At 43.5% G+C, this 140,315-nt stretch overlaps 8 protein-coding genes and 1 long non-coding RNA gene across 25 annotated transcripts; 5 read left to right on the top strand and 4 right to left on the bottom strand.

The window, feature by feature from the left end:
* Positions 1–23,896: 23,896 nt before the first annotated feature.
* Positions 23,897–26,783, bottom strand: CD70 (CD70 molecule). The gene is made up of 3 exons (XM_072599448.1): positions 26,600–26,783; positions 25,483–25,564; positions 23,897–24,554 (listed from the first exon to the last, which is right to left on the bottom strand). Exons 1-3 carry the CDS (start codon positions 26,744–26,746, stop codon positions 24,148–24,150), a joined length of 636 nt encoding a protein of 211 aa, XP_072455549.1. The 5' UTR covers positions 26,747–26,783; the 3' UTR covers positions 23,897–24,147.
* Positions 26,784–43,213: 16,430 nt separating this feature from the next.
* Positions 43,214–45,932, bottom strand: TNFSF9 (TNF superfamily member 9). Its single transcript, XM_072602030.1, has 3 exons — positions 45,662–45,932; positions 45,013–45,043; positions 43,214–44,389 (listed from the first exon to the last, which is right to left on the bottom strand). The coding sequence occupies exons 1-3, from the start codon at positions 45,857–45,859 to the stop codon at positions 43,941–43,943; spliced, it is 678 nt and encodes a 225-aa protein (XP_072458131.1). The 5' UTR covers positions 45,860–45,932; the 3' UTR covers positions 43,214–43,940.
* Positions 45,933–71,418: 25,486 nt separating this feature from the next.
* On the top strand, positions 71,419–77,709 carry LOC140499955 (phospholipid phosphatase 3-like). Of its 8 annotated transcripts, none has more exons than XM_072602018.1 (7): positions 71,419–71,507; positions 72,755–72,923; positions 74,141–74,295; positions 75,468–75,748; positions 76,174–76,231; positions 76,495–76,671; positions 77,026–77,709. In XM_072602018.1, exons 2-7 carry the CDS (start codon positions 72,776–72,778, stop codon positions 77,125–77,127), a joined length of 921 nt encoding a protein of 306 aa, XP_072458119.1. In that variant the 5' UTR covers positions 71,419–71,507; positions 72,755–72,775; the 3' UTR covers positions 77,128–77,709. The 8 variants fall into 8 exon arrangements, with proteins under 8 accessions (XP_072458119.1, XP_072458120.1, XP_072458121.1 ...); XM_072602019.1 differs by having other exon boundaries at positions 71,487–71,575; XM_072602020.1 differs by lacking the exon at positions 71,419–71,507 and adding an exon at positions 72,489–72,591 and having other exon boundaries at positions 77,243–77,709.
* LOC140499959 (uncharacterized) lies at positions 73,270–79,278 on the bottom strand. Of its 4 annotated transcripts, XR_011965597.1 has the most exons (4): positions 78,846–79,269; positions 75,895–76,239; positions 74,483–74,604; positions 73,270–74,369 (listed from the first exon to the last, which is right to left on the bottom strand). It is a non-coding gene; the product is annotated as an uncharacterized lncRNA (long non-coding RNA). The 4 variants fall into 4 exon arrangements; XR_011965595.1 differs by having other exon boundaries at positions 74,483–76,239; positions 78,846–79,278; XR_011965598.1 differs by lacking the exon at positions 75,895–76,239 and having other exon boundaries at positions 78,846–79,263.
* A 46-nt stretch (positions 79,279–79,324) lies between these two features.
* TUBB4A (tubulin beta 4A class IVa) lies at positions 79,325–83,016 on the top strand. Its single transcript, XM_072602015.1, has 4 exons — positions 79,325–79,518; positions 80,522–80,630; positions 80,760–80,870; positions 81,236–83,016. Exons 1-4 carry the CDS (start codon positions 79,462–79,464, stop codon positions 82,294–82,296), a joined length of 1,338 nt encoding a protein of 445 aa, XP_072458116.1. The 5' UTR covers positions 79,325–79,461; the 3' UTR covers positions 82,297–83,016.
* A 3,249-nt stretch (positions 83,017–86,265) lies between these two features.
* DENND1C (DENN domain containing 1C) lies at positions 86,266–97,716 on the top strand. 2 transcript variants are annotated; one of them, XM_072602010.1, is made up of 24 exons: positions 86,266–86,416; positions 86,899–87,036; positions 89,381–89,445; positions 89,598–89,641; positions 89,868–89,917; positions 90,169–90,288; positions 90,553–90,622; positions 90,702–90,782; positions 90,932–91,006; positions 91,527–91,580; positions 91,711–91,821; positions 92,406–92,506; positions 92,603–92,648; positions 92,732–92,833; positions 93,615–93,740; positions 94,006–94,107; positions 94,195–94,285; positions 94,415–94,455; positions 94,599–94,670; positions 95,273–95,317; positions 95,411–95,518; positions 95,618–95,691; positions 95,763–95,964; positions 96,490–97,716. In XM_072602010.1, the coding sequence occupies exons 2-24, from the start codon at positions 86,969–86,971 to the stop codon at positions 96,880–96,882; spliced, it is 2,241 nt and encodes a 746-aa protein (XP_072458111.1). In that variant the 5' UTR covers positions 86,266–86,416; positions 86,899–86,968; the 3' UTR covers positions 96,883–97,716. The 2 variants fall into 2 exon arrangements, with proteins under 2 accessions (XP_072458111.1, XP_072458110.1); XM_072602009.1 differs by having other exon boundaries at positions 86,891–87,036.
* A 359-nt stretch (positions 97,717–98,075) lies between these two features.
* CRB3 (crumbs cell polarity complex component 3) lies at positions 98,076–105,040 on the bottom strand. 4 transcript variants are annotated; one of them, XM_072602028.1, is made up of 7 exons: positions 104,620–105,040; positions 104,176–104,244; positions 100,848–101,032; positions 100,418–100,576; positions 99,500–99,567; positions 98,952–99,095; positions 98,076–98,527 (listed from the first exon to the last, which is right to left on the bottom strand). In XM_072602028.1, the coding sequence occupies exons 4-7, from the start codon at positions 100,494–100,496 to the stop codon at positions 98,447–98,449; spliced, it is 372 nt and encodes a 123-aa protein (XP_072458129.1). In that variant the 5' UTR covers positions 100,497–100,576; positions 100,848–101,032; positions 104,176–104,244; positions 104,620–105,040; the 3' UTR covers positions 98,076–98,446. The 4 variants fall into 4 exon arrangements, with proteins under 4 accessions (XP_072458129.1, XP_072458126.1, XP_072458130.1 ...); XM_072602025.1 differs by having other exon boundaries at positions 98,952–99,031; positions 104,620–104,947; XM_072602029.1 differs by having other exon boundaries at positions 100,418–100,573; positions 104,620–104,751.
* An 88-nt stretch (positions 105,041–105,128) lies between these two features.
* SLC25A23 (solute carrier family 25 member 23) lies at positions 105,129–114,584 on the top strand. Of its 3 annotated transcripts, XM_072602011.1 has the most exons (10): positions 105,136–105,727; positions 108,042–108,168; positions 108,940–109,027; positions 109,355–109,466; positions 110,184–110,342; positions 110,539–110,691; positions 110,956–111,063; positions 111,693–111,860; positions 112,074–112,224; positions 113,168–114,584. In XM_072602011.1, exons 1-10 carry the CDS (start codon positions 105,554–105,556, stop codon positions 113,350–113,352), a joined length of 1,425 nt encoding a protein of 474 aa, XP_072458112.1. In that variant the 5' UTR covers positions 105,136–105,553; the 3' UTR covers positions 113,353–114,584. The 3 variants fall into 3 exon arrangements, with proteins under 3 accessions (XP_072458114.1, XP_072458112.1, XP_072458115.1); XM_072602013.1 differs by lacking the exon at positions 110,956–111,063 and having other exon boundaries at positions 105,129–105,727; XM_072602014.1 differs by lacking the exons at positions 105,136–105,727; positions 108,042–108,168 and having other exon boundaries at positions 108,942–109,027; positions 109,329–109,466.
* A 1,334-nt stretch (positions 114,585–115,918) lies between these two features.
* Positions 115,919–124,283, top strand: SLC25A41 (solute carrier family 25 member 41). Its single transcript, XM_072602016.1, has 7 exons — positions 115,919–116,705; positions 117,061–117,216; positions 117,407–117,559; positions 118,113–118,220; positions 118,593–118,760; positions 118,939–119,086; positions 119,490–124,283. Exons 1-7 carry the CDS (start codon positions 116,625–116,627, stop codon positions 119,666–119,668), a joined length of 993 nt encoding a protein of 330 aa, XP_072458117.1. The 5' UTR covers positions 115,919–116,624; the 3' UTR covers positions 119,669–124,283.
* Positions 124,284–140,315: the final 16,032 nt, after the last annotated feature.

Raw genomic sequence — 140,315 nt, 5'->3', positions numbered from 1 at the left:
AGGGCCTTCCAAAATCTACCTGTGGGAGTTCTAGGTTGTGGTAGATGAGATACCAAGAATTAGCACTGACTCCCCCTATCACCTTGGACAAGCTTCTTTTCTTCTCTACACCTCAGTTTCCCCATCTATAAAATGAAAGAATTGTCCTAGATGTTCTCTGAGGTCCCTTCTAGCTCTGAAATTTTATGAGTCTGTGATTCTGGATGTGTGTGTGTGTGTGTGTGAGAGAGAGAGAGAGAGAGAGAGAGAGAGAGAGAGAGAGAGAGAGAGAGAGAGAGAGAGAGAGAGAGAGAGAATCAAAACTTGAAGGTCAGGGAGACTTGATTCAGCTTCAGCTTCAGTCTCAGGTATCATGGGAGAAATCTCACCATAAAATTACCCCCATAGGAGATGTTTTGCTTCTCTTCACCCCTACCCACAGTTGCAACTCAATAACATATCTAGCCAAACCACTGGTCCCAGGCAAATTGGGATCCACTCAGCCCCAAATCTTAGAGGGGATGAACAAAGATAGAAAGAAATGGATAGAAGCGAGGCTGAGGGGTGGGAGGAGAGAAAGCAGGGAGTAGCACCTTTGAAGCCACTCAAGGACACTGTCCTACCATTCAGTTCCACCTACTCTTCCCATTAGTCCCCTCCTTTTTCCCCTATTTATAAGGGTGAAAGAAGTTTCAGTTCCTAACCCAGAGAGACATGTGAGACAGGAAAGCACAATCCCCTGGGATAACTATACCCCAGGAAGGAGAGAATATAGCTCAGTGAAGGGAAGGGAGATGTAGTGAGGAGATACAGGCTTACAGAAAGGGATACGGGTTAGAGAGGGTTTGTGGTCTAAGTGAAAAAGATGGGGAATTTGGGAGCCACATGAAGGTTCAATGCACAGTGACTAAGGGCTCAGTAAGGAAATAGGAGCTCAGAAAAGCGGAGATGAGGTTTCAGTGATGGGGTGTGGCTTGGTGAGAAAGGGAGGATCAGGGAGCAGATGGGGCCCAATAAAAAGGATTTGGGGGGTGATAAGGTCCAGCATAAGGGATATACAGGCTCAGTGAGAGAATGGAGGACCTAGTGGATCCTATGAGGGAATGTAGACTCAGTAAGGAGGAAAGCGGTAAGAGAAGTGGGGCTTAAAGGCTCAGAGAAAAGGTAGGACTGCAGAGTTCAGATCTTTTCTAGACTGGAGGTTCCTTAGACCCTCTTCTTCACCTTGGGACTCTGGGAGTCCCCTATTTCCTAGTGATGTGTCTTGGATGGTTTTGGTTTCTTTGTGCATGGGGAGTTGGAACTGAAGACTTTGAGGCCTGGCCCTCTTCTGTAATTTCTTGCCCTCTCCTGTCTCCCAGGGGCTTCCCCTGATGGGCTGTGGCTTCCCAGAGATGGGGGGAGTCCCCATTGCAGCCACATAAAAGTCTTATTGAGGGTTTCCTGTCTCTAGGGACCCAGGGTGTGTCCAGATTTGTCAAAAGGATGTCTTGGGGGTTTGGGAGGAACTATACAATGATCCATTACCGTATCTATGCAGACGATTTTGAGATCTATCTGTCCATCCCTAATCTCTCCTGAGCTCCAGCCCTGCATTGCTAAGTGTAGATTGGGCATTTCAACCTGAATGTATAAACATCTCAAACTAAACTTATAAAAGAGAACTTCTCCCACCCCCAAAACTGTCTCCTTTTCCAAATTTCCCTATTGTTTTTGAATGCATTACCACACACCCAGCCACCCAATCTTCCAGACTCTTACTCCATTAATATACCCAATCTCTTGTGAAGTCTGGTTTCTTCAAGATTTCTTCTATACATCCCCTTTTCACCACTCTTATGAACACCATTCTAGTTGAAGCACTCACAACCTCTCATTTAGACTGTTTCAATAGCTATATATAGTGACAGGAGATGGCATTCTCAATTAGGGAAAGAGCCAGTAATCCCAAATTTGACCAGAAATGAGAATATATGGAAGGGTTTAATGAGAAATAAGGCTGGAAAGGTAAACTGGAGCCAGACTAAGAAGGGAAGAAGCTTGAAGGTAGTGGTATGTGGGTAAAAGCTTGACAACAGGGCTTTCTGGATTAGGGATGGGAGAAATGTACAAACGATACACTTTTAAGTTTACTCTACATTGTTAACATTTTTTCCATCACTTTTTTCAGTCTAGATAATCAATACACAATACAATCAGAGCCAGTCCCTTTTGGGGACCCAAAAGGCTCTGCATCTTGTTCAAACATCAAACTGCTTCAGGTGCTGCTGCTTTCCAGCTTTCAGAGGGGATGGAAGAAGCCAGCCCCACTTCAGGTTGCTGAAGACCCTGGGAAGACATGAGAGGAGTGGGTAGTCTCTGCCAAGTCTTTATTCCCAGCTTGCTGCTCGAGAAACTTGCAAGTTTCCTTTTGGGTGAGATTCAGGACTCTTAGTTTTAGTTGAGATGTTATTTCTCTCCCACTGGGAGATCTCCTTTACTCTGTACTATCCAATATATATTCTCTTATGTGTACCTTCCCTTATTTCTGTTGTACTATGATTTGGATAAATGGGTTTCTTTGCTATTTGCTACGCGTCTTTATTGGGAAGCTGGCATTTGATATGAAAGTGGTCAAACCTTGGATACAGAGCTTGGGTTCCTCCTTTTTCACAAAATGACAAAGCAATCAGAAGTTAGATGAAAATTGATCCTATCCCCTTGACTAATAATATTTAAAGGAGCAGAAAGACATAATTCTATCTCAGTAACCCCTCCCCTCCAGCTTTCTGAGAGGAGCAGAGTAGCCTCAAAATGACAAAGCCATCAGAAGTTAGATAGAACTCAATCATATTCCCTAAACCAGCAATATTTAAGGAAGCAGATAAATCTCTTTCTAGACTGTACCCTCTCTTGGGAGAACAGAATGATAACCTCTGGCCCCAACCTCTTGCTTCCCCTCCTGGCAGGAAGGAAAGACTCCTTTGCAGAAAGGTGGCGAGAGAAGAGGCTAGAAATGTCTGTTCTCTCTCCCTTTGAGTCACTGACAAGGACATGTAGGTCTCACTGCACCCATGGAGCCCCCTCTCCTCTTTCCTACAATAACAATCAGGTGAGAGCTTATTAGGGCTGGCTTCAGCACACCCCTGAGTCAGCATGACTTTCAGTTAAAGGTCAAGTATGGTATTTTTTTCTCCTCATGCAGCAAGTTTTGGAGACCTCTAGTTAGGGAAATTTTCTTCACATTAGGCCTACACTTGGCTTTTTGTAACTGCCTCTGGGAACCAAACATAAATCTAATTAGATCTCCACAATATTTTTAGGAATAGTCCTATTATCCTGTGATTCCCCCATGTCTCAAGGGAAACTCTCCTCTCTGAGCCACTCTAACCCTTTTGTGAGACCAGGCAGAAGATGGTGAATACTTAGATGCAGACACTATATCATATCAGCTTTCTGGCCCTCCTAGGGCAAAATTCTAAGGTAGGGGCTGGCCAAAGGAACAAGTTCGGTACTCGCTCATCCCATGAGCTGGTGGAGAGAGGGACGTAGTGGGTGAGTTTGGGGGTGGATAGGGCAGGCCTTGTGGCTAATACAATGAACAAATACATTGACTTCTGTGCTTCCTCTCCTTCCTGGAACTGGAGTCACTGGGTGTTATCTACAGCAAACCTCAGAGTGTAGGAAGGGAAGCTTTTCTACAAGTTCATGTTTAATGGGAGATCTGTGGTTAGAGAGTTGGACCTCTGGAAACAACATGTACCCGTTAACTGAAGAAGAAGCAGCAGGGCGATGGAAAGAAAGCATGCAATTAAATCCTATTAGGCCATTCTAGGATTATTTGAATGAACTGGGATTATTTAGACTGGACAAGAAAGAATTGGGGTGGCAGTGAGGAGAGAGCATTTTTATGCGTTTAAAGGCTGTGGAAGAGGGATTAGACCTGTGCTGCTTGGCCCCAGAGATAGGAAGTCACCCTTCCAAGGTCCCAGAGCTAATAAGTGACAGATCTAGGAAGAAAGGGTTGAAGCTCTAAAGAGGTAAATTTCATGTGGGTGTCTCTGGACTCCTCCACCTACTCAGCACTCATGTACCTGGGACCTGCTTGCCTGATTATTAACTGTCTGGGCAGGATTATCATTTCTGAGGGGTCGTTAGCCAGGCTTATTTCTGCCCTACTAGCAGTCTTATCCCCAACTGGGATATTTTTCTCAAGAGGAGAGATTATCTTGTTTTATGGTGTTTGTGTCTCCAGTGCTTAGCATAGCACCTGGTATGAAGTATATATTTAGTAAATGATCTGTGTTTCTACATATCTAATAATTAGTCATCCAAAAGTAAATAAGCTGCCTTGAAAGGTAATGAGTTCGTCATCTCTGGAGGTGTTTAAGTAGGAACTGGATGATATCTTGTCAAGGATTCCTGAACAGATTTGGGTTGACTGGATGATCTCTGATGACTTTTCCAGCATTGAGATCATATAGTTTTATGATTCTACCTTGGGGCAAATGCCTTTGTGCTACTCTCATCATGCTGTATTCATTCCTACTTACATTGCTGAATTAAGCTGGAGAATATGGCAAAACTATTTGTCCTACCAATTTATGTTATGTAATCTCAACTGCATCCTCACTACAGCAAGGAAATCCTTTCCTAACTTTCTAATTAACTCGCTATCCTACTTAACACAGTGGCTTTTCCAAACCTTTTTTCAAAAATTACTTTTTTACACTAATGCATTGTTGATGGAGTTGCGAACTGATCCAATCATTTTGGAAAGCAATTTGGAACTATGCCCAAAACGCTATAAAACAGTGCATACTTTTTGATCCAGCAATACCACTACTAGGTCTGTATCCCAAAGAGATCATAAAAAAGGGTAAAGGACCTACATGCAGAAAAATATTTATATCAGTTCTTTTTGTGGTGGCAAAGAATTGGAAATTGAGGGGATGCTCATCAACTGGGCATTCAGAATGACTGAACAAGTTGTGGCTATATGAATGTAATAGAATGCTATTGTTCCATAAGAAATTATGAGCAGGTAGATTTCAGAAAAAACCTGGAAAGACTTATATGAACTGATGCTGAATCAAGTGATCAGAACTAGGAGAACATTGTACATGGTAACAGCAACATTGTGCAATGAGCAACTTTGAGAGACTTAGATCTTCTCAGCAATCCAATGATCTAAGAAAGTTCCAAAAGACTCATGATGGAAAATGCTATCCACATCCAGAGAAAGAACTATGGAGTCTGAATGCAGATTGAAGCAGACTATTTTCTCCTTTTTTTTCTTTCTCATAGTTTTTTACTTCTGTTCTGACTCATTCTTTCACAATATAACTAATGTGGAAATATGTTTAATATGATGGTACATGGATAGCCTATATCAGACTACTTGCTATTTTGGGGAGAGGGAAAGTGAGTAAGGGAGTGAGAAAAAACTTGGAACTCAATGTTATAAAAGTGAATGTTGAAAACTATATTTACATGTAATTGGAAAAAATAAAATAGTATAAATTGGAAACATTATTTTTCCAATTTACGTATAAAAACAATTTTTTACATTATTTTATTTTGAGTTCCAAATTCTCTTCCTCTCTCTCATTCTCTCCCCACTTCCACTGTAACGCAAGTATTTTGATATGCATTATACATATGTAGTGATGCAAAACATTTCCATATGAGTCATGTTATGAAAGAAACCACAAAAGGAAATAAAACCCAAGAATAATAAAGTTTTTTAAAAGTGTGTTTCAATCTGTATTCAGACCCCATCAGTTTTTTTCCTTAGCAGCAGATAGGATTTTTCATGATAAGTCCTTCAGAATTGTCCTATATCATTGCATGGCTCAAAATAACTAAATCATTCATAGTTGATCATTGCATAATATTGCTGTTATTACGTACACTGTTCTTCTGGTTCTGCTCATTTCACTTTTCATCAGTTCATATATGTCTTTCCAGGTTTTTCTGAAAACATCCTGCATATCATTTCTTATAGCACAATAGTCTTCCATCACAATCATGTACCACAACTTATTCATCCATTCTCCAACTGATCAGCATCTCCCTTAATTTCCAATTCTTTGTCATGAGAAAAGAGCTGCTCTAAATATTTTTATACAGATAAGTCCTTCTCCTTTCTGTATCTTAATCTCTTTGGGACATAGACCTAGTAATGTCTTTGCTAGATCGAGTGGTATACATGGTTTTTTATCCCTTTGGGCCTAGTTCCAAATTACTCTCCAGAATGGTAGGATTAGTTCACAACTCCACCAACAGTGCATTAGTGTTCCAATTTTCCCCATCCCCACCAATATTTGTCATTTTTCTTTTCTGTCATATTAGCCATTCTGTTAGATGTGAGATAGTACCTTAGGGTTGTTTTAATTTGCATTTTTAATTAAGTGATTTATAAATTTGATTTTTAAATTTTTAATAAATGATTTAGAATATTTTAAAATATGACTATAGATAACCTTGATTTCTTCATCTGAAAACTGCCTGTTCATATCATTGCCATTTATCAATTGGGAAATGACTTGTGTTCTTATGAATTTGACTCAGTTCTTTATACATTTGAAAAATGAGGTTTTTATTAGAGAAACTTGCAGTAAAATTTTCCCCCAGTTCTCTACTTTCTGTCTAATCTTGACTGCATTGGTGTTGTTTGCGCAGACCCTCTTAATCTAATGTAATCAGAGCTATCCTTTTATATCCTATAATACTCTCTATTTCTTGTTTGATCATAAATTCTTCCCTTATTCATAGATTTGATAGATAGACCATTCCATGCTCCTCTAATTTGCTTATATCAACCTTTATTTCTAAATCATGTAATCTACTCTGCTATTCATTCCTATTTTATGGATGAATTCATCCCCTTCACATTTGTGGTTTTGATTATTAACTGTGTATTTCCCTCCTTCCTACTTTCCACCCTTATTTATCTCTTCTTTCACCTAGTACCTCCTCAGAAGTGTTCTGCTTCCAACCACCACCTCCATCTTTCCTTCTATCACCCTCTGCCCCTTCCCTGATCCCCCTCCCTTCATACTTTGCTGAAGGACAAGATATATTTCTATACCCAACTGAATGTATCTATTATTACCTCTTTGCATCAATTACAATGAGAGTAAGATTCAAACATTGCCTGCTACCCTCTCCTATCTTCTCTTCTACTGTAAAAACTCTTCCTTCTGTGCCTCTCTTTTGTGAGATAATTTACCCCATTTTACCTCTCCCTTCCCTTTCTCCTGGGGTATCCCTTTTATGTACCCCTTAATTTTATACCTTTGAAATCATCCTAATAATAGTCAACTCAAACCCATGCCCTCTGTCTAAGTATACTCCTTCTAATTGCCTTAATAATGAGAAAGATTTTAAGAGTTACAGGTATTATCTTCCCATGAAGGAGTGTAAACAGTTTAACCATTTTTAATCTCATGTGACTTCTCTTCCCTGTTTACCTTCTTATGCTTCTCTTAAGTCTTGCATGTATTTGAGTCAAATTTTTTATTCAGCTCTCGTCTTTTCATGAGCAGTGCTTCAAATTTCTCTCATTGAAGGTTCATTTTTTTCCCCCTGAAGGATTATACTTAGTTTTTCTGGGTAGGTGATTTTTTGTTGTAATCCTAGCCCTTTTACCTTCCAGAATATCATACTCTAAGCCTTCTGATCTTTTGATGTAGAAGCTGCTAAACCTTGTATTATTTTGACTGGGGCTCAATGATTGAATTGTTTCTTTCTGACTATTTGCAATGTTTTCTCCTTTACCTGGGAGCTCTGGAATTTGATTATAATTTTCCTAGGAGTTTTCATTTTGGGATCTCTTTCAGGAAGTGATCAGTGGCTTCTTTCAATTTCTATTTTACTCTCTGGTTCTAGAATATAAGGACAATTTTCCTTGATAATTTCTTGAAATATGATGTCTAGGCTCTTTTTTTATCATGGCATTCAGGTAACCCAATAATTCTTAAATGATCTATCCTCAGTCTGCTTTCTAGGTCAGTTGTTTTTCTGAGGACATATTTCACATTTCCTTTCTATTTTTTCATTGTTTTAATTTTGTTTGATTGTTTCATGATGTCTCATGGAGTCATTAGCTTCCACTTTGCCAGTTCTAATTTTAAGGAATTATTTTCTTCAGTGAGCTTTTGCATCTTCTTTTTCATTTGTCCAATTCCACTTTTTACGGAGTTTTTCTCTTCAGTGAATTTTTGTACCTCTTTTTCCATGAGATCAATTCTGCTTTTTAAGAAGTTAGTATATTTTTGTTCTTCTTTTACCATTTGGTTTTTTCTGCTTTTTTTGGTGTTATTTTCTTCAATATTTTTTTTGTGCCTCCTTTACCAAGCCATTAACTCTTTTATCATGATTTTCTTGCTTCATTGTCAGTTCTTTCCACAATTTTTCCTCTACCTCTTTTATTTGATTTTGAAATACCTTTTTGGCAGGAATTCTTTTTTTTTTTTTTGACCTGAGACCAATTCACATTCACCAATTCACAGCATGTAGCTGTTTTGACATTGTTGTATTCCGAGTTTGTGTTTTCTTGCCTGTCACCACAGTAACTTTCTATGGTCAGGATCTTTGTTGTTGTTTGCTCATTTTCCCAGACTATTTCTTGACTTCTTGTTAAAGTTGGACTCCACCCCCAGGGTGGAGAGGACACTGTCCCAAGCTTCAGGTTTCTGTCCTGCTGTTTTCAGAGCTAGTTCTGGAGAATCTGTAAGTTTTCAGGTCTTGAAGGTTATATGATCTAAGGAGAAGTATGGTCACTGCAATCCTGGACTGTGTTCTGGTCTGTGAGCAACCACAAGGACTCTTTTCTGCCCTGGGAATATGACCAGGGGTCTTATTCCCTTGGAGCCACAAAGGCTATTGCTCTAGTGCTCTTCCTGGACCTGGGACTACAACTCAGAATTCCAAATGGGCAATGCAACATAGTCCTGCACCTAGTGATGGCAAAGGGTCCCCTATAACCTCCTGGTGACCAATTATTTACCCCCTTCCACTTTCTGTGAGTTTAGAGTTCTAAAAGCAGAGGCCATAAAAGCTGGCTCATGGTGTAGGGGACCTGCTTTGGATTAAGTTCCATTCTTACTCCCAATGAGGCAGACATTTCCTGCCAACCTTCTAAGTTGCCTTGGGCTAGAAAATTATTTCACTCCAACCTCTTATTGGTTTTGATTTTCCAGAATTTGTTTTAGGCATTATTTTAAAGTTGTTTGGAGGGGAAATAGTGAGAGCTCAGGTGAGTCCCTGACTTTACTTTGCCATCTGGACTTGACCTCCCAAAACTACCACTTATGAAAATGATAAGAAATTTTTGCTTCTTCTTATGCTTTCTAGTCTTTTCTTAAAGATAGAAGTGAGAACTACATTTAGTCAAAATTCTTTTCTGTTTCTATTGATATAATTATATGATTTTTCTTGACTTTGTTATTAATATGGTTAATTAAGTTTATAGTTTTCCTAGTATTAAACCAGACCTTCATCTTTAGTATAAACCTAACCTGGTTATAGTGTACAATGTTTGTGATATGTTGTTTTAGCCTCTTTGTTACTATTTTTTTAATTGCATCTATACTTATTAGAAATATTGACCTATAGTTTACTTTTAATATTTTGTCCCATTCCAGTTTATGCATCAAGATCATACCTGTGATAATAGGTAGCCAAAAAAATGAAAGTATGTACATTTTGTCTGCTGTTCCTCTATCTTGTCTCTGATTCTCTTTGTATTGCAGCCCCTACCCTTGCTTGTAACCTTCCTTACTGATGAAACAGCAAGTATCTGGAATAGTTCTGTCTATTAGGGCAGGGCTACTAGAAATAACCAGCCCAAACAATTGCTTTTTTTTTTGTTACATGCCCCCAATGTTATCTTCAAGCCTCTAGTAGCAATCCTTGTCCAATCAAGGGGCTCTGGTATTCAATTTACCTTCTGCCTAATTGAAATCTATATAATCCTTTGTCCTTTCATTCCTTCTAGGCATCTACACAAATGGGGCTCCCTTGCTGGTGAATTCAAGAAATCCTTGTTAGCTCCTAAATTTCTGGTTTTGATTTCTTCTGGCATCAACTATTTTGCCCACAGCAATACAGAAAAAAATTGGTAGGATACCCTTTTGTGCTATTCTTGCAAATAGTGTATATAATATTAGAATTAACTACTCTTGGATATTTGGTAAAATTCACTTGTGAATCTGTTTGGTCTTGAAGTTGTTTTATTTGAGAGGTAATTTATGGATTGTTCAATTTCTTTCTCTCAAGTTCAGCTGATTGAAAATTCTATTTCTTGTTCTATTAATTTGGGTATTTTGTATTTTATTGTGAATATCCATTTATTTAATTCAAATTGTGGGCTTCAACCATTGGTATATGGATGGGCAAAATAGTTTCTAATAAGATTTTTAATTTCTTCTTCATTTGTAGTGAATTTTCTCTTTTCATTTGTGAGACTGGAAAAATTCTTCTTTTTAATCAAATTAGTTAATGATTTAAAGGTTTATATATTTTTTGTGTTTTTTTATTTATCCAACTTTTATTTATTAATGAAATGAATTTTTTGTTTTGTTTTCAATTTAATAGGGTCAGAATTTCTAGTTTGGTGTTTAATTGAGGTTTTCAAATTCGTTAGTTTTATGCTATTTTTAGTTGCATTGATCTCTTATTCTTCTCTCTTATTGTTAACAAAAGTGCTTAAAGATATCAAATTTCCTCTAAGAATTGCTTTAGCTAAATCTCAAAAATGTTGATATGTTATCTCAATGTTTCATTATCTTTAATGAAATACCTATCACTTCTATGAACTGTTCTTTTACCCATCAATTCTTTAGGAGTAAATTATTTAGTCTCTACATTTTTAATACTTTTGTTAATGTTCCTTTATTTAATATAAATTTTTATTACATTGTGATCAGTAGAGAATGTATATGATATACCTATTTTTATGCAATTGTTTGTAAAGTTTTATGTCCTAAAACATAAACAATTTTTGTAAAAGTACCATATCCCACTGAGGTATATGAATACTCCTTTATATTTCCATTCAGTAACCACTGGAGGCCTATCATATCTACTTTTTATTCTAAAAAATCCTATTCAGATCTCTAATTTCTTTCTTTTCCTTTTTTGTTTACAATTATCTCCAGATGATGGGGTAAATTAAAGGCCTCTCCTATTGTAGTTTTACTCTATTTCTCCTTGTAATTAATTTGATTTTTCCCTTAAATATTTCAAAGCTATGTCATTGGGTAAATATATGTTAAGTATTGAAATCAAGTTCTTGTCTATATTACCTATCAATAAAATATAGTTTCCCTATTTATCCCTTTTAAGTCATTTTTTTTTCCCATTGTCTTTTTGATAATGATAATTGCTACCCTGGCTTTTTTCTAACTGAGAAATAATAGATTTTGCTCCAACCCCTCATTTTAACCCTTTGTGATCCTTTATTTTTCTAATGTGTTTCTTATAGATATCAAATTATTGGATTTTTCTTATTTAATTCATTGTTAAACTCTTCTGTTTCACAATTACAGTTATGACAGTTCATAATTTATTTCTTTCCATCCTATTCTCATATAATTTCTCTTCTCTATACACTTTGCTCCATGCTAATTTAAAATTGTTGTTTTCCCCTTCTCCCCTTTAATCTTTTCTTCATTATGCTCTCTTCAAATTTAGGATTTATTTTGCTTATGACTAATGCCTTCTTGAGTCTAACCTTCCTCTGATTCTTCCCTTTCCCCTCTTCCTGTTCCTTTCTGTTTTCCTATTGATTTTGAATGTATTCCTACATAAAACTCTTTGTATGTATTCTACTTTGCTCTGCATCAGTTCATACAAGTCTTCCCAGGTTTCCCATTCTATTCTTCATCTTTTCTTACAACACAATAGTATTTTATCCCTTTCATATACCATAACTTGTATAGCCATTTCTCAATTGATGAATATCTTCCTCAGTTTCTAATTCTTTGCCACTTCAAAAGAGTTACTATAAATAGATTTTTATACATGAATACTTTTCCTCTCTTTTTTGGCCCCTTTGAGGTACAGATTTAATAATGGTAGCACTGATCAAAGACCATACACATTTTAATCATTTTTTTTAGCATAGTTGCAAATTAATTTCAAGAATGGAAATATATTTTCTGTTTTTGTCAACTTTGCCAATGTGATTAGTGTGAGGTGATACCTCAGAGTTATTTTAATTTACATTTACCTAATTATCAGTTATTTAAAACATTCTATATGGATAGTGATAGTTTTAATTCTTCCTCTGAAAACTTCCTTTTCATATTCTATGTTCATTTATCAATTGTGGAATGACTCAATTTATAAATATGAATCAACTCCCTAAATGCCTTAAAAATGAGACCCTTAGAGAAATTTGCTGCAAAACTTACCCTTCTACGTGTTTTTCTTCTAATTTTATTTTATTTCTGGAAAAAGTTTTAAATTACATGTAATTAAAATTATCCATTTTATCTTTATCTTTCCATCTTTTGACCAATGTAGATGAAAGTGACATTCAAGAAATTCTTATTTTCCTTATTTTTTCCATGTTTGTGGATAGGTTTATCTATGCTATCTGATTGTCTGTTTTAACAAGTTTTCCTATCCTTCCTCCCATTTCCCCCTGTTGTATCCTTTATTCTCACTCCCTTATCTTTTATTTCTTATAGCATCTTCAATACATAATGAAACTATTTTTGGATTTTCTGTCTCAAGTGACTGTCTCTATAATGTTTTTGGGTATTGGGATTCTGAAAGAACTCTTGTAACACTCCTTCCTCCAATGGAATGTAAACAGTTAACTCTTACAAAGTTCTTTCCGATTGTTCACTTGTATTTACTTTTTTTACCTTTTTCATTTGACTTCTATATTTGTACTTCAAGGTTCCTTTTCAGCCCCAGGTTTTTTTATTAGGAATATTGGGTAGAACAGACTCAAAATGTCAGAGAAAAGACAGGAACTCACTGATCTCTCCTAAATTCTCCTCCAAACAACTTTAAATAATATCTCAAAATGAATACTGGAGTGACAAAAACCGTAAAAGGAAGGAGTGAAAGTATTTACCAGCCCAAGGTAACTCATAAAATCAGCAGGAAAGGTCTGTCACACCAAGGTGAGAGTAGAGTGCAGTTTAGTGTAGGCAAACCTGCAGCAGGATCTGGAGGTAACTGAATCAGCAACAGCAGCTATAGTGGCTTCTGGAACTCTCAGCCCATAGAGAGGAAGGGGATCAAATTACAATTGCTGTCTCTAGATGCAGGACGCTGTGGCATTGCCCATACTTGGAACTAGGTTACATCCTGGATCACAGTGCCAGAGGAAAGAGGAGTATAAATACCTCAGAGTTTGTGACTGCTAGGGAGCAGAGACCCTGATTATAGTTCCAGGGAAGAAACAAGTGCTTGTGGTCACTCATAAAGCACAGGCCAGGATAACAATAAACACACCTCTTCTTAGATCAAAACACCTTGGAAGAACTGAAAACTTACAGACTCCCATAACTGGCTCTGAAAACAGCCGCACAAAAAAAAACCCTAAAGCTTGGCACAGTGTCCCCTCCACCTTGAGAGAAGAGTCCAATTTCAACAGAAAGTTAAAAGTCAAGAAACTGGTGGGGGTAATGATGAAATGATAACAACAAAGAACCTGACCATAGAAAGTTACTATGGTGACAGGCAAGATCAAAGCACAAACTCAGAAGAAGACAAAAAAAAAGTCAAAACTGCTACATCCGAAGCCCCAAAGAAAAATGTGATTTGATCTCAAGCCCAAAATATAATTCCTAGAAGAGCTCAAAAAGGAGTTTCAAAATCAAATAGGAAGGGTAGAAGAAAAAATGGGAAAAGTATTGAGAGTGATGCAAGAAAATCATGAAAAAAAGTCAATAGTTTTATAAAGGAGGAACAAAAAAAATACTGTAGAAAATAACACCCTAAAAAAAACAGAATAGGTTGGTAACAGAGACACACAAATCCAATGAAGAGAAGAACACCTCAAAAAGCAGAATTGGTCACATCAAAAAAGATATACAAAAATTTGCTTAAGAGGAGAATTCCTGAAAAAGCAAAATTGACCACATGGGAAAAGAGGTACAAAAATTCACTGAATAAAAAACTCCTTAAGAAATAAAATTGGCCAGATGGAAGCTAATGACTCCATGAAACATCAAGAAACAATCAAACAAAATCAAAACAATGAAAAAATAAAAGAAAATGAAATATCTTCTAAGAAAAACAACTGATCTGGAAAATAGATTGAGTAAAGATCATTTGAGAATTATTGGACTACATGAAAGTCATGAGTTAAAAGACATTATCTTTCAAGAAATTATCAAGGAAAACTACCCTGAGATTCTAGAACCAGAGGGTAAAATAGAAATGGAAAGAATTTACTGATCATTTCCTGAAAGAAATTCCAAAATGAAAACCCCCAGAAATATTATAGTCAAATTCCAGAACTCCAGGTCAAGGAGAAAATGTTGAAGTAGCCAGAAAGAAACAATTCAAATATCATTGAGCCAGTCAGGATAAAACAGTATTTAGCTGCTTTGGGGTTTGGAATATGATATTCTACAAGGCGAAGGAGTTAGAATTTCAACCAGGAATCACCTACCCAGAAAAACTGAGCATAATCCTTCAAGTGGGAAAATGGATATTAAGTGAAATAGAGGACTTTCAAGCATTCTTGATTAAAAGACCAGAACTGAATAGAAAAGATGGCTTTCAAGTATAAGACTCAAGAGAAGAATATAAAAGGTAAAGAGGAAAGAGAAACCATAAGGGATTCAGTAAGGTTAAACTGTTTACATTCCTTCACGGGAAGATAATTCTTGTAACTCTTAAAAACTTTCTTATTATTAGGGCAGTTAGAAGGAGTATACAGAGAGGCCACTGTGTGAGTTGAATATGCTGGGAAGATATCTTTACAAAATAAAATTAAGAGATGAGAAAGAGGAATGCTCTAGGAGAAAGGGAAAAGGAGAGATAGAATGAAGTAATTTATCTCACATTAAAGAGACAATGTAAGAGGTTTTACAGTGCAGGGGAACCTAGGGAAGGTGGTGGGGAGCAATTGAGCCTTACTGTCATTGGAATTGATTCAAAGAGGGAATAGCATTCACATTCAGTTGGATTTAGAAATCTATCTTACTCTACAGGAAAGTAGGAGGAGAAAGGGATAAGAGAAAGAGATAGAAGAGAGGGCAAATTGGGGGAGGCAGTAGTCAGAAGCAAAACACTTTTGAGGATGGATAAGGTGAAAGGAGAGAGACAGAGAGACAGACACACACACATAGAGACAGAGAGAAACAGAGATAGATAGAGACAGACAGTAGAATATTGGGGTGGGGGAATAGGATGGAGAAAAATACACAGCAATCATAACTGTGAAAAGTTGTGGTATGATTATAATGAAATAATATTTTTGCCATGAGAAATAACAAGGGGGATGGTTTCAGAAAAACCTGGGAAAACTTATATGAATTGATGCAAAATGAAGTTAGCAGAACCAGGAGAACACTGTACACAGTAATAGCAAAATTGTAATGGTGATCAACTGAGAAAGACTTAACTATTCTAATCAGTACAATGATTCAAAGCCATTCCAAAGGACTCAGGACAAAAAAATGCTAACTACATTCACAGAAAGAAATGATGAACTCTGAGTATAGATTGAAGCATATTCTTCTCAGTTTATTTTTGGTTTTTTTTTAAACATGGCTAATATGGAATTCTGTTTTGTATGAATTTTGTATGATTTCACATGTGTAACTGATTGCTTGCCTTCACAATGGGTGGGGAAGAACTGGAGGAAGGGAGAGATTTTGGAACTCAAAATGTTACAATAAATAAATTAAAATTATTTTTAAAAATAATGGAAAACTAAAATAAACAGTTTTGATTATTTAAAATGAAATTTTTTTCCCCACAAATAAATCTGATACACTTAAAATTAGGATGAAAACAGGTACCGGGGCGGGGGGGGGGGGGGCAGGGATTTCTGCAGTAAGTTTCTCTAATGAACGTCTCATCTTCAAGATAAATAAAGATTTGGTTCAAATTTATAAGACTAAAAGATATTCCCCAACAGATAAATAGTCAAAGAATATCAATAGGAAATTTTCAAAGGATAAAATCCAAGCTACTAATAACTATTTTTTAAAAATAGTCCAAATAGCTAGCTAGTAGAGAAATGCAAATTAAATCAATTCCATGGTTTTGTATCACACCGATTAGATGGACAAAGTTAGATCTCCTCAAAAGAAAATGGCAAATATTGGAGGAAATGTGAGAAAAATATGGGAAAACAAATTAATGCATTGTTAGTGAAGCTGTGAATTATTATAGTTATTCTGAAAAGCAAACTGGAATTACGAGTAAAAAGTCAGTAGCAGAGCATATGCAATTTGTCCCAGCAATACCACTCTGAGACATATCCCAAAAACATCAAAGAAAGATGAAAACAACCTACATGTATAAAAAATGTTTACAGTAGCTCTTTCCATAATAGCCTCAAACTGGAATAAGGAAAACTGCTGGGAAATAGCTAGACAAATTGCTGTAAGTGAACACCATGAAATATTACTGTGCCATAAGAAATGATGAAATGGACAGTTTCAGAGGAAACTGGGAAGATGTCCATGATCTGTTGCACAATCAAGTAAATACAGTCTTTTAGCAAGCGTATGTTTTACAATTGAACAGCCCACTGGAGTTGCACTCTCTGAAACATAGCTTGAATGCTTGGCAGTTTAGTTCGAGCAAGGACCTCAGTGTCTGGTACCTTATCCTGCCAAGGGATCTTCAGAATCCTAATTCCTAAGATAATTCACATGGAAGCAATTCAGTTTCCTGGCATGGCGCTGGTAGACTGTCCAGGTTTCACAGGCATATAACAATAAGGTCACCACAACAGCTCTGTAGACCTTCCGTGTGATAGTCAGTCTAATACCTCTCCTCTCCCACACTTTCCTTCAGAGCTTCCCAACACTGAGCTAGCTCTGGCAATGCGTGTTTCAACCTCATTATCAATGTGTACATCCCTGGTAAGTACGCTACCAAGGTAAGCGAACTTATCCACAGCATTCAAAACTTCTCCATTTGTTGTAACCAATGGTTCCATGTATAGATGGTGTGGTGGTGGCTGATGGAGCACCTGTGTTTTCTCACACAGGGCAAGCAGTCACATGGTGGTCAGAAGAAGCAATACAAGGACACTGTCAAGGTCTCTCTCAAGAACTTTGGAATTGATTATGTGACATGGGAGATGTTGGCACAGGACCGTTCCTCATGGTGTGCTGACATCAGAGAAGGAGCTGTGCTCTATGAGCAAAGCAGAATTGAAACAGCTCAAAGGAAGCACAGGATGTGCAAATTGAGACTAGCCACCCTATTTGTGCCTGATCTGTGGTAGAGCATTCCAAACTCATAGTGGTCTGACCAGTCAGTCAGATACACTGAAACTTGACTTTATCATAGTAATGTCATTTTGATCCTCTTAGAGAACAAAGGACAACAACCAACCAAATAAGTATAAGTAGGAGAGCATTTACATAGTGACTATGTCATATAGAAAAACAATTTTGAAAGACTTTATTATTCCGATTAATGCAATGGCAAACAACATGAAAACACAGAGAACTAAATATGAATCATACTACTCATCTCTTGCCAGAGAGATAAAGGATTTGAAATCCAGGCTGACACATGAGTGTACATAGCCAATGTGGAAATTTATTTTTCTAGACTATGCATATTTACTGTGAAGATTTTTAAAAATTGCTTGTTGGGGCATGGGGCAATGGAAAGCAGAGACAATAAAGGCTTATAAAAATAAATAAAAGACAATAAAAATAAATGCAGAAAGGCATAAACCCTAGACGTATCCTATGTAGATCACAATGCAATGGAAATTAATAAAGGAAATTTGAAAACAAGGTTTTGGACTTTATTGGAATCATAGAATTTTGGAGAGAAAGGAACTCCAAGGACCATCTTGTTCAACTTATTTCCTGACCCCCAAATCCTTTTAAACCACATAGTCATTCTTTTGAAAACCAATAAAAAGAGGGAACTCACTATCTCTTTAGGCAATTTATCCCACCTACAGATAACTCTAATTGTCAGGGCACTTTTCCTGACATTGAGTCTAAAATTGACTCTGCAACTGCCTCCTATTGCTCCTGGTAATATCCACTAGGATCAAATAGTGCAAACCTAGTCGCTACTCCATATTCTACAGCCCTCCAAATACTTGATAAAAACTATCTTGTCTATCCTGGTTCTTCTTTTCCTTTAAGATAAACACTTCCAGTTCCTTAAACCTCTCTTCATGTGGTATGAACTCAAAGCTCTTCGTTATCGTCATATCCCTTTTCTGGAAGCTGTCAGATCAATATCATTCCTAAATCAGGACATCCAGAGCTGTACACAACGTACCAGATGTGGTCTAACTAGGGTGGGGTGCAGCAGGACTGTCATCTTTTTCCTATTAGCTAAGCCTCTCTATGAAACCCAAGATCTCCCATTGAGCTTGTAATCCATTAAAAATCCCCCAGATCTTTTTCCGATCAAGTGCTATCTGACCTTACCTCCCCAAACATGTATTTGCTAGGCTGATTTTTTAAACCTAAGTCTAAGACTGCATTTATCTCTATTGAATCTTATCTTATTTAATTCAGTTCAATGTTTTCACTTGTCAAGATCCTGACTTCATTATCAAGTGCCTTAGCTCTCCTTCCCAAGTCTAAAATGGATACTACATCATGTAATGCTATAGATCAAGTAGGTCAAAGAACAAATATTAGAAACAATGATGAAAATGTAACCATCATGTGGGACTCACCATGTGTGAGGAATATATAGGAAGATTGGTCTTCACTTGGAGCATTTGGAGATATGTTTCTGTGGTTCTTTAAATTGTATCACACTGTCAACCTAGACTGACAGGCAGGTTTGGATACCAAAGCTACTATTGTAAGAATAGAATCCCAACCCCAGCTTTTAAGCATGTAAATAATTTAGGGAATTTAAATATAACAACCCCTCTGAGATTGTTTTTCTTTTGTTTGTTCTTCCTTTTCAAAGAGGACCAAAGACATCATGGGGTGATGTCATGACTTGCACATAAATTGGTTTTAAGTGAGGCAGAATTGCATAGTCATCAGACTTACTTTCTGAACTCCCGGCTCACATTGGCATTTTGGATTTCCCAACAGTAGCTGACTATTGCTCCCTTCAGGGTTCTAGAGAGGGATTAGAGTTTCTAGTAAGGCCACTTATGAGCCCCCATCAGGTGTATGCCCCATTGATTACCAACCAGTCACACTTAATTGTTTCTAGTCAGTCAGTCTACAAGCATTTACACTCTAAGTGAGGCATTGTGCTAAGTGCTAGAGATACAAATAAAAGCAAAAACAGTCCCTGCTCTCAAGGAATTCATATTCTAATATGGGAATATTACACAGTACATACCAAATACATACAAAGAATATGAAAGGTCTTCTCAGACTCAGCAGTAAGGCACTGGCAGAGGGAAAATAGTAGGGAAAGAGATCAAGAAAAGAAAATACAAAAAAGAACATAAGATTAAATCTAAATTGAGTCTTCAAGGAAACCAGCGGAACCCAGAGGTGGAAGTGAGGAGGAAGAGCATTCCAGGCATAGGGGATAGTCCATGAAAATGCAGGAAGGAGGAGACATAGTATATGGTGTGAAACACAACAAGAAGGTTAGCTTCCACAGAAAATGTGGAAGGGAGTAAAGTATAAGGAGACTAAGAAGATAGGAAAAGGGAACAAGGTTGTAAGCACTTTAAGACAAACATAGCATTTCATCCTGGTATGTGTGTGTGATGGTCAGACCTGCACTTTAGAAAAATGACTTTGCCAGCTGAATGGAGAAAGGAGTGCAGTAGGGAGAGACACGAGGCAAGAAAGTCAATCAGAAATAATCTAGGCATGAGGTGATGAGTGTCCCCACCACAGCTGTGGCTATGTGACTGAAGAGAAGGAAACTTATCAGAAATTTTGTGAAAGGAAAACTGAAAACCCTTTTGAGGAAAGGTATTTGACAAAAGGATATCATTTGTTTATATTTAATATTGATTTTATATTTATATATAATATTTTATTAGCACTTAACAATATGATATAAAAAAGAAGAGGCATTATAAAACAATCCCACGCACACATCAAATCTCTGAGATACAATCTCTCACAAGTACCCATAGGTCCATGGGAAAATTTGGTTCAGCTCCTGTGAGGCACAGGTGTAGAGAACATGTGGTGGTCACAGGGGACCCTCATAACTCCTGGTTACTAGAATTTCTTTTCTTCCTTCATGAAGTCCTCTGAAAGTCCCCCTTAGGTGCAGCTTTGGATGTGTGTGTGAAAAAGGGGTCTGTGTGCTTATTCTGAGACCACCTGTCTTTATTGTCTTTAGTTCTCTAGGTGTGTCTTAGCCACTCCAGTTCCATAGCCAGTTAATGCCAATAGAAAAGTGTTTAAAACTCATAAGCTCATCCTCTGGTCAATGGGGAAAGTGAAGAGGAAAGAACTCAACTTTCCCTCTCCCCCTTACCCCTACTTACTCAATCTTCCTTGCTTCCAAGAGTAGTTTGGATGGTTGACCATCAATCTACTCCTTGCTGTTTGAATGAGGAAACATCCAAACTGACATGCTGTTTCATCCCTATCCCCACAGGACATGGCTAATTCTCTTCAACCAATCACAAAATATTTCCCGTGGAATGTCATATGTTTTTCATTCAATTATCCAAGCACCTCCAAATTGGATTAAGGATTTATTTGCACCTAATGTATGCTTTTGATTGATATTTTTAATCCAAGTGTCTAGACCTCTCACATTTAATTTGAGAAGAGATGTCCATACATACACGTAGACTCTTCCCTCCTTAAAACTTTGCTGATCTTTTGGCAAAGTTCGTTTCCAAATCCTGCATAGGTTTCAAGAATCCTCAACTTCTTTCCTTAACTGTCTTGACTCAGTAATTAACCAATCAACTACACATTGCCCTTTACCCTTAACCCTCTTGCCTTCTTGTCTTATCACAATTTGCATGTTACCATTCTTTTCTCCTGGATCTTCCTACTATCCATCTTAGCCACTGTCACTTCTGAGTTGCTGAGCTGAACATCACAAGAGGAAATCCTTTCAAGCTATCATTCTGTCTCTCTCCTCTCTTTCATTACTGTACTCCTTCAAATCATCTACATTTGTTTCCTCCACTTCCTTACCACCTACTCAATTCTCAAACCCTTGTAATCCAATTAAAAACCCCATCACTCAACTGAAAGTGTTCTCTGCACGGTTAACAACAGTCTTTCAACGGTTAATTCCAATGACCTTTTCTCAGTCCTAACCTCTGTTTCTTCTTCCTTTGTTGTGAATTCCTCCTTTTTGATGTTATTAATTTGCTTTTCTTTGTATTTTTTATGTACGAATTCTCTATGTATTTGTCTGTTTTACTAATTTTTTTTTTAAAAATCAACCTTATTTGTCATCTCAACATTTTGTTTTGTTTTGTTTAGGTTTTTTGTTTCCAGTGATATCTCTTTGATTTTTCAGAATTTCTACTTCTGTGGTTTGGAGAGGTGTTATTAATTTGCTGATTTTTGAGGGGTTTTCTGATTATATGCTCAATTCATCAATCTCTTTTTTCTCTATTGATTTAACTGTTCAGAGATAGACATTTTCCCTATGAAAGTCTTTGACTACGATGCTTAAGTTTGAACGTGTTGCCTCAGGGTTTTCACAACCTTAATTTCACAGGATCCTATGGAATAGCACTGTTATGGGGATGAGAGCAGCAAACAAAATCCCAAACATTTTTTCTGGAACTGTTCATTTGGAAGCTTCTGGGAAAGAGAAGCCAGAAGCCAGAATGAACAGTCACATTACATAAGAAGCATTACAGGATGAGTAGAGCAAAGCACCTAATCTCTGGACATCAGTTCTCTTGTCCCTTCCTCGGTGATGTCTGGAAACCTGGTGCTTAGGAGCAACCTCTTAGATACTGCTGCCCCTCCATCACATCCTGCCTCTGGCCAAGAACTGCCTCCTGTCAGTCATGTTGCCATTGCTGAACATCCAGACTACATCAGTGCAGTTATAGGCAGTAGCTCAGAAACTATTCACACTCCCTGGGGACCAGATATAGAATGATACAGTCTCAATGAAGATGATGGTTTGAAATGATGCCATGAACAAAGGCATATATGACTCACAGTCCAGGGCTCAGGTGGAGGAGCAGAATGGTTGGGAATCGCCAGGGCAGGGCAGTTTCAGAAAGTGTCATGAGGTTTCACAGGGCAGGACTCAAACTGGGGAAGAGAGATTGCCCTGGGGCCAGCCCAGATTTGTCTGAGCCTCAGTTCCTTCTCTAGGGGAAAACCCAGAGAATAACGAGAGCAACAGAATACCACTCTTGTTCCCTCCAGGGAAAAGGTTCTTAACCTGCTGCGGTCCTCAGGGGCGTGGTAAATTTAAATGGAAAAAAAATCTGCATCTTTATTTTCACAGACCTTCAGTTTCTTTTGTAATCTTATGTGTTTAATTGTGACTTTAAAAATATCGTTCTGAGAAGGGATCTCTAGTCTTTACTAGACTGCCAAGAGGGTCAATAAGAGTGAAAAATGTTAGGAATCCCTGCTCTACAATTTGGAAGTATGTCCAAAGGGTTAAAACCATGCATATCCTTTGACCTAACAATACCACTATTAGGTCTGTATCCCAAAAGAGATTTAAAAAAAAAGTTTTTCTCTTTTCTGGTGGCAAGGAATTGGAAATTGAGGGGATGCCCATCAATTGGGGAAATGGCTAAACAAATTGTATTATATGATTGTGATAGAATACTACTGTGCTGTAAGAAATGATGAACAGTATGATCTCAGAAAAATCTGGAAAGACACATCAACTGATGCAAAGTGAAATGAGTAGAACCAGAAGAACACATTAATTGCAATATTGCAAGACATCAGCTGTAAATGACTTAACTATTCTCAGAAGTACAAGGATCCAAGATAACTCTGAAGGACTTATGACAGAAAATGCTATCCATTCCCAGAGAAAGAAGTAACGGTGTCTGAATACAGATGGAAGTATACTCTTTTTACTTTATTTTTCTTGAGGGTTTTTTTTGTCTGTGTTTTCTTTTACAAAATGACTAATATGCAACTGTTTTGCAAGTCTATACATGTATAACCTATACAAAATTGCTTGCATTCTCAAGGAGGGGGGTGGGAAGAGAGGAAAGGAGAGAATTTGGAACTCAAGATTTTAAAAATGAATGTTAAAAATTGTTTTTACATGTAATTGGAGAAAAATAAAATACTAAATAATTTTTTAAAAAAAGAATCTGTGTGCTAGGGGCAGGAGACAAGATGTTTGCGAGGACTAATTCTTTAACCCTGAGATTACCAACTCTGCTCCATTCGCCTACCCCTGCATCCACTACCCAGTCAAATCCTTTATCCTCCCACTGGCAAATTCTCCAGTCCTACTTCCCCCGCTCCTCACTTCTTCTGTCCCAGCCTCCCCAGGCTGAAAGCCTTCTAATACTTTAGGCAAATCACTCCCCTCCCTGGAATTCAATGTTTTCACCAGTTACAAGGGTACAAAATGAATCCATAGCCACAAAAAAATACCAAATAGTTATAGTTAAATCTCTGTAGGAGATGCCTTATCCCAATCTGTCTATTCACTTAAATATTTATTAAATCCCTACCATGCACAAAATCCAAATCCTGGATATGTAAAGATTCAAGAAATGACTCAAAGATTGTTTCTTGAGAAAATCAGGGAAGGTTTTGCAAAGGAGATGGTGCTTTGAGTTGAACCTTGAAGGAAGAGAAGTATTCTGAAAGTTGGAACTAAGAAGAAAGTCTGTTTAAGGCAGGGGAGAGCTTGCAGGAATACAGAAAGATTGGTGATTTAATACTAAGTTTGGGAAAGGGCATGAAGTTCAAGTTTGCTATAGTTTAGGATGCTCTCGGGGCATAAGGAGAAGTAAGGCTAGGAATTTAGACTAGAAACACTACTTCTGAATCTAGTCTTTACTAGACCACCAAACACTACTCAGCATCAGTTGTTAGGGAATTCATCTAGCCTGGGTTACAATGCCCTGAATGCCCAGGACCATCAGTATTCTGCAGGAGGAGGTGGACATAACCAAGAGGCTCCAAAAAAAGTCTCATCACCATTGGGTGAAGGCACTATGGGATATGTGAGATTGACATAGAGGGTGTCCTGGTAACTGAGGTTAACTTGGAGGCTGGCACTCAGCGAGCATCTACCCTGGAAGTGTCTTCGAAGGAGGCTGGAATGGCGACCCTGGGCAGAAAGGATGCCAATGATCATGACCTCTTTGAGTTCAATGCCCTGGCCTCTGGGCTGAATACATTTGGCCAGAGTCACCTGGACATAGATGCCATAAATGCCGCTGCGTAGGATCTGCAAGGAACCCTGGACCAAAGTGAAGCCATAAATGAAGGAGCGGCCCAGGGATGGACCCCCTTGCCACTGCAGGGTGTTGTCCTGACGGGAACCTAGGACAGAGAAGGAAGGATAGGGGCTCAGACCCACGGGGAGCCTCATTCACCCATTTACCACTCCTCTCAAGTTCCCTGGCAGGGAAGCTCTCTGGCCCCTCCCTACACAGTGATATTATATTAATAACCAATTATTAAATTGGAATCCAGGCTTTTCTCTTTACTATGTCCTCATTAAGGGCAAGCTCTTGTTAAAGGCTGTCTCTAAAGATATGACTGATTGATGAGATTACTTTTAGCTCTCCAAGTACGTGTTCTTCCATCTTGGATGAGATCTCACCCAATCAGGAAACCTAAATTCTGTTTAGAGTATAAACAGAATCCAGTCTTGGCAAGTCTTTACCTTGGGGAAAGGAGCCACTATCCTTGTACCCCTCCCTTGGGTAGGATGACCCAGCTCATGAAGAAGAAAAATAACCGGAGTGGTCTAGGTGGAGATGCATTCCCTTGTCCAGATTTCTAAAGATGGCTGAACCTCACGATCAATCCGCATTTTCAGCAGGAGGAGCTAAAGACTTTTAAACAACCTCCTCAATAAATGTCCAACAATCAGGGTTGATGTTCACTTGTCAAGGAAATTCCCTTTCAGAAGAGTTATTTAAAGTTCTCAGGATTTCCATTGTGCTTCTTTGATTACTCACAGAAACCACTGACCATCAGTATATTGATTGCCTGCTAACCTAATTAATAAATTGATGATTAATTACCCAGAAAGTCTTCCTCTGGGGTTTTTTATTGGTCACAACACAAAAAGGAGGAGAAAACAAAGAGAGACATCAGCACACACACACACACACACACACACACATACACACACATACACATACATGTCTACACATAGACTAATATATAGATGTACACAGAGACACATACAGAGAGGACAGCAAAACACGTATAGACAGGGAGATGCACAACTCATGGTTACCTGTGTAGTTGAGCAATAGATGGGCTGTGTGAATTACTTCCTTATTTCCTCCCTGTTTTTCTCTGAATGTGTTGTTCTCTGTCTGAGGGAAGAGGACAGCACAGAATTGAATGAAACCACCGCTGATGCTCTTTAGGTACTTCCCAGTTAAAGAAGGCCATAAAACAGGTTCCCTGAAGCCCCTAGTCTCAACCGAGGTTCTGCTCTCCCTCTCTCCCTCCCTCCCTCCCTCTCTCTCTCTCTCTCTCTCTCTCTCTCTCTCTCTCTCTGTCAGTCTCTGTCTCACACACATACACACACATGAACATGTGTGCACACACACATGCACATACACACATAGACACTATCCCTACTGTCCCTATTCTCCCCTGACTCTGATCCCCTCCCCTGCTTGACATCTCCTCTTTCCCCTGGGAACTGAATTTTAAAAATGTTCTTTCATTGCAGTAAGGGTTCACGAAAGGTTTTTGAAAGAACTTTTTAGTTTCCTGGGATGGAAAGAAGATAGACCATGAAGGGAGATCTGGGAACCAAGTCAAGAGACCCTGGCCAAGAGGTAGGGGATCTGATGAGCTGACTGTCCCAAGGTTCCTTCCAGATCAAAGAATTTCTGGTAACCCCCTCCACTTATTCTGTGAAGCTCCGCTGCTATCTTCTGAGTCATTACCTGGGGAAGACCCACTGAAATCATCCCTTTCTGCCTACCTCAACCACTCCACCTTGGGATCCCCCTGATTGGCTTTGGAGTCTAATGGGCCCTGGGCACATAGCAGGAGTGGCCCCACCAAAAATCCTCCCCTCCCACAACACATGTGGACACACACACACACACACACACACACACACACACGAACCTATATCCAGACAGCCTCTCACCTGCTCTCTGTCATCCTGTCCCTGTCCCGTTATATCCCATGCCTCTACCTTTCACTTGCCTGTCTTCCCACATCTCTCCTCCAGCTCCATTATCTCTCCCTGATTCTCCCTCTGTTTCTTCTTTGTGTCTCCCCAGGGTCTTTCCTCTTCCTTGTCTGTCCCTAGGGTGTCTCTTCCCCTCTTCTCTGTACTCCCATCCCCCCAGAAATCAGGAAATCAAGAAGGCTTAGAGGACACTCACCTCACTGTGGACCTTGCTGAGGGGTCGGTAGAGAAAGTAGCAAACCAGAGAGGACACCAGAAAACCAGCACACAGCCCGGCGACAAAACCCACCAGGGAGCATCGAAAGTAGATCCTTAACTTCTTCCTGCTATCTCCAGAGGCCATGATTCTGCTCTCCTTATGGGGACAGGGGAGCTGGGGGACAAATGAACTGGAGGGAAGTATGAGCCCTGGAGGCAGGTGGAGAAGGAGTCTCTCGCTCTCTCTCTCTCTCTCTCTCTCTCTCTCTCTCTCTCTCTCTCTCTCTCTCTCTCTCTCTCTCTCATACACACACACACACACACACACACGAAAGAAAGGGGAGAGGAAGGGGGGAGAGAGAGAATGCAGAGAGAAAGAAAACAGAACAGACGGAGGGAGGGAGGGAGGGAGGAGGGGAAGGAAGGAGGGCCAAGGGTATGTGGGTGACTCTCTAGGTAGGCTGAGGACAACAGGAGGAAATCCAGAGGTCAAAGCCTCCAAAACCTTTCTCCTCCCCTGTCTCCTTCTTCTGTACTCCTTTTTCACATGTAAATTGGCTTGGGACTTTTTGCAAAGGGGAGGGAAATAAAATTTTCCAGGGCCCAAACCAGGAACCCTTACGCATATGACAATGTCCCTCCCCAACTCAGGAGTTACCTCCTACTCTTGACAAAGGTCTTCTCAACCCAGGTACTCTTCCCCAATCCCCCATCCCCCTTCCCATCACTAGACATCACAACCCAGGAACCTGTTCTCCCCAAAGGATCCTCACCTTCCAGAGGCAAGAACGTGGATGGAGTACCTAAAAAGAGAACAGGCTGCTGATTAGGATTCTTTATTGGTGCAAAATAAGTTCTAGTTCCTCTTCTTAACCACTGAGGATGATATGGCTTAGTGATGTACCCATGAGAGATTGAAAGTGTTCAGTGACCAGCAGCCACAGAGGGAGCCATCATCATGGACAGGAAGCTATTTGAAGACATCTATTGCTTCCTTTCTATTCCCAAAATGGAAAAAAAAGGACCCAGCAACCCTGGATACATATCTTCTTCATCTTCCCCTGCCCCCTTCTTCCCTTTCCCCCTCTCCTTCACCCTTCCCCAATCAAACCTCCACATCTCATTCCTTAAATGGAATCAAAACACAGCCCATATCAGAAAATCATCTTTCCTTGAACTTCAGAAATATAAAACAGAATGTCAGAGCTAGAAGGGATCTCCTCTACCCTTGTCTCTCTGCATCCCTGCTTCTCTCTCTCTCTCTCTCTCTCTCTCTCTCTCTCTCTCTCTCTCTCTCTCTCTCTCTCTCTCTCTCTCTCTCTCTCCACACTGCCATCTAGAATCACAGACCCATAGAATATGACCTTAGAGATTATCTAATTTTAGATAAGGAATAGGGAAGGTGAGGCACAGGAAATGTTTACCCACAAGGGAAAATAAGATAGATCACAGGTGTCCAGGTTTTGGTGTGTGTCAGGATCCAAAAGTCCTTCTCACTCTGTTTCCAAAGCCATCCCACAGCCTCCCTGACCATCCTGAAGATTCTCATTACCCCACAGTCTGCTTGACTATCTCAGAGCCCCCTTTTCTAAGAAATAATTTTTTTTTGCATTTTTTACCCATACTTTTATTTTTTGTTGTTTTATTATTATTATTTGGTTTTCAGTGTTCTACAATCGTTTCTATATAACTTAGATTTTTTCTTCCCCTCTCCCTCCCTCTTCTTCCTCTCTTCCTCCTCCCTCCCTCCCTGAGACAGCACACAATTTTATACAGGTTTTACACATACATTCCTATTAAATACATTTTCTCCTCTGAGAAATAATTTTACTGAATCATTCTACCATCTCCCCAGTCCATCTCACATCCTTCTGAGTCATATCAAAGTCAGACCTAAAGAACTGAAAAAATGTTAATTGATTATGGATGGGCTGAGCCAATATAATAAAATTATAATTCTACCTAAATTAATTTACTTAGTCAATGCTGTACCAATCAAACTATGAAAAATTATTGTATGGAGCTTGAAAAAATAATAAAATTTATCTCAAAGAATAAAAGTTCAAGAATAACAAGATAATCAAAGGAAAAAATGTGAAGGAAAGTGACTTGGTTGTATCAAATGTCAGACTGTGTTACAAAGCAATAATCATCAAAACAATCTGGTACTGGCTATAAAACTGTGCATACCCTTTGATCTAGAAATATCATTACTAGGTCTATATCCCAAAGAATTTTTTTAAAGGAAAAGATCCTCTATGTACACAAATATTTATAGTAGCTTTTCTTGTGGGGCAAAGAATCAGAAATTGAGGAGATGTCCATCAATTGGGGAATGACTAAACAAGTTGTGGTATAGGAATGTAATGGAACACTATTGTGCAATAAGAAATGATGAGCAGAATGATTTCAGAAAAACATGAAAAGACTGACATGAATTGATGTAAAGGAAAGTGAAAAGAACCAGGAGAACATTGTACACCATAACAGCAATATTGTATAATGATTCATTGTGAATGACGTAGCTATTCTCCACAATACAATGATCCAAGACAATTTCAAAGAACTTATGATGAAAAATGCCATCTACCTCCAGAGAAGGAACTGATAGTCTGAAGACAGATTGAAGCATACTTTTTAGCTTTCTTTTTCTTTTTTTCTTGTCTGTTTTTTTTCACAACATGATTAACATGGAAACATGTTTTCATGACTACACATATTTAGTTTATATCAAATTGCTTGCTTTCTCAGGGAAGAGGGAGGGGAGGAAAGGAAAGAGAGAATTTGGAACTCAAAATTTTCTTTAAAGAATATTTGAAAAATTATTTTACATGTAATTAAAAAAAATAAAATGTTAAAAAAATAAAATCATATCTTTTCCCCCTCTTACAAATTTCCCTATTACTCTTGAGGGTACCATCATCCTCCCAGTCATTCAAGTTTTCATCCTGTCTTACCCCTCTTAACCTCCCCCATATCCAATCTGTTGCCAAGTCCAGTCAATTTTCCTTTTGTAACATCACTTGTGCATACCCCTTTTTTCTCCTCTGAAATTGTCACCACCCTGATACAGATTCTTATCCACTCATGTCTAGAATATTGTGATAACCTGCTGGTTTATCTCCCTACCTTAAAACTCTTCCCATTCAGGTTCATCCACCATATTAATCTTCCTAAAGCCCAAATCAGGTCATGTCACCTTCCCTCACTCCACTCAATAAATTCCAGGGGTTCCCTCTCATCTCAAGGATTAACTACAAAATATTCCATTTGGCATTCAAAGTCCTTTATGACCTGGTCCTGTCCTACCTTTTCAGTTCCCTTCACCTATTTCTCTCCATGTCCCTTGCAATTCAGTATCACTAGTATCCTTGTTATTCCTCATACAAGATAATCAATCTCCAAACCCTAATACATTTGCTCTCGCTGTCCCCTATGCCTGGAATACTCTCCTTCTTCATCTCCATTCCTGGTTTCTTTCAATTCCTAGGAAGCCTTTCTCCAATTCCTTTATGCTAATCTCTTCCCTCTATTGATAATCTGCAATTTATTCTGCATCTATCTTGTTTGTAGATAGTTGTTTACAGGTTGTCTCCTTTATTAGACTGTGAACTCCTTGAGAGCAGGGACTTTATTCACATTTCTTTATATTCCCAGCATTTAGTAGAGTGCTGGCACATAGTGGCACTTAATCTATGCTTGCTAAATGACTGACTGACTGACAGTGAGCCATCCCTCAACCTCATATCCCATAGCCTTCCTAAAATCATCCCATAATTTGTCTTGTGGAATATGGACATCAATCAAACTCTTCTATCTCTCCAGCCCCACCATGGGAACGCTGTACTTAAATCATACTAGAAAACTCATTGCTCAAGAAAGCAGCACTGAGTGTTCCTACCTCTACATTCCATTTATCAAAGTTCATCCAAGTCAGCAAGGTCCCATTCATGGCTACTCCTACAGCAAATTCTTGTGAATCAACTTTGTCTGGACCCCATGAATACTGATTATCGCCATGTCTGGACTGAATCACAACCTCACACATAATTAATTAAATCAAAATTTCCATGGGGGAAACTTAGTGAGCTGGGGAAAGAGGGAAAGAGCTGGGGCCTGGAAAACCTCAGCTCTGAGTTAGAAAATGAAGTGGGTCAAGGGACAAAAAGAAATTGTGTGGTCGATAATGCATAATAGTTGAAAATGGCTCCCTGCCAACCCCACCTCCTCCTAGCCACATCTCTCTCTAGAGGAAATTAAGGGAATTGAGGAGATTGCAGCAGCAAGTGGTAGTAGGAATTAGGTGAACCACACTGATTCCATCTTGTGACTTAATTAAGGAGCTAGCTCAATTCCATTTCTATTCAGTTATGGGTCTAGTCCAATTTCTGTCCTGTGAGAAAACTTTATTCAATTGTGGGAATTGAGAGAAAACTTTATTGTGTTGTTTGAACCCAGCCTTGCATGACTGGAAAGCTGGACCACCTCTACTAGCTGTTTAGAGACCCTTATGGGGGTATAGGGTGTGTCCAGGGAAGACCACTAAGTCTGATGTGAATGCTGCCAAACCTTTTCCAGGGCTGTTTTCTACGTTTAGTGTCCATCTGGTTCATCCAGCTCTTATCCGTGGCTCCGAGAAGCATGCACAGCAGTTATACCCCAGTAAACCATTTTGGCAAACAAACCAAATTTGAGTCAGACAGGTCTCAAATCTGTCAGTGAGTTGGAGGGGAGTGTCTACCCCAAGTATGTGAAGACATTGAAGACACCAATGTCATGCACTACATCCTGAGTCATCACCAGTCATCTTGACTTTTGTCTTGTCACTGGATTTTGATGACTGAAAACAGTGTGAAACCAACAACTTTGCGTAACTCTATCTCACTTAAAACTAATTTATGCTTGAGTCAAAAGGTATCACTCATACCATTTTATCATTCATTCCTACCTCAAAGTCCTGTGGGACAAGCAAGTGATGAAGAAGTAGGTGGGGATACACAGGGAGTTGTAATCTCAACCCTGAACACAGGCGGCCCAGATCATAGGGTCATCTTCTCAATGGAAGCAGCAGTGGGATTGGTAGCCCTCTGGGTGTCTGAGCAGTATTTTTTTAAGGACTGCCCTGCTCACCTCCTAACATGAGGAAGGGCCTAGAAAAAGTGCCGTAAAAATTGTCTGCTTCACCCAACCCTGACCTGTTCCACCCTGTGGTAGAAACATACACAAAAACAATGTACAAAAACTTTTGCAAAGATGATATCACTGACCATCAGTACATGAAATGTGCATAATCTTGTAGACAATACAAAATCCAGGAGACCTGAAAGATGAATGATTCTTGTTGTGAGATAACTTAGCAGGTATCACATCCAAAAAGCAACCCTGAGTGAAACAAGGCTGGCAAAAGAAGGCCAGCTTACTGAAGTGGATATACTTTTTTTTTTGAGTGGCTGCAGAGATGAGGAGCATCAAAAAGGTGGTGTAAGTTTTCCAGTCAGAACTAATCTAGTCAACAAGCTCATATGCCTCTCAGTGAATGACTGGCTCTTGACAGTGAGATTGCCACTTGCAGGAAAGCACCATGTCACCATGATCTGTGCCCATGCTTCTGCCATGAAGAACTCTGATGAGATCAAAGAAAAATTTTATGAAGATCTAGAGACTCTCATCATCAATGTGCCAAAAAAAGGATAAGCTTATAATTCTGGGTGACTTTAATACCAGAGTGGGCACAGACTACCAGACAAGGCAGGGAATTCTTGGGAGAATTGGAGTTGGAAACAATAGCAACAGTCACTTACTTCTAAAGATTTGTGTGTCTCATGACCTCATCCCCAACACTGTCTTCCATTTACTTAAATGCAATAGACCTCATGGATGCATCCTCTTAGCAATTATTGGCATTTAATAGACTCTCATTGTAAGGAGAAGAGACAGACAGGATGTGAGAGTGATGAAGGAGATGTGTGGTGCAGAGTTCTAAACTACTCATAGACTTATCCTCTTCAAGCTAAATATTTGCATTCAACAAAAGCAGTGATCTCTAAAGCAAGATCATTATCAGCAGACAATGTCAACAGTTAGAGCACCTCTCTAACTGGGAACAGTTCATTGCTAGCTTGGATGGAAAACTGAGTCAACACACAGTTAGCAACAGTGGAGCAGAAAAGGAGTGGGTAGCTTTCAGAGATTTGCTGTATAGCACTGAATTTATTCACAAACAACAAGATTGGTTTGACAAAAATGAAGGGGAATTTAAGAAGCTACTAAACAAAAAAAATGAGAATCTACAGAATTTACTAGCAGGATAGTTCATTGGTCTCTAAGAAGGCAGCATTTAACTCCTTCAAAAGTAAAATTCGACATGTATAACCTATGTCAAATTGCTTGTCTTCTAAATGGGGGGAAAGAGGTAAGGGAGGAAGAAAATTTGGAGCTCAAAATTTGATTAAAAAAAGAATGTTAAAATTGTTTTAAACATGTAATTGGGAAAAATAAAATATTACTTTTTTTTAATGAAGTGCAAGCAAAGCTTAGAGATACAGGATTCTTGGCTCAGTAAGAAGGTAGATGAAATTCAGTTTTACACTGGTAGTAACAATCCAAAGCACTTTTATGATGTCCTGAAGGTTATATTTATGCGCCAAAGACTTATGGTACACGTCAGCTATTCAATGAGGATGGATTCACATTGATTAGCAGTAAGGACATGATCCTGGAGAGATGGGTTGAACACCTCCATAGTATTCTCAACAGATTATCTTCAATCAGTGTTGAAACCATTGACCATATGCATCATTGCAGCCAATCCCTCCCTAGCTGAACTTCCAACTGAAGAAGAGATTTTGAATGCCATTCGGCTCTTCCTGTGTGACAAAGTGCTTGGTTTTGATTCCATTTCAGCTGAGACTTACAAGGCCGGGGAGTCTTCTACTCATATAAAAGCTGACTGAAATTTTTTGAGTTATATGGCAAAAGAAGGTTATCCCCCAGGAATTCAAGGATACCTCCATTGTCCATCTCTATAAAGATAAGGGAAATAGGTTGTTCTATGATAATCACAGACAATCTTACCAGCAAGATTCTTGCCAGAGTTCTCTTTAATAGGCTGATCTTTTGCTTATAAGATGGTCACTTAAGCAAGAACCAAGATAACTTCAGAAAGGGCCACAGAATGGTGAAGTTGGTATTTGCTGCCCAATAACTCCAGGAGAAATGTCAGGAGTAAACAGGTTTGTACACAACGTTTGTTTATCTTACTAAGGCCTTTGATACTGTCAGTCATGAGGGCTTACAGAAAACCTGTGGCAAATTTGGGTACATGGAGAAGTTCATCAGTATATACCATCAGTATTATAAATGTCAGTTTCATGACAGCATGCTTGGACAAGTTCTGGATAATGGATGATACTCTCACACTTTCCCACTCATCAAAGGAATGAAGTAAAGCTGTGTGCTTGCTCCCATGATTCTTAGCATAATGTTTTCAGCAATGTTTTCAGAAGCCTTCAGTGAAGACAAAAACAGTATTACCACGTTGATGGTAAATTATCTAATTTCAAAAGGCTATGAGCAAAGACCAAAGTAGAGGGAGAGTTGGTGCATTATTTTTTTTTTTGTTTGCCGATGGTTTTACCCTCAATGCAGCTTCTGAGACTGAGATATAGCAAAGATGTGGATCAGTTCTCTGCTGTTTGTGCTAATTTTGGCCTAACAACTAACACCAAAAAACACAGATTCTGCAACAGCCAACACCACAACATATATATATATATATATATATATATATATATATATATATATATATATATATATATATATATATATATATATACATGAAACTATCAATTACAATAAATGGAGAAATTTTGGATCCTATGGAGAAGTTCACTTATCTTGGTAGAATACTCTCCAGGGATGTATATGTTAATAATGAGGTTGACACACGAATTGCCAGAGCTAGTTCAGTGTTTGGGAGACTCCAAAGGAAAGGATGGGAGAGAAGAGGTATTAGACTGACTACCAAACTGGAGCTGACCTCGTTGTTGTATGCCTGTAAAGCCTAGATAAAGCCCAGCACCATGTCAGGAAACTGAATCACTTCCGTTTGAATTGTCTTAGGAAGATTCTGAAGATCACCTGACAGGATAAGGTACCAGACACTGAGGTCCTTATTTGACCTGAGTTGCCAAGTATTCAGACTACTACAGAGAGTGCAGCTCCAATAAGCTGGCCACATTGTTCAAATGCCAAATGTACATCTGCCAAAAGAATGTCTGCCACATGTATGTGTGTGTGTGCATGTGTGTGTTTGTGTTTGTATGTGTGCATGTGTGCATGTGTGTGTGTGTGTGTGTGTGTGTGTGTGTGTGTGTGTATTGGGAGAGTAACTCCAGAGTCCTGATGCAGAAAGATTAAAAAGACTGAACTGCTCCTAAGGGAGGATGGATTGATGAAAATGAAAAGGATAGAATTACTCAATGTTAAGATGGGAGAACACAAATATAAAAATAGAGAGATAGAAAACACAGTGACAATGACACTAACTTCCTTTCTGTACTTGATACCTTGGTACAAGATCCTTCACAACACATACATTTGCATTCACAATCCTCCATGGCTAGAAAGCTCTTTCTCCTCATCTCTGCCTCCTGAAAATCTCAGAGAAAAGTCCACCTTCTATAAGAAGACTTACCTGGTATGCCATAATGCTAGTGCCTTTCCTTTGTAGATTATCAAAAAGAACTTAGTTCAAATCTGCTCTCAGATATTTATTATAAGACCCTGTGCAAGTCATTTATTTAACCTCTTTCTGCTTCAGTTTTTTCAACTGTAAAATGCAGGTGATAACAATAGCACCTATCTCCCAGGGTTGTTGTAAAGATTAAAATGAGATAATATTTGTAAAGTACTTATCACAGTGCCAGGCACATGGTAAGTGTTTAATAAGTGTATATTTCCTTTTTTCCTTCCAAAGGAAAGAAGACATAATAAGGAGGTAGCCCTGTCCTAGATACAGGCTTGCCTAGGAGACCACACACCCACAGGCCCACAGGACTCTTCCTCACCTGCCTTCTAGAGTGACTCTTATACCCCATGACTAGCAAGAAGAAAAAAAATCAACATCTCCGTTGGGATCTTTTGTATTCATCCCCAGTTCTGATTTAGCACCCAGCCTTTTCCTTACCATGTAGCAGGACAGGAAACAGTCACTGAATTCTTGCTCATGCCTTGAGGTGGTAAGACCCTCTATTTCCCATCACCAGAATCTCTCAAAAGGAGGCTCACCAAACTCCCATTCTTCTGGGTTGCATTTTCATTTGCCAGCCCCCCCATTACACTTCTCTTGTCCCAAACTAGATAAAAGACAAACAAACTCAGCCCTTTCTTTTTTTGTCCTTAGTACTCATCCATGTTAGCTGGTGAGTTAGTTAACTGTATATCCTAGGGTATTCTCTTTAGGTAGCTTCACCTTTCCTTCCTCACTGGAATCAGTTCTGTTTGTGTCTTTAGAATTTTTAAAGCTTTCCTTCCTCCTCATCTCCCACTCCCATCAATTGATTTCATCTCTAGGATTTTGAAGCAGGAGATCCTAACCTATCCTTCTCATGAACCCTTGGAAATCTACTCTGCCCGAATCATAGTTTCATATGGGACTGTCCTCAGCTCCTCTCTTCTTTCTCTAAGACAGAGTGTTCATTTCCTCCCAAAATTCTTGTCCTTTCTACTAAAGCAATCAGTTCCTTCTTGTTAGCCAGAATTCAGTCCACATTAATTGGTCCTGCCCATGGTTCCCTCCAGATTTTGAAGGCTGAAATTCTTGTTAGGGCAATTCATGTATTTAAACAAAAAAACTTGTATCTTTGACATTTTTTTGTACAAAAAAATTTTTTGCACATTTTTTGTATTAAAAAAATCTTCTGTTTCTGTAAGAGAGAACTCTAGGTCATTGAAATTCTAGTCTACCTTTCTTTCCCCATCACATCCCTCCTCTGCCCTCCTCCTTTGTCCTGACTCCTCTCTATCACACTCTCTCCCTCTCTTGATCTCTGTCACTTGCTGTCTCACTCCTTCTCCTGAATTTTTTCTCTCCTTTCTCTCTTCTTCTCTTTTGTGCTCCTTTCTCACTTCCTCACTTTGTTTTGAAGGCATTGATAAAAAGAGCCCTAACGGACAAGGACCCAGGTTCAAATGCACCTATGATGGTTGGTACCTGTGTGACTTTAGGCAAGTCACTTAACCTCTCTGGGCCTTGGTATCCTAATCTGTACAATAAAATTAATGGTCTAGATGGCCTGAAAGATTCCTTCCAACTCTAGATGTGTTTCCATATTATAATATGATCTTCCTGTCAGTTGTTCTTTGACTCCTTCATTTTCGGTCTATGTTGGGTTTTCTCTCCTTCAGGTTGAGGCCAGCACAGGGTGAGTTGGTCATGATTTCCCCTCCCAGTATGAGTGTGCTGTCCTAAGACACAAAGGCTGCTTTCCACCCTCTTCTAGCTATTCCCATCTCCCAAATAGACCCTGACACTCCCTTCCCATCTTTCTACCCTTGTATTATCAAGACATCCCCTGCTTTGTGAGACTTCTCTGAGCTGCGGTCTCCATTTTTCACTCCCACAGGTCCCACGGGGAAAGGAAGGGGAGGATAGGACTTTCCAGGCTAGAGACAGGAAGTAAACGGTCTCTTTAGGTGGCTAGCAGATATGGGGGTGCAGTGGGGAATACTGGAAACAAGTCCCTGTTCCTGAAGCCTAGAAGTACCTCTCTGCCCACCTACCCACAGACACCAGCCTGGAATTTCCATGAGCCCCACCCACCTCCGGTGTGTCTGCCACAGTCTTACTGAACCTTCTCTCTCTACCTCCTCCGTTGGGTCACGAATCCACATATCTTTATTAAGCACTTACTGTGTACCAAATACAGCCAGGTAATGCAAAGACAAAAAGAAAACAGTCCCTGCCTTCAAGGAAATTATATTTTAATGGCCAGTGTCCTTGGTAAGAAGCAGAGTGCTTTGTTGTTGTAGCAAAAAAAAAGGGGGGGGGGGGTATTGGGAAGAGGAGAGTGGTGTTCCCATACATTGGGAAATGGTTAAACAAGTTATGGTATATGAATGGAAGAAACTATTATTGTGCTGTAATAACAAAAGGGAAGGATTCAGAGAAACCCACAAAGAATTGTATGAACTAATGCAGAGTGAAGTAAGCTGAACCAGGAGAACTACGTACACAAGAACCGCAACACGGTAAGTGAAAACAGCTCTGAAACGCTTGAGTAATGCTATGACCAATTGTGGGTCCCGGAAACTAGTGATGAAGCGTGCCTCACACCTCTTAGTGAAGAGGGGGGTGCAAAGTGAAACGTGTATTTGAAACATGACCAATACAGTGTACACTGGTTTTGCTTAAAGCCATCCAGATCATCCTTAATTCTAGTGCCTTCCTTCTATTGATTATTTCAAATTTATCCTGTTTAATAGGTTGCCTATATATAGTTACATACATGTTGCAGCCCCCATTAGGGTGGGCCAGTTAGACGGTGGAGTAGACAGAGCGTTGAGCTGGGAACCAGGAAGTTTTATTTTCCTGACTTCACTTCTGACCTCAGATACTTCCTAGGTGTGTGACCCTGGACAAATCACTTAACCCAGTTTGCCTCAGCTTTCTCATCTGAAAAATAAGCTGGAGAAGGAAATGACAAACCATTTCAGTACCTTTGCCAAGAAAACCCCAAATGGGATCACGGAGAGCCAGACACAACCAAAATGTCCAAACAGTAAGCCCCTAGTAGACTGTGAGTCCCACGAGAGTAGACACCTTTAAATTAAATTAAAGTTAAAATTTAAGTTAAATGCAAAGTTGCATTTTGTATAAAATAAGCAAGTTCTTTCAACAGAGAAATGGCTTCATATTCAATACTTTTTCTGGCCCTTTCCTGTGGAAATGTTTGTTTTTCTTGATGATTTTTGAGTGCATATTAAGAATAGTTTTGATTTTTTTTTTTAAAAAATTTGATTATTTTTTTAAAAAAAGAAACTGAGTAGTACCCAGAGTGGAAATAGTATTAAACCTGTACTCAGAATGTGCATATTCAGATGTCGTCTCTCACACTTCCTAAATGACCTTTAACAAGTCGCTTCCCTTTTTCTGAGCTTTAGTATTGCTAATCTCTAGAATGGGAATATTTACACTATGTACTATATGGGGTCATTGTAAGGAAACTGCTCTGTAAATCTGAAAGTGCTGTAGATAACAGCAGTTAGCAGTTAGGATTATAATTTCTGAACTTTGTTAATGGGTTCTCAACTGTCTCCTGACTTTCTTCCTCCAATATCACTTTTTCAGCTGATTCTTCACACATATTACTCACTTTCACCTTGAGTGTTACCCAAAACTCAGTCCTAGACACAGTTTTCCAGTATATATATATATAGATAGATAGATAGATAGATATCTATATATGTATATGTATATATGTATATAGATATAGATATAGATATACACAGCTAGCATTTATATGGTACTTTGAGATTTGCAAAGTGTTTTTCCAAATATTAGCTTATTTGATCTGCACAATAACTCTGGAATCTATTGCTACATTTTACAGATGAGGAAACTGAGATAGGCTTGTTAAATATCTTGCCCAGGGTCACACAAATAGAAATTGGGTGAGGCTGGATTTGCACTCCAGTCTTCCTGACTCCAGATACAGGCTCTATTTAGCCCAAGCCTCCCTCAGTCAGTCAACACAGTATAAGCACTTAGTATGAATCAAGCCCTGTTTTAAGCAAGGAAAGGAGAAAAAACCAAGGAGCTCACATTCTAATGAGGGGGGGGGGGGTGATAAAATGCAAATAACTAAGCACATATAAAATACATACAGTGTAGATAAAAGGTAGTATCAGAGGTAAAGTCCCATGAGTGGAGAGAGAACTGAGAAAGGGCTTATAGAAGGCAAGATTTGGGTCAAATCTTTAAGGAGTCTGAGGATGTCAGGTGGCTGACATGAGGAGGGAGCATCCAGAGTGTAGGAAGAGAAAGTACAAATGCAAGTGGAAAGATGGATTGTGGTGTTTGAGGAATACTGAGAAGGAAAGATCAGAACTCAGGGTGGGGAATACTAGGTGTAAGGAGACTGGAAAAGTAGCAAGTGGTCAGGTTTTAAAGGGCTTTTAAACGCAGACAGAGGATTTTTATATTGGATTCTGGAGATCACAGGGTAACTGGTTTAGTGAATAAGGAGGTGGCATGTTTAGACTTGCGTTTTAAGAAGATCACTTTGATAGAGGATGGGAGGATGGATAGAAGTAAGGGAAGACAAGGTAGGGGCAACAATTCAAAAGCTATTGTAGTTCAGAAGTGAGATGATGAGGAAAGGAAGGAAGGAAGGAAGGAAGGAAGGAAGGAAGGAAGGAAGGAAGGAAGGAAGGAAGGAAGGAAGGAAGGAAGGAAGGAAGGAAAAAAGAAAAGAAAGTGATGATTTTAAAAATTCCAAGAGACATAGTTTCTGGGTAATTTAATCATCTTATTAATAAGGCCAACACATTTATTAATAAAAAGATGGTCATTTGGCCATCTCTCTTGGGTCAAAGAACCTTAATGGTGGTGGGGGTCACAATTTATATGCTTCCCTAGGAAGCATTAACTGTTAATGAGAAAATGGATATTATAATAAGAAGGTGGGCTCTATTACAATGAGGGTCTTGGGGTATGATCTGGATCACCCAAATCTTAGTCAAAGGGACACCAATTTCCATATCACCTGTCTGACAAAAGGGAAAATCAACACTTTCCAGACCTAGCTGAGCACACAATGAGCAGAAATACACTCATTAGCCCACATTTAGAATTTCTTTCACTGTCTGATTACATTTTGGCCTAAGATTTCCTACAAGGGTTGGTTTCTGGATGAGGAAGTAGAAAAGGAGAAAAACCTTGGTCCTATTACAATAATTAATTATTAAAGAAAAGAGAGAAACACTCATTTCTCATAAAAAGAAAGGATCAAAGAAAGAAATAGGGAGGAAAGGAAGAAAGGAAAGAAAGAAAAGAGGGAAGGAATAATGCATTTATTAAAGGTCTAATATGTGCCAGGCACTGTGATAAGTACTTTACAAATATGATTTCATTTAGTCCACACAACAACCCTGGTAGATAGACGCTATTATTATCTCCACTTTACAGGTGAGGAAACTGAGGCAGAAAGAGGCTAAGTGACTTTCCCAGGGTCACACAGGTAGGCAGTATCTGAGGGCAGATTTGAACTCAGGTCTTCCTAACTCCAGGACCAACACTCTACCGTACCCAGATGCCACCTAGAACCAGTACAAGGGTATTGCTGTGTGAGAGGAGAGAAGGGATACACACACACACACACACACACACACACACACACACACACACATATATATATATATATATATATATACAAGAGATGCTGTAAAGGTAAAAATGATAAGATTTGATAACTGCTTGGATATGCGGGATGAGTGGGAGTAAAGAGCAAAGTTGACACCAAGATTATGAGCCTGAATAACCAGGAGAATGATAATCCCTTGACAGTAATAGGAAAGGTGGGAAGAGGAAAGGGTTTGGGTAAAAAGATAATGAGTTTGTCTTGAACATGTTGAGTTTGTGATGTCTGTGGAAATCTAGTTTCAGAGATTTAAACAATAGTTGGTACTGTAGGACTAGAGGTTAGAAGAGAGGTTACGGTTCTATAGGTAGATATGGGAATTATCTTCATAGAGATGATAATTGAATTCATGGGAACTGATGGCATCACCAAGTGAGATAGCAAGAAAAGAAGAGGCATTGAGCCAGACCTTTAAGGTAACATTCACTATTAGTGGGTATGCCCTGGATGAAAACTGAGGAAAGGAGCCATAGAAAGAGTCATCACACAGGTAGGAAAAACAACTCAGAAAGAACAGAATCACAAAAACCTACAAAGGAAAGATTACCAAGGAGGAAGAGCTGATTGACAGTTTCAAAAGCTGCACACAGGTGGAGAATGAGGATTGAGAAATGGCTTTCTTCATTTCCTGTCATTAGATGGTCAATTAAGAGATCACTTGTAACTTTGGACAGGGCAGTTTCAATTGCATGATGAGGTCAGAAGTCAAACTGCCCGAAGCAGAGAAGAGGAGAGTAAAAGAAAGGGAGGCACCTGTTGCAAGACTGTGATCTTAGGAGAGAAGAGGAGAAAAAGGAAGACAGCTGCAGAGATGGTCATCATTTGTTTCAATTAATTTTTAACTAATTTGAGGATTTTATAAACAAATCATCATATCATCTGTAAAAAGGAATAGTTTTGTTTCCTTTATACCTTTACTTATTCCTTGAATTTTTCTTTCTTGTCATATCATTTCTAGTGCTATGTTAAATAATAGTGGTGATGATGTGCATCTTTGCTTTACCCCTGATCTTTTTGGAAAGGTCTCTAGCTTTTCTCCATTACATAAATTTAAAATATATTCTTTGTGTATGTGTGTATGTGTGTACGTATGAAGAGAGGTGTATGTATGTGTTGTGTTACCTTATTATTCACATGCTACTTCCACCATTAGAATGCAAACTCCTTGAGAACAGGAACTATGTTTGCCTTTCATTGCATCTCCAGCATCTAGTACAATACCCGGCACATAGTAAGTGCTTAACGAATTCTTCTTGAATTGTTGACAGGCACTTTGTTCAAATATGGATCTGACTAAAGTCTTTCCTTCTAGCTAAGGAACTTCCTAGGACCCAGGAGAAAATGACAGATTCAAATATTATCAGAGCTGGTAGAGACCTTAAAAATCTCTAGGAAGTCCTCCTTAATCACTTTCCTTCTTCTTCTAAGCCCCTCCCCTGTGCCTATAAGTGACCCTCACCCTGGCAACACTGTGCTGGAGGATGGAGTCCTCTTCACTATTATGTGAGTCATCATCATGGTAAAAACTAACATTTATGTAATGTCCACTATGTGCTAAATCCTTTACAATAATTACCTCATTTGATCCTCATAACAACCCTTCGAGGAAGATGCTATTACTATTCCCATTTTAAAAAGGAGGCTTCCGAGGCAAACAGAGATTAAATTACTAGTCAATAAATGTGAGGCAGGATTTGAATTCAGGTCTTCCTGAGCCCAGCATTCTATATCTACTACACCACCTGGCTGCCCCCCACTACATAATGTACCCCACACTCCACCCCACACACATTTGACTACAGGTACTATAGGAAGTTCCATAAAGCAGAGTCCAGGTACAATGTTTCTGTCTCTCCAAAGCTCAGACATCCAGAGTAGAACAGAAAGAGAACACAAAAGATTTTGTTAATTGTCTAGGCTGGAAAATGTTCTCTTAAAACCCCATTCTGCTCCGTCTGTCTAGTCCCTCATACCTTCTCACCCTGGATCACAGCCCACTGTTGTGACACTCATAGAATGGCAGAACTGAGAAGACCCAAAGGACAGGGAATGTTAGTAGAAGGGACCTTAGAGGCCAAACCCCCTCATTTTACAGAGTAGGAATGAAAGCCCTTCACTGAGTGATCAGACCCTATTGCTCAACTGCACTCTGGAATCCCCCACAGTCACACAACAGATGAAACACACAGAATGTCTTCCAAGGGTCTTCAGGATCAGTTTTTATTTTTTCAGACACACCCCCAGGGCATGAGAGTGATAAATAAAGTAACTTAAAGTGCACTTGCCCAGAATAAATACACAATTAGAGATACGAGAGAGTGACTGGCACTCTCCCTCCCCTCCTTGGCTTGGGGTTCTCTTGCCCAAGTCTCTTCTGCCACTGAGAGGATGGGTGATCTCCAAGTATTTCACATGAAGGTCCCCATGAGGTAGTTTTGCACCCCTAGAAACCAGCAGGGAAGAGGTAGCCTCTTGGACCCAGGCCCTAGCCTAGGAGTTATTATATAAATAAATAAATAAAGACTGCAGATATACAGATTACTTCTCTCCCAACAACTCTATGAAGCAGGCAGTGCAAGGATTATACCCATTTTACAGATGAGGACACTGAGGATCAGAGAGGATCAGTGCCACACAGCAAATAAATGTCAGAAATAGGTTTCATAATGAATACTCCTCTGCCTCTCTACCCTTGACACCCCCACTGTAAGAGCCCAGAACCAGCATGGCTCCTATAGCTTTCTGCTGCCTCTTTCTGTGACATGTTTGGACTTGCAGAGAACTGCTGGCAGTTAGGCTGGGGATTCCCCAAAGCTCAACCACAAAGTGGGGGGGTACCCAGGTTAAATAAAACAAGGGCATTTCAGCCAACCCCCTCCTCCATCTTCCAAAGAAGACACCACAGTCTCAGTTAATTGGTCACAATAAATATGCCCCAGATGCAGTTATGGGCTTTCCGCCAGCTACCCAGAAAAGGCCAAAGGTACTGGCCTCTGGAGCCAGCTGCCAATCCAGGAAGTCCCCCTCAGTGGTGCTCATGCTAAGCTTGAGCCGCTCCCCAGGATCCAGGAAGATGAGGGAGGACTGGGAGGTGGTGACAATAGAAGTGCTGGAGGGTCCCACCTCCAGGGAGAGAGTCAAGACAGCTCGACTTGCAGAGCCCCGAAACACAGAGACTTCCACGGTGCCCTGGCTATAGGCAGAGACCATCACCTGCTGCAGCTTCAGGTGGGCATAGACAAAGTAAAGCCCAGCGACCCCCACCTCCAGTTCTCCTTTATCAGCATCATATTTCATTTGGGAGTCCAGGAACACCCCAGAAAGACCGGGGTCACTGTACCATCTCAGCGTCTGGTTCTGCACCAAGGCTGTAGGAGTCAGAGGAAACAAAGTCAGTCTAGCTCTAGCATTCCTAGAATCTCAATGTCAAATAATGCCCAGAAGAGGCATCAGAAATTTAGTAATGGGGGTAGGGGGCTGATTTGGGAGAGGCTTAGACATTTCTATGTCCTACACTGAAAAGAGGCCAGGACTGGGGGGAGAGAATTCCTCTTTAGTTAACACACACACAAACACACACACACACACACACACACACACACACACACACACACACACACACACACACACACACACCTCTCTGAGCTGGAGTGGTTTCCTTGCCCCTGGCAGTAGGTTCAGAGCCTCACTACCCTTAAGTAAAAGAAGAATATGAGAGAAGAAAAGAAGAAAGGGATATGGATCATAGGAGCACAGATTTAGAGCTTGGGGAGGGGAAAGGAATAGAAGCCATTGAGTCCAACCCTCTCCCCCCATTTTACAGATAAGAAAACTGAGGTTACATAAGTAACTTGCCTAGGGTCATACAGTTAACAAATGTCTGAGGTGTGATTTCAAACTAGGTCTTTCTGATTCTAAATTCAGTGCCATAGTCGCTATAGGGAGAATGAACGGGGGGGGGGGGGCGAGGGGAGAGGGGGAATTAGCTTACCATTTTTCATCACCAGCTGTGCATAGGGGCCCTAGAAAGAAGAAAGACAAGTTGAGTTCACCTGGATCTTCCTGGGAATATAAGGGAGATTTCTCTCCCTTTATTCCTTCTGAACCATCGCCAGACTCTCCCTTCACAAACCCCTCCATAGTGTCTCCCTAACTTCAAGAGGAAGGTCCGAGTCTTATGAGAGGGGACAAGGTTGGGGAGGGGGAAAAGATTGGGGCAGATGAGAAGGGGTATCCCTGGGGGCGCCTAGAATAAAAAATGGATCCTTTGGGATTTTGCAATGCTATTTCTTGGAGGGGGGGGGAGTGAAAGGAGCTCCTAGTTCTTTCCCTGCCAGCTATTTGGGGGACGTGGGTACCAGTTTCTGGCAGGCTGTTCAAGAGCCTTCAATGACACCAGCGTCCCTTCATGTGGGGAGTGACAGACTACTTTCCTCGAGGGAAGGAGTTCAAGGACACCCAAGTCCTTTCATGTGGGGAAGTAAAGAAACTACAGGGTCCTTTCCGACAGCGGCAAGGCGGAGAAGGAAGGCAGAGATCCGGTGGTCTTTCCCCACACAAAGTGGGGAAATAAGTACCCAGTAGTCCCGGGGTGGGGTGGAGCGAGGAAGGAAACAAGAACGCCAGGGACTTTCTCTTACCTGAGAGGAGACCCGGGGAGCGGACAACGGTTCCGAGGCAGAAGGCTGGGCAGGGTTTACTTTTAGAGCAGTGTAAGTGGCCAGGATTCCGGCTACCAGCAGTAGCGCTGTCACCAGGGCCCAGTCGAGGGCACGGCAGGTGCGGACCGGAGCCTGAGAGACGCGGTCTGGGTTCTCTGGGTCCGAACCGTGACCCATGGCGAGATCAGTTCATGTTCCCCCTGGCCAGGGAGAGCCCGCTTTATCCTCGGGACCAGGAAGTGTAGCCTTCCGGGGCGGGGACCCGACTCCACTCCCCCCCATTCACCCACTGCTTGGGAGGGGGTGGGTCCTAGGCCCGAGCATCCAGCTCTGGGCAAAGAAAGGGAAGTTTTTGCTCTGGGCGGAGGAAAAGAAAGTGATCTTGCTTTGGCTAAGGCTCCTTGGCATCAGGGTTCAAATGTAGTCTAAGTGTTTTATGGGTTGTCTCTGTCTCTTTCCTGTCACGAAAGAATCAGAATCTATTCTGTCTTCATCTGTACTCTCCGTAGGACTCTCACCTCTGTGTCTCTCCTTTCTTCTATCTCTGTCTCTGTCTCTCCCTATCTCGGTCATCCAGTCTCTCTCAACCCTCTAGCCAAGGGGAGTACTGGTAAAAGTTTAACAGCTGGCTCTTGGGGGGAGGGGGGATGTACAAACAACACACTTTAATTTTAATCTGCATCAACATTTTCTCCTTCACTTTCTTAGATCTAGACAATCAACAAAATAATAAATCAAGCCCGGATTTGGAGCGTTTGAAGATTTCCGAATTTTAAATGTTTATCCTGAAAATCTAACAACATGTTGGTTCCAGTACACCCTGAGTCCCGCCCCCACCCCAAGCCCCACCCCAAGTCCCTGGAAGGGAGGGCGGGAGAATGGAAGCTACAGAGAGAGGTACCGGAGTGTGAGGTTGGGGGTAACGCCACTAGGGGCGGGATGAGAGAGGAGTGATTTAAGAATCTCCCTTCCCGCTACAGTATTTCCTTTCAGGGCGGGCTTAGATAAGGCTCTCTCCGGGGAAAGTTGGAACTGCAAGTGTGAATCCCGCAGTAAGCCACGCCCCTTCCAACCCATTCACAACTTCGGTCCTCCTCTAGTCAATTCTACCCCCACCCCCTTAATCCTTGGGCTTGGTGCCTTGGTCTGATCTGGGGAGCTGAGAGGCCCCATTTCTGGGCCCCGCCTCCGACTCTCCTGTGGGGTCTTTTCCAGCCCCTCCTCTTATGACGCACACCATCGCCACCACCCCCAAAGTTCCGTAACTCACCACCCACCTCCTTGCCTGGGACAGTTCCCATCAGGGCAGAGGTCTGCTATGAAACTGGAGACTCCAAACTAGAAATCCCCCTGCATGGAGAAAAGGGAGAGTGGGACAAGGGTTGGTGGAGGAAACCCTGTTTCCCATTTGTCTACCCTGCCAGCCCTATCCCAGGGGTCAGATGATCTAAAAAGTTTGTCCACGAGGTAGACTTCTAGAGAGGGAGAAAGATGCTTGAGGAAAACAGGTGCCCGGTCTCTATTAGGTCGCGCTGTTTTTCCAGCGGTAGCCACTGTGAATGTCTAACTCGTTTCCCTCTTAGTGCTGAGAGGGCAAGAACAGAAAGGTGGCCAGGACCCCAACGACTTCCAGAGTCTTAGAGTAGAGACCTTAGAGACTTCCGACGAGTCGTTTGCTTTGGCAGTTTGGTAAAGCCTATGGACTCCTTGGAATAATTTTTTTTTAAAATACATAGAATTACAAAGGAAACCAACCATATGGAAATATAATTGTCAAAATACTTTTAAAAATAAGTTTATGAATCCACCATCTAGCTGCACCGACCTTGTAAAGAAAATGGGGAAGGGGACAATTGTTCATTTCTAGTTGAACTGTGTATGAAGGAATATGAATGCTCTGTATATGGTAAATGGGGGTTCATGTGTCTGTTGGGTGGGTCATCTGGGCCCATATGTTCCTGGAGTAGATGTGCCTTGTAGTGTTTGTGTGCTATGTGTTTGTTGTGCATGGAGTATATGTAATTCTATGTTTGAGGAATGTGTCTGTGTGGTTTGTGGTTGTTATACAACCTTCGTTTTGGAAGAGGACCAATGACATCATGGGGGAAATCTTGATTTTCCAGTGAATTGGATTTAAGTGAGGCTGTGTTTTGAAAAGTCATCAGCCTGTGGGTGTGAGGCATGTGTGCTGCATGTTTCCATTTCTATGTGTTTACAATGTGTATGGAGTATGTGGTTAAAGTGTGAGTAGAACGGACATTTGCAGAATAAGCGTGGAGCATAATATGTCAAGTTAGTGTCTCTCTGTATATGTTTCTAAGTGTCTGGGACAATTTATTCAATAAGTATTTGTTAAGTGCCTGCTCTATGCTAGGCACTATACAATGGCTCCAAAGACAAAAACAAAGCACTCCCTGCCTTCAAAAAGCTTACCTTCCATTGCATCTTATGTCTGTTTTTAGTGTGTGTGTATGTGTAGGAAGAATGTGTCTGTGGCATATATGGAGAGGGTGTGTATGAAATATATCTATTGGTGTGTCTTGTGTGTTGAAGCCAGTGTGAGCATTTATGCCTCCAAAATAGGCACATGTTACAATTCAGGGCTTGATTTATTATTTGTTTTATTGTTTTTTTCTAATTATTATTTAGATTTAAGAAAGCATAGGAGAAAACATTATATGCAGAGAAATTGGTGTGTGTCTCTGTTTGTCATATGTAGCTGCCATATGTGTGTGCATGCATATGTTATGTGTGGCTATGATGCATGTCTGCAATTGTGGGATTATGTGCATTTGCAGTGTGTATGTGATGCCTTTTTGTAAATGATTTTATGAATGACTGGGGCTACCCCCAGGTCTCGTCATGAGGGGGCAGGACTTAGGAAAGAGAAATTCCTCCTCCACTTCCCCCACACCCAGGGCTCTGGGGAATTTAGCCTTAGTGACTAAACTGTGGAGAGCTGAGGTTTCCTCCTGATTGGTGTCCCTGGGGATTCTGAGCAGCTGCCCTATACTCTACCCCACCTCCTTCTCACTGTAATCCTGGGACTGAAGGTAGGGACTGGCAGAATGCTGATGGGGGAGGGTGCAAGTCTCACCTCGAATCAAAGGAGGAGAGGAGAAACAAGAGAAAAGGAGGAACTGGTCCCTTAGAGAGGGATTGCAGGCCACACACATTCCACATTCCCCTTCACTGGGAAATCACAGTGCATAGGAGGCATGCTTTGAGAGAGCCTCTGCTCCCCAAGGGGTCACATCCCTCCTCAACACCCTGGTTCAGGACTTCCCAAAAGCATCGAGGGATCCCTTTCCTCCCTTTCCTGTCTGAGTAGTATGGGAATTCCAGGGAGAGAACTCAGAAGTTCATCTTACACCAACTACTTTCCAACGCCACTATTTTCACTCTCCTGACAGCCTGTCGGAGGTGGGGAATCTGAGGCCTCTGACCTTGAGGCTGCAGGTTCCCCACCTCCTGGACTGGGTACTACCCCAAACAACTCAGAACCCAGGCATCTCCAGCACCCCCACCACACAGAAGAGACTCAAGCATCTGCCTCGCCCAGCTCTTCCACCTTTATGCACCTTTCACTGCCAGCCATAATCAGTGATAAAGGATCACCTTTACACAGAGGAAATCTAACGAGGTATCCCCATCCCTACACACAGAGGGGACCCAGGTATCCAGCCCCACCGTTCACATATATACACATGCAACCACATATACCTACACACACACACACACACACACACACACGAATCATCTTTACACAGGTATCCCTATCCCTATACACAGAGGGAACCCAGGGGCCCAGCCCCACCATTCTCATATACACACATGCATCTACACACACACACACACACACACACACACACACACACACACAAAAGCACACATACATGAGCACAAGGGAGACTCAGGGGTCTGGCCTCCTTATTCCACAACTCCCACCCTCCCACACACATACATATATATGAGATCCAAATCCAAATGTCTGGTTCTCCTCTGCCGAGCCCTCAACCACTTTTCACAAAGAAAAGAATCACAGAGAAGGAATCCAGACGTCTAGTCTCCAGCTTCACCCCTGACCTCTAGCCTCTTCCAAAAAAAATGCATATACCCAGGAGACCCAGGTAACCCCAGCCCCACTTCACAGAGGAGACCCACATACATCGCCAGATCCCCAAACAGAAAGAAACCAGGTGTCTCACCACTCTCACTTGTAACTCCCTACACACAGAGGGAGTGCCCAGGTGCCCAGTTCCCTAATTTCTACAACTCAAATTTCCAAACTCAAGTCAGTGTAAATTTAAATTGTTCAACATTTCCCCACATTCTGTTATGGCTGGTAGCAAACTAAGCAGCCTAGGTGTGTGCCGCCTGAGCACCCTCGTGTGGTTGGATGGGATACAGAACCCTTGGTGAAGGCTATGCCTCAGTATTTGAAATAGCTTCTATTCAATGCTTATTATGTACAAAGCACGGTGATAAATACTAGGGATAGGAAATCAAGATAGCTCCTGCTCTCAAGAAGCTCACATTCCAATACTGTTGTTTAGTAGTTTTCAGTCGGATTCTTCATGAACCTGTTTGGGGTTTCTTGGCAAAGATACTGGAGTAGTTCGCCATTTCCTACTCTAACTCATAGATGAGGCAAACAGGGTTCAGTGTCTTTCCTAGGGCCACACAGCTCGCAAGTGTCTGAGGTCAAACTTGGACTCAGGAAGATGAGTCTTTTTGATCCCAAGCCCAGGGCTCTCTCCACTGTGTCACCTAGCTGCCTCATATCCTAATAGAGAAAGATAATGTACACAGCAGGTTTCAACTGCGTGTGAGAACCCAATGGTTCTCAGGGGGGGGCAATAACAAACAGATGGCATTGTATCTTGTTTAATCTTTTTCCCATGACAAAACCATAATGACTTTGGATGTTGAACCATTTGATAATGAGAAGGATTTTGGTGGCAAGAACTTTCTTTTTTGAGATTTTAGTAGTTGTGAGAACAGTACGTGCAGAGAGGCAGTTGATAGGTTGGATCTATACAAAGGTATCTCCCTCGAATGGTGGCTTCAGGGACAAGGCTAGTAGCAGGGCTAGCAGGCAGGGGAGGGGGAGCACTTTTAGTCCTGGAGATCTTGGATTTACCTTCTCTATGATGGCATTTGATTTTGGTAATGGTAGAGAAAATAGGTCCCTTCTCCACAAGTGTTGTTCCCCCTTGATAACAATTGTGGGGGCTGGGTTAGAAGCAGGGCAGGTGGTCCTAAAATTCACAGAAATTCCTGGAACCCTTGGCAGTACCAAATCACTGCTAGCCATCATAAATACGCTGCATGGCTTCCTGGAGAGCATTGGCTTCCAAGTCAAGGAACACTTCCATTCAGGTCCTATCTCTGATATATGTTGGCAATGTGATTTGGAGGGTATCACTTAATCTTCGATTGTTCTAGGCATCTCTCTAAGACTATAAATTACAAAGAAAGTGTTGGCTTCCACGGCTACAGGGAATTTCCTTATCTGAAACTCCTTATTATTCATAGCATACCTATGAAATCAGAGACCCAGGCCCTATCCCTAATAATGATAATATTAATTCAAATGTATGTAGCACCTTAAAGTTTACCAAGAACCTTACTTACATTCATCTCATTTGCTTCTCCTAACAGTCCAGTGAGATACGTGTTACTACTATTTCCATTTTGCAGATGAGAGAACTATGGCCAAGAAAGGTTATGTTACTTGCCCATGGCCAAACAAATAGTGTATGAGGTAAGATTCAGGCTCAGGGATCCCTAACTCCAAGTCCAGAGAGGAAGTGAGGAGGCTACTGGGCTAGTGGCTCAAGGAGCATAGTGCCTCAGATATCACACTCCCTTAATGGAGGCATGATGCAGAGATTTGCTGTCATCCCATAGGCTTAAGGGAGGCAGCATATAAGCCAGTTTAGATGTCTAAGTGACCCAAGTGTCATACAGGGCAACAAGGTGTCCCATTGCCTGGATGACTTGAAGTGAGTCACTACTTGCTCTCTGGCCTTGAGAGGACTACCCTAGATGATCTCAAAAGTCTTTCAGCCCTAAATCTTATGACCTTCACATAGACAGAAGCACTTGAACACCACACAAAGCTTACATACACACCATACAAGACAAAGAGATAGAGACACACAATGAGTCACTCTCAACTTATATGATGGTCTACCTAGGTATGAGTCTGTGAGGTATGACTTTGAGTATCAATAAACTCAACCAGAAGCCCCCATACTTATACAAGCCCCTTACCCTCTCATTTCCTAGATCTTCTCACAACTCACCACCAATCTTAGCCCAGCTATCCAACTCAACCCTTCCCCAACCCCATTCCCATTCATTTAAGCCCTTCTCAGGAAGTGGAAGTTTCCTTGTTGGCCTCTGCTCTCCACCTGCTGTACCCCAAAATGTTAATGAGGCCCTTCTCCTTGTTCCCATAGTCCTCTAACTCTTCTGGTTCATAGACTTTCAGAAATGTAAGGAAGCTCAGACATTCTATCTTCTGTCCCCTTGCCTTTGCCCAGATTACTTCCCATACCTGGAATGCATTCCCTCCTCACCTGTCTCATTGACTAGCTTCCACCAAATACCAACCACTTCCTCCAGGAAGCTTATCTCTCCCCTCCCCAAATTGCTAGCACTCTTCTCCTCCCCTCCACCCCACCCCCCCACCCCCCCACCCCTGCCAATTAATTTACATTCACCTAAGTATGTTTAAATTGACTTATCTGTGTGCAATAAAATATAAGCTCCTTGAGAGCAGGGACTCTTTCTCCTTATATTCCCAGTACTGAACCCGCAGTGCCTGACAATAAGAATTTAACAAATGCTAATTTAATTGAGTTGCACCAAGCAAATGAGAGAGGAATACTGGAGATTGCCAAACAAAAAAGGAGAATCTGTTTGAGATTAGAGAACATACATTTGTTGTGAAAGCAAGTGGCACCTCTGTGTGTTTTCCAATATTCTCAACAAGGGCTTCTCCAGCCTTCGCTTGAACGCCTCCAGTACAAGGCATTTCTAGAATGGTATTTCCTCTCAGTGGAGATCCAAGGGCTCCCCCACCTCCCACCCAAGAAATTCCCACATGATGAAACATATTTATGAGACATAGAGAAGTGACAAGATGTGTGTGAATGTGTCCAGGTCTCAGGGTCCCTAGTTCCTTTTTTCTTTGCCTTTGAAAGAGATTTCCTGTCCATCGTGTGGGGCACAAGAAACAGAGAGGATTGTGGTAGCTGAACTAAAGTTTTCTGCCTGCCATGCAGCTAAACAGAAAACCATCAGCTTTGAGATTTAGACTTCTGGATTGTCTCGATAAAGACATAGACCTATTGGACTAAGATATTGAAATGGGGGTCTGCTTAGTGACACATATTCAGAACCAAACCAAGCCAAGTCGAGCACACAGACAAGTCCTCCTCAAGTCCACAGCACCCAGAGGACCAGATGGCAGAGAGCAGCCAGCACAGAAGAGGCGAGTCTAGAGTGGCTCTGGAGGCAGCTATGGAAAATCCCATTTATAAGACTCAAGGAAACACAGCTCACTTTCCCAGTGACCCTCCAGCACAGTTCCAACACCCAAAGCTGGAGTCCCAGACACACTCCCCTTTTCTCTTATCCCAATTCCATGACGTATATGAGTATATTTCAGGAAGCCCCTAATCTCACATGTAGAACTGGGAGTAAGTAGGGAGAGATATGATAAATGCTGAGCCGGAGAAGGCTCCTGCTAACCTTGCTTTCCCTTTCCTTTTTTGGGGCCGGATAGACCAGGAGGCTACTCAGAGTGCTTTGAGTTAGCCACCAGGTGGCGATCTGAGCTTCAGCATGCTTCTATTATGTAAATATAGGCGGTTCTTAGGTTCCAGTATTAAGCAACAATTCAACACTGGCTAAGGATGTTGAAACCATTCACATCCCCAGCTGCCTTAATTAAGTTGCTGTCCAGGATTTTTATCTAAGGATATGATTCAATCCCATCATATTTCATAATTATTTTGATTCATTCCCACAGGATTTAAATCTGTTTCACAACTGCACATGATCTAAAAGGAGTATTAATTGACATTGGGTTAAGTACATATAGCACTAAGCTACTCCCTCAGCTTATACTCACCTTTGAAGGTTGGGAACCCAGTGGTTCTCCAGTTTTATGTGTAATCCAGTGTGCTTTCCATTAACAATCAGTCCGTAGAGCTTCCACCCAATGGAGGAAAATAATCCCTATGTCAAAGTCCGTTGGCATGGGACACTCTCCTCACTGGTGGAGATCAATGCCCCAGATTTCTATGGGGGAAGGGTAGAGTTGATAACAGTAGGAGAGAGGAGAATTCTTCAGTTTTCTTCAAGTTGCTGAGTCTCTTCAGACTTTGGGTACTTCCAGCTTCCAGGTTGGAGAAATAAGATTGATGATGCCAACTCCATGAAGAATAACTGAAGGCAAAGACTCTGGGAAGAAGCCAACATGAGAGGGACATACCATTATGTTCTTATCCCCAGTTTGCTACAATAGAGACTTTGGGGAACTTCTTGGATGAGATCCAGGACTCTCTCTCGACTGAATTGAGTTACCTTGTTCCCACTGGGAGAGCTCTTTCTGTCTGTGTTGTCTGAATTCTCAGATTTCTATTTTTCTGCCAATTTGGATAAATGAGTTTCTTGGCTAATATAGATATAGAGATATAGACGTATAGATAGAGATGTATGTATATATGTGTGTATGTATATATACACAAAGGTATGTGCATATATGTATGTGTGTGTGTATGTCTTTAAAATTCTATCGGCAGACTCAATTAGCTTTTAGTAAAGGTGCTCCCTTAAATGGTATGGCAAGAATAGTAGTTGCAAAAGGTTCTCCTAAACCTGGGACACACTCTCCCACAAATACACACAGCATCCTAGGAAAAATGGGTTCAAATTTAGAGTTTATTTCTAATGGGGAAACACATGTAGTATGCACATATAACAAAATCAACTCATAATTCCTCGTACTACAAGGTTCAGAATTCTTTGCACTCTTTGTAGAGTCTTCATGTGATATCTACTGTGTTGACCATCCTCCCAGCCCCCTAGGCTCACAATCTGGGGGTAAACCTTGACTCTTCATTCTCCTTCATTCCCTGGTTGGTTGTCCTTCATCTTTGAAGAGGAATAAAATAACATCACCATGATAAAGTGAAATTTCAGTGTGTCCAACTGTGGAGGATCAGACCAACATGAGCTCGAAATACTCTACCACAAATAGTCCATGTGAATATTTGAGGTGGATATCCCAAATTTGTACATCCTACATTTACTTTGTGTTGTCTCAATTCTGCTTTGCTCGAAGAGCCCAGCATCCTTTCTGATGTAAGTATGCCATGCTAAGGGATCCTGTGCCAGTGTCTCCCATGTTGCACAGTCAAATCCAAAGTTCTTGAGAGAGACCTTGAGAGTATCCTTGTATTTTACTGAGCCAGGAATCCTGCATCTCTCTAAGCTTTGCTTGTACTTTGTTTTTGATGGAATTAAATGCTGCCTTCTTAGAGGTGGATGAACTATCCTGGTGGTAAATCCGGTGGAATTCTCATTTTTCATTTAGCAGTTTCCGAATTTCCCCATCATTTTCATCGAACCAGTCTTGGTGTTTGCAAGTGTTCTGACCTAGATGAGCAAATGCAGTGCTGTACACCAAATCTCTGAAAGCTGCCCTCTCCTTTTCTGCTCCACTGTTGGCAACTGTATGGCTCAACTTTCCCTCCAAGTCAGTAACAAACTGTTCACACTCAAAGAAGAGCTCTAATTTGTTGACATTAATTATTCTGGTAGTCATTTTGTCTTGGGGGCAGTGCTTTTGAAGAATGTGAATATTTATTCCCCATATCTAATCTGTCACCAAAGTCTTTCAATTTCACCTTTGTTGGTCTACCAGCCACAAGTCTCCCTCTAGTCCATCCTCCATTCATTCACCAAAGTGATTTTGCTAAAACACAGGTCCAATCATGACATTCCCCTACTCAATAAATTCATGTGACTCCCTATCATCTCTGGGATCAAATACAAAATCCCCCAGTATCAATCTTGACCTACATTCAGTTCAACTTCATGCTTTTCTTTGCCCTTTGATTTCCTATTCCCTTGTCTGACAGCATACAAATATTCCAAGATGTACTGCAATTGAATGTAGCTTGGGTTTGCCAAGAACTGGTAAGATTTAAGAGGATATTCTAGTTATTATAGAGACTTTGTGGAATCAAGGGTTATAAATCTTTAGTAAACTGGAGTGTATATTTGAAAAGACTTCCATTCAAAGTTTTTAGCATGGACAACACCATGGCAAAGGAGAAAAGGAATGTCAACTCTGTATTTCTCCTACAAACATGAAAGGAAACATATGATAACTGGTATCTCTGTCACAAGTGTCTCTGCACTCAAGTCCATCCTCCACTCAGCTGCCAAAGTGATTGTCCTGAACTATAGGCTCACAATCTGGGGGTAAACCTTGACTCTTCATTCTCCTTCATTCCCCATATCTGGTTGGTTGTTGTCCTTCATCTTCGAAGAGAAATAAAATGACATCACCATGATAAAGTGAAATTTCAGCGTGTCCAGCTGTGGAGGATCAGATCAATATGAGCTTGAAATGCTCTACCACAAATTGGTCACAGATAGTCCCTTATTCGATAAATTCCAGTGGTTGCCAATAACCTTCCGCATCAGATGTAAAATCCTGTGTGGTGACAATCAAATCCATTCATCACCTTCACTCCTCCTTTCCAGTTTTGTTATACTACACACACATACTCACACACACACACACAGACACACACATACTCTGATACTTAGCAACACTGACCTCCTTGCTCCTTGAAACAAGACACTGTTTCTGAACTCTGACCATTTTCACTGGCTCTACCCCTCCTAGAATGCTCTCTCCCCTCATTTTCATCTTCTGATTTCACTTACTTCCTTTATGTCCTATCTAAAATTCTACCTTTTACAGGGATCTTTTCCCAAACCCTCTTAATTATACTGTCTTCCTTCTATTGATTATTTCTAATTTTCACATATATATGTATATCACATATGTATATCACATATACACACATATATATACATATCATAGACTTTTATATATAACAGTTATATATATAAAATGTATAAAAGTTATATATGTACGCATATGTATATGTGTGTGTATATAGGAACATAGTTATTGAGTGCTATCTCCTCCATTAGGCACTGAGTGTCTTGAGAGCAGAGACTATCTTTTGCCTTTCCTTGTGCCCCCAGCACTTACAATTATGCCTGGAATGTTGTTTCCTTCCTACTTGTCTGAGCACACCTCAATCTTCTTTGTTGGATCTGTATCCAGATGCCACCCCTCTTATGTGACTTTAACCTCTGACCTGGACACCTCTTCTCTTCTCTTCTCTTCTCTTCTCTTCTCTTCTCTTCTCTTCTCTTCTCTTCTCTTCTCTTCTCTCTCCTCACTTCCCCTCCCTTCCCCTCCTCTTCCCTCCTCTCATCCCCTTGCCTCCTCTCTTCCCCTTGCCTCCTCTCCTCTCCTCTCCTCTCTTCTCCTCTCCTCTCCTCTCCTCTCCTCTCCTCTCTTCTCTTCTCTTCTCCCTATATACAATTTCAATGATTACATCAGCTCCCATGACTTCAATCTTCACCCCTATGAAGGTGACTTCCAAATCTACGTATCCAGACTGCATCCTTCTCCTGAGATCCAATTGCATACCACCAACTGCCTAAGCGACATGAATGCTCCACAGGTATCTCAAATTCAACATATCACAAAGAGAAATCACTGTCTTCCCCTTCCCTAAAAACAATCCCATACATTTTCCTAACTTCCCTATTTTTTCAAGAGTATAAGCATCCTTCCTGTAACTCATCCTTAATTCTTCACTCTCTCATGCTCCATAGCCACTCAGTTGCCAAGTTGATTCCTTCCCCACCCCTGCTTTCCTGCCTCCTTTTGCATATTGTCTTAGACTGTAAGTTCCTTGAGGGGAAGAACTATGTTTCTTGTTATCACTTGTGTTTCCAGTGCTTAGGACAGTGCTTGGCATATAGTAGGTGCTTAGTAAATATTTGTTGGATTGGGTTGCCACTTGTAACATATTTTTCCTACCTGACCCCTTCTCACCACCTCCTCATTTCCCCAATACCCATCTAATTGACTTCCCTGCCTCCAAGCTCTGCTCTCTCCATCCTCCACACATGGCCAAATTTATATTCCTGAAACACAAGCTTGATCATGTCAGTGCCTTCCTCTTGCCTCTAGGAGAAATCTTCCCAGTCTGCCTCCAGCCTGTCTTCCTAGACAGATTTCACATGATTCTCTCTTGTGCAAGGTACATCGCCACCAAATTGCTCAACTTGGTGTTCCTTGGGTATGACTCTCCACCACTTGCTAGCCCATGGCATTGTGCTGCCTGTCCCCCATGATCTCTCTCCTCATCTCCACCTCATAGAATCCCTAGCATCCTTCGAAGCACAGCTCAGGTGCTACATCCTACAGTTAGGTGGTGCAATGGGTAGACTCCTGAGCCTGGAGTCAGGAAGGTTCCAGTTCAAAACCAGCCCCAGACATTTACTAGTTGGGTGACCTTGGGCAAGTCATTTAACCTCCATCTTCCTCAATTTTCTCAACTGTAAAATGAAAATAATCACAGCACCCACCTCCCTGAGTTGTTTTGAGGATCATATATAATATTTGTAAAGTGCTCAGCATAGTGCAGAAATGCTTATTCCTTTCCTTACCCCTTCTCACATGAGAACTTCCCTGATGTCACCACCTATTGATCTCTCCCTCCTCAAAATTAATTTATATTTATATTCTCTCTCTCTCTCTCTCTCTCTCTCTCTCTCTCTCTCTCTCTCTCTCTCTCTCTCTCTCTCTCACACACACACACACACACACACACATAAAGGAATATCAGATATATATGACATGTATTGTGCATATATAACATATTTGTGTGTACTTGTGTGTGTACACCATGCTCTCATTAGGGAATTCATTTCAATAGCATAGATCCTTGCCCATCCCATCCTGTTTGACTCTTGACAAGATTCTTCTAAGAATTCACCCCATTGGTCTACCCAGTGTGCTAGAGATCTTCCTTCTTTCTCCCTATAGCAAAAGGATATCAGGAGAGCACTCTGACCATCCACATCTCACCCTTGCCACACAACTGGCTCATTCTCTTTTCCTTTCATACAGCTCCTTAAATATGTCCTTAACTCCTGTTATTCTTCAGAGTATCTCATTGGTTATGTGTTGCAGCCTCCTCACACTTACACTGTCAGTCAAAAAAACATTTATTAAGCACCTACTATATGCCAAGAACTGTGCTAAACTTTAAGGATACCAAGAAAGATGAAAGACTGCCCTCAAAGAGCTTGTAGGCCATTGAGGAAGAGACAACATGAAAACAATGATGTACAAACTTTTCTTTTTAATAATATTTTATTTTTCCCCACTTATTTGTAAAAACAACTTTAACATTCATTTTTTTTTAAATGTTGAGCTCCAAATTTTCTCCCTCCTTCCCTCCTCTCACCCCTCTCTGAGACAGTAAATATTCTGATATAGATTATACAACTGCATTCATGATATACAAACTTTTCACTGCTCTTTGACTAAGGAATGGACTTGCAATTACATCTTTAATTTTTCAAAAATGGTGGTGCTGTCTTTCCTGCTGCCATGTAACAACACTGTCTTTCCTGCTGCCATGTAACAACACTGTTAAACTGTTAGTTTAAGGGTGAGGGTGAATTTCTTACTTCATTCCTACATCAAAGCGGTTACCTTTTTTAGGTAAAAATTTTCTTGGTTGGACCAATCAGAACTAGGAGTGGACAAGATCTGTATGCCTCCATGGATCATTCAAAGACATTTCAATCTGTACGACAGGATGCTGATTGTGATTTTGTAAAGAATTTGGTTACTTTCTGTGGAACCTGTATAATAGTAAGAGTTATCTCAGAACTTGAGAGATTCTAAGCATCTGAAGCAGTGAGAAGGGACATCAAGGGCTAAGATTGAAAGAATTAGCAGCAGTTGGCCAAGTGGTAAGAGGGGAAAGGGGAAGTAAGATTGAGACACAGTCAAGATGGGATCTAGGAGGTCCCATAACCCCCTGCACCTCCAAACAAAAGACTTAGTCTGATATCACCAGTTGTACCCACCTCCTCAAGGACAGAGGGAATTTCCAAGAAAGGGTATGTTCTTTCTCCAACTTCCTCTCCTCCTGTCTATGAAGAGATACTGTAATATACTTCAATGATTCTTTACCAAACATTTCCAGTAACCGGAATTTTGCCTCAACCACAAAGAGGCCAGGGTTTAGCGAGGGCTAAATTTGCCTGTAAATTGAGAGCTAAACCTCTACCTAAACATCAGGGATTTTCCCCACTGAGGCCTCAGAATGATTTTGACTGTATGTACTCCTAACTATTTATTTAATATAAATGCCCTAATGCAGCATTACAGGAAATCATGTACACCTGAAGGACCATTATATTGCCCTTTAGACTTAATACAATCTGTCAATTGTAACAAGGTGTTAACGTTAGTATTAAAAACAGGCCCTTGCTTTCATGGGAAGCCTGGAATCAGTAAAGGAACTTTTCAATTTCCCCAAAACAATCCAGTTCACTCTCTTCCTTTCCAACTCTGGATCCAGCTTACTGTTCATCTGTACTTTCTGCCCCGACATACATGCTAGTGCATAAACTCTATAAACTGTCAAATGCATATTGAAATCTAGGCAATAAATAGATGTGGCATAGGGGAAAAAAACTGTCCTCAAAGTCAGGAAGATCTGGGTTCACACTTTGCCTCTGATGCAAACAGGCTACACCACCCTGAATAAATCACATAACTTCTCAGGGCTCTAAGCAGCTCTTTAATACTATAAATTATATGTAAGGACCAACTTTCACTGGTAAAGTTTCCTATCTTTTAAAACAATTAAATCCCAGGTCTATTCCTTATCCTACTCACTTGCTCTTTCTTGTGTGACTGGAGAGGACAAGCTCCTTTGCATGATTATTGATCTCTTCCAGGAGGCCCTCTAAGGTCTTGCAGCTTGATGCAGTCAGCATGATGTCACCCCCATGTAGAGGACTTCATCACCCACAAGGTATCTTTCCTCTACCTGGTAACTACACTGGTCTCTCTATCACAGTGGCAAATACCTTGGATGAACATACATCTCACTATATGACAGATAGTATGCTCAGAGAGTCACTGAACAAGGTTTTCTCCACTATGGTATCTTTCAAGAAATCCTGAAGCATCCTCACACATGGATGAGAACTACCTTACTATGAAAGAATCTGTAAGTTTTGTTCTTCTGAATCAAATGCAGTGTTTGTTTTTGTAATTAGGATCTTCCATTTTCTACATCTTTCAGTTAATCAGAAAATGGTAAAGATGTGGTCCACTGTTGAATAACACTTGTGGAAGTCTGCTTTTTCCTTACTTACCCCTATTTAGGATGCCCTTGATTCATGTTTAGATGACTGTTGTAAATATTGTGTGTAGTTGGAAAAGGGAACAAATAGGTCAGTAGTCACCAATGCTCTCCTTATTACCTTTTTTTATATTAATAAGGTCCAATTTTTTCCATGCCTTTGTTACCTTCTTCTCCTCCATTTATAATTTATATTCATATACCTATGTATAGCTCATATTAGATCTGGAGTCACTCATTCTGACTAGCAGGTCAGGTCTTCAGAGCAAGACCTGTTCCTTAGAGTTCTAGGGATAACCCTTTGGAGTAGTGGGGTTCCTCCAGCACTATCACTCTTAATCTCCTTTATTGTATGTTTTTCCAATATCATTTCATTATGTAATATCTCTCCAATATCATCTAACCAGTGATTACTGTCCCAGTATCATGTTAGCTGCTTGCTTTCTCCTTAATATCAATTATCCAGTTAACATCAATTGGTTTTTACAAGGGGATATTTACTGAGAAGATATAGCAGGGGGGAAAAGGAATCTCCCTTAACCATACCATACTCTCTTTTAAGATTTAGATCCTGGGGAGAGTAGAATCAGACTTAAAAGTGGACTCTGCTAAATATTCCCACCACTGAGTTCACTTCTGGATGTGGCATGTAGCCAATGGCCACATTGTCTCCTTGCTTGCAGGACAAGGTGTCTTGGCTTCCAGGCTGATTCCCTTCTGGGAATGGTTCAAACAGGTTGCTCCTTGAGACTAGCTCCTCCATGAGTTCAGCTGCTGGGGCCACTAAAAGACTCTGCTCTAGAAGCTTGTCACTGTATCTCTGGTGCCTTTTCTGACCTGTTGAAGTTCACAAGATCATTACCTAATCCATTCCATCTCTAGCGATCATTCACCTACATAAAATTAGGAAAAATAGATACAATAGAAATAGAAAAATAGTAACACCACGTGAGCACAGCCACATGGAAACCACATGGGTAGATAAAGCAACTGCTGCTACCATTCTCCACACTTACAGGCTTACAAGATTTCTTTTCATTTGAAAGATATTGGGGAAAAGAGTGGTAGAGTTCCTCAATTAGAGCCTTTTGTGTACAGATTTAGTTTTAGATTGGTTGGTTGGTTGTTGTCCTTCATTGTCAAAGAAGACCAAAATGTCATCACATAGATTAGCAGCCAATTAAAAGGCTTTTCATCCACACTAAGTAAAACAACAGTAACAGAACTGGAGTTGGGGGCAAGGATCTTCCATTATATGACATCATACATTTCTGGAAGTAAGTTCCTAAGCCTTCACATGGATAGACAGACAGATATATGGTAGCAAACAAGTTTGTGAGTACTTCAAAGACTGGGTCCCTATTGATCAGACCCCCACTACATTTGCACGTCATTTCCCCCCATACTCAAATGTAAGTTCCTTGAAGGCAAGAACTGCTTCATTTTGTTGCTGTTGTCTTTGTCATTTTTGTATCCCCAATGGTTAACATTGTACTTGGCACATAAAAAGTTCTCAATAATGCTTGATGACTTAAATTAAACATATAACATGAAATTTTAAAATGCATGTCAGCTTTGAAATCTCCACCACCCTCAATGGTCTGAAATCTCACCTTCCTCAGTTTGCCTGTCTGTGCCGGCATTTCTGAAACTCAAAGACCTTATTGAATTGTCCCCATTGGTAAAGACTGCAGAGTTGCCTCCTTTTTTGGCTCAGCATATTCATTCATTCACACACACACACACACACACACACACACACACACACACACACACACACACACACCCCTATCATTTGGCTGAACCTGCAACTATCATCACAAAAATACCTTCATGGGCTCTTCAGTATAATTTTAAATGACTAACAAAGGAAGCCCTACTAGCTATCTCATAGGCTGACCACTGAGGGATAGGGCTTCATTCCAGCTTCTACTCCTTGGGAGATTTTCCCAAGCATTTCTCATATGCTCTTTTCTGGAATCTTCTGCCTTTTTCTCCATTTAACATGATGATTCTCTTTTCCAATATGCCTCTCACAGTGTCACATTATATAATCACAGAATTGGAGTCATCTAGTCCAATTGATATACAAAGCAATCCCTACCACAAAACATCCAAGTTGTCACACAGTTTCTACTTGTAAGCCTCCAAGGAGAGAACCGCCACCCACCTCCTGGGGACAGTTCCTTTCACTTTAGAATAGATCTAGTGAGGAAGTTTTTCCTTATATCAAGCTGAAATTAGCCTCTTTGAACCCACCACCCACTGGTCCTAGTTCTTCTCTCTAGGATCAAAAATAATGAGTCTAATCTCTCCTTCATGCTGTCCTGTTCCCCTTAATTCTTCTCTTGTCCAGGATAAGTATCCCCAGTTTCTTCAATGATACTATACTCCTCAGTCATATTGGCAAAGCAGTCATCATCAAAACAATCTGGTACTGGCAAAGAAATAGAGTGGTGGGTGAAGGGAATATATTAGGTATATAATACACAGTAGTAAATAACCATAGTAATCTAATGTTGGATAAACCCAAAGATCCAAAATTTAGGGACAAGATATCGCTATTTAACAAAAATGCTGGCAAAACAGGAAAACAGTTCGGCAGAAACTAGGGGTAGACCAACATCTGACAATATATAGCAAGATAAAGTCAAAACAGGTACATGATTTAAACATAATTTATTAATCATAAACAGATTAGGGGAGCATGGAAAATTTTACCTGCCAGATCCATGGATAAGGGAAGAATTTATGACCAAAACAAGAGATAGAGAGAATCGTGAGATATAAAATGAGTAATTTTGATTACATTAAATTTAAAAGGATTTGCACAAACAAAACCAATGCAGGCAAGATTACAAGGAAAATAGCACACTGGGAAGGGGATTTTACAGCAAGTTTCTCTGATAAAGGCCTCATTTCTCAAATATATAGCAAACTGAGTCAAATTTATAATCGTCATTTCCCAGTGATAAAGGATCAAAGGATATGAACAGGCAATTTTCAGAAGAAGAAATCAAAACTATCTATACTCATATGAAAAAAATGCTCTAAATCAGAACTGGTTAGGGAAATGCACATTAAAATACCTCTAAGGTGGCACCACCTACATATCAGATTGGCCAGTATGACAGAAAAGGAAAATAACAAATATTGGAGTAGATGTGGGAAAATAAGTACCCTAAGGCATTGTTGTTAAGAGTTGTAAATTGATCCAGTCGTTCTAGAGAGCAATTTGGAAGTATGCCTTTGACTTAGCAATACCACTACTAGGTCTGCATCCCAAAAAGATTTTTAAAAAAAGGAAAAGGAATTATATGTATAAAAATATTTATAGCAGCTTTTTTTTTGTAGTGGGCAATGAATTGGAACTTTAGGAACGCCCATCAATTGGGGAATGGTTATAAGTTGTGGTATATGCTTGTGATGGAATGCTATTATGCTATAAGAAATGATGAGCAGTATGGTTTCAGAAAAACCTGGAAAGACTTACATGAACTGATGCAAAGTGAAGTTTGTAAGCAGTAACAGCAACATGCTATGATGATCAACTGTGAATGGCTTAACTATTCTTATCATTACAATGATCCAAGACAGTTCTGAAGAACTTATCATGAAAAATGTTATCCATCTCCAAAGACAGAACTGATAGAATCTGAATGCAGATTGAAGTATATTTTATGGCTTTATTTTTCTTGTTTCTTTCCCTTTTTTTGCAACATGGCTAATATGAAAATGTGTTTTTTCATGATTTCACATATATAATTGATATCACATTTCTTGCTTCACAGTGGGTGGGAGACAGGTGGGAAGGAGGAATATAATTCAGAACTAAAAAAAATTGAAATGAATGTTATAAATGAAGAACAAATTTAAAAGAAAAAATATTAAAGTTCCTTGGTCTTTGAAACTTGCCATATCACACTGTTTGTTCTTCTATTCCGTTTCATCTTGTTGATTCAGCGCCAACAATTTATCCTATCAAGACTTTTTTTTTCCCATCCTGAAAGGTATCCAATGTGTTAGCTACCCCAGCTAGATGATCACAGCCAGGATCACCACTCGGTACCCTCCTGATCCCCACTCTCCCCAGAAACATAAGCTTAGTTAAGCACAGATCTACACATGTGATACATACAGTAGTTACAACCACCCAAGCAGATACTCCCTCATTGAGATAGTTACACATATTCTGCCCACATGCACAGTGATATACAGGGAAGTATAAAAATAGATACATACACATGCAAATGTATACAGACATAGAGATACAGTTACATTATATGCTAAGATACAATTTCACATGCAGCAGACATCCACAGATACCAGTTACACACAGATTGTTGGCCTGAGCTCCCCAGCACTCAACGTTGTTGCAGCCACAACCCCCAAGTTGTATACACAAACATACAAAGCTCCCCAGAGGAGCAGTCATATAAAGATATAATTCCTCATTCATTCAACAAACTCTGAAGGAGGAGGGCTCTGTTAGTGTGGAACTAGTCAAACCTGAGCTTTGAGGTTTTACTCAATTTGATTCATTAGATCACAAAACTTATAGCTGAAAAGGCCCATCTGATTCAGTCCCTTCATTTTGTAACAGGGGAAACTGAGGTCCAGAGAGGTGAAGGGATTTCCCTAGGACACATTGGAGTGTTATTAAATAGGTCTGGAGTCAAAAGATCTAGGTTCAGATTCTGATTCTGCCACATTTATTATTTGCATTACTTTGTTCCCGAAAATATTTATTTAACCTTTCCAGGCCTCAGTCTCCTCATCTGTAAAATAAGGGGTCAGACTAGATCATGTCAGAGGTCCTTTTCACTTACAGGATTATAATCCCAGAGGTGAGATTATAGGCCACGTCACCTGGTTCCAATTCCAGGCTTCTTTCTTCTAAACCAATCTGTCATTCAATTCAAGAAATATTTATTATGTAACTACTAAGGGCAAGGCACTGTGCTGGAGAGAAAACAAAAGAAAATTACATAATCCTTGCTCTTACAGACCTTGTATCCTAAAGTGGGGGAAGGTGGAGGAAATGATATTAACACAGATAATTGTGATACAAGACAGAGAATGTGTGATGAGGCAAAAGAGAGATCCCAAGTTCTTTAGCGAAGAAACAAGACCTGAGGACATAGAATGCACTTTCAGCTGTGGTTGGAGGAGTATAGAAGGTTCTATAGAGAAGGCAGTAAGGGGGTCTTGAAGAAAAAAGAGATTTCAAAAAGTGGAGATATTTGTTAGGGTTGAGGCAGAGGAGACCATTCTGGGTACAGGGATAACATGAACAAAGGTACAGAGACAGAAGAAGGGGAAAAACAGTGGGAAGCAAAGTAGTCTAATTTGTTTAGACTAGTCTGAGATAAAGTTTAAAGTTAGATGGGAATCAGGTTGGGGGAACAGGGCTGGTTGAATACCAACAAGGCCTTAGGCAAAAGAAAAGTAACTGTGAAATTACAAGAACTACTGCTTTTCTCAGCACTTGTTTACATTGTTGAGCACCTCTCCTTCCCGACACTTCCTTATCTCTTAACTTACATCACATCACATTGCTTTCTTCTGGTTCTTCTCATACCCTTCTGGCCATTCTTTCTCTGCCCCCATTGCTGGATCATAATCATTTTCCCAACCACTAAATGAGAGCACTTCCAGAGTTCTGGATGAATGCTGTCCTCTCTCCACAGTCTTTCCCCTGGTGCTTTATTTAACTCCCATGCCTTTGATGGTTTATCTAGATGATGTCCAAATATGTATGTGACCTATGACACAGAGACACTCTTTCACAAAGAACTCTAGATCTGGAATCCAGCAGAGCCAGAATTAATCTTGAGGGCAGCCAAGATTTCCCATCATCCCATGGCTCATTATTTCCTCACTCTTTAGTGGAATTCTAGGGAAAATAGGTATGGTTCTTGTGTAGGGTCTCCCCCAAAAGATCTACAAGTCCCTAACAGATATAAAGTGAAGTGAGCAGACCCAGGAGAACAAGTTCTACAACAACAATAATGTAAAGACGAATGACTTTGAAAGACTTAGGAATTCTGATCAACACAATGACCAACCCCAATTCCAAAAGACTTGTAATGAAACATTCTACTCCCTTCTAGATACAAGCATATTTTCTTTTCTTTTTTCTTCACTTCTTTCCTTTCTTTTTTTCTTCCTTCTTTTTTTCTCTTCCTTAATTTCTTGTTCTCTCCTTTTTTTTTAACCTGGCTAATATGGGAATATATCTTGCCTGACTATACATATTTGTAATGAATTTTGCTTTACTTGCCTTTTCAATGGGTGTGGGAGGGGAATAGAGGAGAGATAGAATAGGAAACTGAAAACAAAACTAAGCAAACATAATCTATCCATGGACCCCAGATTAAGGACCTTTGTTTTAATTAAAATGAAGGTTTTTGAAAATTAAGATCAATTGGACATCAGTAGGAAGGACAAATTAGATACAAAAAAGACCAATTAAGACATTATTACCATAGTCTGTACGACAGATGATGAGGGGTTTGTTTGACCTGGAGTCATAGCAATAGTAGTATTTTTGTTGTTCAGTCATGGCCAACTCTCCATGACCCCATCTGGAGTTTTCTTGGCAAAGATATTGGAGTGGTTTTCTCATTTACTTCTCTAGCTCATTTTACAGATGAGGAAACTGAGGCAAATAGGATTTGCCCAAGGTAACAAAGTTAGTAAGTGCCTGAGTCTAGCCTGGTACTCTATCTACTGTACCACCTACCTGCCATAGTGGTAGTAGTAGTAGTAGTAGTAGTAGTAGCAACAGCAGCAACAATAGTAGCAACAACTACAGAATTAGAAACTTGACAACTAATTAGATGGGGGTAACAAGGGAGAGGGAAGTCAGACTAGACACTAAGGTTCCAAAGTAGATTAACTAGGAAGGTTATATTAATATGTAATTGAATTGAATTAATATTATATTAATAATTGTTGAGTCAGGTTGATGATAGTGCCATTAACTAATGTAGTCAGTCAACAAGCAATGGAGGTACAACAGAAAGCAGGACATTTCAGGGAAGGGGCAGGTTTGGGGAAAAAGGCAATCATTTCATTTTTGTACGTGTAAGCCAGCTGTCCAAGACCTCCTAGTATAAAATGAGATTGTTTACATTCCCATAAATCAGTAGATGTGCATGGGCGTATATTTCCCAGACTCCTAAGGTTTCCATTTCCTTTACCCTTGGAGAAACTTCAGTCCAGAGAAAGGCAGAAGAAGCCACCTCTTCTCTTCATGTTCTACTTTTTCCAGATGGCTGTAACAGAGGCAGGTCAAACATCAGAAAGGGGAAGCCGAGCAAGATCTGAGATTGTTCTGTGAGACTGGACATGGACCTAAAGCAGAGTTACCTGAGGCAGTACAGATAGAGTAAACCAAGAGTCAGCATGCCAGTGCAGGCCAGACCACATCAGGTTGAGTTTTCTGCTGGTTGAGTCACACCTAATAGCATGGCCATCACAGTGAGGTTGGGCAAAACTCCAATTCAAAGTTTCCTTCTCCCCTTTTCCCACAGAGTATTTGCTGAGGAATTATGCCCCATTAGTGTTAAAACCTACCCAATACTTTTCCTTTCCATTCCCAAATCTCAGTCTGTCAGGGGGGAGGGAAACTAACCCAAACTTGGGGGTGGGGAGGGACAGAGAGAGAGACAAAGAGAAAAACAGAGAGAGAAGAGAGAAGATATTGTAAACACATTAATTTTGTTTGTGCAAAATCTTTTACGTACTTATACAACCAAAAGTCATTCCCCAACAGATAAATGATGAAAGGATATAAACAAATTTCTCAAAAGAAGACTGCAAGCTATTAACAATTATATGAAACAATGTTTCAAATGACTAATAATAAGAGAAGTATAAATCAAAGCAGCCTCAAAGTTTCACCTCATACTTAGCAAAATGGCAAAGATGGCATAAGATGAGAATAGTCGATACTAGAGGAATTGTTGGAAGACAGGCACATTAGTACATTGTTGGTGGAGCTGTGAAGTGGTTCAATCATTTTGGAAACCAATTTGGAACTATGCAAATAAAGTGACTAATAATAACAAATGAAGTGACCTTTTGACCCAGAGCTTCTGTAATTAGGCTTATTTCCCAAGGAGGTCATTAATAAATAGGTTTTATAGGTTTATTGTTATTTTAATGAATTAACAAATATTTTAAAAGTTAACATTTTTAATTTCTATTATGGTAGATATTAATAGGGGACAGCTAGGTGGCACTTGGTCTTGAAACAGGAAGACTCATCTTTCTGACTTCACATCTGGCCTCAGACTAGCTGTGTGACCCTGGGCAAGTCATTTAACCCTGTTTGCCTCAGTTTCCTCATCTGTAAAATGAGCTGGAGAAAGAAATAGCAAACTACTCTAGTATCTTTGCCAAGTAAATCCCAAATGGTTTCATGAAGAGTGAGACACAACTGAAGCAACTGGACAACAAATATTAACAGATATAATTCACATAAACAAAAACTCTTTCAAGGATCCTCAATGATTTTTAAGAGTGTAAAAGATTTCACAGACCAAAAAGTCTGAGAATTGCTGGACTAGATCCTACTGCTAGACTTTAATCCAACCTAGAGTCAACTGGTCCCTGAAGGTCAGCAGAAAGAGACTACAAGTGGTTAGGGATTGAGCAGGCTATGCAGCATTGGTCATAGAGCCATCTGGTGGTCAAACAATGTATCATCTTTCACCTCCCTCCGCCTATCTTTTTTTTTAAACTCTTAAGTAATTGTTCACATGACAGTTTGATGTTCTCTGTAATAGCAGAAATCAGAGGAATATGAATTCACTAATTGGTGTATTTTTAGCACTACCACCATGCCACACTCTGCCATAAATATGCTAAGTTTGAGGTCAGTAAAACATTCATTAAAAAAAAAATCTAGCAGGAAGTGTGACATGCAGATCTGGAGCCTAGGGAGAGACGTATCATTGGGAATCATCCACACAGAGGTGATCATTGAAGCAGAAAAATAGATGAGAACATCATGAGCAGTGAACACAGAACCTTTAAGGACATTAAGATGCAAAGGACTAGAGGGCAGGTGTCTCATTGGGGAAAGGCTGACCAAATTGTGGTATTTGTTTGTAATGGAATATCACTGTCCCACAAAAAATGATGAAACAGACAATTTTAGAGAAACTGGGGAGAATTTTACGAACTGAGGTAGAACAAAGGAGCAGAAGTGAAATTTCTGCGCTGACAACATTGTAGAGAGAAACAATGAAAGACCTCAGAATTCTGATCAACCCAATGATAAACCATGAGTCCGGAAGTATGAAGATGAAGCATGCCTCTCATCATCTGACAAAGAGGCATGCATTTCCAGATATGGCTAACAGTGGGAATTTGTTCTGTTGGACTATTTAGTTATTATATACAGCTTTTCCGGTTCATGTGTTGTTGTTGTTTTAATGTGGTTAATGGCAGGTTCGGGGAGTGGGAGGAAATGATTACTAAATTAAATAGTACTTACCTAAAAAATAAAAATAATAAACTATTTTTTAAAAAATAAAAGAACTAGAAGAGGAACCAGTGATGAAGGTGCCAGAAAGGTGGAAGGAGAGTCAGGAGTGCTTAGTGTCAGAGAAGACAAGGGAAATTAGAATTCCAAAAGCCACAGTCAATTGTCAAGTGTGGAAGACAGTTACTTAGTGACCCCATGGAACTGGTGAGCAATGGCGCGATCCAAGGTTAGAGGTTAGCAGGCCCAGAGAAGCATCAGAAAGAAGGATGTGCTGTCCCGGGGAAAGTCAGGCCTCAGAAATACACACATATCACACATATCTTCTCAAGCACATAAGCGCACACTTTCCCGAGCACACAATCAAGGCTCACACACGCTTTCACAAACAAATACACACAGGGAGACCTCCTTAGGAACCTGCTTTCAACCCCCAACTCTGCCTCTAACTCTGTGTGGGACCTTTGGCAATAGCTTCCATTTTCTAGACCTCAGTCTTCCCATCTGTAAAACTGGACTAGGGACATTCTAATTCCCTTCCGGTCAACCGCTAACCAGTTCCTTTCCAGAACTGTTGTGGGGGGGGGGGAAAGAGGTTGAAGTGGAAGGCGGGGGTTATGGAGTGGAGAACTTCCCATTGGCCGTGACTGTCTGAGCTGGCCCAATCAGCGAAGTGATAATTGCAGCCTCTCACCACGCCCCTTACTGGCCCCGGAATGGGACGTGCTGACGCTAACTGGCCCGGGCGAGCGTTGGTGTCATCCCAGCAGACCCCCTGGGTTCTGGCTGCGTCCCCGACCTGAGTCCTGGACCAGACTGGGTGAGCAGCCGAAACCAGACCACCAATGGCTGCAGCACTGTTCTGGAACCTGAGCTGCTGGATTGAGTGTACACACACCCCGAACCTCCCACCCTTTCCCAGACCAGACACAAACCTCCCACCTTCAGGAAGCATACTGTCCCACCGACCCCCAGGCTCCGGCCTGAGGACTAGCCCACCCCCCAACACCCAACTTCAAACCCCCTGCTTTAGGTCTAGCTTTCTCCTGTGGCCTCACACCTCCAACTCCAGATCCCTTTCGTGCTCCTAGATCTAGCCCATTCCTGCTGGCCTGGAAAGTACACTAATCAAGTCAGGAAACCCACATTCCAGTAGAAGCTATGTATTGCCTGCAGGATCATCGGCAAGCCGCTTCTCAGGGGGCCTTAGTTTTCTCTCCTGTAAATGAGAGCATAGTACTAGATGAGTTGGAGCATTCCTTCTCCCTTATAATCCGATAGTCTTCTGGCCCTTACCCTAGACATTATGCCAACACATATTAGCTCCCAGGTGCAGGCCTCCAGAACACCCAAGTTGCCCCTTGGTCCTCTCCAACTGTGTGAACATTTGGCTAAAGCTCTGAAACCTTGGGAAGGATGATCCTCAGAAATATCAGGTGCACCTTCCCTTCCCTACCACCCCCTGTCCTTTTTCTCCCTTCTCTGGGCTGACAGAAATAATCACTCTTCCACCTGAGATTACAGGTTCTTGGCAAAAGTGCCACCCCCTTGATTCCCCCCACAGTAGCTTCCCAGTTCACTCCCAGTATCTGTCCTCTAAGTGTCACTTCCAGTGTCTCCTTCTTCAGCTTTCTCACCCCCTCCCTTCAGCATTCCCCAGGGTCTTGTACTCTCCATACACATTATCCCCACATGGGCCTGTGTTCTGGGTGCCTCAGGGCTGAACCAGCCTTCCCTCTCTCCCTCCCTTCTCCCTGTCTCCACCCAACTGGACACAAAGCCCTCCCCCCTCTGTTCTGTGCCTGTCCCTGCCTGCCTGGAGCATCTGAGCTTACTCCATCGGTATCCACGGCAGGTGACACAGTCCCTTCACACCAACCCACTTGCCCCACAAGGAGAATAGGGTAAGGAAGAGTGGTATCTTTCCAGCATTCCTTCTCTTCACCCAACTCACAAGAAGGCCATTGGGTAACTTGCCCTCATCCTGGAAGCCAAGCAGGTACCCTTTTGCATTGGTTCTAAGGGAGCAGGTAGGATCTCAGATTCCTTTCATTGTCTCTTATCCAGCCAGTGTGACTGAAGTCAGCCATGCACAACAACTGCCGGGTTTTGGCCAAGCGTGGAGTCTGGCCTGATGACCCACACACAAACCAGGTGACTGCTCAAAAGGCCAGTCCACATACCCAGAGCTACAACAAGAGACTGCTCCTGGTGGACCTGATCTGCATCCTTCTAGGTAAGTCTGTTGGGCCACAGCTGGAGTTCAAGGTCAGGGTCACAGGCACAGGCCAAGGATAGGTGGGGGTCTTTCCTTTGGGGGAGGGACTAGAATGCAGCATGAACAACTTTATGCAAGGTTCCCAAGACCTGGGGAGCTCAGAGTGAAGCTTGATTGCCCCTGTTTCTCCCTCTGGCCCTTTAACCCCTCCAAGGCTGCATGTAGCACCTGACACACTTGGGTAGACCTACGTGCATCCAACGGTGAGCAAGAAGAGTACCTCTGAGCTGGCCCACTTCTACCCCCAGGCCTTACCCCAGCTCAGGCTTAGTGTGGCATAGTGGAGAGAAGATCAGATTTGGAGTCAGAGGAATATCTGCTCTGCTATGTATTAGGGCATGGTCTTACAGAAGGCAGTTTTTCAGTTTACAAAGTGAGTGGATTGGACTAAATGATTTCTAAGGGTTCTAAATGGTTCTAAATCCTGTGGTCTCATTAAGGATTCCTTGTCTCAGTGCTTTCCCCCATTCTCACTAGACAGGCATGCCACCTTCCTTGGGAGGGGGGCAGAACAATCCAGTGGCCTGTCTAAAATGAAACTCCATGCCCGCAATCCCACATCTAAGTTGGCAAGGATTTCACCAGGGGGAAGAAACTGGGTTTAGTCACCTTAATGTCCAATTCAAGTTTTCCACCAGCGCCTGACACAAATATTTCTCAGCTGGTGACCCTCTCAGGGAGGTCAATATATGTTAGAAACAGGGAACTCTAGGACAGCCTGAGACCCCTCCCCGCACCTGTCTCAAGAAAATCCCTTGCCCTATTACTGAGCAGCTCGCTTCCACAAGGAGAGAACCAGGTGCCCACACCTCTGCTTGCATGCTTTCAGCCCTAGACTTCCTCCCAGGACCAGGGTGGGGTGGGGAGGGCACAGGCCAGGCTCCCCTCCCATTCTACTTTCCGAGAGCAGAAACCCAGCCAGAGAGGTAACCACATTTTCAGTCCTCATCACTTCTGGCCAGCGTCTGAGTCACCAAGATCCCTTTCCCTAAGGTTTTCCCTCATTCCACATCATAAGCAAGGAGAACCTGGGATCTGTCTTTTCAGGAAGGTCATGAAAGGGTTGAATGCTTGGATCTCTTTCATGTCTCTCCCTGCCCTGAATGTTTGCAACTCCAGGCCTTCATCCTGCATGATGGTTTGGGGAATCACTGAGAATATTATCCTGTTCATAGTCTCCATCCCCTTCTTCGTGTGTGAGGCAAATATTGTGGAGCCGATCCATGTTGGCTTCTTCTGCAATGACAATAGCATCCACTACCCACTAAAAGTTCAGTCCATTGACAGCATCATCCTCATCTGCACCGGCCTCTTCATCTCCATCGCTTCTGTAAGTGGGGAAGGGAAAAGGGGCATTCCTGGGGCTAAGGCGTTTCCCTTCTCTTGGTCTTGGTTTCATCATTTCTAAAATGTGGAGGTTAAACAAGATTATTGCTGAAGTGCCTTCCAGCTCTGAAATTCTATGCATATCCATGTACCCAGTCCCAGCAAAAGAAATATATAGCATGGAGTCCCACCTTCCCTCTCCTCAGAGTGCTATCACACTGATGAGTCTGGAGTCAAAAGCTGTCCTCCAGTCCTTGCTAACTCTGCCATCTCAGGCAAGCCATCCAATCTCTCTGAGCCTCAGCTTCCCCATCTGTAAAACAGGGAAGAAAATAGCATATCCCACTTTAAGGTTTAGAGAGCATTCCCTTCTCAATCCCATGGGGTTAAAGCAGGTCGTAGTGGTATCGACACCTCAGGGCTGTTGTCAGGATGAAATGAGATGATGTACAGAAAAAGCTTAGAGAGTATTACATAAAAGCCAGCAATTATTATTCTCTTTCTTTAACGAGCGGAAGTGCCAACATTTTGGACTCAGTCCAGAAAGACCTGAGTTTGAATCCTGCTTCAGACCCTTAGTAGCTATGTGACCTTGGGGAACCATTCCATGCTTCAGTTTCCTCATCAATAAAACATGCAGGATAATAATAACACCTCCCAGAGCTGTGAGGATCAACTGGGATACCTAAAACTCTTTGCACACCTTAAAATGCTATAAAAATGCTTCTTATTATTATTCAGAACATCTACCTTTTTCTGGCAACATGAGAGATCCTACTCTTTTTTTTTTTTCAGTGAATAGCAGAAGTCTTCTATTTTCTTGGTCAATGAGCAAAATTCTGTATTTTTCCAGAGATCAAAAATTCTACCTTGGGGAAGAGGCTTGTAAGAGAAAATCTGGTCTTCACTCCATTGCAATGGAGCAGGATGGCAGTCTTTTGCCCTTCCCCCAAATGGAACAAGAGAGCCATCATACACATAAATGATGCTGGAGGGGGAAGTGTATAATTAAATTAACCCCTTAATTGCAACTCCTCCTACTTCCAACCTTGATTCAAGAGAACCCAAACTAGGTGTCCAAGATAGAGGTGGGAGACTTGCAAAATTATCAGAAAACTGGGGAGGACATTGGGTCTTCTGGGGCAAAGTGGGTAATGGGTTCAAATGCTGCCACAGATCACCCTGGGAGAGATACAGTGGTTACGCTGCCAGCAGGTGACCTCGCCAGTACTGTTGAGCAGCACCTACATGACTGTGATCTACAGGGAGCTGAGTGCCTTCCTCTTTGGATTCGCTATGAATCAGTCCCTTACCAGTATTGCCAAGATTTTCACAGGCCATCTCCGCCCCAACTTCCTGGCTGTGTGTCGCCCTGCCCTGGCCCACCTGAAATGCACCCATGGCTACATCACCCACTATAACTGCACTGGGGCTTCAGCTGAAGTATCTCAGGCCCGGTAAGGAGAACTGCTACCTGGCAAGGGAAAGAGGGCAGGGGAGTCTGTAAGAGGTAATCAGTCACATGGGGCACCAGGTTATAATGGAAAAGGTGCTAGACTGGGAGTCAGGAGACTTGGATTCAAGTCCCAAAGTTAGTACTCACTTCATTATCTGACTTAAGCAGGGCATTGCCCCTTTCCAGTTCTGCCCTTCGATGTTCTGTGTTCTAAGGTGTTCCATTCTTTAATGGCTGTCTTCTTGTTCTGATCACAGGATCACAGGTGTTCTATGGGTCTGTGATTTGTTTGGGGGAGGGAGGTTGTTTGGGGGTGCCCATTGCCAAGGTTACTGCAGAAAGCCCTGCAGTCTGGCATCCTTCAGGTCATGCAGCCATTGAAGGGGCAGCTTCTCCATTAGTTGCCCCTCTTGCCCATCACTGCAGGAAATCATTCTTTTCTGACCATGCTGCCTTCTCTGCATACTGTGTGATCTATCTGATGGTGAGTATCTGTGAAAGCAAGGATGGGAGGAGGCTGTGGGTCTGCACAGAATCCAAAGATGACTCCATTGTGCTCCCAGAGAGGGGCTGTGGAGCCGGGCACAGCATGGCACAACCCAAACAGAACTGGCATTTGTCACTCAGGCAGCCTTTGTCTGAAAAGCCAAGCAAGCCATGCTGCCAGGTCATGTGAGAATAACATGGCAGGCAAACAGCCAGAATCAAACCCTCTGGGGGGACATCTCATTGTCCCCCTACCTTCAGCTCTACCTGCAGGCTCGCCTTGTTTGGGAGCGGTCCAAATGGCTCAGGCTCATGCTCCAAACCCTCCTTCTGCCCTTACCATTGCTGGTGGGTTACTTGAAAATTCAAGATAATTGGCAGCATCCTTTGGATGTATTCACTGGCTTCCTACAGGGGCTGATCACGGCCATCTGGGTGGTAGGTCCCATCACCAGGGAGATGGGGGACACCAGGGTGCCCAGAGTATTAGCATGGGGATTCTAGTATAGGAAAAAGTATGACTTGAGTGGGACTTAGGACCTTGATGTGTGACCTTGGGCAAACTGCTTCTCCTTTCTGGGCCTCAATTTTCCCCATTGTGGAACAGAGATTGTGGAGTAGGTTGATGAGTGGGAAAGCACTCTGGAGTGATGAGGGTAGGTAGACATCAGGAGAGAAGGCAAGGACTTTTCCCCACCAACAGCTCTGGGAGGGAGGGAGGGAGCTGGGATCCCAGATGCCAGAGGTAAGGCTGGGAGAGAGAACAAGCTGCCTTGGTACACCCTCCCACAGGCTTTCTTTATCTCGGATATGTTTCTTTCCAAGAAGAGCTTGCCTCCAGTCTCTTCCTCCTGCTCTGAAAGCCAGGATTTGGGTGAACAGACTAGCTGCTAATCTTGGTGTCCCTCCAACCCTCAGCAGCCCACCAGCCATGGGAAGCTTGGTGTTCTCCCACCAGGGCCACGAAACGCACCCTATCGCTCCCTCTCTTCTTTCCTCCCTCCTCAAGCACATTAAATATTGCTCGAAGATCATGGGTCAACAGGTCCAGATCCAACTCTTTAACAGAGGCCCCCCAACACAACCGGAAGATGCCAAGTGACCGGAAAGAATGAGACAGCAGGAAAGCCCACCTTCACCTGCGTGGACAATATTCAACTATCAAACTGTAAAAGAAGCTACCTGTTATGGTTGTGGAACAACACAGGAAGCACTAGCCTGCTTCAGGCTATTTTAACAGGAAGTCAGCCCTTCTCAGATGGGCTTAAAACAAGAAATCCCACACCAAACTGGAACCCTTTTCTCACCCTCTCTCCATGGTAAGGAAGGAGGTGTCCAAGAACTTAAGGATCATCATGCAGGAAGGACAGGGCATCCTCCCTCTCAGTCCTCAGCCTTGAGCCCTCCTGATGCCCATCCCCCAATAATGTGACATGTATACATTGCTTTAAAATAAATGGTTCAGTTAGTGCTTCAGGGCGAGACATTTCTGAGACACCTGGGAACCACAAATATCTCATGAGGGAGGGGGGCTGAATCTCCACATGTTTCCTGTCCCAAGGTGGGAAGCTGCAGGCTGGGGACAAGGAAGTCTAGGCTTTCATGTTAGCATTCCCACTAAGCACTGTGTGACATTAGTTAAGTCCGTTCCTCTCTCTGGATCTCAGATCTCTGGATCTCTCTGGATTTCTCTATATGTAAAATGGAGGAAGGCTGAACTAGATGATCTTTAATGATCCACTAAGCCATAAAAACACATTGGAACTGGGGGGTGAGGGGAGTTGTAGATAGAAGGCTGTGTTCTTGGCCCCTCTCCTGGCACAGTCTGTCTAAAAGTAAAGCAAATTTCCTGATCCCAGAGACGTAGGGTCACCCACATACCCTCCCCCACAGAGGACTGGGCTGGGGGAAAGAAAAAAAAAAACCTAGTATTAAGGCCCAGCTGGGGGAAGGAACCAATCAGGCCAGAACTTCCGGAGTAAAAGGGATTTGCAGTCTTTCCCTGGGGAAAGAGTATAGAGAGATGGGAAAGAAAGTAGATTATTGGCATGTGTGGGACTCCACATGGGAGCAAATAGCCTGGGAGAAATCACGTGTCACATGGTTGGTTCCCTCACTGCAATACTCTAAAGGCTTATTGTAGAAGCATGCAGCCCTGGACACTATGTCTGTGGGGCTCTCTGTGGAATGTGCAGGGCCCATCTCCACCCTAGGCCATGGAGCAGGAGAGCAGAGAGGGCCCAGCCTAGCGACTGTGTTGGAGAGTGGGGGAAAGGTTAGCAGTAATTCTAATACTGCTCCCCAAGTAGAGCTGGGGCCTCCAGCACTGGTGACTCTGGGCCTCTATAAAGCTTCGATCCCTGTAAATTCCAGCACTGTGGCACTGGCACACACACGCACACACACACGGAGCCCTTTTCCCCAAATCGATCTCTATGGTCTGACTCCCCAAACTCATATACACCCTCCCTCTCAAACTGACCCTCACCTGCAAACTGAAAGAGTGGGCGTGGACTAGACAGCTGTAAAGTACCTTTCGGCTTTAAATCCGCACCTTCCCAAGCTCTCTTCCCACCCCCATTACACACCCCAAATCAAACGACCCCAACCACCTTCGCCCAGGATCTCTGGTCCACGAGCCTCAGGAAAGAACAAATCCCGGGTGTCTGCCGTTTCCCCAGAAGGAGAAGGACGGGGTCTGGAAGTACAGGATTGAATGCGAGTCCCGCCCCTTGAGACCCAACTTGGGGTCCAGCGCAGAGGCGGGGGCTCCAAGGTCAAGTTCAGGGTTCGCAGCAGGGCCAGTCCCAGTCCCCAGGGCCGGGAAGGGGAGGAGGGGCCGGACTCTGGAGCGGTCACTCCTCCTCCCGCACAAGGGAAGGGAGGCAGTCGCAGTCGCAGTGCGCAGGGCGGCGCCCACACACGGACCCACGAAGAGTGGCATGTGGCCACGGCCACGGCCCCCGCCCCTGAGGTTGCAGGTGCAGCGAGATAAAATGCGCACGCGCCCTGGGAGAATTTTAGCTGGGCGGAACCGTGGGAGGGCAGTGAGTCGGCTCAGCAGGGAGGGAGGGGGCGGGGGCGAGAGCAAGTGACGTGCATGGTGACGCTAAGCTGCGAGAGGGGACATATAAGGGGCGGCCCGGCTGGAGAGACACACTCGGCGCGCGCCTACCCCTCCCCAGGAGTGCGAGGACTGGAGCGCGCGCGCGCCCCCCCGCGGCCACCATGCGCGAGATCGTGCACCTGCAGGCGGGCCAGTGCGGTAACCAGATCGGAGCCAAGGTGGGGGCAGCCCTCGCTCCCTGCCAGGCGGCGCGTGCGCAGAGCGGGTGCCTGGGGAGGGCCTGGGACCCCAGGGTGGAGGGTGGGGATAGAGACAGGTGCAGAGCTTACCCCCTACCCCAGGAAGTCCTATAAGGGAAACTGAGGCAGCATTGTTCTCCCCCACGGGGATGGGGGTGGGGGACCCAGGAGTCCTACTAGGAGAAGGGGGAGGGGTACCAAGAGCTGCATGAGGGAGGGAGGGTGTCCTCTGGAGGAGAGAGGTAATTGGGCTGGGGGACAACAATGCCAATGAGGTGGGGGAGGGGAACATCCCAGTTGGTGCCCCTGCAGCGGTGGCCACGGTGTCCTGGGGAGAGGAGGGGCTGTTGCTTTACAGTAGTGGGCCCAGGCTGCACAGCTGGCTCTTTCTGGCTCTAGCGGACCTTGCTGATATAAATAGACCCGCCCTTGTTCTCTGCGCCAACACCCTCTCCCACCCAGCACGCGCACACATCTCACACACACACACACACACACACACACACACACACACATACACACACACACACACACACACACACACACACACATACACACACACACACACACACACACACACACCACACACCACACACACCCCACCCCCAGTGTTGTTGGGTCCAGGCAGCCCAGTATGCCTGGCCCGAGGAACCCTCAGGGTGAGGGGTTTGCCACAAGGAGCCAGCTGTTACAAGCCTCCCTGCTTTCTCCACCTAGTCTGTCCATGCCTCTGTCTCCCCAGTGATTGTCCCGATATCCCCTTCCATGGTTTGTTAGTCTCTGGAGGCGTTCTCTTGCTCACCATCTTTACAGTGTCACTGATTCTCCGTCCTTTCTGTCTTCACCTGGTATATGTAGGTGACTGAGACCGTGGTTATATGTTGGGTATGTTGTAAGTGTGTGTAGGGTGGGCTCTCTTAGGATCCTTCTTCCATATGGAGAGGCCCTGGCCCCACCCTCTTCATGATTTTCCTTGCCCTAGTTCTGGGAAGTGATCAGTGATGAGCATGGCATTGATCCCACTGGCACATACCATGGTGATAGTGACCTACAGCTTGAAAGGATCAATGTTTACTACAATGAGGCTACAGGTGAGCCAGTCTGCCAGGGGCCTAGTGGTCTGTATTCCCAGTGGGGTGGTCTGGTCAGCTGGGAGCAGGGATGGGGTGGAAACAGGGTGAGTGTATGAGTCCTCAGCTCTGAACGATATCTCTCTTCAGGGGGGAAATATGTGCCCCGAGCAGTGCTGGTGGACCTGGAACCAGGGACCATGGACTCGGTCCGTTCTGGCCCCTTTGGGCAAATCTTCCGGCCAGACAACTTTGTCTTTGGTGAGTCACAGACAGACAGATGCATGATTATTAGTATTGTGCTTACAAAGACCCAAAGAGCCACATGTGTCTCCCAAGAAGTAGAGGGCAAGCTTTAAGAATAGCCTTTTCTTTTTAGGGTACTAGGTGTCCAGGCTTTCCCTCTCTTCTCTCTCCCCTCTACCTTCTACTGCTTCATTTTTAGTGGAAGTGAAACCAACTCAGGGGTTCTCCCCAAATAGTACAGTCCAAGAGTCCTACCTCCCACCTGTCCCTTCCTCCCACAGCTGCTTACAGATTGCTGGTCCAAAAATGTGGGCTAATTGCTTTAGGGGTCCCAGCTCCCACCTCCTCCTCTGACTCAGGACCTCCCTTATTCATTCCAGGCCAGTCTGGGGCTGGGAACAACTGGGCCAAAGGTCACTACACAGAGGGTGCTGAGTTAGTGGACTCGGTACTGGATGTAGTTCGGAAGGAGGCAGAGAGCTGTGACTGCCTGCAGGGCTTCCAGCTGACCCACTCGCTGGGTGGGGGCACAGGCTCAGGCATGGGCACCCTGTTGATCAGCAAGATCCGTGAGGAGTACCCAGACCGAATCATGAACACATTCAGTGTGGTGCCCTCACCCAAGGTGTCAGACACAGTGGTGGAGCCCTACAATGCCACCCTCTCAGTCCACCAGCTAGTGGAGAACACAGATGAGACCTACTGCATTGACAATGAAGCCCTGTATGACATCTGTTTCCGTACGCTCAAGCTTACTACACCCACCTATGGAGATCTCAATCACCTCGTGTCTGCCACAATGAGCGGAGTCACCACCTGCCTCCGTTTCCCGGGTCAGCTCAATGCTGACCTTCGCAAACTTGCTGTCAACATGGTCCCCTTTCCCCGCCTCCACTTCTTCATGCCCGGCTTTGCCCCACTCACCAGCCGAGGGAGTCAGCAGTACAGGGCATTGACAGTCCCCGAGCTCACTCAGCAGATGTTTGATGCCAAGAACATGATGGCAGCCTGTGACCCCCGCCATGGGCGCTACTTGACAGTGGCTGCTGTCTTCCGTGGGCGCATGTCGATGAAAGAGGTAGATGAGCAAATGCTGAATGTGCAGAACAAAAATAGCAGCTACTTTGTGGAATGGATCCCCAACAACGTCAAGACAGCGGTGTGCGACATCCCTCCCCGAGGTCTCAAGATGGCAGCCACCTTCATCGGCAACAGTACCGCCATCCAGGAGCTCTTCAAACGCATCTCAGAGCAGTTCACGGCCATGTTCCGCCGGAAGGCCTTCCTGCATTGGTACACGGGTGAAGGGATGGATGAGATGGAGTTCACTGAGGCTGAGAGCAATATGAATGACCTGGTATCAGAGTACCAACAATACCAGGATGCCACAGCAGAAGAGGGGGAATTTGAGGAGGAAGCCGAGGAGGAAGAAGTAGCCTAGAGTGCTTCCCACTGAGTCTGTGACAACACAGACCTCACCTTACCCTCCCCAGTTCTGACCCTCCATCACCCTCATTCTTGTCTGACACTACTTCCCCTGGATTCTGCCTCCGTTCCCTCAATTTCTCTACTCACATCACTTCATCTTGTCCTCTGACCCCATCAAACCTTTATTCCCTCTAATTCCCTTATACTGTCTCCCCGATTTGTCTTCAACCCCATCTACACCCAACTTCTCTGATCCCACCCAATCCTTTGTTACCCCAAATTCTCTGGTACTTTCCCTGATTTTTCTCCAACTTCTCTAACCTTGTATCTCCCACATCTTCTCTGATCCCTCCAAAGCTTGGCTCTCCTATTTTCTCTCTGAAACTACTCCTGAAAGGGGGGAGAGTGAGAGAGAGGTTTTTAGACCTAGAAGAAACTAGAGATTATCAGCCCTCCTTAATAAAGAAGGGACCTTGAGTCATACAGGCAGAGTGAATGATGGAGTTGTGACCTGAACCCCCAGACCTTGGGGGTCTCCCCTCTTCCAAAATAAATTCCTTCCTCCCCAAAATGACTCCACCCTATGCTATGTTGGGCACGTTTTCATTTTTCCAAATGAGCATGCACTACCTCCCACCTTAGCCTAGTGTTGTGATTTGGATGGGGCCGGCAGGGAGGGGAGGGGCTCAGTGAATTTCCCTAAACATTTACGCAATAAAATCATAATAACGCACTTGTGTGGCGAAGTCTTACTTTGGATAGAGGTGCGGGCTTCAGAGGAAACTGGTGGAGGGGGAGAGGATGGTAGGGCCTTTGGGCAGGGATGTGTCCCCTTCCCCCATTGTCCAAAGAAGTCTGTGCCTGTCCCCCAACCCATATCTGGGACCTGGCACTTGTGCCTAGCCAGCAGCTGGGCTTAGAGAGCATGACCTGCCCCACCCTACTCAAAATAGCCCTAGGCTGTGAGCCTGGTCACCTGACACCAACCCCCTTCTTGCTCTCTTAGGAGGGAGGCAGAGCTGAAAAGGGCAGAAGCCTAGAGAAGGGATGTGGGACTGTTCAACCCTGAAGGACCTCAGGTTTTCAGGAGCAGAGGCAGATAGTTGCTCATGGCACTTAACTTCATCCACTCCCTTTAGCACCTGTCTTTAGAGCCAGATCCCAGCTATTGGAATTATCTATGTCATAGGTTTCAATGCTTGAGGGGATCCCAGAAGTTATCTAGTTCAATCTCTACATTTTACTGAGATGAAGAGATTTGCTTATGATTACACAGGTCATCAGCAACAGAACCAAGATTGAGAGGTCATCTGCCTCCTGATACAACTGATAACACACTTTAAGAAAACAAAATCTGTCCTTTGTCTGACAGTATGAATATTGAGAATATATCATAACAGGTACATTGAGTCCCTGACAAAGGTCTATTCATCATTCAGGGCAGTGGAAGAACTCTTTGGCAAATCCATGAAATGATGTTTATATTTCCTAGCTGTTCCTAAAGCTAGTGGTTCGTTAGGGAAAAGAGGATCATAGGTTTTAAAACTAAAAAGGTCCTTATAAAGGTCATCTATTCCACCAACTTGTACCTTGGTTTCCCCATTGACTAATAATTTACGTTTCCATATGGGAGACTCAGACTGGGAGCAAATGACTTTAACTAAATAATCTACTTTGGAAACAGCAAACAGATGCACACATAGATGTATGCATACATGTGAATATATGTACATGCAAGTATGCACATATGTATACACATATAAATGCATGGGTGTACATGTGTGTCCATGCATCTGTATATATACATGTGCGTGCATACATATACTTTTGGAGACTCCAAATCAAACTGAATGTGGATGATCTGGGGGTATTCCATCTCCTCTGAAGTAAGAATTTTGTTTTTTCTAGAGTTGACTGCAATTTTATTAACACAGAGGCCAATCTTTTTTTTTTTGGAGAGGGGAGGTGAGGCAATCAGGGTTAAATAACTTGCCCAAGGTCACACAGCTAGTAAGTGTGAAATGTCTTGAACTTCAGTCCTCCTCACTCCAGAGCCTGTGGTCTATTCACTGCACCACTTAGCTGCCCCCCCAATCTTAAAGGAAAAATAATGAACACACATAGATATTACTTATATACCTATGATATTATAGGAATGTATTGGGTGGGCTTGTTTTTTGGTGCAAAGTTTCTGAAAATGTGATGACTGATGACACTGCTACTCATTCTTTTTGTTTTATTAACTGCCCCCACCATAACCTCCCCCATTGAGCTAATTAGAAAGAAAAGACAAAATAAAGCTTTGGATACATGCATACTCCAGCAAAACAAATTCCCACATTGTGTTGAGGTACTTTTAGTTCATGACCCCTGCCAGGAGGTAAGGAACGTGCCTGAGCATCATTACTTTAGTTTATCTTTTTGTTAGAGTTTTAAAGTTTTCTAGAGTTGTTTATCACTGCGATGTTGTTTTGGGATATATTCTTTTAGGTCTCGCTCACTTCACTCTGCATCAGTTCATAACAGTTTTCCAAGTTTCCTCTGAAACTGTCCATTCTGTCACATCTTAAGGCACAATATTCCGTGATATCCCACAATTTGTTTAGCCACATCCAATAGAAGGGCACTCCTTTGTTCCCAGTTTTTGGCTAGGATTTAAAGGGCTTCTATCCATATATTTTTTTAACATATGGGTCATATCCTTTGATTAATTAGACTTTTCACTGAATAAACTTTCCTCCTCTCCCTTTTAGGTAAATGAATGAATGAATTCAAAAGCATGTGTTAAGAACTCAGAATATGTCAGGCCCTGTGCTAAGTGCTGAGGTTACAAATAAGTAGTGAGACTGTCTATATCTTCAAGGAGTTTATACTCTAATGGGGAAAGACAACACATTTAGAGATATGGCGGAAGGTTGACCAGAGAAAGGAATTTTGGTCTGGAGAGTTGCAGGGATTGCGGTTGGAGCCATGGAGCAGTTCATTAATATTGCCCTTTAGAAAAGCAACAGTAGTATGAATTTGATTTTCATTCAGAGCAAGGAGTGGAAAGTCTATGGGGAAGCTGTGCTGATCTGTCTGATAGGGTGAATAGAAAGATGGTCACACTGGATGTCTCAATCGGACATGAAGCATCTAGCTCATATGGTGAGCTAGGCAATCTTGTACTCATTCAGTTATCGATCAACACAAGGCAAGCCCATGGAAGGACTCCCAAAACTGAGTGAATTAACTCAAAAAAGGAGCAAGTTTAGGGGAACTGGCAATAGATTCAGTGGAGCAGGTCCAGAGTTCTCCTTCCATTCTCCCAATCTCTTCTCCCTGATGCTCCCATCAGCCAGGTAGGTCCCAAGCATGCTTTTTACATCACAACCTAGCTCTGTCCCTTTCCCTATCCGGTTCCCAACTTTGCATCTCTCTCTGTGTGTGTCTCTGTCTCTCTGTCTATCTGTCTCTCTGTCTTTGTCTCCTCTCCCTCTCTCTCTTTTTGTCTTTTTCTCTCTGACTCTTGTCTCTTTTTCTCTTTTTGTTTCTTTCTGTGTCTTTTTCTCTTTGTCTCTGTTTCTTTGTCTGTCTGTTTCTCTCTGTCCCTATCTCTGTCTCTCTTTGTCTCTTTGTCTTTCTCCATCTGTCTCTATTTCCCTGTCCCTGTCTCTCTTTCTCTGTCTCTGTATCTGTCTCTCTCTGTTTCTCTCTCTCTCTCTGTGTCTCTCTCTGTCTGTGTGTGTGTGTCTCTGTCTCTCTGTCTCTGTTTCTTTGTCTTCCTGTCTGTCTCTGTTTCTCTCTCTGTCTTTGTCTCTCTGTCTCTGTCTCTGTGTGTCTGTCTCTCTGTGTCTCTGCCTCTGTCTCTCTGTCTTCATCTCTCTGCCTGTCTCTTTCTCTCTCTCTGGACTTAGTTCCCATATCTCTCTAGGACAACATCATTTGTACATAGGTCAGTTGGAGTAAATCCAGCACTGTTGGGCACCACAGGCTCCTGCAGGTCCAGGAACATGAAACCAGACTCTGGATATGTCTACGTCCTCAGCTGCCTACCTCCTGACAAATCGATATCCCTGTTGTCAGGAGTGTGATGCTGTGTGCATGTCCACACTTATTGTTCCTCCCCATGGGGAACAGGAAATGGTGTGAAGGTATGTGTTTATTTGTGTTTCTTTAAGTACCTCATTCTATTCGGGTACTCCCTCTATACTACTCAGACTCCCTCTAGCGGTCTTCCTGTACCTGGATAGCGAGGGGACAGAAGAGCCAGTGGGAGGTGAGACAGAGGAATAGGGATAGAGAGATGGAGGGAAAGAGCACAGGGAAGGAGTCTGGGAGAAAGAGAGGGAAGGAAGCTCTCTGGATTGGTACGAAGGTCTCAGCAAGTTGCAAACCAATTCCAGTCAGTTATGGGCATTCATCTAGCAAGGAGCCCATCTTTGCCCCAGCGATATAGGTGCGATGCTGGCCTCTGGCTACTTTCGCTCTGATCTGGACCCAGACAAGTCCCCAGCCCCACTTCCTCATGGGGGAGACTAGGAGGCAGTGTGCCTGGGTTCTGCAAAGCCGGCAAGGGAGGGGAGGGTTGCCTCTGGGGACGTCACCCAGCAGACTTCCTCTCTAAGCCACACAGGAAGAAGAAAGGGCCCAGCACCCAGCACCCTTGGCCCATTGCCTCAGCACAGGTCCCAATAGGGACCCCCATGGAAGCCTGTCCTGGCCACACTGTGCTGCACCCATTCAGCAGGGGGACCATGGGATCCAGTATCAAGTAAGACCCGGGCATCTCCCCATACCCCTTAAATATAGGCTAAGGGTAAAGACTTGAACAGAGAGAGCTCTCCTTGTTGAGATAGAGGGGAAACAGGGGAAGGGAGGGAACAGATTTAATGATGGGGAAGAGAGTGAGCTGGCTACAGTCCTAAGGAAGAAGAATTGTTCTATTAAAGCCACCTTGAAGCCTTCCTGTGCAGCCCCCATCATCTCTGGTCCCTTCAGCCTGTCTCTAGGTCTATCTCTACAAGTCTCTTTCTCTGCTGTTCCAAGCTTCTGTGTGTCTCTCTGCCTCCCTGACCCTTCCTCCCTTCATGTCTGTCTCTATCTCTGTGTCTGTCTCTCTCCATGTCTCACTCTTTTTGTATTTATGTCTTCCATTGTTTCTCTGCCTCTTCCTCTCCATCCTTTCTTACTTCTGTAGGCTCATCTGCCTGCTCTCCTAGGAGGTCACCAGAAGTGATGGATGATGGGGATAAGAGAACCCAGGTGTCTTGTGCCTTCCCAGAAATACAGTGTAGTCAGTGAGAGGTTCTGTGCATGAGGACAGAAAAAGGCACAAAACCAGAGACCCAGGGACATGCACCAACCAATCAATCAACAAGCATTTATTAAGTACCTACTAGGTTTGCCAGGCATCTGTTAGACACTGGTATACAAAGAGAAAAACAAAACTATCCCTATCTCAAGGGAGACATATGTAGATATTTATACAAAATAGATTCAAGAGATGCACAACAGCTTCATGCAAAAGATGACAGGAGCTGAATCTGGAGTCTGGAAGGAAATTAGGCATTCCAGGAGATGGAGGTGGGGAGGAAGGGCATTCCAGGTATGTAGAACAGCCTATGCAAAGGTATGGGGACAGGTGATGGAGTATCAAGTGTGAGGAACAAGAAGGCGGTTTGGTTGGATTGAAGAGGGAGTAGAGGGAAGGTGTAAGACTGGAAAGGTATCTTGAGCCAGGTTGCAAAGGATTTTAAATATCAAACCTTGATCCTTGGGGTTATAAGGAGCCTGTGGAATTTATGAGTAGGGGTAGGTACCCCAATCAGACTCTCACTTCAGGAAAATCATGTTGGTAGGTTTGTGAAGGTTGAATTGAAATGAAGAGACACCTGAGACAGGTTAGTAGGGAGGTCATTGAAATAGCCAGGTGAGGAGTGATGAGGGTCTGAGCTTGGGAGGGGGTTTGTGTTTAGAGGGGGACAGATTACAGAAATAGACCCCAGACATATGGACAGGGTCGAGAATTTGAGATTTAGAGCAGAAAGATCATTGAGCCCAACCTCCTCATTTAGCAGATGAGGAAACTGAGGTCCCAAAATCTGAATCCCTACTGTTTATAAAATAAGCTTTCTTCCTACATCGGGAAAATCCTTGCTGTCTCTCCTTGTTCACCCACTGACCTCCTGTAAAGCCCAGCTCAGATGCTGTCTCCCCCAGGAACCTTTCCTAAGTCTTCTTGTTAATAATTATTTTTCATGTTGGTTTGCATTTCAGTCCTTTGTACCTCCAGTCTTTAATGCACTTATCAAGTATTATTGTATGTGAATCATATCTTCCTACTAGATCTTAAGCTCCATGAGAGTGGAGCCTAGCCTTATTTAAACTTTTGTCCATCACCCAGAACTGTATACAATGCTCTGTATAAAACAGGCAATTAATAAATGTTTAATGGGTTAAATTTTGTTTAAAATTACCCACAGTAATATTAGTAGTAAGTCACAGAGCTGACGCAGAAGAAACACATAACAATATGTATGTGATATTTTAAGGTTTACAAAGAGATTTACATGTGTTATTTCTTTAAATCCTCACAACCACCCTGGGAGGTACATACTGTTATTAGCCCCGTTTTTACAGATAATAATATGTACAGATAATAACATGTATGTAGTGCTTACTTTGTGCCAGGCACTGGACTAAGCTCTTTACAACTGTTATGTCATTTGATCTTCATGACAACCGTTGGAAGCAGGTTCTGTTATTATCCTCACTTTACAGATGAGAAAACTGAGGCAAACAGAGATTGTGACTTGCTCAGGATCACAGAGCTAGTAAGTGTTTGAGGCTGGATTTGAACTCAGTTCTTTCTTCTAGACTTTAGGCCTGGCATGTTATCCACTGTGCCCCACTAGGTGCTGAGGAGAGAGGTTAAATGATTTGCAGGGCTAGTGAGGGCTCAAACTCAGGACTTCCTGACTCCAAGTCCAGCATTCTTTCCAGGATGTTACCCAGAGACCTCTAGATAAACAGGTGAACACACACGCACACACACGCACTTACAGGTACCTGAGTTGCTGGAGTCTCAGCCCTCCCAACCCCAATTTGTTCCCCAGGGAGGATCCCAAGAGCACATTTGCTTGGTTCTTTGAGGCTTCCTACCCCACCTCGTTGCAGGAGGGTAAGTTGAGGGGATTCCGTCTGGTAGGGTCAAGATGAGGGTAAGAAAAAGGAGTGTATATGGTGAGGCCCTTGAGTTGAGGCTGGGGGTGGCAACAGGGAAGTCTGGGTTGTTTGGTAGGCCTTGAGCTCACTAACCAACTGTCCCTGCAGCACCCCCCATCTTGCGCCAATTCCCTAAGGATTTCTGTGATCAGGTATGTATCCATCCCTGCCCCAGAAGCCATAGTCCCAACCCTACCATCCCTTCCCTCCTCTGTGGGGGCCCCAACAAAAGAGGGGGATGGGGGAGGGGCAATAGAGCCCCAACGTCTAGGCCCTGATGAGGGGATGTAAAGGCCTCTATGTCCAGGTCTGGACCTTCTTCACCCCCACCCCTCAAACCCTGCCCCTGGCCAAGTTGCTCTGCCTCTGTTTCCCTAGGAATTAATGCAAACGGTACCCAAATTCTGTTTCCCTTTCGACTTGGAGAGGTGAGGAGAAAGAAATGGAGAAAGACAAACAGACAGGAGAACACCAAGACACAGAGCCATGCACAGTCAGAGAGACAGAGATACAGGCTGAGGGAAACAGCAGGACAGAGGGCCACTGAGGCTGGGAGGGAAAGAGATTGATGGATGGGATGGATTTGTGCTCTGCTGAGTGGGAGTGGGCCTGGGAGCCTGCAGGAGGTGGACTGAGGCATTGAGTGGCTTTTCCTCCCCACTCCCCCACCATTCACCAGGGCAGGCCACGGTCTAGCTGCCCAGCACTTCACCTTTGTCCTAACCGACTTGGCTGGGAGTCGAAGATTTGGCTTCTGCCGCCTGGGGACCAGCGCCAGGAGCTGCCTCTGCATACTCAGGTTGGGGGCGGGGCAGGGAGTGAGTGTGGGCTGGGGGCCAACAGGCCTAGGTTGTCCCTAGTTCTGTCATGGATTAACTGTGTGACTTGGGTAAGTTCCCATCCCCTCTCTGAGACCCATCTGTCAAAAGCATGCCCAAATGACATACTCTGTAAAGTTCTTTCCAGTTTGGATGTTCTATTCTAGCCCCACTACCAGGGGCTGGGATGGAAGGGGGATGGGATCCTGCTACACCCCAGAGCCAGCTGCCCCTTCTCCCCTCAGTGATCTGCCCTGGTTTGAGGTTTTCTACAAGCTGCTCAACAGTGTTGGGGACCTGTTGGCCCAGGATCAGGTGAGGCCTCTTCCTCTCCCCTTTCTCCCTTGCCTGCTTGTCCCCTGCTTCCCTGAGCTGTCCTGCCTCCACTTCATAGGTCTCTGAAGCTGAAGAACTTCTCTCTACCCTGTATCTGCATCCAGTACCTAGGTCAGAGGCCCCTTTGGGACTGTCCCTGGTATGTGCCCCCTGCCAGAATACCTGGGTCTCCACTACTTCAGTGGGGAGGGGTCCTCCTGGGGGAGGACAGCCTAGTAATCAGCCTCTTGGGCTGGACTGGCTCCATTGGCTTCATTCTTCACCCTACCTTTCCATTTGGATCCTCAGGACCCGCAAGAGGGCAAGCTAAGGATTGCCAGTCAACCCAGTTCCCTACCTCCTGCACCTGGGACCAACCAACTGGTGAATAGGGAAAGGGCTAGGGTAGGAACTAGGGTCTAGGGCCAGGGAGTGAAGCATCTAGGAAACTGCAGAGAAGAGAGGGGACCTCAGGTAGGATCAAGTTACCTATCTTGTCAGGAAAACTGGTGGCAAAAACCAGAGAGGATATGGTAAATGTTAAAAGAGGACCTAGTAGGGAAACAAAGTAGGTTTTAACTATCTTACCATTAGTAAACCTGGTGGGATGTAATGAGGTATTTTGAGGCAAATCTAATGACATTACCTTGTGAAACTCCACAGGGATGGTGTGGAAATTTGTTGGGACTGGAGCACTTCTTTCAGAAGTTGGTGTTGAAAGCTAGTAGAGATCAAGGGGAGGGCTTGGGTTAGTTTGGAGGGGGGTGGGGAGATCTGATAACAAATGCCAGGAGTAATCAAGAAGGGAGTGGTGAGAAAATTATGGGGAAGCCGGATTCCTTTAGATATCTGGAAGTCAAGAACCAGCCTGATGTGAAACAGTGATATTTCTCTCCCCCCTCAGCTCTCCTGCTTCATTGCTCCAGATTCTGGTCGCCTGCCCTCCATCCCAGAAAATGTGAGTTGAGGTCCAACCAGGGAGCAAGAGGAGGATGGGCAGGGGTGAGGGCAGGAGCTTGGGCTGGCCAGAGGCAGAGGCTTCAGGCCTAGCTGGCACTACTGTCCCTTGTCTATCCAACTGCTCACAGAGGAACCTGACAGAGTTGGTGGTGGCTGTAGCTGCAGAGAACATCGTGGGCCTCTATAGTTCTCTGCTCAGTGAGCGTAGAGTTCTACTCACAGCCAGCAAACTCAGCACGGTGAGGGCCTGTCCCAACCAGGCTTGAAGAGGGAGGAACAAAGACTAGGGCAATAGGATCTTAAGGGCCAGAGGAATAGGGATGAGAAGTCAGGGGCTAGGATTATTCAGGAATGGTGGCAGTGACTCCAAGGGCCCTGAGTCTCTAGGGTAAGAAAAGTAAGGATGAGGATTCAAGGTTCCTTTTGGTGGGAAAGAGAACACAAAAGGACAGGTTACTGGAGACCAGTAGGAACTTCTGGACTAGAGGGCTCAGAGGCCCAGGAGTTAAGGGTGGAGGGATAAGAGGATTTCTGAGGATAGGAGAATCTAAGCAGGAATATGAACAAGGGTGCTTGTACCATGGGTCCAGGAGGAAGGACAGGTATGAGAGGAAGGAGTATCTATGGATGGGAAATTAACTATGGAGCTGAAGTGATAGGGAGTGGCTGTGGAGTGGAAGGAACTTGGGTCCAGAAACACTGGGGAAAGGGACTGGAGTATAGGAGGGTCAGGTGTCGGAGGACCTAGGAGTCTGTGGGAGCCTGTATGGTTGGGCAGTGGGCCCTTAACTACTTCCTCTCTTTGGATATCCATCATTCCCAGCTGACTGCCTGCGTCCATGCATCCTGTGGCTTGCTGTATCCTATGCATTGGGAACACATACTCATCCCCACACTGCCCCCTCACTTGTTGGACTACTGCTGGTGAGGAGTCAAATGGGAAGTGGAGGCAGGCAGACCCTGAGTAGGAGGTGACCTCTCTCCCTTCCCTTCCCTGAGTTATTCTCCTTCTGCCTGCAGTGCCCCTATGCCTTACCTCATCGGTGTCCACACCAGTCTCATTGAGGTGAGTGAGGTTGGGAAAACAAAAATGACAGTTGACTCCCTCAGCCCCAGAAATCAGAGGGTAACCTGACTCTCTCCCCTCAGAGGGTTCGGGACAAGGCCCTGGAGGATGTGGTCATCCTGAATGTGGACACAAACACTTTGGAGTCACCATTCCAGGACGTGGAAACACTGCCCCCAGATGTGGTCAGTTCTTACCTGTCCTATAAACTCCGTCAAGGCTCCCTATGTCTCTATTTGATAACCATTTCTCATTGTCTCTTATCCTACTCCAAACCTTTCTGCATAATAGATAGGGCATACATAGATCACTCTCCTTTTACAGATGAGCATGATGGAAAACACTCCCAGGGACCCCATCTTCTTGGTCTCCCCTTGTGTTCCTAGAAAATGAGGCATATCTAAGAGTTGTTGAAATAATAGACCAGGAATCTAGAGACCTGAATTCTTGCCCTTCTTTGTTCTGAACTCTGCATGACCTTGAGTAAATCACTGTTCGTTCACACCCTAGGCCTCAGCTTCCCCTTCTGTAAAATATGGAGGCTGGATTTGATGAGGGAATACGGTGTGGTGCATAGAACACTAGTAGGGGAATCTGACTTCAAATCTTGATTTTGCTACCCTGGATGACCTGGGGCACCTCTCATAACTTCTTGGGGCCTGTTTCCTCATACGCAAAATGAGAGTGTTGTATTGGATGATCTCTATCGCCCTTTACAACTCCAGGTCTATGAAGATGCCTTTCAGTTTGACATTCTAGGCTCAATGTTCTGAAGCCTTTCCCAGCTCTATCATTCCATGTTCTGTATAAACCACCACCACCCCACCCAAAGACTCTTCACTCTTAATCTCCAGCATTGTGATGATATTCATGTTCTGGCAGTTGAACCCATCATGTACCTGCCAGGGAGATGAAAGAGAAGAGACTCCCTCTCAGGTCCCCTTGTTTTACCTCTCCGTGGTCCAGGTGTCTCTCCTAAGACTAAGACTAAGAAAGGAAGCTTTGGCTGCTGGTGATGGTGTATCTCGACTCTTCCTGAGGGCCCAAGCTGTGCTCTTTGGTGGCTACAGAGATGCGCTGATCTATACTCACGTGAGCAGACATCCAGATGCCCAGGCCTGGGGGAGGGGATTAGACTACTGGGGAAGGGACAGAACTCAGGAGTCACTGAAGCCACTGGGTGCAAACAGAAAAGAATTCTTGGGTTCTATTGCTTAATTTGCTTTTCATCAGCTCAACTAGGTGGTGGTGATGGGGTGGAATCAAGGGTTACTTCTCCATGGCGGGGGTGGTGGTCAAGATGGTGAAAGTAAGAAGATGGGAGAGACAGACATCTTAGGATGCAATGGCCCTCCAGGGACAGCCCATGAAGTTCAGTGAGGAGGCTTTCCTGGCTCAGAAGCCAGGACCTTTACAGGTCTTCAGACAAAGTGCTATCCACCTCCAACTCTTCAAACAGGTATATCCAAGTCAAAGCTGTAGGCATTGGGGGGCTGGTGGCTAGGTGCTAGGCAGGTCATAAACCTGCCTAACACTCCCTCCCCAGTTCATTGATGAGCGCCTAGAGAAGCTGAATTCTGGTGAAGGCTTCTCGGACCTGTTTGAGCAGGAGATCACTAGCAATGGGCTGGCCTCAGGTGAGACATTAGGCTCCCAGCCCCAGGGGGTTATCCCAGGCCTCAGACAGGGGGTAGGGGAGAAAGGAATAGGGAAGACCAGATCAGTCTGGAGACCCATAGCTAAAGCCTCTTTCTCCCCCAAACCAGGAAGCCATCGATCCTATCAGCTCTGGGCAGACAATCTGAAAGTAAGAGCAGTCTCTCCCCCACCCCCCCCAAGCCTCAGCTATCTATCCTCCCATCAATTCCTCTAAAACCAAGTCATTCCTTTCCTCCCTGACCTCTTCCCCCACCACTCTCAGCAATGAATCTCTCCTGTATCCATCCCCAGAAAGGTGGAGGAGCCCTCTTGCATTCTGTGAAAGCCAAAACCCAGCCAGCCGTGAGGAACATGTACCGCTCTGTAAGGACTAGCCAGGCAGAGGATGGGGGGTGGGGCAACAGAGACCCGAGCTGTATGCCAAAGTGGGTGGGAGGTGGGGACAGGGAATGTTGGGAAGGAGTAGAGCTTGCAGCTAGGGCTCAGGGGCAGGGAGGGACCCTGGGAGGCCAGGCTAGGGAGGAGCTCACCTGATAGGCCTGGACCTGGGGCGATCTGCTAGTGTTCCTGCTAACTTGTTTCAAAGTTGGTTCAAGCAGTGAAATGTTTCCACAAAGGAAATGTTAACAAATTTTAACATTATACAATCCATTGTGTTACATTCTTGCACCCTCTAAATTTTGGTGCTTGGGGGCTTCCTGACCCAGCCCTCGGCACTGTGGCTCAAGGAACAAAATTGGGTTGGGAACCAGGTAGATCTGGCTGGGCAAGTGACTTTACCACTTCTTTCCTCATCTGTAAAATGGTGATGATACCAGTAAACTCTTACTTCCCCCAGCCATGAGGATCAAATGAAGGAATGTAATTCACTTTGCAGACTTTAAAAAGGGCTTCATAAATGGCAGTCATCATTAGCCAAGATCCCCTCCAACCACATCTCAGTTTGCTCTTTTTCCCATCCCCAGGCCAAGATTGGACTCAAGGAAGTGCAAAATCGGCTAAGGCACAAGGTAAGACAGAGAGGGCCTGAATGGAGGTCCTGGAAGTGGAGTTAGAGGAGGGAGTTTTGGCTTATGAACCTCCTTCAACCCCCCCACCCCCAGGATAGTGACTCCTTGCTGCAGAGGGGAGGTTCTCTTCGGGTTCCAGCCCCTGACAACCGTTCAGAACGTCTTCAACACCGTCTGCCCATCACCCATCACTTTGGGCAGGTAAGGAGCACCAAATTTCCCCTCCATATCAGGATACAAGACCACTTTGCATCCTGAAGGGAAAAGTCTGGAAATTGCTAACTTCCCTGTCGCTTCTAGTCCAGGCCCCTGCGTCCACGGAGGTCCCAATTACGACATGAGGAAGAAGCACCCCCAGGAGCAGAGGAACAGAGGTAGGTTGAATTCCTCTGGGGCTGGGACTCTGGATTTGGGACTAGAAGCTGAGTCCTCTCTCCTCCCTTAGAGAACCTCTCTCTGGGCCCAAGGAACCCTGGGGCCTAGAAGACTTGGACAGCAACTTCCTGGGCTCAGGAGAACTGGATCTGCTTGGGGAGATTCTTGACAATCTCAGCATTGGGATGTCTGGGTCTGAAGAATCCCCTAGTCTGCACCCCAGCCACAGCTTGGACAGCTGCCACTTGGGCCAGGGCAGCTGTTTCAACTTGGTGAGCCCCCTTTTAGCCCTCTCCCCAAGCCACTTCACTGTTCACCTCAACTAGTGGGGTATCCTTAAGATGGGGGAGGGGTGGCATTGACTCCATCAGGCCTCTAGGGCACCTTCCTCCCAAAATATCTGGATATTTTTCTGCCCTCCAAACAATAATACACATCATAGCTATCAGGGATTTGACTGGACATCTAGCTTAACAAGAATCTTCAGATTTCTACCACTTCGTAAATATGACTTCGGGCAAGTTTCAACCTCTCTACACCTGACTCATCTATAAAATGAGACTGGACTAGATGACATCTAGAGTGTCTTTTATTTCCAAGTCTCTGATCCCCAACTAGTGGTTCTCCAGTTTTTAGCTTAAAGACCTTTAGTGGAGGGCATCTTACTACCCTCCAGGCAGCCCATTCCACGGTATAGAAATGCTGAGAGTTAAGAACTTTGCTTGTATCTCAAGTGCTCCATCACATCTGCCCAATACATTAATTCAGCCAATTTTTCTCTACCCTCTCCCCACCAGATACACCTAGAAGAAGAGGAACTTTCAAAGGAACAATTGATATACCCCATAGCCCCTGCTAAAGCTCTTTCCAGTCAGGACTCAGAAGAAGCCAGGGCTTCCCAAATCTCTGGGGAGACTGGGGTCTCCCAAGTCCCTTCCCCAAGTCATCGACCCTTCCTGGCTGAGGAAGAAATTCTAGAGTCGAAGTTACAGCCCTCTGAGCCCCTTGATGTACCTCACTCCTCCCAAGTCTCTGTAGAGCCTGAGACCTCCCCTATCTGTGCAGAATGTAGGTCCCCCAGTCCTGTTTGTAGTCCCCAGAACACTGATAGAGGGGTGCCCCCAGGTCTCAGAGAGAGGGTCTCTATTCAGCCCAGGGTGGCTCAGCTCAAAAAGCAGTTTGAGGGTTAGGGGCAAGTCCTCTGGCCAGGTCAAGCTAAGGGGAAAAAATCCAGTGACTAATTTGGGTTTTCTAGCACTCGCATACAATACCACTTTCAGTAGTAGTACCAACCCTAACCCCATGCCTTGATGTGCCCCCCCACCCCAATAAAGTTGTTTGTCCAGTGCCAGTGACCTCCATCCTCACTCCTTGGGGAGGCAGGATTGTTCTATACACACAGCAGGGTCTACCAGTTGGCACTTCTCAGACTTTCCCAGTCGGCCTGAGTAAGCTGCTCCCCAGAGGAGGGACATGCTAGAATCACTGAAAGAGGAGTCTGTTAGTCTAGATTTGTCACCTAGAAACAAAGGATTTGTAGCTAGCAGAAGTTCCATTGTGTCCAACTCTTTCCGATCCCATTTGGGGTTTTCTTGGCAAAGATAGGTGTTTGCCATTTCCTTTTCCAGCTCATTTTACAGACGAGGAAACTGAGGCAAAAAGGGTTAAATGACTTGTCCAGGGTCACACAGCTAGTGTCTGATGTCACATTTGAACTCAGGAAGATGAGTCATTCTGACGTCAGGCCAGCGCTTTGTGCACTATGGCACCCCACCTGGTAGATAAGCTAGTCTTTTAGATCTGAGGAAACCAAAACCCACTTTCTCACAGGTAGTAACAGAGAAGGGATCTGAGCCCTACTTCAAACTGAATGGGTTGGTGTAGCTAGACTGGGAATCAGGAAGACATTGGTTCAAATCCTGACTATGATGACCAATAGCTAAACTATGTGTACAACCACAGCAACTGAACATATGAACCTATCTTCTCATCTGTGAAATGAATGGTAACACCTTTGGCATCAATTTCTTGGAGTTGTGGGTAGGCTTAATTGAGATCATGTAGGTAAAGCATTCTGCAAACTTTTAAAAGTGGTAGAGAAATGGCAGTTCCTATTTCCACTTAGCTATGGGACCCCTCCAGAGTATCTGGTGCATGGGAATAGGACTTGCTCTAAATTTGGAATCAATGTAAAAGCATTAAACCCTAGTCACTAACCATCCTAAGAATTGTCCCTTCATTAGTAAAAGAAGAATCAGAGTTTAGAACAGAAAGAGGCCTTTGCAATCAGGTGAGCTAAGGTGTGTACTCGGAAAAACTTAATTACTACCCCCACCATTATCCCAGGGCATCAGCCCCTACCATTACTTGATCAAATACAGGGTTTGACCTTATGACCATCTTTATAAAAAATACAAATCAAGCAGCCCCTCCCAGGGACAGGTCTAGGGAGCTGGAGGTAGTGGCAATGGAAAGGGAGAGGAAAAAAGAAGAGACCAGGGAGAGAAGCAAAGTGGTGGGGCAGGTTTTCCAGAAGGGGCGGAAGACTGTTCCAAGCACCTTCTCTTCAATTCAAATACCTATTATTATTCACCCAGAGGGGAAGATTAGTCCTGAGAGAGTTAAGTGGCCACTGGGACGGGTGGAATGTTAATCAAAAGACCTGGGGAGGGGGAGGTGTTTCTTTTCAGTGCCCACCAAAGTCTCTGCCCCTCCCCACAAAGGGGAAGGGGGCCCAAATCTTTTGCACCCACCCTAACCCCAGCAGGACACCCAGCCCCACGCCTTGTTCTTCGAGTCCTGGGGACCTGGGGCTGCTTCAGCCGCGTGGGACAACTGAAAGGCAAGGAGACCAGGGTTGAAAGGCAGGAGCAGGCCATCAGGGGAGAGGGCCAGGTGGCCACCATAGTTCGCATCAGGAAAAACATTAGTAGCTTCCAGTCCCAGGCCAATGTCCACAGACCAAAGGCAGAAGTCTGCAGCAGGTTTGGTGGTCCAGTGAAGGTGGCCATGGCCAGCAGCTTAGTCAGCACCCCCCTGCCCACTCCTTGCCAATCCCTAGCATCTGAGGCCTTCAGTGTTACTCCAGATGCTCCCTGAAGGGGATTCTCAAAGTGGCTGAGTGCCCAATGTCAAGCAGGTCCAAAACCAAAAATGGGGTATGGGGTTACGTGCAGGAAGAGGGGGGATGCAGTGCTCAGATGAGCCGCTCCTCAGGGGGAAGCTTCAGGTTGGGGGGCGGTGGAGCCCGGGCACCCACCTGCTCTTCACTGCTGGGCCGGTAGGTGCCCTCTGTCTGGCGTTTCTCACGAAGTTTCCGACCCAGCAGGACCAGTAGCACTACCAGGAGGAGGATACCCAGGACTGAGAATACAGTGATGATGGCAGTGACTGCACCCTGGGACTAGGGGGAAGGAGGGGAGTCACCCACTGAGAAGGCAGGCATGCGTGGACCTTCCCTCATTCCCCTCCCCACACATCTACACACACACACACACACACACACACACACTCACACACACACATACACACACTCCTCCATTTGCCACACATGGAGCTTCTATACAAAAAGGGTCAGGTTGGAAAGAACATTACAACACTGAACAGTTTGAACTGCCAGGGAACATCAAGTCCCACCCCACTCCCATTTTAACTTAACAGATGGGGACTTAAGAGGCCAAAGAAGATTTTGGGTCAAGGTCATAAAGTGACTAAAATCCAGACCTCCTGCCTCCCCTCATCGTACTACATGTACATCCGATGTAGTACTAGATTACTAGAGAACCATTCCCCCTCCCCGAAACTTACCAGGGCCCCGCTGGCTGGTGGTGCTGTGGAAGGGGTAGTAGTATTTTCATACCCAGTGTAGCCAGTACCTATGGGAGAAAAGGGAGCAAGGGGGAAAATGGAAGGCATGGGCTGCTGCACTCATGCACAAAACACCACGGCCCCCTCCCTCTTGCCCCTCAGGCCACATCAACCCCAGGCTATGGGCATGGCCTTTACTACTTACTTAGACCAGGAGTGCCTGACTCACCAAAGTCCCCCTCCCCCAGGCTCCCGAAACTGGAGGAATGAATAGAGCCACTCCCCAAGAAGGCTCCAGCTGGCCTAGGATCCCAGAATACCTGTGTCCAGTTCAGGAGAAGAAACTAGATTTCCCCCTACCCAGTTTCCTTAGCTCTTGTCCCCCTTCAAGCTCCACCCTTTTTCCTCTAAGGGACTTTGTCGCATACAGTATAGGTCAGAGAGTACCCAGAAGGACAAAATGTAATCCAGCCCCTGACCCTCTTCCCCAAACTCTGGCATCCTATTCCCCTGGCTCTGAATACCTTCCCCCTCCTCATCCCAAGTATTCTGGCATCCTGCCCTACCCGTTTCTCAGGGCACAAGTTCTAAGCCTTTTCCCAGGAGGGGATCCAAATATCCTGGCTTCCACCTGATTTCTCCAACCTAAACTTATCCTTTCTGGGAACCCCAGCTAGGACAACCTCCCTGCTCTCCAGGCATCCAGTATAGACACCCAGGTTATGTTCACCCCATTCCTAAACAAAAGATCTATGTTCTTGGGCTCCAGTCCTAACCATCTATCCTGAAAGGTATCCCCACTGGAATCCTACTCTAATCTGTCCCCCTCCTCTCAGGCCTGAGGACCCAAGCACCCTGGCCCTCATCTCTGACCAGGGACATATAGAAGCCAGGCACCAGTACCTTGAAGTTACTTACTCTGGGCCAGGGCAGGCTGGGGCTTCAGTACTTGCAGGCTCAGTGCCAAGCACAGGCCCAGGCCAGGGCTGCTCGCCATGGGCCCCTGGGGAACCGAACCAGGCCTATGCCGTGGCTGACCTGGCTCCCGAACTCCGGTGGCTACTGCATCTCAGGCTACTGTAAAGGGGAAAGGAGAAGGGAAGAAAGGAGAGAGCCCAAGGCCCAGGAGGGGTAGGGGGAGGGAAAGGGGAGGAACAGCCCTAGGATCCCTGCAGGGCAGGTGCCCCCAGCCCAGAAGGAACTCAGGAGTCCCGCCTCCCAGCTCCCCCATCCGCTTTTCCCAGCTTGGAATTAAAGATTAACCTAGCTTGGCCCGGAAGAAGGTCTGGGGTCGAGGAGGAAAACTGAAGGAAAGGAAGAGTTGGGGCTGAGCTGCCCCACCCCCTACCTGGCGCCAGCTTTCAGCTCCGGTCCTCTGCCTGGCAGTCAGTCCTTCTGTCCCTCAGTCGTTTCTGGCCGGCTCCACCCGCTCACGTGACCCGGAAAGTTTAGTCACTCACCTGGGAGGGGGAGCGCACTTCCTGTCTGTGCACCTGAGCCCCAGGTAAGGGGGCAGGGCTAAGTTGGACACACCTGTAACAGAGGACACACACCTGTAAAGTGGAATGACTGTACTGGGGTATATTACCCTGTAATAGAGGCTATATCTGTAATGGGAAATGCCTGTTAAGGAGATACACTGGTAATGGGACACATATAGAGGGAATCATGCCTGGAGCAGGGAGACGTAGCTAGTAGGGAGCATACTCCTGTAATGGGGGATTAAACCCATAAGGGATACATACATCTGTAATGGGAAATATGTAAGACTACATTCTGGGGAGATACAGACTTGTATTGGGAGAATACACACCTTTAATGGGGTAAAACATAATGAGGGACACACTACAGTAGCTTGTTAGGTAGATACCTAGTGAGGAGACATACTTTAAATGGAGAGACAAATTTTTAGGAAAGACACCTAGGATGCACCTGTTGGCAAGGACAAACCTGAAAGGGGGCCACAAAACTGTGGTAGGAGTCATATCTTTTAGGGGGACTCAAATATTGGAGAAATATACACCTTTTGGGAAATAGTACACCTGTAATGGAGGAAGCAAAAAGCATTAATAGGGGTAAACCTGTCTTATTAAGGGAGATCTAAATGGCAACTAGGTGGCACAGTGGACAGAGTGCCTAGCCTGGAGTTGGGAAGACTCATCTTCCTGAGTTCAAATCTGGCTTGAGACACTAACTAGCTGTGTGACCCTGGGCAAGTCACTTAACCCCATTTGCCTCAGTTTCCTCATCTGTAAAATGAGTTGGAGAAGAAAATAGCAAACTGTTCCAGTATCTTTGCCAAGCAAACCCCCAAAAGGAGTCATGTAGAGTTGGACATGACTGGAAAATGACTCAAAATGAGAGGGAAAACATCAAGGAGGTCACATTTGTTATAAGAACATGATTGTTGGGGGAAACACCTAAAATAATGGACAGACTTGTTCAGAGGGACCACATACCTGTTGGGGAAGACCCACCTGTTATGAGGGACATAGTTTTAACAAGTGGGGGACACACATCTGTAACGTGAATGTCTCAGTGCGTAGGAACGCATCCGTAATGGGGAAAACACATATATGCAGGCAAAAGTTAGCTGACTGAGGATTCAACAGATTCCACCAGTATTAGGAAATCACCTAGGCAACAACAGGATAGCTAATGGATAATGATAAAGAGGGAGGGGAAATACCGATGAACTATACCAATAAGGAAGGGGAAATTAACTAGAAATACTCTTGCTTGAAAATATGACTTCATGGGAGAACACCTATGTAGAGACACACCTATATGTGGCACATAGGTTATAAATTCAGATGCTGAACAGAGCTAGAAGGAACCTCCCCTATTCCAAGCCCTCATTTTACAAATGAGGAAACTCAGGCTTAGAGAGGTTAAAATGACTTGCCCAATGTCACAGGCAGTGGCAAGGGTGGGATTTGGACACAGATACCTTAACTCCAAATCCAGAATTTGTTCCATGATACCACATTTCCTCTCAATCTGTAGGAGCATATCTGTATGGGAGTATACATAGTGGCATTTCAAAATTATCTGAACTGAGTTACCTTAAGGTCTACATAGCCCTTCTGCTCTCCTCTATTAGCCATCTCTAACTGGATGTCCTATAGACATCTTGTCCAAAACTGAACTCATTATCTCTCCTTCCCTAATTGCCCCTGTCCTAACTTTCTTAATATTGTCAAGAGCACCACCATCTTCCCACCCTTAGAAGTTGGAAACCTAGATGCCATTCTCAACTCTTCACTCTCACCTCCCATATCCATTTAGTTGTTAAGTCCTCTTAGTTCTACCTTTGCAGTATCTCTCAAATGTACCCCCTTCTCTCCCTCTGATGCTGCCACCATTCTAACAAAGGCCCTCATCACCTCACACTTGAACTTTTGCAACAATCCACCAATCACTTCCAGTCTTTCTTTACTACCAGCCATCCTTCATTCAGCTGTCAAAGTGATCGTAAAGTTCAGGTCTGACCATCCCACCCTTTCCACCCACCCCCATTCAGTAAACTCCCAGGGGTCCCTATTATCTCTAAGATCAACTGCTTAGCATTGCCAACCTGGTTTTTTCCTATTTTCCAGTCTTAACTAGAAAGTTTATTTCCCCAACTCCATATACTTTTTAATTCCATGACATTGGCTTCCTTGATATGTCTCAAAAAAAGACAGTCCGTCTCCAGATTCCAGGTATTTTTTTTCTGTTTCCCCTACCTGGAACCCTCTTCCTCCTCATCTCTGCCTCCTGGCTTCCTCTACCTTCCTTCAGGTCTCAGTTAAAGTCCCACCTTCTGTAAGAATTCTTTCCTGAACCTCCCTAGTCTTGGGCCTGACAACCCTCCTCTTTCCCATTTTATTCTGTATCTAGCTGGTCTTTATATGGTTGTATGCAAGGTGTCTCCCCAGTTAGGACCATGAACTCCTTGAGAACAGGGACTGTTTTTTGCCTTTAGCTTAGCACAGTGTCTGGCATGCAGTAGGTGATTAATAAATATTCATTTACTGACAGATTCTAAACCCCAGGAAATTGTCCAGGGTCCCATTCATTTTGTGAGAAACTACTTCATTACCCTAGTTCTCACTGACGCCTCCCTAGTGGTAGAGATGAGAAGCTGCACCGAAATTTGGGACCTAGAGGATGGATATACTATTCATTCTGGGAGCTTCCATCAGACACGAGATAAATGCATGGCCTGTATTTGGTGGGAGTGGGGAGAACCTCGGATAGGCTCAGTTCCGGGGCGCCCAGCATACATTGTGGGTCACAGCCCCTTTAAGGAGTTCCGGAGCTGGGCGGGGTCTAATGGTTTAGGCTCGTGCCGACAAGGGGTCAGAAGGAGGAGGGTGAGCTCAGGCTTGGGCGCTTAAGCCTATGGTGAGCCAGAGAAGGAGCCTAGCCGAGCTTTGATCTTGGGGTTCTTGGCCCGAGCTAGGCACCGGAAAGGCGCGGGCGGGCTCATTCTCAGGTGACAAGGCACCTTTTAACGAGACGGGGGCAGGATTAGTCGTTAAGTCAGGTTGGGGCCCCGTGACCCTAATCGGTTGAGGGGGATTATCCAATTCTAGACAGATCCTGGAGCTCTCCCCCTTACGCATTGTTAGTGGAGGGGGTGTTGATTCCCAGGAAGGTGGGAAACTGAGTCATGGAAAAGGTTAGAGCACCTGGAATAGCACTTGCATCCAGGCACCAGGTTGGTCAGTAGCTTCTTCCCGCGCCCTTATTTTCTGAGTCTGGAAAGAAAACTGGTGTCTGGTTTCTCCGGTCCTCATCAGGTCTGCTTCACGATTCCCAAACAGCCCTTTTCACCTCTCTTTTAGTCTCATGAGCCAAATCTAGAAGTCCTGATAGCACTCCCCCCACCCAACCCGCGCGTGCACACACACACACACACACACACACACACACACACACACACACACACACACTCCTTACAATCCCCATTCCTCAGTCCTCTCTCTGCTCGTTAGGTGATGAGAAACCCAAAGCCCATCAACCTTTCCACCACCTAATTCCTCACCTTCCTAGACGCCAGTCCCTCAAGACTTGGGATGGAGGGGAACGGCTCCCAGAACCCAGGGATCTCTCCCTCCCACCCAGCTCCTCACCATCCCCTGCTCGCGGTGACTAGATGATGTCGGATGCTTCTTCCAGCTCTGAATCTATGATCCTATGATGCCCCGGTGCTGGAGGAATGGAGGACCCAGAACCCCAGAGTTCTAGTCTCTCTGTTCCTCACCACCCCTCACTCTGTTCTCTCTCAGAATTGGGTCTTGCCCTCTTGTCTCCTCATACTGCCGGCTTCCACGGGACTGAGAGGAGGGGAAGACCCAGAATCCAGAAATCTCAGCTCTTCACCATCCCCCGCTCTTTCTCCAACTGTATTGGGAGGGAGGACCCAGGAGTCCCTGCCCCCGTGTCCTCATGATCCCACGCTTTTTGTTACGAGTTACCACCGGCTGGGTGAAGAGTGGGGGTGGAGCAGTACAGAAGTCCCATTCCTCACCACCCGCTCCCACGTGGCTAGAGAAAGGAGGGGAGTATCCCAGAACCAAGAGCGTCGGCTCTCCAGCTCCTCACCATCCCCCAGCTCTCGGCTCCCACAGAGCCAAGGGTAAAGGTAGTGGGGGCGGGGAGGAGGTGCCAGATCTCCGCCGGGCGGCGACAACAAGCAGCGAAAGCCTGTCTGCTTGCCTGCCTGCCTGCCAGCCGGCCTCTCTCCCTGCCTCCCCCCTTCTCTGGGTAGCTTTCCTAGCCCCGGGGCGGTTGTCTGGGCTTTAGCTGAGGGACACGGTTGTTGCTGGGGAGCACTCCTTGCCTCATCCCCAGCCTGGCGGGGCCCAGCCTGGTGCCGGCAGGCGGGGGGGAGGGGGAGAGGGAGGGGGAGCCTTTAAGCCCCAGCTGAGCCCGGGCCACCCCCTCCCTTTTACCTCCCTCCCTCCATCCCCCTCTCCCCTCCCCCGAGGGCAGGGGGCTGGACCGGCCGGGGCATGAGGCAGGTGGCCACTGGGTCAGGCACGGGGTGGTAGCCACGGTTTAGCCATGGCCAGGGCCAGCCCTGGCCGTAGCCCCCCTGCTGGGGACCCCGAGCGCCAGCAGCGATGGGACCTCCTTTTCGATGAGCTGGACAGCAACAAGGATGGCCGCGTGGACATTCATGAGCTGCGCCTAGGGCTGGCCCGGCTGGGCGCGAGGACCCCGGACAGCGCTGGCCAGGTAGGGCACTCCTGCGGGTGGGGGGCAGGTGGGCAAAAGGTCAGTGCATCCCGTTCTCAGGCGGGAAGGTCCTATAAGCCTACATAGTCACCCATGGGACACGTCCTCCATCTCTTCCCTCAGCCTGATATCTTCTCAGTGATTCTAGTCTGCCCCAGAAGCACCTGCCAGAGCACGGAATCACCCCCTGGTGATAACCATCCCCGGTCTAGCATTGGCCTGGTGGTGCCTAGTTCAACGGAACTTAGCACCAGGCAGAGCTCAACAGGATCTGGGGTCATCCCATCCACCTTCCCTTGTTTGGAATGTCCCTGCTGGTATCTCCCAAAGGTGGGAAGATCCTGAGTAGTGCCCCTCATGATCCCGGGCCTCTCCCAAACAGTACCTTCGCCCAGCCTGGAATTTCACAAGTCACTCCTCTTGGTTCTCATCAGAGTCAGGTATAGTCCTAGGCTACCTCTCTATCATTGCCCTCCCTAGCCTCTGATGGAATCCACTGGGTCAGGGGACGGAAAGCAAAGTGTGTATTAGTGTTAACGGATGGAAGGACTTGGCTCAGACAGTTAGTTGGCCCCAGGGGACTCACAGCAATACATCTGTGAACCAGAACCCACCAGCACCAACTGAGGGGAAGAAATGGTATCATACGAGCATTATATAGAGCCAGAAGAGTCTTTAGAGATATTCTAGTTCAGCCGTCTCATTTTACAGGGGCCCAGATGGAGGCCCAGAGAAGTATAAGGATTATCATTTTTAAGACCCAGGGACTTGTCCAAGGTCACACAAGTAATCAGTAGCCAGGTTGGAATTCGAACCTAGATCTTGACTCCAAATCCAGGGCTCTCTTCACCATATCATACAGCCTTTTCAAACTGGGTCAAATGTGGGGGGTGGGGAAACTTTTAGTGCCATCTAGAGACTGGTCTCCCTTGGGGTATGGACCTCTTCTTAAAGGCCTCCAGAGACCCTAGAATTTAGCTCTTTCTTTCCTCCTGTCCAGTAATCAACAGGCTACTGGAAGGTTACTGAGCTGGTCCCATCTAACAAGAACACAATTGGCTGGGGAAGCTGTGCCCACTTGGCTTTCTCTTTCTTGAGCCTTTTGGTCATGGGACTTACTGAGCCTGATGCCTGGAATGTAAACACAGAACTAGTTGAGGGTGGGGGTGGGGGGATGGGGTGTTGGTCCATCCTGCCTAGTTTGCATGCAGGCCAGTGTGTGTGTGTGTGTGTGTGTGTGTGTGTGTGTGTGTGTGTGTGTGTGTGTGTGTGTGTGATGTGTGTGTGTGGTGTGTGTGTGTGTCGTGTGTGGTGTGTGTGTGTGTGTGTGGTGTGTATGTGTGTGTATGTGTGTGTATGGTGTGTGTGTGTGTGTGTGTGTGTGTGTGTGTGTGTGTGTGTGTTGGAGATATGGGTCCAGTCCTGTCCTCTCTTCCTTCCTCCTCAGGAAAGGCTAAGGCAAAGGCAGGATCTCCCAGGAAGTACATCTTTCATGAGCTGGCCTTTATCCCTGTGTATCCTTAGAGTGGAACAGAGTAGTTCAAGGCCACCGAGCTAGCATCAGGTTGTTCAAGGATTGTTATCCTCATTCTGGAGGCCCTGAGACTTTTCCAAGGCTATTCTGGTAATAATTTGCAGAGCCAGGATTCAAACTCAGACCTTTTGCCTTGAAATCTTTTCTGTTACAACATATTGCTCCTCATTTCTACTCTCTCTGAGTCAATTTCCTCACGGACAAAATGGTATTACCTTCCTATAAGCACTTTGTAATCCCTGAACTACATGAGAAGTGAGAATGATTGTCATTTTAACTCAGGCCTGTTTCTGCCTCTCAGACTGAGAATCTATCCAGAGAGGGCTGGGGGACTTGAACACCTGAGTTTTGGCCCCCAGGAACTGGGAGAGGGCAGGCTAGGATATGCTAATCTTAGTCCTCCTCAATCTCTTCCCACCCCCAAGCGGAGGGAGGAGAAGGGTGGTCTGCTGTGCCAGCTGATGGCCCAGTTCCCAGTGACATTCTTCTGGCTCTTGAAGGAACAGGAGATGGTGGGAAAAGCATAGACTGAGAGTCAGAAAACTTGATCAATTTCTGGTTCTGCCATTTGCTATCTAGATGACCTTAGGAGGGTCATTTCCACATGGTGGACTCTTCTAAAAGGATTGGGTTGAATGAGATGATCTCTAAAATTGCTCTCATGTCTAAATCCTAATGATTTAAGGACAAGGCAAGAGAGATTCCTCTCTATGAGCCCCATGTTGACCATTTCCTTCCCCTACAAGCCCCATCCTGACTATCTCCTCCCCCTAACCCCAGGATATCCTACAGGAGGGAGACACAGACCAAGATGGGGGTCTGACCCTTGAAGAATTCACCCGCTACCTGCAGGAGCATGAGAGACGGCTGCTGCTCATGTTCCACAGCCTGGACCGGAACCAGGACGGTGCGGCCAAAACTGATCTGGGATAAGGATTCTAACGTGGGGGACTCTTCTCTGCGCCTATATCTTCTGCCCTAGCCAAAGCTTCAGGGGAGCCCTTGGTTGGGCTTAGGCAGGAGACAATCCAGGGTGACAGCCCTGGGGGGAGAGAAGAAGGGGGGTTGCTTCTTCCTGGTGACTCACAGACTATTTTGAGAACAGCCCTTGGGGCCCCTCCTTCCCTCCTTTCTTTATTCTCTCCCTCCTTTCCCAGAGGTTCCACCTACTTCTTTGCTTCCTGGGATGCCCCAGGCCCCAGTTCCTAGAGCTCATTAAATCCCACATTCCCCCTCAGTCATGACCCATGGCTCCCCTTCAGTCCCAGAATGTGAGAAGTAATGTGGTGGAATAGAAAGAACCTAGAGTTTTCCATCATGAAACTAGGTTCAAATCTTTTCTCACTCCCTAGGTGACCTTATCTTCTCTGGGCCTAGTTTCCTCATCTGTAATTGACTTCCAATGTCTCCCTTCGGCCCATATGTTTTGGTCCTCTGTTAGGAGTCCATCCTATGTTGACCATTTGCTTCCTATTCCATCCCAGCCTCTGGTCTCCTCGGTCCTCTCTCCTAGGTTCCCAATTTCATCCCAAGCTCCTGGGAAAAGAGGCTTCCTTTTTTCCTTCCTACTTTCTTTTATGGATCTCATCTCTTCCAACTCATCAGTCCCTACTTTCCCCTCACTCAAGATCAAGCAAATTCAATCCATGAAAACCTCTTTCCCCTATTACCCTCCCAGGCCATATAGATGCCTCAGAAATCCAACAAAGTTTCCAAGCCCTGGGTGTTTCCATCTCTTTGCAGCAAGCTGAAAAGATTCTGCACAGGTAAGTGTCCTAGGTATCCAGAACCTATGTCTACACTCCTACCCCCACCATCCTGAAGCCAAGTTTCTCCCCTCCCCCCAAAAAAACCCTGAACCTGTGTTGTTTTCTATACCTCCACCACCCTGGAGCAAGATGTCTCTTCCCCTACCCATACACATAGCCTGAACCCATGTGTCTGGGTCTCCCTTTAGCCTGAACCCAGGTGTCTGATCCCATCCCCAAGTACACACACACAATCTAGACCCAGGTGTCTACCCTGCAGCCTGAACCCTGGCATCCACCCCCTCCTCCCAATCCCCAGCCCTCCCTCCCTCCCTCCCTTCCCAGCATGGACCGTGATGGGACAATGACCATTGACTGGCAAGAATGGCGAGACCACTTCCTACTACAGCCCTTGGAGAACATGGAAGATGTATTGAAGTTCTGGAAGCACTCAACGGTGCGCCGGCTGGGGAAACAGGGTCATGGGTCTAGTCAACTAAAAGGAAAGGGTCAAGGCCATACCCTGGGAGGGGAAAATAGTGCTGTGAAAAGGGGAAAGACCAGAAACTGAAAAGTTAGATGCCCAGATTCCCAAAGAAAGAGAGGTCAAACAGGGTAACTAGAGCCCAGGGAAGGAGACATTCTAGGTCAGATTTCCCCTTTCCTCCCTCCCCCCACCTGTCCCCAAGGCTCCTCAGGACCTAATCCCCTTAGAGGATTTACCATTTTTTGTTTCCTTGGAGCATCAAGGAACAGAGTTCACAGGCACCAGAGCTCTCAAGCTGGCAAAACTTCCCAGGAAGGCCTGGGGATGTGAGGCCCCCTCCATACTTCCCTGCAACCTGGGGCAAGGTCAAGGATATCCCTGAGCAGGATCCCTGAGTGGGTTTCGGTCAAGGGATGGTGGTGGAGATTTGGTTGGGACTTGACAGTAAAACCTGGTATGGTCCTTTCATTAGGATCTGTCAGGCTGAAGTAGTCCCTGATAGGCTCAAGTGGGAACCCCTAGCTAGGATCCAAGAATGAGATTTTAGCAGATCCTTGAGTCAGATATCATGGGCAGTATTCAAGTGGACTCTGCTAGGTAGGAATTTTTACGTGATGGATCCCATGGGAAAGGAGATACTCCTTACCAGAATGACACACCTCAATTCCTTTTCCTACCCCTGGACAGGTCCTAGACATAGGTGAATGTCTAACAGTGCCAGATGAGTTCTCAGAACAGGAGAAGCTGTCAGGCATGTGGTGGAAACAGCTGGTGGCAGGAGCTGTGGCAGGGGCTGTGTCACGGACAGGCACAGCCCCACTTGACCGGCTAAAGGTTTTCATGCAGGTGAAGGCCAACCCTTCCCCTAATAAAGACCATCCTCAGCCAAAGTCATAGAATATCCTTTCTTCCCCTACCCTAATTCCCCAGCCATTAAGCATGAGTGCCTTAGATCCCAATCTTGGGTCCTGGGTCCAGAATCTTCTGGAGAGCCAGACCAGACCAGGAGACTCTAAAGTTGGCCCTGCCTTCCCCTTATCAGGTTCATGCTTCCAAGACCAATCAGCTGAATGTCCTAGGGGGGCTGCGGAACATGGTCAAAGAGGGTGGCATCCGCTCTCTGTGGCGAGGAAATGGCATCAATGTACTCAAGATCGCACCTGAGTCTGCCATCAAATTTATGGCCTATGAGCAGGTGGGTATAGATGCGGCAAGTGTGTGATTGCTGTGAGCAAGTATGTAGTTAGGCTGTGGGAATGTGACTAACATGGAGAAGCATGATATGGGCATGAGAAAATGTGATTGGCATGAGGGAAGAGGCATCTGTTCCCTTGCTTGCTGCCCCTTGGCAGATATTGTCTCTCCAGGAGCTGGGCAGGGAAAAAAAGAGGGAGGGCCCCTCCAAAGGGATGGTTGACACAGATGCCAGAATCTTGACAATCCCCTGTGAACACCTCAGATCAAGTGGGCCATTCGGGGGCAGCAGGAGACGCTGCGGGTGCAGGAACGCTTTGTGGCAGGGTCCTTGGCTGGGGCCACAGCCCAAACCATCATCTATCCCATGGAGGTGAGAGAGGCCAAGGCCAGGGAAAGGACTGGGCTTTTCACTAAGGAAGGCTACTCAAGGAGGCAAGACACCTCTAGTCACAGGATCCCTGGGAGGTCAGAGCAGCATTGGTAGGGAGGTCTGGGCGCCATCTTCCCTTCTGGAGTTTCTGTACTTGTTCAGGAGAGTAACAGCTTGAGCTGTGGCTACCACACAGCAACAGGGCACTAAGAGTAGTTGGTCTTCCAGAGTATCTCCTATAGCTTATTCCCAGGGATAACTCATTTGGGTGTGGTCATGCTGGGGTTACCTGTTTGAGAAAGTGACTGTGGCAGGCAGAACTTTAGGGGTAACCATTGGAAAGGGAGGAGGGGGGTGCCTAACTGCCTCAGGCTTGGCTGTTTTAGGATGTAGCTGGCTTGGAGAATCTGTCTTGCTTATTTATACCTATCCAGGGGTAGTTGTTTCCTATGTACCTATCCTGGGGTGACCATTTATCTAAGGGGGAGCTGTCCTATGTCAGTCCAGGGACACTTGTCGTGGGAGTACCTTCCTATGGGGTAGATTATCAGATTCCCTGTCTATTTGTTATAGAGAGATCTACTTTAAGGTAGCTGCCCTAGGATAGCTGTCCTGGGGCCTCATTGCAGGTGCTGAAAACACGACTAACCCTCCGCCAGACCGGCCAGTACAAAGGACTGCTGGATTGTGCACGCCAGATCCTAGAGCAGGAGGGACCCCGAGCCTTCTACAAGGGCTACCTGCCCAACGTCTTGGGCATTATCCCATATGCAGGAATTGACCTGGCTGTCTATGAGGTCAGTCAGTCCCTCTCCTCCATGGGGCTAAAATCCCTGGATACTCTCCTGGGCCTCCCCTCAGCCAAGGATCCACTCACTGTCCCCCTCAGGGCTCAATGCTGCCTCAATTTATCCTCCAGTAGCACAGGAAGACATAACTCCCAGGGAATGCCCATGAATTGGGCTGTAAAGGCGCTTTGAGAACCCCAGCTCTGGGTCCTCCTCCTCCAGACCCTAAAGAACAAATGGCTCCAGCAGGACAGCCACCACTCAGCTGACCCAGGGATCCTCATCCTCTTGGCCTGTGGCACCATTTCCAGCACCTGTGGCCAGATTGCCAGCTATCCCTTGGCTCTGGTCCGAACTCGGATGCAAGCTCAGGGTGAGTGAGGCCTGAAGGGAGGGAGGGAGGAAGATTGAGGAGAAAGGACTGAACACAGGACTCACCCCTCCTGGGGTCAGGGTTTACTTCTTGCCCCCCCCAGGGCCAGAAAACCACAGTTAGAATAGAAGAGCTATAGGTTAACCTCTCAGTCACATTTTGGAAGCCCTGGTGATGGAAAAGACAAGGTGGAAGGATGGGGTGGGAGAAGTCAATAGGTTCCTGGTTCTCCTGGAGGTGCATTGATCCTGACTATGACATATCATTCTGGTCTCTCCATTCTCCTTTCCTCACTCTGAGTGCTCCTGGTGTCCAAGAGTCAACAGGGTAAAAAAAACAAAATCCAATAGAATTTCTGGGGCTCCATAAGGCGGCCCAGGCAGGGCCAAAGGACAGCAGGGCTCTCAGAACTGCTGTATTCTACTTCCAGATGAGTAGCTGGTATTTGGGGATTGTCTGTGGGTTTATTTTCACTGTTGTTTGTGGGATTTGGGTTTGGGGGTTATCTATGTATTCCTAATTCCAGGTTCTCTAGTTCTGTGAAAACAGTTATTATGGGTTTGTGTTTTTAAGTTATCTGCTTATGCCTACACTTAGTGGTGCACCACCCTGAGGTTTCCTCTACTCAGAGCAATGTGTCCTTCCCATTTCTAACCTTTCCCTATAGGCATAACTCATGGAGGATTATTGAGGGCCAGACAGGAGCCTGACTGGTCCTGGGTCTATCTGTGGCTTTTGAGTCTTCTTGATGGGGTATCTGTCCCCCTGGGCCTAGCTGCTGCTCTGGATCTATTAGGTCCTGACTTGATTCTAACCTCCCTCCATCTAAGGCTACCTTCCCCATCCCCCAGTCCCAGATTCTGGCCCCAAGGAAGGTCAGGGAGGGGTCAGACCTGAACCTGTGAGCAGAATCTGACTGCTACCCTTACACTGCCTCTCCCAGCTTCCATCGAGGGTGCCCCTCAGCTCACCATGCTGGGCCTCTTCCGCCACATCCTTTCCCGAGAAGGGGTGTGGGGTCTGTACCGAGGCATCGCCCCTAACTTCATGAAAGTGATTCCAGCTGTCAGCATCTCCTATGTCGTCTATGAGAACATGAAACAGGCCCTAGGGGTTACAACCAGGTGAGGGACTGGGGGTTCCCCCCTTCCCCTCCCTGCTGGATCCTGTCCCTTCTCTTCTGGATCCTGGTGACCAACCCCCTGTGCCAGATTTCTTGGCTATTCCTGGAGCCTGCAACCAGTGGATCTACCCCTGCCTGGTCACTGACACTGGATCACTGGAGGAACCTATCCCAGGATCTGCTCTGCATGGCATTGGCACTGGATTCCCAACCTCTGGTGGAAATGGGAATAGTGGTGGTATTTCACCCCTACCTACCCACTGCACTGACTTGGGAATGACCTGTTCTCCTCCCTAACCCTTTCCCCATACCCCTACATTGCAGCACTGGGTCCCCAGTGGGCAGTGCAAATTCCCTGGACCTTTCTCCCTATCTCCTATCTTTCCTCCCCACTCCAGCCCCAAGGTAGTGACACTGTTGTGCTCTAACCCTGACCTTCCCCTGTCACCACAGACAGATCAGTCCAACACATCTGTGGGGGAGACACACTAGCCAATCCCAGCTGGAGGGAGGGGGCCCCCATGGGCCCAGGCAGAGACCCTCCAGGAACCCAGAGCTGAGGATGAACCTTCTGGTTTCTCTCATATCCTCTTTTCTTTCCCCTTTTCCCATTCCTCAGCCTCAGGTAGGAGATGAGTTTGAATAGGGCGGAAAAGGGACCCAGGACAGGGCTATGACTTCCGCTGAGCCATACTTAGGTCCATGCGCCTCCCTCCAGCATCCTCCAAACACACACATTCCAACTGTGCAGGAAGATAGAAAGAAGAGAGAAAGAAAGAAGTCTTAAAGTCACCTAACCCAGGTCTATTTTTCTATTGGGGTAAGGAACAACTCTTCTCCCAATACACACACACACACACACACACACACACACACACACACACATACACACACTCTGTCTCTCTCTCTTGTCTCTCTCTCTCTCTTTCTCTCCTACCGCTCCTTCCCTCCTTTCCTCCCTCCATACCCTCCCTCATCCCCTAGGTAATCTCTGCGTTGACTGCTTTTTATAGGTGGATTCTGAGGCTAGGGGAGGGGGTGAGGTCTGGGAATCAAGGTGTTTAAAAGTCTCCTTCTCCCTGTGAAAGCAGAGAATCTAGTACCTACGGAAAGACAGTATCAAGAGGTCCCTTTTCCCCTATTCATGCTCTTTCACTCCCCACTCCCCACCCCCAGTTTGTCTGCCTGTGTGTGCATCATTTCAAAGGGAAACAAATACATTTTTCTAAGTCCCCAGGGTCAGCCTGTGTGTGTTTTTATTTGGGAGGGGCCGGGGAGAGAGGGTTTCAGCACTGGCCTAGGAGAAACCCCTATCCCTGGGGCAGAATTGTAACTAGGAATTATTGTGCCTAAGGCAGCATCCTGGGCAGGAAAGAGGTTTGATAAGAGCAGAGGCGTGGCTCCTTGCCTCAAGTACAGTGGATGTGGGAAAAGAGATAGTCTTCCCCAAAGAGTCTAGACCACAGGTAGGGAACCTGCGGCCTGGAGGCCACATGTGGATTCAGTTCAAGGGCCACTCTTGAGGACCTAGAGGACCATATGTGGCCTCTACCAACCCTGCCCTAACACATAGCCCTGTAGCACAGCCTACTGCTCCTCGAGCCCAGAGCCTTTCTTCAACAAGAGGCTGGTAGTACATACTTGTGGGTGATGGCAGCCTCCCTCCTCCCCTTGCCTCCAAATGGGGACCTTTGAGCCAGTAAAGTAGTCACTCTATCTGCCCTCATTGTCAACAGATAGACTAAGGCTCAGAATCATGGGCTGGAGGACCCCGAGGGGCAGAAAGCACCATCCCCCAAGAAACTGGCATCCCAAGCCCCAGTTACCTTGCCCCAGTTGTTGTGTTCTGGAGCATAGATAAAAGGTAAGGGAGGCTTCCAGTCTACGCCTTTGGGAAGCCCATGGACGGGGGTGGTGTGTGGAACAGAGACATGGAAATGCCACAAAATGCTAGGAGAACACCATATAAACCATGGTAAACATATCCCTTGTTCTGCTTAGGCCACATTTACTCATCATTATGCAGCCCTGAACTATGAATCGGAGACTCAAAGAATGTCCTAGCTAGTAAGGATCTCAATGGTCATGCTTCCTCTAAGACGGGGAAACTGAGGGTCAGATTCAGAAAAGAATATCTTGAGGAAAGTCATACAGAGAGTTAGGAGCAAAGACTTAAACCCAGATCTTTGGATTTCAAGTGTAGTACTTTGCACTACTCTAGGAGATTAGATGGGTTTAAATCCCAGATTATGCTTTATAGTTGGGTGAAGTCAGATAAGCCTCTTTGACCCTCACCTGTTTCCTCACCTGTAAAATAAAGGGGTTGGATGAAACCAGAGGTTCTTAATCTATAGTTTGCAGACCCTTGGAGTCCTTGGATACATTTCAGAGGATTCATTAATTTGGCTTTTTTAAAAAAAAATTTGATTACTATTTTGATATGATTGGTTTTCTTTGTAACCCTATGCATTTTATGCATTTAAAAAGATGATTCTGAGAAGTCCTTAGGCTTTATCAGACTGACAGCCAAGGCTGGGAGGGGAGGGGAGATGGTGTTCCAGAACACATACACAAAGGCTAAGAACCTTTCTAGGTGCTCTCTAAAGGACTTTCTAGAAGTCAGTGGCATCTTACAGTGTAAGTGGTGCCAAGCTTTGAGTCAGGAAATAGAAGTTCAAGTTCAAATTGTCATTTGACTTTTACTAACTGTGTGAATCTGGGCCAATCTGGGCAAGTCACTCACCTTCCCTAAGCCTCAGTTTCTTCTGTAAAATGGGGATAATAGTACCTAGAGCACCTACTTCCCATGATCATAATGAGGAAAGTGCTTTGTAAATCTTAAAGCACTAAATCTGAACTATAATTAACAATGTATGCCCCATTTTAAAGGGAAAGGAATAACATTTATAATCACCTGGGCTGGCCCAAGAGGCTTATAGAATTTTAATAATACAATTTATTGAAGATTGTTAAATATTAGTAACAAAAATAATAGTGAAGTTGGATGGACTTTTTTCTAAGGGCCTTTCCACCTCAAATATTCTATAGGCCTGCGACTTTGGGGAACTTCGCTCCCCCAAGTTAGATGCCACTCCAGTCCCCAGGGTAACAGTGTTGATGACTTCATCAATGATTCTGTGACATCATGCCTTCTCCCCAACAAGTGGGCCAAGGTTCCAAGGAGCCCCTCATTTCCTGTGCTTCAGAGGAGAGGCCAAGTATCAGGGAACCAAAGTCCTAGAAGGAAAATCATTGTCCCAAGATTCTCCTTCCTACCATGGACACCCATGACAGGGATCCCAACTCTTATATCCAGAGCTTTGGGCCCCACCCCTACCATCACCAGGAGAAACAGCAGGTAACCTCACAGGGCCAAGTCCAGATGGGGAATCTCCAAGGCCCCCATTCCCAAAGGTCACATTGCCCACACCCTCTCCATAGACATCTTCTAGGAACAAACAGTGTCCTGGCTAGGTTCCATGGGGGAAGGAAGGAACTCATGGGATGGCACAGAGTTGGGAGAAGATGACAAAGCAGGGATCAGGGCCAGGTTTTACGTCTCACTCCAAAAATGCATCCTAGAAGAGGCAGTCATTGAAGAGATAACCAATCAGAGTCCTCTCAGCCCCAGTGATTAAAGATTGGGGGGGCAATTTTTTGTGGGTTGGGGTATTGATCCAGTTTATGAAGACTCTGAGACTTGGTCCAACCAGGTGCTGGACACTGGTGAACACCTGATGGTCCCTGTAGAAGTACTGCGGGAGACCAACAAAGCAGTCTGGTGGAAGTTCCTGGTCTCAGGTGCTGTGGCTGGTGCTGTGTCACGTACTGGGACAGCCCCACTGGACAGGGCTAAAGTCTTCATGCAGGTATGAACAGGCCAGGGATACATACAGGGACTGGTCTGGGGACAAGGCTGGAGGGATGAAGACAGAACAGAGATGTGGAAGGGATTGGTGATGAAGGGTGGGCATGAGAATTGATCGGGGATGGGGATGGACGTGGGGATGGCCAGAGACTGAGCATAGGGATGGGGACATCCTCTCCCTGTGTACCTAGGTCTATGCCTCCAAAACAAACATCATGAATTTGCTGGGGGGCATGCGGAGCATGATCCAAGAAGGTGGAATCCGCTCCCTGTGGCGGGGAAATGGCATTAATGTGCTCAAGATTGCCCCTGAGTACGCCATCAAGTTCTCTGTCTTTGAGCAGGTGGGAGCTGAGGCTGGTCCCACATCCCCTCTCAAGAGCTGGACTGGGCCCTCCCTTTTGCACAGACCCTGAGCTACATTTTCACCTGTTCTAGACCCCAGATCTGCACCTGAGCCAGGTTCTGACCTTCACTGTCAATTTTATTTTTATGCTAACTCTCACCTTGTTTCTGACCCAGGGCTCAGTCACTCACCCTCACCCTCATGTGTATGCTGTCTTCTTCACTCAACCTCAACTCTGATTCTGACCCTACTCCTACAGCCCTCTTTCTAATGGCCCTCCGAGTGCCCACCCTTTTTATCATCCTCTGTCCAATAGTACCCACAACCTGTCCATTTCACCTGGGGTCCCCTTCTACTATTTCTTCTGTTCAGCCTTTTGGTGGGGTTAAAGGAGCAGGATGTTACAAGGATAGCTCTGATGGTTTGGGAGGTTAGGAAAAGAATTTGGGAGAGGGAATACTGGGAAGGAATTGGGAGGTTTGTGGCTAGGGATAGAATTATTGGCTCTTCTCTTGCCCCCTCCTCCCCTGTCACATCCTCACTTTTCACAGTGTAAGACTTCTTTCTGCAACCAGAAAAATCCACAGCCCTTTCATGAAAGAATACTGGCTAGCTCCCTGGCGGTGGCCATCTCGCAGACTCTCATCAACCCCATGGAGGTCAGCTCCTAATCCATGGTTACCTCTATCTCATTAGGCAGGATGGGCCTGGCTGGGGGACAGAATACCTGGGACCCATTCCCCTCAGAGTCTTTCAGACTAGGTCAGTTTCTCTGGGGCTTTGCCTGACAGAGCTGGAGGTCAGAATATCCAACCCTCTCTGTTCCCCCAGGACATTCTCCAGACCCAAGCACCTCATAGAATCATGAGATTTAGAGCTGGAAAAAACATTAGAAACCAACTAGTCCAACCTCAATATTTTACAGATGAGTAAACTGAGGGCCAGCAAGATGAAGGGATTTGCCCAGAATAACACAGCTGGTAAGTAGTAGAGCATGAATTCGAACCCAGATACTCTGACTCCAACTCTAGGTATTGAAGACGCGGCTGATGCTTCGACGGACGGGCCAGTACAACGGACTACTGGATTGTGCATGCCAGATCCTAGGGCGTGAGGGAGCCCGAGCCTTCTATCGGGGCTACTTGCCCAACATGCTGGGCATTATGCCCTATGCCTGCACCGACTTGGCTGTCTATGAGGTCGGGGATCCCAGGGCACGGGCTGCCCTGGGTCTCCCAATGATGGGACAGAGGATCACTAAGGGAATGGGATTGCAGTGAAGAGATGGGGGTTCACTGAGGGCAAGGGGAGGGGAGCTCAAGGACACAGAAATCTTTTGACCCAACACTACTCCCTCTACTTTTTTCCTCCTTATAGTCACTCAAGTGGGTCTGGCTCTACTTAGGGTTTGAGTCAAATAATCCCAGTGGGATGGCCAGCCTGTTGTCCACCACACTGTCCAGCACCTGTGGCCAGATGGCCAGCTACCCCCTGACGCTGGTGCGGACAAGGATGCAGGCCCAAGGTAAAACATTCTCTAGTTTGATCTCTATATCCCCACCATTAAAATACCCACTTTTTCAAAATTCCATTGTGCACCAGAGACCCAAAACATCTGTGTTGTAGAAAGGGACTTGAGATCCCTCCAGTGTCAGAAGGATATTGGGGGTCCAGAATAACAGAACTGTGGAAGGGATGGCTAGAAAAAACCTATTGGACTTCCAAAGGAGATCAGAGAGGAAACACTTGAGGGTGGGAGATTAGATTACTTTCATTTCTCCCTTGCTGTGGATTGGCCACCTCTTGGGGCCCTGCTAATCAAATCCCATTTTCACTTGTTCCGTTGGTGAGGGACAGAGAAAGGAACTCTGACTGTACTTGAATTTTTGCTGTGATACTGATCCTACCCCTTCCCCTATACTTCACAGACACTGTGGAGGGCTCAAATCCCACCATGCGACGTGTCTTTGGAAAGATCCTAGCTCAGCAGGGCATGCCTGGCCTGTACCGGGGGGTGACCCCCACCCTCCTGAAGGTGCTGCCAGCAGTGGGCATCAGCTATGTGGTGTACGAAGCCATGAAGAGTGCTCTGGGGGTGGCTAAGTAGCCTTCCCTCTTGTCTGGAGAACTAGAGGGCCCGAGACCCCCCCAGCAGGGGCTGGGGAAGATTTCAAGGTACAAGGCCCCCCACCCAAGGAGCCTGGCAGAGTCAGGCCAAGGAGATGCTACGCATATAAGATTGGCTCAGAGCCCTTTCCAATGCTCTTAGACCCAGAGTGGGAAAGGTGAGGAGGACTCTAGAGTGAGTCCTGTTTCCCAAATCTTCCCCGGAGGCTAGATGGGGTTTCCCCAGGCCCAGATTCAGATTTGGAGAAGACAGTGAAAGTGGCGATAAAGGAGTAAAGTTATCCATTGTGTGGCATCTGTGTATGTGGATGAGATATGTGGAGTATGGGCCAAGTGTACCTGAACTGTAGGAGAGAAACCGGTGATCCAAGACAGCTGTGGGACAATATTGGAAACTGGTCCACTGTGCTATGGGAAGAAAACTGGTGGCTGAGGACAGTTGGACTACAAAAGGGACACTGGGATCCAGGTTACCTGGAACTTGCAAGTGAAAATGGAGCCCAGAACACTTGGGTTGTGGGAGGGGAGCTGGAGGTCCAAGTCATAGCATCTCATTTCCATTTTCAGCAGGGTTTCTAAAACTCATATATCAGCACAATTCTGTATTGATATTCTACCTAGTTTTTTAGCAAAGCATTGGGCAAAGTGTCTCATTCTATTTTTGTGGGAAAGATGGAGAAGCATGGGCTTGTAAAGATTTATGTATTCAGAAATAGGCTGAATGATTGAAAACCAAGAGGAATTATTAATGGTTCAATGTGAGTTTGGAAGGCAGTCTCCAATAGACTAGGGATCTATGCTGTTAAACATTTTTTTATCAATGACTTGGGTAAAGAGATGATACAAAGGTGCTTAGGCATAGCTAACACTGGATGACAGAATTGGGATTCAAAAAATGCCCAACAGTCTAAAACTTTAACCCTAATTTAATAAGATGAAATTTAATAGGTAACAATGAAAACCTAGAAGTCTTATATTTGGGAATGTTGGGGACACACTCTTAGGTATTGTAGGAACCAAGCACTTCCTGAGGCAACCCATTCCAACCTTGGTTAGCTTCATTGTTAGGAAGTTTTCCTGACAATCTGCCTAAATCTAGCCTCTACAGCACTTGTTCTTTGCTCCTAATTTGGTCCTCTGGGGCCAGATAAAACAAACATAATCCTGCTTCTAGATATGACAACCCTCTACATATTTTAAGATAGCTTTCATATTCCCCCTTCCACCTCTCCCCTGAGATTTCTCAGGCTAAGCGTCCTCAGTTCCTTCAACTGATGGTCATATGTCAAGGACTCAAGATGCTTGACCATTTGAGTCATACTTCTCTGGATGCACTCCAGTTAATTGATAAATTGATAAAAGTCCTTAAAAAATGTTGCCCAGACCTCGACACAGATTAAGTCTGACAAAGACAGAATATGGTAGGGTTATCACTTCCCTTTTCCTGGATGATATGTTTCTCTATTCAGCCGGAAAATTGAATCAACTTTTTTGACTGACACATCAGACATATTGAGCTTTTGGTCCAGTAAGTTCTTTGGTTCTTTTCCAGAACATTTGCTGTCTAATCATAAATTCCCTATCTTATACTTGTAAAGCTAATTGAAGTGGGATGGGAGAAGAAAGTGCAAGGCTTTACATTTATCCCTATTAAGTTTCATCTTAATAGATTCAGCCCAATATTTGTGCTTGTCAAGGCACTGTTATCTAGTATGGTAATCTTCCTTCCCAGTTTTATGTCATTTGCAAATTTGATGAGCCTACCATCTATTCATTTAGCAAAGTCATCAATAAAAAAGGTTAACCAGAAACAGGGCCAAACACAGAGCCCTGGGATTCTCTACTGAAGACCTTTGCCACTCTGATGTGAACGGTGAACAATTAAGTGAGTCTAGCCATCCAACCAGTTCTAAATCTTTCTGATTGTATAATCATCTAGTCCACTTCTCTCTGTCTTCTCAAAAATAGTATGAGGATCTTTATTTTTAAAAAAAATCCATCAAAATCTAGATAAATTATTACCACAGCATTTTACTCATTTAGTAATCCTGTCAAAAAAAAAAAGTGAGATTTGTCTGGCACAACCTATGCTTGATGAAGCCAGGCTGGCTCTTTGTAATCACTGTTTCCATTTCCAGATGTTCGCTAACCATCTCTTTAACGATGCATTGTAGAACTTTCCCAGGAATTGAAGTCAAGCTCACTGACCTGTAGTTTTTGAGACTCTATTCACCTCTCCCTTCCTCCCTCCCTTTCTTCCTCCCTCCCTCCCTCCCCCCCCACAAGTCAGGATGTCTATTCTTCTGTAATTTCCAGATACCTCTCTTATTTTCCATCATTTTTCAAATATATTTGAGAGTCTTTTAGTAATCAAAAATGCCAATCCTTTCTGGACCCAGGAAAATAGTTCATCTGGGCTGGATGACTGAAGCTCATTGAATTCATTTTTGTAATCCTTGAATCAAAGTGTGTCTTGCTGTCTCCTTATCTCGTATTTCCTTATTAGTTTGCTCTTCCAGCACATAAATAATTCTCTGCACAGAAAACAATTAAAATAAGTTAAGCAGCTCTGCACTCTTTAGTAAATTACCATTATTAAATTACCATTTACCATTTGGTAAATTATCCACCCCAAACAAAGGTCCATCCCCTCTTTTATCTTTTTCTCCCAGTAGAGCTAGAAAACAACAAAATCTTGGTAGGTTACTTAATGGATAAAGAGTTGGGCTTAGAATCAGGAAAACCAGCCTCAAATATTTACTTCCAGGGCAAGCCACTCAACCAACCTCTGTTCACCTCAGTTTCCTTAACTGTAAAATAGAGATGAAAACATAAAAAGCATCTACCTCACAGGGCTGTTGTCAGGATCAAATGAGAATATCTGTTTTAAAAGTGTTCAGCACTATGGTCAGCGCATATTAGGTGTTATATAAATGCTTAGTCCTTCTTTTTCATAGTCTTTGACTTCTGTCACCAGCTTCAACTCACTCTGAACTGTAGTGTTCCTGATACCATTTTTGCAGGTCTGTGCTATGTTCCTCTAGTCACCTTTTGTTACCTGATCTTGTTTCTATGTTCTGTACACATCTTTTAAAAATCTAAGTTGATGATTCAACCAGTCTGTAGAGCAATTTGGAATTGTGCCCAAAGACCTATAAAATCATGCATACCCTTTGACCTAGCAATGCTACTACTCAGTCTTTGTGCTAAAAGAGATAAAAAACAAAAAAGAGAAAGAAATCTATATGTACAAAAATGTTTGCAGTAGCTTTTTTCTGGTGGCAAAGAATTGGAAATTGAGGAGGTGCCCATAAATTGGGGAATGGCTGAACAAGAAATGGCATATGATTGTGATGGAATACTATTGTGCTATATGAAATTATAAACAAGATTCTCTCAGAAAAACCTGAACTTACATGAACTGATGCAGAGTGAAGTGAGCAGAACCGGGAGAATATTATATGCAGTAACAGCAGTATTGTAAGATGATCAAATGTGAATAACTTAGCTATTCTCAGCAATGTAATGATCCAAGACAACTCTGAAAGAAGTGTGATGAAAAATGCTATCCATCCCCAGAGAAAAAACTGAATACAAATCAAAGTATACGTTTTTAATTTATTTTTCTTGGGGTTTTTTTGGAGGGAGGAAAGGTCTATGTTTTCTTTTACAACATGGCTAATATGGAAATATGTTTTGTGTGACTATACATGCATATGTACACCTATATCAAATTGCTTGCCTTCTCAATGAAGGGGATGGGGATGGAGGAAGAGAAGTTGGAGCTCAAAATTTTAAAAATGAATGTTGAAAATTGTCTTTACATGTAATTGAGGGGGGAAATAAGATAAAGGAAAAAAGTAAAACTCTAAGTCAGTTGGAGAGCTTCTTAGTCTCTTCATAAAAATCTTACTCTACATAGTGTGAATGTCCTCATATTGGCCTAGTTTGAGAGGATAATGGATTGAGCCATGTGCTGTCTTGCAACTGGGATCTACCCTTGGATTTAAACGAGAGTAGAAACATATATAGACATATAGAAATAGATGGAGAGAAGCAAAGCTAAGAGATATAAATAGGAGAGAGGCTAGACAAAGAGATATTGATTTGGGTCCCTAGAAGAGAAGCCTGTGCTCCTGTGAGGTTCCTTCCAGGAAACCATGTGGTCTAAGAGGGGAGGAAACCCAATGATCTCGGAGATAGCAGCCATTAGAGACAGAAGGAGAACAGCAAGTTTCTGGGTCAAGCCAGGAGCTAAAGGAGGTGAACTGAGGGTGTTAAGAGTGATGGAACAATTCCTGAAAGAACAGAGGAATTTCATGAGCAAATGTACAGAGGAGAAAAGGTGGTCCTGGACCAAGTAGGAGCCAGCATCACAGCTTAAGAAGAGCCAGATCCACCACTACCATGTGGAAGAGAAAACCCAGACCTTACCCTCCACTAGTCCTGTTTGATATGTGAACTGTGCATGTCCAGAGAAAAGGAATTGGCTTTCTATTGACCCCATGCTTTACCTTTCAGGGGAATCCCCACACAGGATAGAGGTACAAGTCCTAAAGTCCCTAGGGGGGAGGGAGTGGCCTACAAAAGGGCTTTGGGACTAGATACAAACACTTTTTATTTTGTCTTTTTAAAAAAATAAAGTTGTCCTGTATTTAGTATATCGTTAGCCTGAGTGCTTACATGAGAGCTGAGAGGATATATTCTTTTTTTCCTTTTATATAGACACCTAGATGGATGCCAAATTCTTATGTTTCCAAAGGAAACTCTGGGTGGGGGCCCTAGCTAAAGAGAGTATTACATGTTCAAAAAAAAGCCCATAAAATTAAACCTAGTCTATGCAAAACCAGTAATATGGTTCTAGAATGATGGTTTAGAAATTCAAAAAAATCAACTTTACAAGTATTAGGTGGAGAAGGCATGGCTAGAGATCAATTCATTTGAGAAGGATCTGGGGATTTCAATAGACTAGAAGCTCAATGTACGTGGGCACTGTGACATCAACAAGAAAACTTGCCATAAAGCTGCAGTAAGATTAGCACGGTGTCTCAACATAAATAAGAAACTAGCTGGAGGACACTTAGATGGCCTTGATGAATTCAAATCCCCAAGGCTAGAAGTGTCAGGTAATCAAATGCTAACTTGGATCCAAGGAGACTTGGCTTCAAATCCTGTCTCTGACATGAGCTGTGTGACCTGTGATAATTCACTTTTAACTTCTCTGACCTCTCTGAGTTTTCCTTATCTGTAAAATATGGAGAGTAATACCTGAAGTACCTACCTCCCAGGTAAAATAAGGTAAGACTCAAATCACAATGTGACTCTACAAACTTCCAAATACTCAAAAAACGTTTGTTATGGTGGTGGTTATAATCACATCTTCCCTTAATATGTTAAAGCAGAGACAATCGCTGAGCCAGAGTCTATGAGAGGGGAAAGATATCAAAACATTAAAGAAGAGCAAATATCCTGATTGTTTTTAAAGAAACTAGGATTAGAATATAAATTAATAGGCTGACATTGCTTCCTGTCAAAATTCTAAAACGTAATAATATCTACTATGTGTCATTTACTATTATGTCAGCCTTTAAGGTCTGTAAAACATTTTTCAAACTATCTCATTTTATTACATTATTAAAGATATGGTCAGCCACTATCAAGAAAATTGAAGCACAGTCCCATGGAATAGCTAACACTGATTTGTTGTCATTGTCCAATCATTTCATGTCTGACTCTTTGTGATCCCATTTGGGGATTTATTTATTTATTTTTACAGATCAAAGCATATTTTTTCACTTTATTTTTTAATTAATTTTTAGTTTTCAATAATCACTTCTACAAGATTTTGAGTTCCAAATTTTCTCTCCATCTCTTCCCTCCACCCATCCCAAGACAGCGTGCATTCTGATTACCACTTTCCCTAATCTGCCCTCCCTTCTTTACACCCCTCCCTTCTCTTATCTCCATCCCCTCTATTTTCTTGTGGGGCAAAATAGATTTCTATACACCATTGCCTGTGTGTCTTATTTCCCAGTTGCATGTAAAAACATTCTAAATTTCTAACATTCACTGTTAAAACTTTGAGTTCCAACTTTCCCTCCCTTCCTTCTCCCCACCCACCCCCATTGAGAAAGAAAGCAATCCAATATAGGTTATACATGTGTAGTTATGCAAAACACCATATCAGTCATGTTGTTAAAGACTATATTTCCCTCCATCCTAATCTGCCTCCCATTTATTCCATTCTCCCTTTTGACCCTGTCCTTCCTCAAAAGTGTTTACTTTCAATTACTCCTTCCTCCCATTTGCCCTTCCTTCTATCATCCCCCCACCCTCCAACTTATCCCCTTACCCCCTACTTTACTGTAGGGTAAGATAGACTTTCATACCAAATTGAGTGTGCATGTTATTCCCTCCTAAAGCCAAATCCCATGAGAGTAAGGTTCACTCTTTCCCCCTAACCTCCCCCCTCTTCCCCTTCATTAAAAAAGCTTTTGCTTGCCTCGTTTATGTGAGAGATAATTTAACTCACTTTATTTCTTGCTTTCTCCTCCCAGTATATTCCTCTCTCACCCCTTAATTATATTTTTTTAGATATCATCTCTTCATATTCCTCACCCTGTGCCTCTGTCTATATATATAAAATCCCTCCAACTACCCTAATACTGAGAAAAGTCTCAAGAGCTACAAATATACTTCCTTGTAGAAATATAAACAGTTCAACTTTAGTAAGTTTCTTATGATTTCTCTTTTCTATTTACCTTTTAATGCTTCTCTTGATTCTTGTATTTGAAAGTCAAGTTTTCTATTCAGCTCTGGTCTTTTCAACAAAAATACTTGAAAGTCCTCTATTTCATTGAGCAACCATTTTTTTTTCCACTGAAGCATTATACTCCATTTTGCTAGGTTTTAATCCTATCTCTTTTGACCTCTGGAATATCATATTCTAAGCCCTCCAATCCCTTAGTGTAGAAGCTGCTAAATCTTGAGTTATCCTGATTGTGTTTCCACAATACTTGAATTGTTTCTTTCTGGCTGCTTGTAATATTTTCTCCTTGACTTGGGAACTCTGGAATTTGGCTACAATATTCCTAAGAGTTTTCCCTTTGGGATCCCTTTCAGGAGGTGATCGGTGAATTCTTTCTACTTCTATTTTACCTTCTGATTCTAGTATATCAGGGCAATTTTCCTTGATAATTTCTTGAAAAATGATGTCTAAGTTCTTTTTTTTGATCATGGCTTTCAGGTAGTCCAATAATTTTTAAATTGTCTCTCCTGTATCTATTTTCCAGGTCAGTTTTTTTTCCAGTGAGATATTTCATGTTGTCTTCTACTTTTTCATTCTTTTGGTTTTGTTTTATAATTTCTTGGTTTCTCATAAAGTCATTAGCTTCCATCTGCTCCATTCTAATTTTGAAGGAATTATTTTCTTCTGTGAGCTTTTGGACCTCCTTTTCCATTTGGCCAATTCTGCTTTTCTTTTCTTTTTTTTAAATTAAATTTATTTATTTAACTTTTAACATTTATTTTCACAAAATTTTGGGTTACAAATTTTCTCCCCTTTTATCCCCTCCCCCCCCCAAACACCAAGCATTCTAATTGCCCCATGACCAATCTGCTCTCTCTTCTATCATCCCTCTCTGCCCTTGTCTCCGTCTTCTCTTTTGTCCTGTAGGGCCAGATAGCTTTCTATACCCCTTTACCTGTATTTCTTATTTCCTAATGGCAAGAACATTACTCGACAGTTGATCCTAACACTTTGAGTTCCAACTTCTTTACCTCCCTCCCTCTCCACCCCTTCCCTTTGGAAGGCAAGTAATTCAATATAGGCCAAATCTGTGTAGTTTTGCAAATGACTTCCATAATAGTTGTGTTGTATAAGACTAACTATATTTCCCTCCATCCTATCCTGTCCCCCATTACTTCTATTCTCTTTTGATCCTATCCCTCCCCATGAGTGTCGACCTCAAATTGCACCCTCCTCCCCATGCCCTCCCTTCTATCATCCCCCCCACCCTGCTTATCCCCTTATCCCCCACTTTCCTGTATTGTAAGATAGGTTTTCATACCAAAATGAGTGTGCATTTTATTCTTTCCTTTAGTGGAATGTGATGAGAGTAGACTTCATGTTTTTCTCTCACCTCCCTTCTTTATCAATTCTGCTTTTCAAGGCATTCTTCTTCTCATTGGCTTTTTGAATTGCTTTTGCCATTTGAATTAGTCTATTTTTTAGGACATTACTTTCTTCAGCATTTTTTGGGTCCCCTTTAGCAAGCTGTTGACTCATTTTACATGATGTTCTTGCATCATTCTCATTTCTCTTCTCAATTTTTCCTCTACTTCTTTTACTTGATTTTTCAAAATTGTTTTCCCTTCCATGGTCTGAAACCGGTTTGTATTTTTCTTGGAGACTTTGAATGTAGGAGCTTTGACTTTGTTGTCTCCTTCTGGTTTTATGTTTTGATCTTCCTTGTCACCAAAGTAAGATTCTATAGTCTGATTATTTTTCCTATTTTTGCTCATTTACTCAGTTAATTATTTGACTTTTGAGCTCTTTGTCAAGGTAGTTCTCTGCTTCCAGTGGGGGTGGGGGATGTACTGCTAGCTATTCTATCCCTCCACAATCTATGGGCCTAAAGTTCCAGAAACAGCCACTGCTGCTGCACCTGCTACTGCTGTGGCTGCTCCTCCATCCCCTCCACCACCCTGGGGCTGGGGCTGGACCACTCTACTCTCTCACATATATCCCACAGGTTTTTTCCACTGACCTTCCAATTTATCCTCAGTGTTTTGGGGTTGAAAAGTCTGGAAACCATCACAGGTGCTAGTGATTCAGTCCCCCTGAGGCTGCTGACATCCTGTCTATGCCAGCAAGGCATGTGTTGGACTGCACTCTGCTCCCAACTCATCACAATAGACACTTCCTGTTGACCTTCCAGACAGTTTTGGGCTGGATATTTGCTTCACACCATCATTCTGTGTGTTCTGCAGCTCCAGAATTTGTTTAGAGTCATTTTTTATGAGTATTTGACTGGGTTTTGGGGAAGAGCTCTAGCAAGTCCCTGCTTTTACTCTGCCATCTTGTCCCCCCCCACCCCATTAGGTGATTTCTTGACAGAAATAATAGAATGGTTTGCCTTTTCCTCTCCAGTTCATTTTACAGATGAAGAAACTGAGACAAACAGAATTGAGTGACTTCTCCAGGGTCACATAACTAGTAAGTGTCTGAGGCTGAATTTGAGCTCAAGAAGATGTGTATTCCTGACTCTAGGACCAGTGCCCTATCCACTGTACCACATAGATCCACAAAGATCTTGGCAGTCAAGTGTATTGGGCTACATCTAAACAGATGAAACTTAATAGGGAAAAATGTAAAGTCTTACCCTTGGTTTTGAAAAGTCAACTGGAGATATACAGGTGGTATAGTGAGGTTTGGTGGTTTGGTGAGACAGTTGGTTGTTGTCCTTTATTTTTCCAAAGAGGACCAAAATGACATCACCATGATAAAGTGAGTTAAACAGTAGCTTGTTTGAAAAAATCTACAGAGTTTACAGAAGGCAAGTTCAGTTTAAGTCAAATATGACATGATGGCCAACAAAATTAATGTAATCTGGGGCTGCAAGATTCCAGGAATGAAGAGGTGATGGTCATTCTGTACTCTGCCCTGGGAGTATTCTATTGAGGAAGGACATTGATAAACTAGAGAACATCCAGAGAAGGGTAACCAGAATAATGAAGGACCTTGTCTATGCCCCTGTGAGGACCAATTGGAGAAAGTGGAGCTATTTGGCCTGGAAAAGAGAATTCTTGGCAGTACATGATAGCTGTCTTCAAGCATTTGAAAGGTTCCCATATGGAAGAGGAATTCATTTTGCTTTATTTGGCCCCAACAGACAAAACTAGGAGAAATGGATAGAAGTTTCCAAGAGACAAATTCAGATTTGAGGTGAAGAAAAATTTCTTAATCAATTAAAAATCAATTGAAATAATAATTTGAGCAAAGTTGCAGGATATAAAATAAATTCACACAAATCACAAACATGTCTGTATATTGCCAACAAAACTTTTAAAAAAGAGAGAAATTCCATTGAAAAGAACTATAGCATATATAAAATATTATCTACACCTCCATCCTCCTGGAAGAACTATATGAATACAACTATAAAACTACAGAAATAGAGAGTTAATGAATTGGAGAAATATTAATTGATCACAGGTGGGCTAAGCCAGTGTAATAAAAATGAAAACACTACCCAAATGTTTTATTCAGAGCCATGCCAAAGATTACTTTAGAGAGCTAGAAAGAAAGTAACTATCTGGAGAAACAAAAGATCAAAAAGCTCAAGGGAAATGATGAAAAGAAGTAGGAAGGAAGGGGGACTAGTAGTAACAGATCTCAAACTGTATTACAAAGCAACAATCATCAAAACAAAATGGAAGTTGTTAAAAAAAAAAATAGGTCAGTCAGTGGAACAGACTAGTAACACAATATACGAAAACCAAACCTAGTAACCTAGAATTCCATAACCCAAAGGACCACAGCTATTAAGATAATGATTCATCATTTAAAAGAAAAAAAAACTGCTGGGAAAACAGGAAAGCAATTAAGCAGAAATTTGGTTTAGACCAATATCTCATACCATACTCCAAGATAAATTCTAAATTGATACATAAGTTAGTTACAAAGGGTTACAATATAAACAATTTAGAAGAATAAGGAAGAGACTCCCTTTGGGATCTATGAATAAGGGAACAGAGTGTAACCAAACAAGGGAGAGAGAGAGACCCTCAGAAGATAGAATAATTCCATAAAATTAAAAAACTTTTGCATCTGAAATTAAAAGAAAAAAAATGAGATAGAAAAACATCTTTGCACCAAGTTTCTCTAATAAAAATCTGGTTTTTGAAGTATATAAGGAATTGATTCAGATTAATATAAATAAGATCAGTTCCCTGATTGATAAATTGTCCAAGCATGTGAGTGGTTTTCAAGGTAAGAGGAGGGAAAATAAGGATTTATATAGCACCTACTATGTGCCAGGAGCTATGTTAAATACTTACAAATATTATCTCATTAATCCTTGCAACAACCCTGTGAAATAAGTACAATCATTAACTATTATACAATTGAGGAAACTAAGGCAAATGGAGGTTAAGTGACTTACTCAGGGTTATGTGTGTGTTTCTCCTTCGTTGCTGAAGAAGACCATGCCATCAAAGAAATAATGACATAACTTGCACTTGACTTTGTTTTGAATGAGGGAGGGCTGTGCAGGTCACCAGCCTCACTTCTCTTGCCCAAGGTTATGCAGCTAGTAAGTGTCCAAGGCTAGATTTTAACTGAGGTCTTTCTGACTCCAGGTCCAACATTCTATCCACTATACTACAACTAGCTTCTAAGAGGCACAGGGGAAAATCTATCATCAGGCATATTAAAATGCTGCAAATTCTAATAATTAGAGAAATGAAAATTAAAACAGCTCTAAGGTTCTACCTTATACCCATCAGAATGGCAAAGATGACAAAAAGAAAAATGATAAATGTTGGATATCTGAATTATGGGAAAACAGGAACATTAATGCACTGTTGGTAGAACTGTGAATTGAACCAGCCTTCTGGAAAGCAATTTTAATCTATACCCCCCCAAACTAAAATATGCCAGTCCTTTGACCAAGGAATACAATTACTAGGCCCATGGCCCAAAGAGATAAAGGAGGAAGAGGGACTCTATGTACTAAAATATTTATAGTAGCTTTTATTGTATTGGCAAAGAACTGGAAACTAAGGGTGGGTCCAAGAGCTGAATAAATTTTGCTATATAAATGTGATGCTATACTATTGCGCTATGTAAAATAATGAAGGGGATAGTTTCAGAAAAACCAGGAAAGGCTTATATGAACTATTGTAGAATGGAGGGAGAGAAACCAGGAGAACAGTTTATATAATAACATAAAAAAGGCAAACCCCTCTAAAAAATGATTAATACGATGATCCCTCAAGATTTCAGAGGACTGATGATGAAACGTGCTACCCACTTCTTGAGAGAGATAATGATACATTTCTGGACATGGCCAATATGGGGAAGTGTTTTTGCTTCATTGTGCATATTCATTCAAAGCATTTTGGTTTTCTTTTCCCTGTCCCCTTCCCACCCCCACCTCCCACCAACTCAGGGAGCAGGGAGGAAAAAATAAATCTTGCTAATAAATTAGGAGAAAAGATTCTTAAAAACTAGAGCTGTTCAAAAGTGAAATGGACTAACTTATATGGCAGTTTTCCCTCATTAGAGATCTTCAAGCAGAAATTGGACGACTATATGTTGGATGTCTTGTATCATGTATTTCTTTTCAGGTATAAGTTGAATTATAAGAATTGTGAAGTCTCTTCTAATCTTAAAATTCTGTGAATATGGAGATAGTCTATATACTCTGTACAGATAATCCCTCTATAATCTTCCTCATTCAGAACACCTCTGGAGCACTGTTTAGTTCTTGTACTTAGCACAGTGCTTGACAGATAATAGGCACTCAGCAAATGCTTATTCTCTTCCCCTTTGAGTGTTACATTTTAGGAAGAACACTGATAAACTGTAAAATGTAAGGTCTTAAGGTGGTGATGTATGAGTCAATGAAAAAAAGAGTTAAGAGAGATGAGATTTGTCTTCATGTGTAAAGCAGATGCTCACCCCTCCTATTCTGTGATCAATTTGAAGAGTTTATCTACCTTCCTATAGAAACATGTCCATATAGAAGTTTCCTATATGGATAAAAGCATCTCAAGAGGAAAGAGAATATATAATTAGATTTCAGAAACTCAACTCCCCTTTGAAGGATTGTCTGGTCTGGAGCCACCCTTTGGTTCAATGATTGAGGTTTCATGTAAGACGATTTGGTAGGTTAGGACTCAAGAGGACTGCATCCTAATGGAGGAGTCGTCTCTTTGCAAGAGCCTTTAAAAATAAATTATTTAGCTTCTTTCTCCCTTTTTCCCTTGTACCTTTCTTTCAGAATGAAGTAGGGTGGGGGAAAGTATCTTCCTTCCCTTTCCCTCTCCCCAGGTAGTTAATGGTGACTCTAGGCAGAAGCATGTAACAGACGAGGGCCTGTGCTCACCCTCAAGGCCAGAGAGGAGAATTCCTGAGAATCGACATTCCTAACCCAAGACAAATCCCCAAAAAGGACTGTCATGAAGTATCAAGAGGCCTTACAGAAGTACATGGCAGAAGCTGTCATGTGATTATCCCTGTGGCCTGAGAAAGAAACATCTTAGATAATGTTCTTGAGCCCCAATCTCTTGTGTAGAAAAGCAGGGAAGACAGTTTATTCCTTGGGAGTATGATACCAGAACCTAGTTTTCTAGCTGGAAAAGAGAGATTTCTTGGGTTACACTAGTCTTGTGGGTTGCCTTATGACACACCCAAGTCCAAGAGTTCCTGAACAGTGTATCTCTTGCAAAAAAAAAAGAGAGTCAGGGGGAGGATCCAAGATGGCAGAGTAGAAAGACATACATATGCTAGCTCCGAACCCACAGCCCATAAAATATCTGTAAAGAAGAACTCCCAACAAATTCTGGAGCAGCAGAAGCCACAGAACAACAGAGCAGACGAGATTTCTGTTCCAGAGAGACCTGAAAACCTGATGCGAAAGGTCTGTCACGCACCGGACCAGAGCAGAGCCCAGCCCTGCCTTGGCTACATGGCACCAAGAGGAGCAGATCCGAGCGGACTTCAGGGACAGAATCTCCAGCGGCCACACAGGTCCCTCCACCCACAGGTGACAAGGGTCAGTGAGAGGGTCTCTTTGGCTGGTCGAGAGGGGAGTGGGGTGACCCCATAACTCAGGCCCCCTCAGGAGGCAGCAGCGGAGGTGGGAGCAGACCGGGGCTCCCAGAGCAGGCAGGAGCCCAGATCCATTGTTGAAGGTCTCCACATAAACCCCCTGAGGGAACTGAGCCTCCAGTGGCCACCCTGCCCCCACCTGAGCACCTGAACTTAATCTCACACTGAATAGCAGCCCTGCCCCCGCCCAAAGCCCTGAAGCTGGGAAGCAGCATTTGAATCTCAGACCCCAAGGGCTGGCTGAGTGGATCTGGAGGTGTGGTGGGTGTGGAAAGAAAACTCAGAAGTCAAGTCACTGGCTGGGAAAATGCCCAGAAAAGGGGGAAAAAAAAGACTACAGAAGGTTACTTTCTTGGTGAACAGATAATTCCTCCCTTCCTTTCTGATGAGGAAGAACAATGCTTACCATCAGGGAAAGACACAGAAGTCAAGACTTCTGTATCCCACACATCCAAAATAAACATACCATGGGCTCAGGCCATGGAAGAGCTCAAAAAGGATTTTGAAAATCAAGTAAGAGAGGTGGAGGAAAAACTGGGAAGAGAAATGAGAGAGATGAAAGAAAAGCATGAAAAGCAGGTCAACACCTTGCTAAAGGAGACCCAAAAAATGCTGAAGAAAATAACACCTTGAAAAATAGGCCAACTCAATTGGCAAAAGAGGTTCAAAAAGCCAATGAGGAGAAGAATGCTTTAAAAAGCAGAATTAACCAAATGGAAAAGGAGGTTCAAAAGCTCACTGAAGAAAATAATTTCTTCAAAATTCGAATGGAGCAGATGGAAGCTAATGACTTTATGAGAAACCAAGAAATCACAAAACAAAACCAAAAGAATGAAAAAAATGGAAGATAATGTGAAATATCTCATTGGAAAAACAACTCACCTGGAAAATAGATCCAGGAGAGACAAGTTAAAAATTATGGGACTACCTGAAAGCCATGATCAAAAAAAGAGCCTAGACATCATCTTTCATGAAATTATCAAGGAAAACTGCCCTGAGATTCTAGAACCAGAGGGCAAAATAAATATTCAAGGAATCCATCCATCACTGCCTGAAAGAGATCCAAAAAGAGAAACTCCTAGGAACATTGTGGCCAAATTCCAGAGTTCCCTGGTCAAGGAGAAAATATTGCAAGCAGCTAGAAAGAAACAATTCAAGTATTGTGGAAATACAATCAGGATAACACAAGATCTAGCAGCTTCTACATTAAGAGGCTGAAGGGCGTGGAATAGGATATTCCAGAAGTCAAAGGAACTAGGACTAAAACCAAGAATCACCTACCCAGCAAAACTGAATATAATACTTCAGGGGGAAAAATGGTCTTTCAATGAAATTGGAGACTTTCAAGCATTCTTGATGAAAAGACCAGAGCTGAAAAGAAAATGAGGCTTTCAAACACAAGAATGAAGAGAAGCATGAAAAGGTAAACAGCAAAGAGAAGTCATAAGGGACTTACTAAAGTTGAACTGTTTACATTCCTACATGGAAAGAAAATATTTGTAACTCTTGAAACTTTTCAGTATCTGGGTAGTGGGTGGGATTACACACACACACACACACACACACACACACACACACACAGAGACAGAGTGAATTGAATAGGAATAGGGATCATATCTTAAAAAAACGAAATTAAGAGGTGAGAGAGAAATATATCAGGAGGAGAAAGGGAGAAATGGAATGGGGTAAACTATCTCTCATAAAAGAGGCAAGCAAAAGACTTTTTAGTGGAGGGAAAAAGAAGGGAGGTGAGAGAAAAACATGAAGTTTACTCTCATCACATTCCACTAAAGGAAGAAATAAAATGCACACTCATTTTGGTATGAAAACCTATCTTACAATACAGGAAAGTGGAGGAGAAGGGGATAAGCAGGGTGGAGGGAAGGATGGAAGGGAGGGCATGGGGAGGAGGGAGCAATTTGAGGTCGACACTCAGGGGAGGGACATGATCAAAAGAGAATAGAAGTAATGGGGGACAGGATAGGATGGAGGGAAATATAGCTAGTCTTACACAACACGACTATTATGGAAGTCATTTGCAAAACTACACAGATATGGCCTATATTGAATTGCTTGCCTTCCAAAGGGAATGGGTGGGGAGGGAGGGGTGAAGAGAAGTTGGAACTCAAAGTTTTAGGAACAACTGTTGAGTACTGTTCTTGCTGCTAGGAAATAAGAAATACAGGTAAAGGGGTATAGAAAGTTATCTGGCCCTACAGGACAAAAGAGAAGATGGGGACAAGGGAAGGGAGGGATGATAGAAGAGAGGACAGATTGGTGATAGGGCCAATTAGAATGCTCGGTGTTTTGGGGTAGGGGTAGGGGACAAATGGGGAGAAAATTTGGAACCCAAAATTTTGTGAAAATGAATGTTTAAAGTTAAATAAATTAATTAAATAAAAAAAAGAGAGAGAGAGAGTCACCATATGGTTGCTGCATCTGAAAAGCAGTAAGGAACTTAAAACCATGATAGAGCTGAAAGAGATTGGCCCCTTGCCATGCTCCACTATCACAATAATGCAGCTCTGATTGGAAGAGGTTGCCTATCTAATAGCCTCAAACCATGTTTGTCTTCTACGGATAATCCAAATCGCAAAGAGTGCTATAGATTTGGAAATGACATATCTGGACATGGAGGTTTTGGGAAATTATTTTTACCTGATTGTGTATATTTGTAACAAAGGAAAACCCAGGACTTATCAGAATGTTGGATTGTTTCCCTCCTGGAAACCCCAAATTTAGTTCCTTCCAGGGGGGACTACTGTGAGTGTTTAATGTATTTGCTATATCTATTTATGTACTTCTTTTGTCAGTGCTTTTTCGCCTGTCAGAACATTTTCTGCAGGGTGAAAAAATGCCTGTCCTATGTCTGGTATAAATTTGTTAATTTGATTGCTTTTATGGAAACTTGGGACCCTTTTTATGTTCATCAGAGGAAATTGGACTTGTGAAAACATTTGGAGACTTCCAGAGTAAATTACGAGGTGGGAGCATAAGAGGGAAAAGAGAAAGTGATTCTTTAGAGGTCAACCCTTAGAACAATCCTTATGAGTCCAGGCACTGGGGCCATGTGTTATGCAATTATTTGAAGAATTGTCATGTGGAGGAGGGATTTTGTTTTGTTCCCAGGGAACAGAAATTAGGAGCAATGGGTGAAAGTGACAAAGTGACAAATTTATCATTGATACACTAAAAGACATCTTAACATTTAGATCTAATCCTAGTATAATGAGCAGCCTCAGGCTGTAGTGACTTTCATATCATTGGAAGTCTCCCAACAAAGACTGGACAATGCCATTTATTGGTTATTATTTTTAAATATCAATTTTGAAGTTTTCAGTTCTAAATTCTCTCTCCTGGCCTCTCCCCCATCCACTGAGGAGGCAAACAATATTATGCCCATTATATATGTGACGGTATGCAAAACATTTCTGTATCAGCCATGTTGCAAAAACAAAACACAAGAAAAATACAGAAAGCCAAAATAAAATGCTTCAATCTGCATTCAGAGTTCATCATTTCTCTCTCTGGAAGTGGATAATATTTTTTAACATGAGTCTTTTGGAATTTTCATGGATCACCATATTGATTAAATTAGCTAAGTTGCTTATCATTCACAGTTGCTTATCATTACAATATTGTTATTATGATGTACAATGTTCTTCTGGTTCTGTTCACTTTACTTTGCATCAGTTCATGTAAGTTTTTTCAAGTTTTTCTGAAACCAATCCTTTTCATCATTTCTTACAGCACCATAGCATTCCATCACAATCATATGCCATAACTTGTTCAGCCATTCCCCAACTGAAGAGCATCCCTTCAATTTCCAACTCTTTTCTACCACAAAAAAGCTGCTATAAATATGTTTGTACATATCTGTACAAAGGATATAGGTCTCTTTCCACTTATTTTTTTAATCTTCTTGTGATATAGACCTAGTAGTGGTATTTCTGAATCAAAGGGTATGTACAGTTTTACAGCCCTTTGAGCATAGTTCCAAATTATTCTCCAGAATGATTGGATTAGTTTACAACTCCACCAAGAGTGCATTAGTGTACCTATTTTCCTACATACTCTTTCATATTTGTTATTTCCTTTTTCTATCATATTAGCCAATCTGATGGGTGTGTGGTAGTACCTTAAAGTTGTTTAATTTTCATTTCTCTAATCATTAGTGATTTGGACCTTTTAAAAATATGATTATTGATAGCTTTATTTTTTCTAAAAACTGGCCTGTTCATATACTTTGACCACCTATTGGGAAATGACTTATTTTTATAAATTTGGCTCAATTCCTATATATTTGAGAAATGAGACCTTTATCAGAGAAACTTGCTATAAAATATTTTTCCAGTTTCCTGCTTTCCTTCTAATTTTGACTGCATTGGTTTTGTTTGTACAAAAACTTTTTATTTTTATGTAATCAAAATTATCCATCTTACCTTCTATGGACCTCTCTATATCTTGTTTGGTCATGAACTCTGTCCTTCTCTTATAGATCTGACAAGTAACTTTTCCCATGCTTCCTTAATTTACTTATGATATAACCCTTTGCTTCTAAATTGTCAACCCATTTTGAGCTTATCCTGGTATATGGTATGTGATATTGGTCTATGCCTAGTTTCTTTGAGACTTTTTTCCATTTTTCCCAGCAGTTTTTGTCAAATAGTGAGTTCTTGGACCAAAAGTGTGGATCTTTGGGTTTAACAAACATTATTATGGAACACAAATTACTGTAGTCATTCATTTCTGTATTTTGTATACTTTATCTATTCCACTGATCATTCACTATTTCTTATCCAGATTGATTTATGGTATGGTCTGAGATCTGATACTGCTAGCTCACCTTCTTTCGTTCTTTTCATTGATTCTCTTGATATGCTTAACCTATTGTTCTTCTAGATGAATTCTTTTTCCTAGCTCATTAAGCTAATTCTTTGTTAGTTTGGTTGATATGGCATTGAGTAAGAAAATCAATCTAAGTAGATTTGTCATTTTAATTATATTGGCTCAGTCTGCCCTGAGCAATTAACATTTCCCCAATTGTTTAGATGTCTTTATTTGTGTGAAAACTATTTTGTAATTGGGTTCTTATAGTTCTTGTATGTTTCTTTGAAGGTAGACTCCCAAGTATTTTACATTGTCTTCAGTTATTTTAAATGGATTTTCTCCTTTCTCTTCCTGTTGGATTTTGTTAGTAAAATATAGATATGCTGATGACTTATGTGAATTTATCTTATATTCTGCAACTTTGTTCAAGTTAATTATTTTGAGTAGTTTTTTACTTGCTTGGTTATGTTTTAAAGGCTATTCTTTTCCAGGTACCTGTTGGACTAGATGGCTTCTGAAATCCTTTCCCACTCTGAGATTTTGTGATTCTGAAACATCTTGCTCAGAAAGGGTTCATGGAGTCAGTTCTCATGGACTGGATGAACCAAACTCAGCCCAGTACTCTAGAATTATAGGACGGAAGAGGGTGCCCAGAATGGCTAGGTGATTGAGAGAAGCTGAAATCCAAAAGTCCTCAGTTGTAAGAAAAGATATGATGGATCAGAATGCTTGGGTTATGGACCCAAAATGTTTGGGTTACAGAGCAGACATGGGCCCAGGAAGGGGCTACAAGAAGGGAGTTAGGACTCAGGATGACTGGATTGTGGAAGGGAAACTTGAGGACACAGGATGTCTAGGTTAATGACAGGACACTGTGGTTCAGGATTCCATGGTTGTGGAAATAGAGCTTACTTTGTCTGAGTTGTGGCAGAGGAGCTGAGAATCATGATGTCTGATTTAAGGGAGTGGATCTGGAACTTGGGACACCTAGATTTGAGAGGGGGGGCTATGTTAGGACACCTTGATTGTGTAAAGGGAACTGGATAAGAATGTAAATAAGATAAGGTAAGTTAGACTAAGTAAGACAAGCTGGTATGACAAGCTTGGTAAGAGCTTGCTTAGAGAAAAGAAGGGAAGTTGGGTGTGACTGTTAAGGTACTAACACGGTGAAAAACAGAGTAATTTCTGACATTGAAGACTACTCCAAAAGAAGTTTGTCATAACAGTTCTCCAAGGAAGCTACTAGCAAAAATGGCAAAGAATGGTGATCTCACTCCCAGTAAGTATGGAAAATAGGGCTAATGTTTACTGTGACCTGTATTAAATGTATGATGTTTATATTTCTGCCACCATCAAGTAAGCGATTGCTCCCTATGCTAAAAATGTAGGCTGGTCTCCCTCCTAGATGAGATTGGGAATGTTACTCCATCTGCCAAGTTATCAGGAAGGATGATGTATTCCTTTAAAAAGCAGAAAAGGGGGAAGCAGAGCCAAGATGGTGGAGTAGCAAGGAGAAGTAGAACCTAGCTCCACACTGCCAACTCTTTCACAAAAATCTAGAAAATGCACCAGACTGAATCCTGAAATCAAAGAAAAACTCTCTAATTTTTCTAACCCAAGGAGGCTTAGGGATACAAATAAGTCTTCAGACTTTGGGAATAGCTTCTGGCAAGGAGCATATAAAGAGTATTTCAGTACCTAGGGACTTAAAGAGGGCCAAGACTGGGCACCAGGTCAGGAAGCACCCAAACAGAAAGAGATACCAGGGGATCACTAAACTAGTGCAGGGTAAAGGAATAGGTGCCATCTGGCAGTTTGATTGCCTACTACTTAGCAATGTCACAGAAATGGGACAGACTGAGGAAGGGATCTATACCCAGGGGTGGTGGAGAGGAGTGATCTGGGTCCTAGTTATGTACAGAGCAAGGAACAAGTTCAGAAGCAAACAGTGGCTGTGTGG

This window comes from Notamacropus eugenii, chromosome 4 (genome assembly GCF_028372415.1).
Source record: "Notamacropus eugenii isolate mMacEug1 chromosome 4, mMacEug1.pri_v2, whole genome shotgun sequence".
Taxonomy (NCBI): Eukaryota; Metazoa; Chordata; class Mammalia; order Diprotodontia; family Macropodidae; genus Notamacropus; species Notamacropus eugenii.
The sequence above is the reverse complement of the archived record's forward strand: the minus strand, read 5'-3'. Positions and strand labels throughout refer to the sequence as shown.

Coding starts and splice junctions, on each gene's coding strand:
- TUBB4A (XM_072602015.1), top strand. CDS start 79,462: ATGCGCGAGATCGTGCACCTGCAGGCGGGCCAGTGCGGTAACCAGATC. Junction 79,519..80,521: donor GTAACCAGATCGGAGCCAAG/GTGGGGGCAGCC, acceptor TCCTTGCCCTAG/TTCTGGGAAGTGATCAGTGA. Junction 80,871..81,235: donor GCCAGACAACTTTGTCTTTG/GTGAGTCACAGA, acceptor TATTCATTCCAG/GCCAGTCTGGGGCTGGGAAC.
- TNFSF9 (XM_072602030.1), bottom strand. CDS start 45,859: ATGGGTCACGGTTCGGACCCAGAGAACCCAGACCGCGTCTCTCAGGCT. Junction 45,044..45,661: donor CTCCCCGGGTCTCCTCTCAG/GTAAGAGAAAGT, acceptor TCTTCTTTCTAG/GGCCCCTATGCACAGCTGGT. Junction 44,390..45,012: donor ACAGCTGGTGATGAAAAATG/GTAAGCTAATTC, acceptor TGACTCCTACAG/CCTTGGTGCAGAACCAGACG.
- SLC25A41 (XM_072602016.1), top strand. CDS start 116,625: ATGGACACCCATGACAGGGATCCCAACTCTTATATCCAGAGCTTTGGG. Junction 116,706..117,060: donor ATCACCAGGAGAAACAGCAG/GTAACCTCACAG, acceptor TGGTCCAACCAG/GTGCTGGACACTGGTGAACA. Junction 119,087..119,489: donor GACAAGGATGCAGGCCCAAG/GTAAAACATTCT, acceptor TATACTTCACAG/ACACTGTGGAGGGCTCAAAT.
- LOC140499955 (XM_072602018.1), top strand. CDS start 72,776: ATGCACAACAACTGCCGGGTTTTGGCCAAGCGTGGAGTCTGGCCTGAT. Junction 74,296..75,467: donor TCTTCATCTCCATCGCTTCT/GTAAGTGGGGAA, acceptor ATGCTGCCACAG/ATCACCCTGGGAGAGATACA. Junction 76,232..76,494: donor ACTGTGTGATCTATCTGATG/GTGAGTATCTGT, acceptor CCCTACCTTCAG/CTCTACCTGCAGGCTCGCCT.
- DENND1C (XM_072602010.1), top strand. CDS start 86,969: ATGGAAGCCTGTCCTGGCCACACTGTGCTGCACCCATTCAGCAGGGGG. Junction 89,918..90,168: donor TTCCCTTTCGACTTGGAGAG/GTGAGGAGAAAG, acceptor ACCATTCACCAG/GGCAGGCCACGGTCTAGCTG. Junction 92,507..92,602: donor CACTTGTTGGACTACTGCTG/GTGAGGAGTCAA, acceptor TTCTGCCTGCAG/TGCCCCTATGCCTTACCTCA.
- CRB3 (XM_072602025.1), bottom strand. CDS start 100,496: ATGGCGAGCAGCCCTGGCCTGGGCCTGTGCTTGGCACTGAGCCTGCAA. Junction 99,568..100,417: donor CCAGCCTGCCCTGGCCCAGA/GTAAGTAACTTC, acceptor TTTCTCCCATAG/GTACTGGCTACACTGGGTAT. Junction 98,528..98,951: donor GGCCCAGCAGTGAAGAGCAG/GTGGGTGCCCGG, acceptor CTTGCCTTTCAG/TTGTCCCACGCGGCTGAAGC.
- CD70 (XM_072599448.1), bottom strand. CDS start 26,746: ATGGCCTCTGGAGATAGCAGGAAGAAGTTAAGGATCTACTTTCGATGC. Junction 25,565..26,599: donor TCAGCAAGGTCCACAGTGAG/GTGAGTGTCCTC, acceptor CTCTTCCCTCAG/ACAGAGAACAACACATTCAG. Junction 24,555..25,482: donor TCTATTGCTCAACTACACAG/GTAACCATGAGT, acceptor TCTCTGTCCTAG/GTTCCCGTCAGGACAACACC.
- SLC25A23 (XM_072602011.1), top strand. CDS start 105,554: ATGGCCAGGGCCAGCCCTGGCCGTAGCCCCCCTGCTGGGGACCCCGAG. Junction 111,064..111,692: donor CCATCATCTATCCCATGGAG/GTGAGAGAGGCC, acceptor GCCTCATTGCAG/GTGCTGAAAACACGACTAAC. Junction 112,225..113,167: donor AACTCGGATGCAAGCTCAGG/GTGAGTGAGGCC, acceptor TGCCTCTCCCAG/CTTCCATCGAGGGTGCCCCT.